Here is a 139,217-nt window from a genome sequence, read left to right as displayed (position 1 = left end):
AAACACTCGGAACAAAAGTTATTTTAGATTTCTTTAACAATTTTTTTTTTATTTTCAAAAATGCGTTTTTAAAAATAACAAAAAATAAACACATTTTCGCTATTTTACAAAATTAAAAACTAAAAATAACTTAAAAATAACAAAAAGAACGGGCCTTATAGCTTTTCAATTGGTTTGTTCTCGCTAAAAGATCTTTCACATCTTTCGACAAATTGATTATAGGTTTATGACAAAAAAGGGTGACTCAAGATTTTAAAGTGTTGACTCAAACTCATTAAATGAAAATGACAACTTATGTAACAAACTATATTAGATATGAAATACTTATAATTTTAAATAATACCTCATTTATTAATTATAAGACCATATTATTTAATGTCATCATTATTTTATTTAATTTATAAATTTATCCTATCATTATTTAATCCAAATATAAAAAGGGCACGTAAGAGTTCAGGAGATATAGGAGGATAGGATATAGATTGCAGATTTTGAGTTCCTTGATGCTATTGGGAGGCTTTGCAATACTTGAGATCCATTATACTAAGTAACTCATCCTCTCATCGGCACATTTGATTTGGAACATAGCTTCTGTCTGAAGCGATAGGGCGTTTCTTGCGCATATTATGATATGAAACTATTCTAGCTTTGCCTCTGACTTGCCATGTCAAAATCTATATGATTCACATCCAAAACCTATCAAAACAGGAAAGGGACTCTCCAAAACCTAATTAATTTTTTAACTTTTTTTTTAAACTTCTTATCTTTTTTTTTATCTTGTGTCCATACAAACATATCAAAAATTACAATTGTATCAAACTGTTTACCTGCACTACAAGAGTTTCAATTTTTTCCGGCGGTGAAAAAATCGCCGGTAAAATTTTTACCGGCGGTAATTATAACCGCCGGAAATACCTCCGTTGGAAAAGTTTTCCAGCGGTTTAAAACCGCCTGTAAAAACTATTTGCCGACGGTTTTCATAAACCGCCGGGGAAAAGAAATTATTTCCAGCGGTTTGAGAAAACCGCCGGGAAAAATATCCTTTGCCGGCGGTTTCTACAACCGCCGGTAAAAGAATAATTCCCGGTGGTTTTAAAACCGCCGAAAATTCATCCTTTCCCGGCGATTTTAAAACCGCCGGGAAAATACATCCTTTGCTGACGGTAATGGAATTACCGACGGTTTCTAAAACCGCCGGTAATATAATAATTCCCAGCGATTTTAAAACCGCCGGGAATATATATTTTACCGACGGTTTTGAAACCGCCGGCAAACAACAAAAACCGTCGGAAATAACCTGTATATCAATTCCAGTGGCAACAAATAACTTGTATATCAATAACCACGGTAACAAAAAATTACCAACAATTTTTAAAAATTCACCCGCACACAATAAGTATAACAACTGTATACCTATTTAAATACAACATTATTTAAAAAGATCAATCTTGTCTCGTCTCATTACACAATACCATACAAAGCAACTCTAAACTAAAACATGTCCTAGGCCAATACCATACAAACTAAAACATGTCCTAGGCCAATACCATACAAACTAAAACATGTCCTAGGCCAATACCATGCAACTCTAAACTAAAACATGTCCTAGTGGCCTCAGATAACCCTTGATTACGCCACCATGCCATTCTCCAACCAAAATTGCATATCATATTTTGTCGATCTGCATTGGAAAACAATAGATCTATTTAAGTATATACGTTAAACTATAAAATTGCATAAAACATGTCCAAAATTACATAACAACGATATACAATAAATCCATATAAGACAAAAACACTTACATCAGAGACCCTCCATGGTATCGTAGTTTTACTATTTTTAGCATCCCTCAAGACACACATCCCAGAAAATTGTCAGAGGCAATGGATATAAAGGTTTCAACACTTTCTGAATACTAATTTCAACAAACTCATTACATAACTCTACTCCTCCTACAGACTTGCTCAGATCAATGGACACAATAATTGCCTCAGCAACAATGTGGCAAGGTATTCGTCCATTCATCAAGTGAACAAATTCACCAATCTGTGTTTAAACAAGCATAAATAATTTTGAAATATATTTTACATTTCAGTATATTAACTATTGGATAACGAATTACCTCCAAATTATGACCACATTCTGGTGTCGATAATCCAACACATTCAGCTTCGAGTGATGGTGTGCTTGCATGTGCGGCAGAAGCACTGGCATGTGAGGATGGCTACATTTCAAAATAGTTTAATTAATATATATAGTAAACATGCAATTTTAAATCACAAAATGCACTAATGGAACAACATACCTGTCTCGGTTGTGGTGTATTGTCTGGAGCCGGTGGTGTATGTCCCATTGCCTCAAGTATTGCACGAACTTGCATTTGAACTTGACTTTGGATTTGAGCTTGAAATTTTTCTTCTAGTTCAGCAGTAATTTGCTCACGCATTTGGTTATACTGTTCTTGGGGCACCTGATACTGCTGTCTTTGTCTAACCTTAGTTGGGCATGTTCCAAGTCCTCCCATTCGTACCCTGCCATGCCCATCTTTGCCTAGTATTTGAGTAAAGACATCCTCTAGCGAATCTGGAGTTTGTTCATCGCCAGGTATTTGTGACAACCTTTCATCCATTTGTTCCTCAATAAACATTTCACAAGTTAGTTACATAAATTGACAAGTGAAAGAAACAAAATATATCTACAACTTTCAAATTTTAGAAAGACATACAATTATATATGAAGATGTAGAGTCTACTATCTCTCCGCTCTTTTTGGTGTGTGTCTTTTTAAAAAGCTTGATTCTATCTGGCTCATCTCCACTTTCAATAATCATCTAAAAACATATATAAGAGATGAAATATATTATATATGTTTAAAGTTTAGGCATTACTAATTAAATTATCAATAAATATATATAACTAATATCCATTCTATTCTTACTCGGTGCCTAACCTGAGGATGTGATCGCCTACCGCTGGTGTGACCCATCTTTTGCTTATCTCAATTGGCACGATTTGTTGCACTACGTTCCTACATGTAATATGATATTAGAACTAGGTATAGAGAATACATCTGATATATCTATTATACATAAATCATACATACCTGTGCTTGCTCACATCCCCAATACTCCACAAGAATCTTCCACTGTTCTGGGTCCACTCCAGGCGGTATTTTTGATAGACGAGCCGCATCTGTCTCATGGCAATCATAATGCCTCTTCAAGGTGGCTTTGTACTCTCTCCACTTCTTGGAAGCATGTTGCAAGCAAATTGATTTCCATGTTGTGGGTACATCAGTGTTATCCTGCAATGACACCCTTATTAGTATAAAAGCTTAGGGTTAGATAGCTAAGAATCAGAGACGTTATTTACTTACCAAGACCTCTTGCCAGATGCGCTCCTTATATGGTTCCATCCCTGGTGACCTCCAATCAGTAAATGTAAGGGGAGCAATACTCCTTACCATCACACCTAGTTGGGTTTCCAACTTAGTTGCCATCTCCCCAACTGATTGTCCTTCATCATCAAATTCAATATGAATCTTTTCATTTCCCCACTTTGAAATTTGTCTTGATATTTGTAATACCCGGGAAGTTATTAAGAGTATAAATGATTTTTTAAGGAAGGGTATAACTGGAATTAGCAAAAGAATAAGGTTATATGGCACATTAACGCAGTTTTAGACGATCAAATCAGTCGGAGGGAGTAACCCGGACCTTAGATAGCTAAAGATAATTGTACAGTATCGACAAGTGATTCGAAGTATGATTTTTAGTGATGAAAGAAGTGGGATCAGGAACAGTTTTCGGTACAACTGTCGACCGGGCTGAGAAAACCGAATTGACGTAGGAAATGTCCAAAAGGTCAACGGAGCGCGTCAAGGACTAGTATTTAACGTGTAGAACAACCCTTAAGCAATTTCGGGTTGAATCAAATGGATTTAGGGTCAATTTGACAAGCCGGGCCTAAGCGCAGTTTTCTAATTTTGCCCAAGGGAGGTCAAAACGGTTATTTTTCAGAAATTTCAAAGGTGAAATGAATAATCTAAATCTTGTGGGCCTCAATGGTGGTATTGGATAGTTCAGGGGTGCATGGGAAAGACCCAAAACGTGATTGGAAGAAACTGTGGGGGGTGAAACTGCAATTTAACAAAAATGGCATAGTGTGAACGCAGCAAAGCGGCCGCTGCAAATCTTCACACGTGGAGGCCGAATTCGGTGATGGGATGGCCAGGGAGGAGCTGGGGGAGGTCGTATACGGCGGTGGGTTGCTTGTAGGCCAAGTTGTGGCCGATGATTAGCCGGATTTCGAGTATAAAAGGAGGCCGCGGGTTTTGATTTTTGGGCTTCAAATCGATCAATTTTTTGAATGGTTTCGGGAGAGTGAATAAGGGGCTTTTGGTCGCGAGGCATCAAGGAAGATTTTGGGAGGCTTTAGAAGCATTTTCGTCAAGTGTAGAGGCCGATTGAAACTCGGCCGAGGGTTAGTGGCGGACCGCCGCGAGCCGCCTGCAACTGCCATTTTCGGACTTTTTCTGCCGAGCTTTCGGCCTAAAAATGGTGCCAATGGGATCGACTCATCGAGGGCTTGAAGGGGGTGTGCTCAGATCGGTCATCGGAGGGGTCGTCGCCGGTCGGTCTTGAGGAAGAAGACGACGTGCGTGGCTGCACGCGCCAGCCTCCACGCGCAGGGCGCGTGAAAGCGCGTGCGAAGGGCTATTTTGGTAATTTTAATTCCAATATTTTTCTTTAATTATTCTAGGAATTATTATGTTGAAATATTTTGGAAAATAGTTGAAGAAATAATTATTTTGGAATTATTGAGGTGAAAATTGGGAGAAAATAGAGGAAATTATGGAAAAATTGAAAAAAATAGATTTTAATGCTTCCTTAATTAAATATGATGTTTAGGAAGTATCATGGTTTGAGGTTGAGCACAGGTTCAAGTATTTGGGGTTTGGCACGTAAACCGAGGCCGTGCACGAGGATCGAGGCAATCTAAATTCGTTCGAGGTGAGTGGTCTGATCCTGTCTTTACCTTATCTTGAAAATATGCTGGAAGGTGTGTAGTAGGTTCAGGTGGGCGGTGTTACCCTCCCGAACTTAGGTTACACGCAATTGGAACCAGTTCTAGTGAGCGATTTAACCCTCCGGAACTTGGGTTGTTCTGCGAAAGCGTTTCACTTATGTATTTACGTCATCATTTGCATATTGTACATGTGATATATTGCATCAACTGTTTTTACTTTCAAAAGAGTCGGTGCATGGCGAGTGATTTTCATATCATCGGAGTATTGATATTTGTGTCAATGTTGTTTCTGAGTGGGACGGGTTGGGGTTTACTTGAGATTGGGACAATGTTAATCCAGGTGAACGGGTGTCACACTGGGGCACTCGAGGGAACAATGTTAAACCAGGTGAGTGGGTGTCACGACGGTGCACTTGAGGGATTAACATTAGACCAGGTGAACGGGTGTTACAGTGGGGCATTCGAGGGATTAAGTATGTTAGGGGAGTTTCTCAAGTTAGACATGTTTTGCATGTTGCCGCTTGTCTGAATATGCCATGCTCGTGTGTCTCTTATGCATTGTATAATCTGTTTCTATACCGTCACTTAGATGTTTATCATCTAACCTGGGCTATGCCCCTGGAACGTTTAATGTTCCAGCCAAGGACTGTTGCGAAGGCAAGGATGTGGCCGGTTGAGGGCCAATGGTGCTTAGTGTGTTAGTCGTTGTAACGTTTGGAGGCTTTAGTATGTATTTCAGGTTGTAAATGAACAGTTGTATAATAGCAATTTTATCATTTGATTTGTATTACGTATTTTGCTATGGAAATAAAAAGTAAGAACTATGGTGTTTTGGTATTAATGTATCCGCTGCGTTGTATTAAGTCTCGATTAGTTTAAGATTATTGATCTTAATAGTTAAACGGGCAAGGCTGGGGTTCTCGAGGTTTGTATCTACATGTGAAGATTGTTCTTGACACACCGAGCGTGATGAGCTTGGAGAAAAAGAAAAAGAAATCCCAGGGATACCCTTATAGTGACACGCCTGGCGAGACGGGGTGTTACAATATTCCTCTCCCTTTCTTGGCCGTAGATGATATGGAGCTTGTACCTGCTAATACAAAACAACACAATAAATTCACATTGAATTAGGAAAGAATAGTAATTTATTATTGTTCATATAAATTTTTGATATTTACCTTGCTGACAATGTGAGTCTTGGGGGTTAGATTGTGAGTGGATCAAGTCCTCTTCAAAATGCTGGGGATGTGACGGGACTGGGTTCGGGGTTGGTTGATGGGATGGAATTGACTGTGAACCTGTACTACGTGACATGGATCCACTTGGCCAACGAGTCTGCCTCTTAGGTGCCATTAGTGTAATTGCCTATTATTGGAAACAGCATCCTAGATTTTAGTCATGAGGTTGTTTCCAATGAGATAATTAGAAAGCCCAGTCTCTATCAACTTCTCTCTCCATCCAATCTTATGTGCTGTGTTCTCAATTAAGTTCAATCCCCTTACCTCCCTCCATTGTGACCATGATCCCTAGAAGATCATAATAACATAAAAGATACAAAAACTATTTTACCCCTATATAGTAAACTAAACTGGGTGTAGAAATATTTCAATCAAGATATGGGGTTCAGTACCAAACAAAAATGGAATCAGGAAAAATAATTTCCCGCTGACAAAGGTTTTCTGAGAAAAAGATGTTCTTGCATAGCTTATTTCCCATGAAACAAGCAATGGCTAAAGTAAATGCTTAAGCACATAAGATGAACCAAAAATTTTAGAGTTGTAAACGTATTAGTCAAAATGAAGCATTGGTCCAACTACTTTCTCTTGGTTAAATAAATCCCCTTTCTTCATTCAGTTCTATATAATTGCAGTTAAAACCAAAATACAGAATGTTCTTTTATTATGTCAACCAAGATGAACTCATTAAGTTACACCACTAATAAAATGCTAAATATCATATAGTAAATGGTAAGGTGAACCAAAGCAGCTTATCTCGTTCTATTGCCCATTTAAAGAAACACTGAATTTGGCATTTGAGCTTCAAAGTTTAACTTCAGCTCAACAAATGATTTGCTTCTACATATACATGTTGGTTTAACATTTCTTACAATTTTCTTATCACAACAGAATATATATGTTTGCATATATATATATATAAAGAAGAAGAAAAAAGGATTTGCTGGAGGAACATTGGATCAAGTAGTGTGTATTGAAGAACATTCTATCATGATTTATGTAACAACTAATGTCATGATTTATGTAACAACTAATGCCACTGGTAAACTGAGCTCCAAAGTTCCAGAACTCAAGAAATAAAGATTAAATAGTTCAACTATTAATCTACAGTCTTCCAGCAATTTCTTATCAATACTACCGAAGTCATAGTTATGACAAAAATATAGAGGAGCACATAATCTCCAGCCTCAAGATTACATAAACATATGAATTACTTAGGGTAAACTAGTAATCAAAACACAGCTTCAGAAAGAATACTGTATATACTTCTCAAATCATAAAATAAGACCTCAAAGCATACTGTATATACCAAAAACCAGTTTGCACTTCTGCTGTCACTTAATAGTCCAAATACAAATAATGTTGATGCAATGCAATTGCATAGACGCAATCCTCCAAATGATGGCATCTAACTAATATATATATATATATATATATGTTTTCTCATAATTTTTGTATTTATTTTTAATTTTATTCTTGTATTTTGTGTTTTTTTTTTCTATCTTTATCTCTACTATTATTAGTGACTGAAGCAGACATTGAAGGTCAGCAACAACTCTCTCAGCTTTTTCCTTAATTGTTGGTGACTACTAGTCCTTTTATGAAAATATCTTTTTAAAGTGTTCAAACTTTTTGAAAAACAACAAACGATAATTATAATTGTTGGTTGTTAAAATAATGGAAACAAAGGTAAGATACAAAAGTCTACTGAAACGGGGCCGAGGCAAACCAATGTCGAGAGCTGAAAATTGCACCCAAGGAGGGAGTCGTAAGCTAACCTTATTTTCCTCAAACTATTCCAAAAAAAAAAAAAAAGTTATTCTTTCCTGCTACATTGTCACTATAACTGCCATATCTGCTCAAATTGGCACAATTCCAATATCAAACGGAAATCAGATCTTAGAAAACAAAGATTAAAACGGAAAAGCGTTAATCCAGCACAAATATCAAATACATTATGAAAGAAAGCAGAAGCTTGAGGCTAACCTTTTTTGAGGGTGAAGGTGAGAGCGATTGAGGGCGAGCGAAACAGAGACGAAGAGGGCGAGAGCGAGCAGCGAGGGTGAGGGCGAGGGAGGAAACGGCGAGAGCGACACAGCGAGGCCCGAGCGAGAGCGATTGAGGGCGAGCAGCGAGGGCGAGAAAGACAGAGACGAAGAGGCCGAGAGCGAGCAGCGAGGGAGAAGGCGAGGGCGAGGGCGAGAGCGAGGTCGAGTGAGCGAGCAAGAGAGACACAGTGAGAGAGGGTTCTAGGGTTTGCAGGGGAGGATTTTGGAAGAGAAGGCTAGGGGATGAGAGGAAGATTTGGGTGGGGGCGCGAGAAGGAGGAGGTAATTTTCGCGGTGCTTATTAAATAATATCCCCAACGGTTTTTAAACCGCCGGGAATGGTCCAACAACACCGGCGATTTGTAAAAATCGCCGGGGATATGTATGGAATAACCGGCGGTTTCCACAACCGTCGGGGATTTTGGTGTATTCACAACAATTCTTTAAACCGCCGGGAAAACTTCGCCGGCAATACCCATTTTTCCTGTAGTGCTGTTTGTCCCTCGTTTTTTAACGAAAATAACAATTTAAATCTCCATCGATACCGTAATCCTTTGCTACTTGAAGCCCCGAGCACGCCCTCAAGCTTTACGGAGCTTGTTACATCTCCAAGAACACTAGCCACTGATTGTCGAAGTTCATCAACAAACACCCTTCTTTCTATGTTGATTGATATCCAACTTTGATATTTGTTTAAAGACATTCAAAGTAGTTGGGGTTTTTATGGTTATTTATAACAAAGGCACCATAGGCACTACAAACTCACAATGGTATTTTGAAAAATTTATACATAATTATGTTAACATCAATAGAGAACTATAGGGTTTCTGAATAATTGCTTAACTATACGAAAGGGGAAAGGGGATAATTGCGATATCTTATGTATTAAAGGTCAAAGTTGTTTAATATAATTTTTAAACGATAAGACAAAAACTGTTTTTCAAAATTAAACGATAATTTTGAAAAACATTCAACTTTTTGTCACAATTATATTTCCAACTCAATATTTCCATTTTTTTTTTTTTTTAAAGCATTCAACCTTCTTTCACTTTCCTCCTATATTTCCAACTCAAACTCTCGCCCACCACCAAAGAATAGTTGCAATGGTCCAAAAAATGTAAGCAAACTGATCATTCAAATATTTCTCAAATATCTCATGCAATCGTTGTATTAATTGTATCTCATTCAACTTTGGTTCGTTGACGAATTCCTTCTGACCTGTAGGTGGAAAAGGATCCCAAGAAATCACCAAATTAATCATCAGCCTTATCAAAGAAGAAAAAGAAATTTCCAAGGTTCTCAGCTAGCTACTTTCAATTTGAATGTTTCCATCCTAATCCATGCATAAAATTCAATCGAAGGCGAAATAGTCTTGGTACAATTTAATGGTGGTTAATGGATAAAATTAAATTAAATTAAAACTGGTGCCCTGAGATGTTGACAGACTCTAACAGAAACTGGTGCCCTGAGGAAGTAAAACAAATTTAAGATTAAATTAAAAATTAGTGATTAATAATACTAACGGTTTTATGGGCATTTTAGAGTTGTACGCAAGCGAAGAAATACTAACGATTTTATGGGCGAAGGGTTAATTTCATTTGTATTTTTTTGGACCGGGTTTAACAATTAAATTCAATAACTTCTAAGTTCGATAATAAGGCAGATACCGAACTTAAAGTAGAGTCTACCTTAAATTCGGTCTCTACCTTATTATGGAACTTAGGGTCTCTATCCTAAACTTTTTTTTGTTAATTATTATTGACTTCCTTCAATTTGTAATTTTGTAATTAATTTATTCTTTGAAGACGTTAGCCATATCATCAAATAAAATTCAACGTCCACTTACCCTTTTACGTGTATATATATCCTTTTAAGTGTATATAATAAAGTAAATTTATTCGAACAAATCTAATCACGCGGAACAACATTTGCCATAAAAAAGAAAATTGTTTTGGGCCAATTATTGAGTCCTATGCGATGCGTGTAGGGCGACTTTTATTTATGTGATTCGTGCAATCACGTTAGCCACCAGTATAAAGTCATACATTGTTAAATGTCCAGATATTAAATTCAGTCGAGAAAAAAAGGTGCAAATATAAAACGAACCCTGCCAGCATAGATAGGGGTGTCAAAAAAAAATATTTGAAAACTAGTGAACCGAACTAAATCGAATCGAATCGTGCCTTTTAGATTGGTTCTATGGTTCAACGGTTAGGTTATGGTTCTAAAAAATTAAAAATCGATATATTTAATTTGGTTACTATTTTTTTTTTTTTCAAACCGTGGTTCGAACCGAACCGGAACCGATATTATACTTGTATATATATTATAATTTTTTGAGTATATATATACATACGCATAAATATATTATTATTTGTAATTTTAATCTGCTAGTTTTTATTTATTTCTTTTTTGTTGTTGGTTATTGTTATTCATGAACTCTTTTATTTCTAGACTTTTATGCGCTATTGCTATACTAAATTGTCGATGTAATCTCATTTGATGAGATAATTTATGAATTATTTTGTTCTATTTTTACTTCAAGATTTGAAACATTAATTAATGGAGTTATGAGTTTATTTTAATTACCAAATTTGTTTATAATTTCATATTTTGCGAAAATGTTTAGAAGTTAAATGTTAATTGGATAGAACTGAAACCGGTCCGATACGACAGATTAATTATGGTTTAATTTTATATATATAATAGTCCGATTAGTGTTCTTATTTTTTTGAAATCATTAAAAATGGAATGGCAATTGATTTGGGCCAATCCAAATCGTTGACACCCATAGCTTGAAAGTTGAAATGGCAATTGACCTTCTGTCCTAATTCCTAGGGTATTGAAAGTTGAAAGCATTTATTTATTATCATTATGATGATATGATCATCTTTTCTTATAATAATAACTTGTAAAGAATAGAAAAAGTAGCCACTAAGAAACAATTTGATAAATTTGTTGATTCACTCCATCGTCCACGTCCAAACTTTTTGGTCACCCAAATCAGTTGGACAACTAACTAGTAAATTAATATTGTAGTTCCAATTCTTTTAGTTTTAGCTGTCCAAATCAATTTGTACACATTGTCAAATGGCCAGATATTAATTAATGTTCTTAAAGGAAATTAATTTTTAGAACATTAATTGCTTACGAATCTCATCCCAATTGCTTGTGTTACCCAAATACCTCTACCTTATCATTTTCCAGTTTCAATCCACCGCGTTGACCTTATGCAATTGCATTGCCAGAAAATATTCAATATAAGGGTAACATTGCAATATTATTATGTTAATTCTGAATACATAGATGACAATTAACGAAGATAAATTATATTTTAAATTTTAAATTTATCAAAAATCAGTACGATAAATAGAAAGACTTCTACAAAATGAACTGATATTTTCTCATTGCGAAGGCTACTAGAATTCAAGTGTCAAAGTCATAATCAAGATGTTTGCCACATCTTATTTGAATATAAAATAACAAATAAGCAGACAACTTTGGAGGGCCGGGGCCAGTGCGGTCAATTGTTTTATCCTGTTCATATCTGTGGCTCCTCATCTTCTTTTGTGTGCAGATGTATCTATAAATAGAGCCACGCGCATGCAGATTAGGGAGATTATACACAAACTGGTTTGGTTCCTCTAAACAGAGTAGTACTAATCTTACACATTCATCTTTCATTCTTTAATTTGCTTTTCGAAGTTGTTGAAGAAAGATGCAGAAGCCGGCGCTTTTCGCCATCTTTTCTGTCTTCATCTTCTTCATTGTTCCTCAACCCAGAATTTCTTTGGCTTCTGAATCCCATAACCAAGGCTAGTATTCTTATCTTTTTATTTTCCTTTTTCTTGTAAGTTAATTTACCTTTCTGTCACTTTATTTTTGATTAATTAGTTAGTGCAAGATTACGCTCTTTTGCTGTATGTTAATCCTAGCACAGTTCTAGATTTATGGGTAGATAAGGAAAAGAAATGGAATGACGTTTAAGGGACAAGTTTTTACTTTTCATCTGGATGCATTAAAGCATATTCAGAAGAAAATGATCATGATTGTAGGTTAAAACTTATTTCCTTCTTCCCGCAGTAACAAAATAGCTATATATATAGTTTTATCTCTATCTTCTGCATTCCAATTTATCAATAATTTATGTTTTTTTTGTATAGAAGAAATCAACCAAGAGGTTATATCAATTTAGTGTTTAATTCCAAAAGTTCCCAATTTGGCAAAGTTGTGTAAAATTCAATTCCTGTATCCACGTACACGATCACTGATACATTTGAAATTTTTTGAAGTTTATGTTTAATACATCATATATATTGAAGCGTACATTGCTGTCGTCACAACCAGGATTTTGCCTTTGGTAAATGAATAATTGATGATGTGACACTGGGTCACGTAAACAAAAAAGCAAGAGATGCAACTTTAATAAGATAATAAAAAATCATAATTACTGTAATTTGATTGATTGGATTCGTTTTTTTTTCTTCCAACTTGGCTTATTTTAATTCTATATATATTTTTTTAATCGATTGACATAGTCGAATCCAATCATTGTTAGCCTTTTAACTTTCATTAGGTTAAAAGGTTAAATCTATTATTTTTTTGTCTAGATGATTTTCCTTTCGTTTTTCACTTTAGTAATATTAGAATAAGTTTAATATAGATCTTAATATTTTTTATTGCTACAAAAAAAAATAATTTAATTTATTTGTATAATTAATTTTTTTGACTTTGAAATTGAGACCCATTTAATCATCCAATCTAACTTATGTTTAATTGGGGTGAGCTTTATAAATGGGCCGTTTTCAAATCTAAAATTTAAATTTAATCGTGCATGATTAGTTTGGCGTTGAGTTTATATAAAATTGACCAAATAAACTCACATGCATTGCTAATACTTAATGCTACATAAGGAGTATTTTTCTAACATCAATAAAAGTCTTATCAATTCTTATCTTGCACTCTGCAGATCAAGATTACTTGAAGTTTGTAAATGATGCAACTAAATTTCCTTCAAAACAGTACTATGATTACATAGTAGTTGGCGGAGGGGCAGTTGGTTGTCCTCTAGCTGCCACTCTATCAAAAAGCCATTCTGTTCTACTACTTGAAAGGGGTAGCTCACCATATGAAAGACCAGAAGTCTTACTCGAAGCGAATCTTATGACTAACATCTTAGAAGCAAATGACAAAGATTCACCTGCTCAAGCTTTCACATCTGAAGATGGCATTCCAAATGTAAGAGGAAGGATTCTTGGTGGGGGAACCATGTTAAATTTTGGCTTCTACTCGAGAGCCGACCCATACTTCTATGCAAAATCTGGCATCGAGTGGGACATGAAACTTGTCAACGAGTCGTATAAATGGGTTGAAGAGACTATTGTCTCCAAACCCATTCTTGGAACATGGCAATCTTCAGTGAAAGAAGCACTTCTAGAAGCAGGTAATGGCCCTGACAATGGATTTACATTTGATCACATTATAGGAACCAAGATTGGAGGATCAATCTTCGATGGGAATGGGCGACGCCATGGTGCAGTTGAGCTCTTGAACAAAGCTGTATCAAAGAACATTCGAGTGGCCATTCATGCCACAGTTGAGAGGGTGATTTTCTCCTCAAATTCGTCAGGTATTTATAAAGCATTTTTGGCAAAAAAACTATTATTTTGTATACATTAATCCCCACCGAGTTATATTTATGCATACGCACGTGTATATATATATATATATATATATTTGGTAGTTTGAGATAATTTTCTATAAAAATTTCACAAAACAATTCATTAATAAAAGTTATTTAATAAGAATGCCAAAAAACAGTTGCTTCTAAGAGAGACTATAACAACGACAAATCTAATGTTTTTCTGCTTGTGCAAGTACTAATTTTTGTTTGGTGTTATGTTTTACACAAGGCTTGTCAGCTGTTGGAGTCATCTATACTGACTCAAAGGGTAAGCTACATCGAGCCATGCTAAAACCCAAAGGAGAAGTAATTTTAAGCGCTGGAACTCTTGGTAGCCCTCAACTTTTGTTGCTAAGTGGAGTTGGTCCAAAGTCATATCTATCATCCTTGAAGATTCCCATAGTGAAGCACCATCCCTTGGTTGGCCAATTTTTAGCTGATAATCCTCGTTTTGATATTAATATATCTCCTCCATTTCAAGTAGAGGATTCTGGAATTGCAATTGCAGGAATAACAGAAGATTACTACATTGAAGCCGCGTCAGGTTCTTATCCTTTCGATTCTCCAGTAAACTTCATCCTCTTCCCAAACCCATCTCCTCCCGCGAACTTCACTGTATTATCTATTGTTCAAAAACTATCAAGGCCTCTCTCAACGGGTTCACTCCGTCTAGCGTCATCCACAAATGTGAGGGCTACCCCAAAGGTTCGCTTCAATTACTTGTCAAACCCAACAGACTTGGCAAATTGTGTGTTAGGAACAAAAAATCTTGACAGGTTAATAAACTCCAAAGCCATGGAGACGTACAAGTTTCAGGGCCAGAATGGAACTAAAGAATTTAAATTTGTTGGGCTCTCTTTGCCAGAAAACAAAACTGATGATGTAGCATTTGAAACATTTTGTCACAAAATGCTAACGTCCATGTACCACTACCATGGTGGTTGTGTGGTTGGGAAGGTCGTTGATCCTCGTTTTAGGGTTTTGGGAATTGATGCATTACGAGTTCTTGATGGATCCACCTTCACATCGACCCCAGGAACCAATCCTCAGGCTACTCTCATGATGCTCGGCCGGTAATTATCTTTCCTCCTATGTCTAACTTGTATTTTTCTCTTGTCTTAATCTGTGTGGTTTTGTGTAGGTATGTTGGCCTGAGAATGCAGGAAGAAAGAAAGCCATAATTGGGGAGAAGTTTGAATATCAACCCTCTACCACTTCAATTAGTTTCTTCATTCAATAAAGAGCTTTAAATTAGAAGTCTGAAATTAGTGTATTTGACCCACCCTCGTGACAAGCACGAGATGGTTGGCAGGTTCCGACCGTTTCATGTCCATTAATAACTGGACATTTCTTATTATTTTATATGCTAGCTCTAAAATAAGTGTATTTAATACATGTACCCTGTGATTAAATTTATTATTGGTTCTCAATTGTTTCACAGAACATTTGTAATAAAATAATCTTTTATGCTAAATGTAGGAATTTTTTTAGATGTTTTATTATTTGTTAGAGCACTTTGATGATTTTAAATATAGGTAAAAGGTTACTTTTGATATCTGAATTTACAGTTTTTTGTCAATTTCCGTTATAACCTTTTTTAATTAGTCAATTATATACAAATTCAACAGTACTAAAAAGAAAAACGAAAAGAAATTGAGGCAAATGGTTTCTGACAGAACGAGGTTAATGGTCCACCGATCCCTGCCAAGTTTGCTGCATGTAATATGATAATCCATGGACACTCTATTTTAAACAAGTGAGCTGTCAACAACAAATTAAGGGCTTATAAAAGTTTGGACAAAATAGTTGAAACATGTTTAGATTTATCAATACCACTGGAGATATCCGTGACTTGATATTTACATCTGGGAAAGAACACGATGGTGTTTTCAGTACGTGTTGCTCGCCAACAGACTGGAAGAAACTGGGCTTCAAATTTGGTAAATAGATGAACAGTTGAGGATGGCCATTTTGAGCTTGATTTAAGTTCAAACGGCTTTGAATTGGACTCAACCAGTCCACAAGGAGTACGGGGGCAAACGCATCAATGCTTTTGGTTGGGCTTATCGTTGTGCGGGAAAACGGAGGCCGAATTTCACCAAAATCCGGCCCAATGGGATGCAATTTTGCAATTTGATTCAAATCTGGTGCTTTGGCAATGATTTTTTGCAAATTGAAGCTATATGTGGTGATTTTAGAAAATTAGGAACACTGTGATGATGAAAATTGGTAAAAAAATGGAGCAAAAATACAGATTGTGTATAGTATATATTTATAAGTTTCGCAATGGCCATGCCGAGTGGTTGAGGAGCCATTTCTCTTCCATTTTTGTTTGCGTGAAGCAAAGGAGAAGGAGAGAAATCCCAATCCACCAACTTAACAAGGAGATGAGACAACAACTCTTAGAAAGAGAATCCTCATCTGAATTTGTGATCGACCGTCATTTGGGTTTGTCATTAAATCTAGATAAATTTTATTTAGGTTCCATTATGAACCCAAATTTAACACCATTTGGGCTTGCCATTGAGCCCAAATTAACACACTGGTTGCCAGTAGCCAACATACAATCACTGGTTGTCTATTTTTTTCATTTTTATTTTTTAAAACTAAAGAATAGAAAATAAAAGATAAATTAATGGTCATTTTATTTTTTGATATATCAATAAAATAGGTTATTGTTATATCTAAAATAAAATGTAGAAGTGAGTCTTACAATTACTCTAAATCTCGAGAATAGTTTTTACAATTTTTACAATAGAAATTTATTTGGTTGAATTCTATCATCACCTCAATTACTAATTTCTTCAATAATTGTCTATGTAATCCTTTATTTTCAGTAGCAGCAATTGAGTTATCCAGAGTTCCAACAATAAACAGTATATATGCCAGCAATCCCTTTCAAATTATCATTATTTTCTCCATCATATATATAAAATTCAAATAAAAAAGAAATGTATAAAATTTGATAAATTAAAACAATGAATAACATCTTAGGTCTCGAGTTTAATTTTTGTTGTTATCGTAGACTTCCTTCAATTTGTATTTGTTATAATTTTATAATTAATTTATTCTTGGAAGACAGACGTTAGCCATGTCATCATATAAAAAGTCAACGTACGTCCGCAACCCTTTTAAGTGTATATAAAGTAAATTCATTTGTACAAATATATATAGTAGTAGTAGGTAGGTTGCCAACTAATCACGTTAGCATAGCATAGTATGGTATCGCATGCAACAGGGGGCAAATGGCCATTGGCCTTCTGTCCTTGAAAGCATTTATTTATGATCATTATATATGATGATATGATCGATCTTTTCTTATAATAACTTGTAAAGAATGGAAAGAGTAGCCACTAAGAAACAATTTGATAAATTTGTTGATTCACTCCATCGTCCACGTCCAAACTTTTTGGTCACCCAAATCAGTTGGACAACTAACTAGTAAATTAATGTTTAGCTGTTTAGCTGTCCAAATCAATTGGCCGGGGAGTTGCTAGTTCAGTTCTGTTTAGCCACCAAAAGCATTTTCTATATTATAATTTATTTATTTTTTTCTTAACCGGCTAAACTCCAAACCAGTTTGATGACCCAACTACCTCAATAATTAGCAAAACAAAAAAGAAATTAATTTTAAGAACATTAATTGCGTACAAATCTCATCCTAATTGCGTGTATTACCCAACTACCTCTACCTTATTATTTTCCATCCGCCGCATTGACCTTCTGCTGCTATTGCATTGCAAGAAGATATTCAACATAAGGGTCACATTGCATTATTATGTTAATCTGGTAAGTACTATAAGTCACTATCATTTTGTCATATACAACATGATTAGCCCCATATATTGTTCTTGATCTCTTACTCATGCATGCATGGCGCATAACAAATGAAATTTTATGCAAAGGGCATTCAAACTGGAGTTTGTAGTTACTTGTTCGAATCTGATTCTTGCAACACAGTCACTTTAATAAAATATAACATGCTTAATCGACATGGGCTCGAGATTACTATATATATATTAGAAAATATATATTTTATATACAAGTAAAGAGTAAAAAGGGCACTGCCTTTTTACAAGTTGAGATTTGTACTATAAGTACTACAAATACTATTATTATGTTCATATCTCTGGCTCCTCATCTTCTCTTGTGTGCAAATGTATATATAAATAGAGCACCGCGCATGCAGATTGGGGAGATTATGCACACAAACTGGTTTGGTTCCTCTAAACAGAGTACTGATCTTACACATTAATCTTTCATTCTTTGCTTTTCGCAGTGTTGAAGAAAGAAAGATGCAGAAGCCGGCGCTTTTCGCCATCTTTTTTGTCTTCATCTTCTTCATTGTTCCTCAACCCAGAATTTCTTTGGCTTCTGAATCCCATAACCAAGGCTAGTATTCTTATCTTTTTATTTCCTTTTTCTTGTCACTTTATTATTTTTGATTAATTAGTGCAAGCTTACGCTCTTTTGCTGTATGTTAATGCTAGCACAGTTCTAGATTTATGGGTAGAGAAGGAAAAGAAATGGAATGACGTTTAAGGGACAAGTTTTTACTTTTCATCTGGATGCATTAACTCATTGAGAAGAAAATGATCATGATTGTAGGTTAAAATTTATTTCCTTCTTCCCGCGGCAACAAAATATATAGCTATATATATATATATATATATAGTTTCATCTCTATCTTCTGCATTCCAATTTATTAAGAATTTATGTTTTTTTTTTTATAGAAGAAATCAACCAAGAGGTTACATCAATTTAGTGTTTAATTCCAAAAGTTCCCAATTTGGCAAAGTCGTGTAAAATTCCATTCCCCTCTCCACGTACACGTTCACTGATACATTTGAAATTGTTTGAAGCTTATGTTTAATACATCATATTGAAGTGTACATTGCTGTCGCCAGCAACTAGGATTTTTTGAAGTTCATGTTTTTGTACAATTAATTTTTTATACTTTGAAATTGAGACCCAATTGATTGATCCAATCTAACATAAGTTTAATTGGGGTGAGCTTTATAAATGAATCCTTTCCAGATCTAAAATTTAAATTTAGTAGTGCATGATTAATTCAGCGCTGAGTTTATATAAAATTGACCAATTAAACTCAAACGTATTCCTAATATTTAATGCTCTGTAGGGAGTATTTTTCTAACATCAATAAAAGTCTTATCAATTCTTATCTTGCACTCTGCAGATCAAGATTACTTGAAGTTTGTAAATGATGCAACTAAATTTCCTTCAAAACAGTACTATGATTACATAGTAGTTGGCGGAGGGACAGTTGGTTGTCCTCTAGCTGCCACTCTATCAAAAAGCCATTCTGTTCTACTACTTGAAAGGGGCAGCTCACCATATGAAAGACCAGAAGTCTTACTCCAAGCGAATCTTTTCACTAACATCTTAGAAGCAGATGATAAAGACTCACCTGCTCAAGCTTTCACATCCGAAGATGGCATTCCAAATGTAAGAGGAAGGATTCTTGGTGGCGGAACCATGATAAATTTTGGCTTCTACTCGAGAGCCGACCCATACTTCTATGCAAAATCTGGCATCGAGTGGGACATGAAACTTGTCAATGAGTCGTATAAATGGGTTGAAGAGACTATTGTCTTCAAACCCATTCTTGGAACATGGCAATCTTCAGTGAAAGAAGCACTTCTAGAAGCAGGCAATGGCCCTGACAATGGATTTACGTTTGATCACATTATAGGAACCAAGATTGGAGGATCAATCTTCGATGGGAATGGGCGACGTCATGGTGCAGTTGAGCTTTTGAACAAGGCTGTATCAAAGAACATTCGAGTGGCCATTCATGCCACAGTTGAGAGGGTGATTTTCTCCTCAAATTCATCAGGTACTTATTTAGCACTTTTGGCAATTCACTATTATTTTGAATGCATTAATCTCCACCTAGTTATATTTAATTACACACACACACACACACACATATATATATATTTGATAATTTGAGATAATTTTCTATAAAAATTTCACAAAACAATTCATTAATACAAGCTTTTTAATAAGAATGCTAAAAAACAATTGCTTCTAAGAGAGACCATAATAACAACAAACCTAATGTCTTTTTGCTTGTACAAGCACTAATTTTTGTTTGGTGTTATGTTTTACACAAGGTTTGTCAGCTGTTGGAGTCATCTATAGTGACTCAAGGGGTATGCTACATCGAGCCATGCTAAAACCCAAAGGAGAAGTAATTTTAAGTGCTGGAACTCTTGGTAGCCCTCAACTTTTGTTGTTAAGTGGAGTTGGTCCAAAGTCATATCTATCATCCTTGAGCATTCCCATAGTGAAGCACCATCCCTTGGTTGGCCAATTTTTAGTTGATAATCCTCGTTTTGATGTTAACATTGCTCCTCCGTTTCAAGTAGGAGATTCTAAAATTTCAATTGCAGGAATAACAAAAGATTACTACATTGAAGCCGCGTCAGGTTCTTATCCTTTCGATTCTCCAGTAAGCTTCATCCTCTTCCCAAACCCATCTCCTCCCGTGAACTTCACTGTATTATCTATTGTTCAAAAACTATCAAGGCCTTTCTCAAAGGGCTCACTTCGTCTAGCATCATCCACAAATGTGAGGAGAACCCCAAAAGTTCGCTTCAATTACTTGTCAAACCCAAATGACTTGGCAAATTGTGTGTTAGGAACAAAAAATCTTGACAGGTTAATAAACTCCAAAGCCATGGAGACGTACAAGTTTCAGGGCCAAAATGGAACTAAAGAATTTAAATTTGTTGGGCTATCTTTGCCAGAAAACAAATCTGATGATGTAGCATTTGAAACATTTTGTCACAAAATGCTAACGACCATCTACCACTACCATGGTGGTTGTGTGGTTCGGAAGGTCGTTGATCCTCGGTTTAGGGTTTTGGGAATTGATGCATTACGAGTTGTTGATGGATCCACCTTCACATCCACCCCAGGAACCAATCCTCAAGCAACTCTCATGATGCTCGGCCGGTAATTATCTTTCCTCCTATATTTAACTTGTATTGTTCTTTTATCTTAAAGTGTGGTTTTGTGCAGGTATGTTGGCCTGAGAATGCAGGAAGAAAGAAAGCCATAATTGGGGAGAAGTTTGAATATCAACCCTCTACCACTTCAATTAGTTTCTTCATTCAATAAAGAGTCTCAAATTAGTGTATTTGACCCACCCTCATGACAAGGATGAGATGGTAGGTAGGTTCCGACCGTTTCATGTCCATTAATAAGTGGACATTTCTTATTATTTACTATGCTGTAAAATAAGTGTATTTAATACATGTACCGTGTGATTAAATTTATTATTGATTCTCAATTGTTTCACAAAACATTTGTAATAAAATAATCTTTTATGTTAAATGTCGGAATTTTTTAAGATGTCTTATAATTTTTTAGAGCACTTTGATGATTTTAAATATAGGTAAAAAGGTTACTTTTGATATCTGAATTTACAGTTTTTTTGTCAATTTCCAATATAAAAGCTTAGTCAATTATATACAAATTCAACTGATAATCGAACAACAGTACTAAAAAGAGAAAAAAGAAAAGAAATGGAGGCAAATGGATTCTGACAGAAAGCAAGTGAGCTGTCAACAACAAATTAAGGGCTTAGAAAAATGACAAATTCGCTAATTATTATAGCAAATATAAAAGTTTGAAGATATCTGTCTCTTGATATTTACCCCCAAGAGGAATCTTTATTTTATCGATGTTATCATTTTCTTTTTTTCTGTATCTTTGATTACTTAAACCATTGCACTTCAACTTATTCTCCCAACCTCTTCATTTTTTGAGGCAGTTCTCTTATGTCCATTTTTTAGCCTTTTCAATTATGTGAGAGAGACAAAAAGGAACAAATAATGATGCCCCTTTGAAGAGGAATTTCCACACCAGCCCATTGTTTGCTTAGGGCCAGTTACCGTCCAAGAAAGCATTCAATCCCTCTTAAGTAGGGTTGCAATCGAACCGAGCCGAACCGAACTTCCCTAAGCTCAACTCGGCTCCATAAATTTTAGAACTGGCTCGAGCTCGAGTTGAGCCTGGAAGCTGGGTTCGAGCTCGAGCTCGATAGCATTTCTTGAGCTTGATCTCAGGCGAGCCCAAGCCCGAGCTCGGCTAGGGCTCGCGTTCGGGCTCGAAATTTATCAATCAACAAAAATATACCTATATCAACCTAACCTCATAAGGCAGCGAGAGGCAGCGAGCGACGGTGATAGGCTGCGAGAGGCGGTGAAGACGGCCGCGGTGAGAGACGGTAGGGAGGGAGACGGTGAGAGGCTTCAGCTTTCTTCTCTAAAGCAGGAGACGAAAGGCAGCGAGTGGTGGTGGTAGGCTTTAGAGATGCAGCAAGAGGCGGTGAAGACGGCTGTCGCGATGAGAGACAACGGAGAGGGCGACGGCGAGAGGTTCGGCTTTCTTCTCTGAAGCCGGCGGCGAGAGGCAGCGAGCGGCGTTGTTAGGCTTCAGAGATGCAGACGGAGGCGGTGAAGAGAGCCTCTGTGAGAGACGACGGAAAAGGCGGCGACGAGAGGCTGCGGCGGTTCTCTGAAGCCGGCAGCAAGCGGTCACAACTCTTCTTCCGTTCTTCTTCTTCCCTCTTCTACTCTTCAAATTTCAATACACAAGGCATTTGGGAAATTGGGAGCAAAATTAGGGTTTTAAGTATTTATAGGTGTATTTTTATAATTTATAATATTTAAAATATAAAAATTTTAATCATTATTATAATAAAATATACAAATTATTATAATATTATTAAAATTCTAATAATAATAATTTTAATCATTATTACAAACTAATGATTTTAAACACTAAGCCAACTTGTGAATTTCTAATCAAATTAGCTGGCGAGCCTATAATCAAATTAGATCGCGAGCCACTATTTAAGTTAACGCATGATTTTATCGAATCAAATTTTGTTGAGTTCAAACTCAACTCGTTAACAAATCGAACATCAAAATTAAGTTCAATTTCTGTTAATTTAACTTAACGAATAAATTTGAACGAGTTTTTATTGAGCCAAGCACCGAATTGAGCTGGAAGAGCTCGGCTGATTTGTAACCCTACTTATAAGTCTAGGGAGGAAGCAAGGACTATCCCAAAATGAAGATGACAATGACCATGAAAAGTTTCATGGTACCCATTGCTTCAAATGATTCTAGAGCTTACCTTAAGTATGCCTGCTCTTTATTTTACAAGAAAGAATTAAGTTGGCTAACATATCATTAACTGCAATACCGTGCTTTCTTACAAAATTTCAAGGGAATCTTAATTAATTTTAAAATTTTCAATCTGGAAGAAAATTGCAAAACTTGGGCCCGAGGCAATTTAATTGATAATTTGGGACATTAGAGTAAGTTATTAAAGTAACGTGATTAGTTTGAAAATGGCTATAGTGAATTAATTTATAGAACTCTGGGTAAAAGTGTAATTTAAATATAAAATGGCATATCCTGTACAGATTTGGCAACTTGGATAGCCTATTTTGGACTCTAAATTAGATCAAATTGGTCTGATTCTATTATTGAGTTTCCTAGATGGGAGTTGGAAGATATTCATCATCGAAGTTTGAACGAATCTTCAACAAATAAACTTAATATCCAAAAATTTGAACTTGAATAAATAAATTGTAATCGGGTTAGCAATATGTTGAATCGAAGGATAGGTGTCAAAGAACATCTGGGAAAGAACACGATGGTGTTTTCAGTACGTGTTGGTCGCCAACAGATCGGAGGAAACTGGGCTTCAAATTTGGTAAAGAGATGAACAGTTGAGGATGGCCATTTTGAGGTTGATTTAAGTTCAGACGGCTTCGAATTGGACTCAACCAGTCCACAAGGAGAACAGAGGCGGCCGAATTTCACCAAAATCCGGCCCAATGGGATGCAATTTTGCAATTTGATTCTCTCTGGTTTTGATTCAAATCTGGTGCTTTGGCAATGATTTTTTGCAAATTGAAGCTATATGTGGTGATTTTAGAAAATTAGGAACACTGTGATGATGAAATTTGGTAAAAAATGGAGCAAAAATACAGATTGTGTATAGTATATATTTATAAGTTTCGCAATGGCCATGCCGAGTGGTTGAGGAGCCATTTCTCTTCCATTTTTGTTTGCGTGAAGCAAAGGAGAAGGAGAGAAATCCCAATCCACCAACTTAATAAGGAGATGAGACAACAACTCTTAGAAAGAGAATCCTCATCTGAATTTGTGATCGACCATCATTTGGGTTTGCCATTAAATCTAGATAAATTTTATTTAGGTTCCACTATGAACCCAAATTTAACACCATTTGGGCTTGCCATTGAGCCCAAATTAACACAGTGGTTGCCAGTAGCCGACATACAACAAACTGGTTGTCTATTTTTTTCATTTTTATTTTTTAAAATTTAAAGAATATAAAATAAAAGATAAATTAATGATCATTTTATTTTTTTATATATCAATAAAAGAGGTTATTGTTATATCTAAAATAAAATGTAAAAGTGAGTCTTACAATTACGCTAAATCTCGAGAATATTTATTACAATTTTTACAATAGAAATTTATTTGGTTGAATTCTATAATCACCTCAATTACTAATTTCTTCAATAATTGTCTATGTAATCCTTTATTTTCAGTAGCAGCAATTGAGTTATCCAGAGTTCCAACAATAAACAGTATATATGCCAGCAATCCTTTTCAAATTATCTTTATTTTATCCATCATATAAAATTCAAATAAAAAAGAAATGTATAAAATTTGATAAATTAAAACAACGAATTACATTTTATTGTTGTAACGTTTTATTGTTGTAAAATTCTATAGAGCGTATAAAAATATAAATTTTTATATTGTGGGTATATAATTAAATAATTTAGTGTGTATTTTTTTTTTCTATTAAAAGAAACGTAGAGCCGCTACCACCATTTTGATGTTAAATATTAGGTAATAAATTTACTGGACCACCTTAATTAGTAACCCACAGGCAAAGCACGTCAAGCAATTTCTGTCACTGGAGTTTAAACTTAATTTTGTATTGTATTTATATTTTACAATAAAACCTCTAAGTACTTACCTTTTTTTTTTTTAACAGCTAAGTAATAGGGATATGCCAAATTTAAATTACAATAAGCTCTATGTAAAACTAAATCAAAACTATATGGAATATATATATATAAGTGAACTTTATCTTCTTCTTTTTTTAAACATAACTAGTAGGTTTTTTTAAATGAAAAAACAGTAATGAATATTCATATTGGATCGTATCGGCCAAATCCAGCTAGGCCCAGTTCAGAAGGCCCAAAGATTGCTTGGCCCACGGCCTAATCTCAGCCCAACTTCAACCTGTAGCAACCATCATCATTATTGTTGTATTTTGACACTCCCATGCCTACTACCAGTCCCATTGGCATTTGTTGCAAGTCCCGTCAGCATTATACCTTCACCACGAAGTCTGGCAGGCATTGGAAACCTCAATCCCATCCCTATGCAATAATAGAGGAAAAGGTACACAGAAGTAGGTCTCCTTACTCCTTTATATATTCCAGCCTAATCACAGGTCAATGTATGTTTTTTTCAAGTCTACTGATATTTTGCCATTTTAATTTCTTACTTACTCGAGCGTCGGAGTGTTTATAGGTGTCAGCCATTCTTTGCCGTGCCGATCACCATTTTGGGCTCAAAAGAACATTTGGCACCTACCGTGGGGTCTAGTAAAACTTGCCTACCCCATAAATCTCACCAAAACATCCCATACTAATCTCAACTATTTTCCCATGGCCAGAACCAGAAGTGTCCCTAATCTAGAAAACCCAAACACTAACCACATTCCAAAAAAAATTTGTCATTACAAAAGTTCTCCTCCAGACCATCCAATAGCTTCAAAACCAAGTTGCTAAGTTATATAACCCGAGATCAGCAGTATGACCAACACAGTGAACGAGTTGACAAGGATGCAAAGGTTAGCTACCACCAACACCAGCAGGCTACCCATACCCTTGTTCCCCCACTTTCTACATCTATGTATTCTTCGGGCCATTTCTTCTCAAAGTTCATTATGGTTGTACCTTTGCTGGATGGTTTCTATCTCCCAAGTACCTTGGAACCATATAATAGCACTAGCAACCCTTAGGAGCACTTGACCATGTTCAACGCTGCAATGCTGTTGAGTGGAGGCACATATTCGATCATGTGCCAATCATTTCCCAGCATACTTAAGAAATCAGCCATGTTGTGGCTCACCTCCTTGGAGCTAAACTCTATCCATGACTTCTCCGAGCTCGCCACCTGTTTCCTCGCCCGCTTTTCCACCAGCTAAGCTCATTAGAAAACCTCGGCCAACATAATTAACTTGAAGTGGATCGAGGATGAGCCACTCCAAGCATTCATGAATCGATTCAACTAGGAGACCATCCCGATAAAGAACCTCAATCTAGCAGTCTCTCTGCACGCTATTATGGTAGGGCTTAAACCGAGATCCTTCGTTGACTCTCTAGCTCAGAAGCCTCCTGCCAACCTAGACGACCTTAAGAGGTAGGAGACAAGTTATATCGCTATAGAGGAGGTATTGGCCGCTAGGAACAACTACTCGACTAGAGAATGAAAGAATGGTAAGGCAATAGCTTGAAATTGGAGAAGGGAAGCTTGACGCTAATCGAGAAGATCCCTACCAAGTCACCCGCAATGGAGCATATCACTTGGCTGAGCCCTCAGGATAGCCCTTAACATGAGCACAAAAAGCGGCCAACCCGTGACAGTACTATAGCTAAGTGGCCTTAAATTTATTTACTTGTATTTTTTACTGATTAATTGGATTTTCGCATCTATTTCATTTAAGGATTCATGTCAACATGGGCCCAAGCCCAAATTTTGTCTTATGTTCTTCCAGCGTTTGGTTTTCTCATATCAGGCCTTCGCCTACGTGTTATGTGATTACCTGTCATCAATAAAATTTGGAAGTCATTCAGTCAATTCATCTTTCATCTTGAAGACCTATCTTTTATCTTGGAAATTATTCATCTTGCGGATTATCTTTCATCTTTGGAAGTTGTTCAACTTAGACTATCTTTTATCTTAAGAGTTATCCAACTTGGATTATCTTTTATCGTGGGAAACAACATGGCTACTCTTAGCCCATTATGGTCTTTCTCTCTCTTAAGCCGTGCTCCAAGTATTAGACCGACGTGGTCAGTCCATCCCCAAGTGCCTTGGTCTACCCTCGTCAAGTAGACCTCGGGTCCATCTCTCTATATCTCTCTCATTACCATGCTCGGGGTATCAGACCGATGTGATTAGTCCCCCCTCAAATGCCTGGGTCTACCTCGACAAACCATCCTACTATCTCCCTCGTTACCGTGCTCCGAGTATCAGACCGACGTGGTCAGTTCGCCCCCATGTGCTCGAGTCTACCCTGACTGGCAAAACGCCATCTCAGTCAAGCACATTGGAAGGCCCATGCTATTCATACTGCAACCCTACCTTGGTCATACATCTTCGTCATGCTCGAACGTCATCTCAATCATACATCTCGGCCATGCCTGAACACTATCTTGACCGCACCCCGACATCATCTCAGCCATGTATCTCAGCTAAGTAACATCACTCGACTTCCCCTCTTCTAGCTTGGATGCTTGTCTATTGAACATTCGACCTAGGGGGCTATGGACCGTACCGGCCAAATCAGGCCGAGCCCAATTTAGAAGGCCCAAAGACCGCTCAGCCCATAGCCTGATCTCGGCCCAACTTCAGCCTACAATAACCATCATCATTACTGTCATACTTTGACACTCCTGCACCTACTACCAATTCCATCAGCATTACTACAGGTCCCATCAGCACCATACCTTTTCCAGGAAATCTCGCCGGCGTCGGAAGCCTCAATCCCATCCCTCTGGCATAATAGAGGAAAAGGTACACTCAAGTGGGTCTCCCCACTCCTCTATATATTTGAGCCTAATCACATGCTAATGTACATTCTTTTCGAGTTTATTGATATTCTGTCACTTTAATCTCTTATTTACTTGAATGTCAAAGTGTCTGTAAGTGTCAGTCACTCCCCGCCATGCTGATTGTCGGAGTCCATTCTTTATCGCTACAAGCTCACATCCGACCACCCTTTTGGACCAAAAGGAACACATATCAAGGAGCATATAAGAAAATTCAAACTCATAACTAAATGTTTATCGCGAAACATTAGTCATTATGTAAGCTAAAACACAAAGTAATGGCACGCATACGATAAAAGGAATTATTTTCTTTTAAATAAGAAAACCAACCCGCATACGCTTTAATACAATAGATGAAACTTCTGCCTGCCTCCAATACTATATTTCATGTTGAGCCACTTCCAAACTGTATTTATTTGGGCCAATTCAACGGTGAGATAAGACACGCGGACCACATCCACGTTAGGAAAAGATATGAAATTGATACCTTTTGAACATTTCAACGGTTCAATTAACTTGAATATATACATATATATATATATGTAAGAAAATTATACACACAAATTGGTCCCTCTCAACACAGTACTAATCTTACACATAAATAATGATCACTTATTCATTCTTTGTGGTTATCGAAGCTGTTAAATAATAAACAAAGATGCAGAAACCACCGGGGCCTTTCGCCATCTTTTTTCTATTCGTCTTCTTCCTTGCTTGAGGATCAAGTATCCTTTTATTTTCTTTTTCCTTGCAAGTTAATATTAGTTTCTTTCACTTTTTTTGGATTGGTTATATTAGAATTGTAAATCAAAATTTAAATTTAAGATTAGAATGTCAAATTTGATTATGATTTGAGACTTTATCTATAATTAAATATTTATCTTTGTGTCTTATATTTTGATCAAAATATAATTTCTTATATACATTTATAGATAAATATTAGGTTTATAAATAAATACTCAATACTCTAAAATTATTGCAACTATATTAGTATTGTAGTACTAATATCATCATAGTGATATTTTTTTTACTCATAATTTTTTCTAATTAATTTTTTTACATTAAAATTCTATATTTATTTATGTCTTTAACAGTTTAATTATGATTTATTTTCGATTCTAAATCCCAAGCTCACGCCGTTCTGCTGTTTTGTGAATCCTAGCACAGTACTTGTCCTACCATTGCACTAGATTTGTGGGTGGAAAGGAAATAAATTATGGAATGACGCTTAAAATGGACAAATTTTTCCTTTCCATTTGGATGCATAAAGTCATTGAGAAGAAAACTAATGAATGAGTAGTGTAGTTTAGAATTTATTTCCTTCTTTCCCGGTATACAAGAACTATATATGTATAGTTTCATCTCTATCTTTTCCATTCGAGTTTAATAATAATTTGTGTTGTTTTATAGAACAAATCAATGTGGATGTTACATCACTTAGTAGTTAGACAAGTGCCCAATTTGTCGCAGCGGTGTGCTAACCTGTCCCGTCAATACGTGCATGATTGATACCCTGTAATTAATTAAAACCATCTGCAGTTACTTGATAGTGAAAAGATATTGACCATAATTGATAATTTATGTTTGGTGCATCATATTGAAGTCTCTTCATTTACAACAACTAGGATTTTTAATTTACTCAAGGAATAATTGATGATGACAATGGGAAGGAGCAGTAATTTTTTGAGTGCCGGCACTCTTGGTAGTCCAAAGTCATACAGATATATCATCTTTTAACATTCCCATAGGGAACCACCATCCTTTGATTGACTAATTTCTGGTCGACAATCCTCTTTTTTGACATCGTTCCTCCATTTCAACTATGATTTTGGAATTGCAATTGCAGGCATAACAGAAGATTAGTACATTAAAGCTGCTTTAAGTTCTTACATCATCTTCCCAGACCAATCTCTTCTTGTCCACATTACTATTGTGAGCGAAAGATCTACAAAAATAGATTGTTAGTGCAAGTATTTATCTAAATTAGAAAATCGAACATACACAAAGTATAGAAAAAAACTCCCTGATAGTCTCGATAGAGACGTTCAAGGATCAGATCTGGCAACTGAGTCACTACTTAGGCAACACTGAGAATAGAACCACCAAATCTCGACAAAGCCCAACCCCGATCACCCCTCTCTCTCTCGGCTACAACAAACCCCCATTGCCAAGAACTGAACTGCTCTACATGGAGTAAAGTTCATAAAGAAAACAACAAGTATCACAAAAATAATAGGTTGAAGAAGAAAAATCAAGAGAGCTTCTTCGCTTACGAAAGAGAGATTCGAGAATCGGTATATATAGGTGAAGCACGAAGCTTTGACGGGTTGGCCAAAACAACAAAAGAGATCCAAGATATACGAAAAAAAACTACAAAAGAGATGCTACACAACGCAGCAAGTCGGGTGTCGTCCACAGAGAAAAAAAGATGTCGGCCAAAAGAAAATGGGCATGGGAAAGAAGAAACAACGCCTGATACGAGGAAGGGAGAGAGAGAGTCCATGAGTCTCCAAAGACAATCATATATATATATATATATGGACAGCTAGGACAACACATCAAAGTGGGTTAGGCTTCTCATTTTTTGAGCAAATAGACTAAACCCCATTTCTCCTCCAAAGAAATGATTAATGGGCTTATGGCTCGATTTCTATATTGAGCTACCAATAAGTAGTGATATGAACTTGAGTTATACTTCAATTACAAGTCAAGGCCTATGAAAATTAAACCCACCTGAAAAATCATCACTGCCTTAGGTTTTATTTGGAAACACAACCTAACTATATTATCTATTGTTCACAAAGTCTCAAAGCCATTGTGTCTAGCTGTTATATATAAATATATATATCAATATTATCTAATAGTAATAATGTTGATAGTTTTATGATATATATATATATTAAAATCTATTTTTTAATTTACTTTATTTAAATAAAGTGATAGTTATGAGATGAAAAGACATGTTATTTGTTTTAAATTTAAAAAGTCATACTTTCGAATTTTAAAATTCATGTCTTTTATTTATTAAAGAGTTGTGACATTTTCAAAAGACATAATCTTTCTATATGTTGTGTTCTTTAGTTTTGGTGTCTATTAGTAGCACCCATTCAATGTCTATAAACAGTGTGGACATTTGGGATGCAAAAACAAACAATAATCGATTTATTATCGTTCTTTCAATTGCTATAATCTATCTCTCTATTTGCTCTCTATTTTCTCTCATTGTTGGGTTGAGTTCTTGGTGGTAGAAGAGATCAAAGAGTGCAACTTTGATTTCTTAAAATCAGGCATTGTATCATGGGGTTAGAATTTTCATAAACCATTTGCATGTAGTGAGAAAATTATACTATCTTAAAAATAGTTTTTTGTAAACATCTTGCCTAACATATTCCAAATTCTTATTTTGTCTTTCCTCTATTGTTTTTTTTTTTTTTTTTTTTATCATTTTCCTTAATTACTACAACAAGTTTAGGATAGTAATGTACTTCCCATGGAGTTTTCTTGCAAGCCACAAGTTCAAGAGGTGGAAAGACTATAGAAATTCAATGGGATGAACTACAAGCATTAGAACATGAAGGTCATTTATCAATTGATCGTGGTCAAAGTTCTATATAGATCAAGTCAATGAACTTAATGATATTGCCTCTCAATGTACTAATGTTGGTGAATCAATTTCTGATACTTTTCAAGTGTCTACTATCATTGGTAAACTTCTTCTTTCATGGGGAGATTATTAAAAAAAGTTAAAACACAAGACAAAGTCTCTAAATTTGAATCAACTATTTCAATATATTCAAATTTCGAATGAGGCTAGAATGGGAGATATGTTTGTTTATAAGAATAATGTGTATAATGTTGAGAATTTTGCATCCAAATTTTTAAAATCCAAGAACAACAAATTTCATAATAGAAATGAAGATATTAACAAGAAGAAAAGAGGTCCTTGCTTTGTATGTGGCAAGATGGGGCATTTGGTTCAAGTATGCAAATTTCATAAAGTTTAAAGAAAGAAATTATATCTATTGGTTTTAAATGTAGCAAGGTAGAAAGTTTCTTTAAATGCATATAAAGTTCTAATAACTTTGTATCTTGATGATTTGCTTATCTTTGGATCTAATATATAGATTGTGTTAATGAGACAAAAATAGATTCAAAGTAAGAAGGATTGTGTTAAAAAGGTAAAGCATCCATCAAGTATCTTCCAATGGATCGAATGCTTGCATATCCTCTTACAGAATCTTTGTCAAGTAAAAAAATTTTAAAAGCCATTAGGAACATGGAACTATCACCAATTTAAAGAGGTAGTTTTGTTTGAAGCCTACTCTTTCATGTGAATGTCGATTATTACTGAAAATTCATATGTATAAGAGTTCAAGGGCAATACAATAAAGAACTATCCTTAAAATGTTAAAGTTGAGGTTACATTTGAAGCGCATAATATGTTAAAGGAATAGTGGGGGTGAAATGAATATGTGTAAGCCCTATTTCTTTAATGTCTCACGTTTGGCTATGCTCACTTTTGTTATCCACAATGAGAAGGTTGAACTTAGTTCTTAACAACTCTCATAACTTAAAGTGGAGTGTTAAAGCAGTTGTGGACAATCTTGATGAGACAGCCTATGAAAGTAGGAAAGTGAGAGGCAGTTTTCTAAGAATTTTGGTAAAATTCAAGAGTATTTGCTAAATCGAGATGAAACGCAAGGTCCATTAAAAATGCACTACCATTACAAAATCAAAGAACTCATGTGTAGCACAAATGTGAATATTATATTTATATACATTCTAAAGGTTCAAGCTTTGGCTACCTTTAGTTATGTGTTACACAAATACTCAACATATTTCAATTTGTGTATTCTCATTTTTTATTCTTTTCTGGTATTATTATTAGATAATAAGTGAGAGATTGTTATATATTAATATTATTTAATAATAATAACATTGATTGTTTTATGATATATATATATTATAATTTATTCTTTGATTTATTTTATTTAAATAAAGTGATAGTTATGGGATGAAAAGACATGTCATTTGGTTTAAATTTAAAAAGTCATACTTTCAAATTCTAAAATTCACGTCTTTTATATATTAAAGAGTAGTTGTCTTTTATATATTAAAGAGTAGTTGTGATCTTTCCAAAGGACAAGTCTATTCTTAAAAGACATAATCTTTCAATAGATTGTGTTATTTAGTTTTTATGTCTATTAGTAGCACCCATTCAATTTTTATAAATAGTGTGGACATTTGATATGCAAAAACAAACAATAATCCATCTATTCTCCTTCATTCAATTGCTATAATATATCTCTCTATTTGCTCTCATTGTTAGGTTGAGTTCTTGGTGGTAGAAGAGATCAAAGAATGCAATTTTGATTTCTTAAAGTTAGAGACATTCTATATTGGGGTTAGAATTTCCATAAACCAATTGCATCTAGTGGGGAAATTACTATCCTAAAGATAATTTTCTGAAAACTCCTTGCCTAACATATTCCAAATTCTTATTTTGTCTTTCCTCTATTATTATTTTTAATCATTTTTCTTAATTACTACAAGACTAGCATCATCCACAAACATACATGGGGACCATCCCAAAGGTTTGCTTCGACTACTTGTTTAACCCAACTGACTTGGATAAGTATGTGTCGAGGAATGAAAAATCTTGACAAGGTGATAGCTCCAAAGCCATGGAGAAGTACAAGTTTTAAGGCTAGAATGTCACAAAAAAAAATTTAAATTTGTGGGGTGATCTTTGCCCAACAAAAAAGTAATGATGCAACATTGGAAACATTTTGTAACAAAATGTTGACAAATGTACCACTACCAGTGTGGCCATGTGGTGGGGAAAGTGGTTGATCCTTATTTTAGGGTTTTTGGGAATTGAAGCATTATGAGTTGAATCCACCTTCACATCCACCAATAACTAATCCTCGTGCTACGTACTCTCATGATGCTTAGATGATAATTTTCCTTGCTTTTTTTGTTATAATTTTTGCTTTTTTGTTATTTGTTATGACAAATCTTTTTTTGGTTTTTATAATTTGTGGTTTTTTGCAAGTATGTTAGCCTTAGAATGCATGAAGAAAGAAAGTCTTAATTGGCGGAAAGAAGTTGAAATATCTTCTCTATACTATAATTAGTTTATTGAATCAATAAATAGGTTCCAAGTGGGAGTTTCAAAGTGTCTTTAGTTCATGTACCATGTGATTTAATTTGTAATCGGTTTTCAATTGCTTTACAGCACATTTAAAATTTTCTTGTCCATTAAAATGCATGAATTAGATACTTTATAATTTTTAGAGCCTTTTGATGACATTAAATATAGGTAAAAGATCACTTCTGCTACATGAATTTACAGCTCATATGTCCAAGAAAGTGAGCCCAAACCTAAATTAAACAGGTCCAAGAGGAAGACTTCTAAAGAGTGAAGTTTGGGAGACTTTCCCAACAAAACAATCCTCGAGAGAGCCCTCTCTCAAGTACCCTTAGGAGACTCTCCCAAGTACCACGGGAGAGCCTCTCCTGAGTCCTAGAGATACAGTCTCTGAAGGACCATTTGAATTGTGGCCCACCAAAAATACTTCAACTCACATTCGAAGTCTTTACTTAGAAATTCAAAATGAATGATTCTAAAAGATGTGGATATTTTTTTATCTTTCAATATCCAACTTCTATAAATAAAAAGTAATTTGTTCGATCAAAGTACGCAATAACTCTTACACAAGCTACCATAATATTTCTTTATTTTTCAATTGAGATTGACTTAAGCATTAGAGAGTTCACGCAGGAGACACCCTACGCCTTAATCATGTTCTATTTTGTAGTCTCCTGAAGACTTAAAGACGACTATTCCATAATTATAAATTTATCATTGTATCTCGATAATAATAATTGACACTGTTTGTGGAAATGATTAAAAAGTCAATTAAAAAACTCAACTGCTAAAATCCTCCAAGTTATCGGGAGAGGCTAATAAAGGTCTTTGAAAGAGTTGATAGTCTCCAAGAAACCACAAAGGGAAGAAAAGAGCTAGCTACATGTCTCCGAGAAAGTGAGGAAAAGTCCTTAGAAAGTCATAGTGAAAGATTGGTACCTCCCCAAGAGATGAGAGTCTCTTAGACCAACAAGAAAAACTATACCTCTCCTAGAGATGAGAAAGTTTTCCAGATCGATGAGAAAGACTAGCTAGGCTCTTTCCCGAAGGTCTATTTAGGTTTTGGGGGCTTCGCCTCGAGCCCTTATATATAGGGGACGTTGCCCCCTTGACCCCTGCTTACTAATTGGGCAGTTAGACCCTTGTATAGACTCAGTGTAAGCATTATTAATTGAGTTAGGCATCACAAAGCAAACAAATAAGTGCTAAAATAAAACAACGATGGCCCATACAAGGTCACAAGTAGCGAAAAAACTACAAAGCTAAGAAAACCTAAAATCTAGTATCTCAAAAATAATTAAAGGTCACGAGAGACCCTTTCACCAGGTGTCCTAGGGACCTCTAAGTCAATTTCTCTCATTGTCCCCCCTTCCTGACTAGGAAGCTCTCTAGGCAATTGCGGGCTTATTGCAAAATATTATTTTGAATACCCCTCTCTTGCATACCTTGCAAAACCTTATTATTGAGAAACTAGGGGGGTCAATTTCAATTACTCTCTCAAGGATATATACAAGAACATCCAGTTCCTTGGAAATCCCCTGATGGAAGACTCTCTCAGAGCCAACCCTACTATGGAAAGTAAGTAGGCCACTTGGAAGCCTTCCACTAAAGAAGAACCTCCTACAATTCCACAATACCCATGGCGCCCACTCTACTAATAAATGCCATGACTTGATGAATCAAATAGAGCCTTTGATTAGGAAAGGGGAATTGGGAGAATTTGTGGACATTGAAGCCTTAAGTGATGAACAGATCAACTACCTTAGGGGCAAAAGGTATAACTCAAGACAAAAAGAACAAGAAGAGAATAAAAGTTCTTATTGATTTGATGAAAGATAGGTCTGAGAAGCATGTTTTATTGCTTAAATGCCCAAATGCCACAAAGAATTCAAAACACTTGTATTCAAGGAAGTATAATAGGCAAGATTAAAAGTGCTAACAGTTGTATCTACCATTCAATAATGTCAGAATAAAATGACTTTTACCCTATTGTAGTTTCCTTTTAATGTATTTTATTTTTCAAGATAATGAATATACGAAAATGGTCAAAACCCAACAAAGAAGCGAACCTAGTATTGAAGAGTGCAATGCACAATAATAGTCTAGGGGTTGTTATTGAAAATTGATGCACAAAAGTGTGAGAATGACCCAAAAATTGAAGCGCAAAATGCATGAGATAAGCATAAAATTGAAAACACTAAGAATTGCAAGATTGATATAGGAAAACTCGGCATCATAAGCACAAAATGCATGAGATTATAGTAAAAAGCAATAACGCAAAAGAGCGAGAACGATCTAGGATAATTTAGAATAAAAAACTAGAAATATGTAGGAATGATCTAGAAAGACCTAGAGTCAAAAGCTCAAAATTCATGAGACTAGATTAAAACCAAAAACACAAAAGCTCAAGAATAATCTAGGGTTCATCATCCACAAAGGATTGGAGAGCAAGCATAATTCTCTTCTTCCAAGAAAAAGCGAAGTGTAAGTGTCAATGCAAGTAATCTTAAAAGTTTCGAACGATTTATGATTCAAAACTGAAACTGTGAAATTTTATATGCTGTGTGATTTGCTAACATGTTATGCAAAGAATAAACCTAAACCTAGAATCAAAAGTACAAAAAATGTAAGAATGATATAGAAAATTGAAATGCAGAAGTGCAAAAATGATTTAGGACAAACCTAACATCAAAAGCAAGAAAATGTGCGAACACAACCTAGGGACCATCATCCAAGACAAAAAGTGGTCATGAAAACCAATGAGTTATAGCAAACAAAGACCCACTGAAATTACAAAGTACAAGAATTCTTCGACAAAATGAAGTCCTCCCAAAAGATTAGGGAGCAAACCCTAACTTAGGAAGGGAATAACACGAGATGCAATGAAAGAGAAAATCATTTTATTGCAAAAAGTACATGGATATAGTAAAGAAAAAACAAAAAGCCCTGAATTTTATTCAACCAACTTAGAGGAACCCATGGAAGAATGGACAATAACTCCAAAAACAAGATTACCATGTCAGCATTATGGCTCTATCTCTTGAAAGGTAACCAGGTTTAAGTTCTCATCGACTAATTAACCTAGATCCTCAACATCCAAATTCGTCAATCGCCCCAAGGTTCTCTTAGCCATTTGAATAAGGCTTCAAAAGACTAGGGAGGTTCTCCAAGTCATCAACCAAGACGATAATAAGCTTTTAGACTCTTAAACTCCATATCATAATGCCACCAACCTGGAACACTAAAATATGTAACTTTTGGCAAATGAGAAAAAGAAAACCCATGCGGATAAAAAAAAAAAAACTAACATTTGGAAAGATCCATTGGGAAAGTCTCTCGAAAAGGGAAAATCAATAGTTACTTTTCCCTATAGAAAATCTAGAGGAAAGAGTAAGGGACCAATTAATATGCCCAAGCCCAAGATAGGTCCAAGAGGAAGAAGCCCAAAAAGGGGGGCTTAAGAAAACTTCCAAATATAGTAGTATTTAGGAGAGGTCTCTCTTGGGTGCCTTTAGGAGACCTTCCCAAGTCCCAAAGATACAGTCTCCAAAGGACCCTCCTAAGTCCCAAAGATACAATCTTCGAGGGATCTTCTAGATTATGGCCCATCAAGAATACATCACCTCACCTTTGAAGTCTTTGCTTAAAAATCCAAGAGGGATAGTCCCAAAAGATTTGGATGTTCTTCCAACTATTAATATTCAATCTCTATAAATAGAAAGTAATCTTTTTGATCGAGGTACGTAAGAACTCTTACATAAACTACTATAATACTTCTTTATTTTCTTACTGAAACTAACTTAAGTATCGGAGGGCTCACACAAGAGACATCATGTGCCTTTAACTGTGTTTTGTCTTGTAGTTTCTCAAAGACTTGAAGACGACTTTCTCGTAACTATAAACTATTATTGTATCTTGGTAACAACAACATTATTTGATCAAATTTCACGTATAAAGTTTTTGGTGGTCAATTGAGTACATTAACTTACAATTTCAGTCTATGTAAAGGATGCTCTTAGCTAACCTTAACTTGCTTTCATTGTGGCCTTTGTTGCACTACCAATGGATGGAACTTCCACTACATTGTCGACCAAGTTCTATAGTCTATCTCACCCACAATATCAAGCAAGATATTTTATCTAACCATAACGTCTTTTGTCCCCTTAGCCAGTGGCCCAAAAACGTGCTCAAATACCAAATCTTTGCACCTTTATCTTGAATCTACCACAAACCTATCTTTTTTCATCACCAAGAGGACAACTTCATATCCATTACCTAATTGCTAAGTGTTATCTATCAATTAAAACCAAACCCCAACCTTTATGTGAACCCTTCCTCAAAACTCACCCAAAATCACAACCTGAAGTCCTTCCCCCATTACAGCCTATCACTTCAACAAAAATGATTTGTTCAGGCATCTTTTTTAGGGCATTTTTTAGAAAGTGTCTTCTAAAATACCATTTTGAGGCATAATCTAAAAAAGTGCCCCAATACAATAACTTTAATAAGGCACAACAATTAAGTGCCCTATAAAATATCATTTTAAGACACAATTTAAAGAAGTGTCCTAATAAAACAACTCTAATGAGGCATGACAATGAAATGCCCTAATAGACAAATATAAGTGTCTTAATAGATAAATCTAATACGGCAGAATTTTTGAAATGCCCCATTAAAATAATTCTAACAAGACACTCTAATGAAGTGCCCTAATACACAAATCTTAAGTGCCCCAATAGAATAATGCTAATGAAACTTAGATATATTATAAAATAAACATAGGCACATATATTAATAAGATAATGTGTAGATTAGGTGGTCACGCGTGTGCAAGAAAAATGAAAGGTTCAGGGTTCGAGCTGAGGGAGAAGTAAGTTAGAGTTAAGAGATGACCTTGTGAGGGATATGAAAAATAAATTTATAATGATTTTTGAGGCATTTTTAAGTGTCGCAACAAACTTAAATTTATAGTTGTTTTTGAGGCATTTGTAAGTGCCTCAATACGTTTTTTGGGCACAGTTACATGGGGCATTATTATTAGTGCCCTAATAGTTAAAATGCCTCAATAAACTATCTATTAAGGTATTTTTAAATGCCTCTTAATCCAAAATTTGTTGTAGTGCTACTCAATACCACGCTCAATCTCACATTGTCCCCATCTTTTCTTAACTCGAGCCCTTTGTCCTCCACTGCCCTATTTTGTGTAATGGATCACAAACCCTTTTTTCTAACGTGAACAAATCAACACCTCACTCATCTTCCTTTAATATCATAATAACCTTTTATAGTGAGCCTCTTATGTCTATGCTCCCATCGTCTCTCAAGAATAGATGCTTGGACTACGATAATTAAGCCCCTTATGTCTATGCTACCTTCATCTCTCAAGAACTAATTCCAACATCAAGACCTTGGCCTATGACATTTGGCAAAAATTAATATGGAAGTTACATATATGCATAGGCAATTATCTGGTTAAGACGAAGGATTCATGACGATGATAAAGACTTGGTATTTTGTTATTGTTGGAAACAAAGCAATAAAAAGCTTGAGGATGATGATGGCCCCATTTAAAGAGTTTCTCATTGTTGTTGAAATCTATCTTTTATGCATCTAACTTAAAGTTCGTAGTTAAGTTACAATTTTCTTAGTTATCGAAAAAATTTAATAGTCAAGATAGCTTATGATGTTAGAACTGGTCACTAATTGAATTTGTTACTCTCACGAGATCCGAGCTTTATATCAAACTAACTTGGCTCCATGCTTCCTGCACACACGAAACAAGAATGCATGTCTCGGGGCATGACAATGATGATGCCATTCTAATGCTTAAGTCAACAAAAAATATTAGAGATAACTTATGGATTGTTAAAAATAGTGGATGACATCTTGTCCCAAGTTCATGGAGGTCAAAACATGTGACACTGAGAAGGTTCAAAATGATCATCTTGCGATTCTCCTTACTAAGTTTGGATTTATCTGCTTCTGAGATTGTAGGGATTTGCCTCCTTTGGAGGACTTATCTTGTCATAATTGTTTATGAGAAATGGCTTATTACATAGGTGTTCCAAGACCCTTTTCTACTTAAATTGCCTTTTATGAAGATTATTCCTACTTCAGCCTGGAGATTACTTCCGTGGCCATCTCTTATCTAAATTGAGTCTCCTTCGGAGTTTTATTCAATTGGGATCCAAACTAAGGTTTTTCAGCATGTTTATCTATGACACTTTGGGACTATTATCTGACCGAGGAATCCGAATTCCTCAATTTACTGGATTATTTTAGATCAATCTATATATATGTTGGCTGGTGTTTTAACTTCTAAATTTGATGATATGTCACTTACCCTATGTGAATTTTCTTTTTTTTTTTTTTTTTTACACATCATCAATGGCATTTTCTAACACCCCTTGCGTAATAAATTAGAGAAGTGGTTAAACAAGTCAATTTATTAGATATTTCTACCAACTAAACGGGAAATGTTGACTGACTCGAACAGAAATTGATGCCTTCTACTACACACCTAACCAGTGGTCGAAGATTAAAAAATAAAATATAACAGAGTGGAAAAAGTTTCAAGTTTCCCCAGTGGACCATTGACCACTAATTTTTTAAATTGGCACAACTTCCTAACCTCACAACCAAACAAGGTTTCGTCAATTTTATCGAGAAGTAGACTATTACAACTCGAGAAAGTCCATATAAAAATATCAACACACAAGTTTAAAATAAAATAAAATAAAAATGTTTGTGCATGAAGTAGAAATTTAATTATACATGAATTCTATCACATCATAATTACCTCAATTGTATATTATTATTGTCCTTTTATTTTTAAAAATAAATAGTATATAAAGAATATGGGTAAGCCCTTTTCAAATATCTCGAATTATCGGCATTAATTTCCTCCATCATATAAAAAGTAAAATTTAAACAAAAAAGCAATATGTAAAAGAATGAATTATAATAATAATAAAGCAAGAGCAATATTTATTTATAGGAATAACAATATTCTCTGGAAACTGTAAAATTGATTTCACATTAGAATACAAGGAATGAGGGGTTTTTATATGGACTGTTCACAATGCTTTCTAACTGACTAACTCTCTGCCTCACAAAGCAATGGATGGGATAATAAATCATAGGAATAACATTAGGTTCTTGTAAAAATTTGTATATATAGATTGCATACACACAATGAGTAAGAAGATGCTTATTATGCTTTCAGAACACAGATCAAATAATTGAGTCACAATAAGTTAGAATTCACAAGTAAAATTTTTACTTGCGATTTACTTCCTCTGCTGAAATCGAGGGCAAGAGACTACACAAAGATAATAATCTCAAGAAAGATGCTCATTATCAATTTATTATCGTGTATGATTGATTATATACATTGCATTCTCAAGTTGCGTTACTCATAATTAATTAAGGATAATAATTGTTGGTTATTCCTTCCCAATCCAAAACTGGTCATACTGACGCATTTGTAATCTTTATGGTTTATATGGCATTTTCTTCTAATTAATAGCATGTAAAGGAACCAGCCAAGGAAAAATAAGGATAACTCGTAAAGCACAAAAACAATAAGCATGAGGAGAAAGGACAACCTAGTTGAACCGAGGGATGGGCTAGTTTCCAACTTTTTAGGTGCTCAAATCATCATTTCAATATTTTTGACTGCCCAAATCAGCCCGCCGAACAATTGCGTGTATTAACAAATACTTAGCTAGCTCAATTGTCTACCGCTTAATTTGACCCGTGTGCCAGCTCTTGTATTGCATAGACTGCAGATTTCATGCTTCAAGCTCGTAGTCGGAGAAAGTACGTAATCAATTAAATAAACAAACAACTTTCCGAAGCCGGGGCCAGTGAGTCAACTCTTTTATCTTCCTCATGTCAGTGGCTCCTCTTCTTCTCATTGTGTGTGTATAAATGCATGAGGATTGGGGGGGGTAATTGTACTACTCAATACATTGATTCCTCTGAGTAGAGTACTAATCTCACGCATAAATTTGTAATCTTTCATTCGTTGTTTATCCAAGCTGTTGAAGAAGAAATAAAGATGCAGAAACCGGAGCTTTTCGCCGTCTTTTTTGTCTTCAGCTTCCTCATTGTTCCTCGACCCAGAATTTGTTTGGCTGCTGAATCCGATCACCAAGGCTAGTATTCTTATCTTTCTTTTTTCTTTTATTTTTTTTGTCTTGAATGTTTTATCTCTTGCATCGGATTGGATTTGTGAAATGACGTTTGAGGGATAAGTTTATTCTTACATTTGGGTGCATTAAGTCATTGACAAGAAAAATGAGAGGCAGGGGCATGGCCCCATGGGGACACACACTATTATCCCTTGTAATTCTGTGTCGGACAACATAACACAGGACTTGACAAGAAAATGAAATAGAGCGTTCTAAAAAATTATTTTCTACCAACCAATACAAATATCATTAATTTATTCCCACATTTGGGTGTTATATCTGTTAATCTTAGACTATAAAATTTTGATATAATTTTATAGGCTTTGAAACTAAGATTCCACTCTATCCAAAGTTTAATTGGACTGGCTTGATTTCGTTTCCCTTTATGATTTGGTCAATTTGGAGTCCAATATTCTAGACCCAAGTTTTATATGAAATCTAAACTAAAGTACCCACGAACATTGTTAATAATTAGTGGTATTTACTTTTCTACGACTAATACAAATCTCATTAATTCTTTATCTTGCACAATATAAGCAGATGAAGATTACCTCAAGTTCGTAGCCGATGCGAATAAATTTCCTGCAAAAGAGTATTATGATTATATAATAGTAGGCGGAGGAGCAGCTGGTTGTCCTCTTGCTGCCACTCTATCAACACATTACTCTGTTTTACTTCTCGAAAGGGGTAGTTCACCTTATGAAAAACCAGAAGTTTTACGACAAGAGAATATTATCAACAACATCTTAGAAACAGATGATAAAGACTCACCTGCCCAGGCTTTCATTTCTGAAGATGGTGTGCCAAATGTACGAGGAAGGATCCTAGGCGGTGGAACCATGATAAATTTTGGTTTTTACACGAGAGCCGACCCACACTTCTATGTAGAATCTGGCATCGAGTGGGACATGAATCTTGTCAATGAGTCATATAAATGGGTTGAAGAGACAATTGCCTTTAAACCCAGCGTAGGAACATGGCAATCTGATGTGAAAGAAGCTTTACTTGAAGTTGGTAATGGGCCTTATAATGGGTTTACATTTGATCACGTTATTGGAACGAAAATTGGCGGAACAATCTTTGATGGGAATGGGAAGCGGCATGGCGCAGCTGAGCTTCTGAACAAAGCTGTATCAAAGAACATTCGAGTGGCCATTCATGCCACAGCCGAGAGAGTGCTTTTCTCCTCAAAATCATCAGGTAAGATAGCCTTTTTGGTGATCAACCATTATTTTATGGGCACTAAATAATTCCCATTTGGTTATATATATATATATTTCACTTTATTATTTTCAGAAGTGAAAACAAAGACCCCCGCTGAATGCAACTTTAATTTGTTGTTTTGCAGAATTTCACTAGATGGTTCATTAATATAATTCCTCTAATTTCAAAGCCAATTTTAGGACTATAACAAAATCTTATCTTACTTTCAAGCTAAGAAAACTGTTTCTCTTAATGACAAAAAGGTTTTTGTGAGTTTTTTTATTTTTTTTTCTTTTTGTGATGTTTGGCCAAAAGTAAATATATATATATATATATATATTAAAGAAGCAGAAATTAGGAGCTTCTCTATAAAGCAAAAATAGAGTAGATAATAAAATTGATTTTTTAAATAAAATTTACCCGATCAACATTTAAAATTACAAAGATTACACAGCCATAGATAGATTCTAGATCCGTCACTCTATATTATTAAAATCATTTTTAGAAATAATTGGACAGACACATATAACAAAATTAAAAATGTTCTTTTGAATGATCTAATCATGCTTTAAACCGTTTTCTTTTTTTTTAAGTGATTCTTGTAAAAGGATTCTACACATAAGTTATATTCGTCAAAGAAATTTTATACATCAACACCAAACATGCATGTTATATTTGTGCTTGTGCAATCATTAAAGTTGGTTTTGTTTGGTGTTATATTCTACATAAGGTTTGTCAGCTGCTGGAATCATCTATAGTGACTCAAAGGGCAGGTTACACCGAGCTATGCTAAAACCCAAAGGAGAAGTCATTTTGAGCGCTGGCACACTTGGTAGCCCCCAACTTTTGTTATTAAGTGGGGTTGGTCCAAAGCCATATTTATCATCCTTAAACATTCCCGTCGTGAAGCATCATGCTTCAGTTGGCCAACTTCTAGCCGACAATCCTCGTTTTGATGTTAACTTTGCTCCTCCATTTGAAGTAGAGGATTATGGGAATGGAATTGTAGGCATAACAGAAGATTATTACATCTTAGTCTCATGTGGTTCTATCCCTTTCGATTCCCCAGTAAGCTCTATGCTCTTCCCAGACCCATCCCCTCCAGTCAACTTCACCGTATTATCTATTCTTCATAATCTAGCAAGGCCGCTCTCAACTGGTTCACTTCATCTAGCTTCATCCACAAACATTAAGGCTACTCCGAAGGTTTGGTTTAACTACTTCTCCAACCCAGTAGACTTAGCTAACTGTGTGTTGGGAGTGAAGAATATTGACAGGGTGATGAGTTCCAAACCATTGGAAAAGTACAAGATTCAAGGCAAGGATGGTGGCAGAAAATTTAAATTTGTGGGACGATCTTTGCCAGAAAATAAAACCGATGATGCAGCGTTTGAAACGTTCTGTCGAAAAATGTTGACTACTATCTACCATTACCATGGTGGTTGTGTGGTGGGGAAGGTGGTTGATTCTCGTTTTAGGGTTCTGGGAATTGATTCCCTGAGAGTTGTCGATGCATCTACATTCACATCCTGCCCAGGAAGCAATCCTCAAGCTACTGTCATGATGCTTGGCCGGTAATTCTCTTTTGATACTATTTCAATAGAAGTCTTTTATAGTTTAAATTCAGACCTTGTGGTTTGGGATATTCTTACAATGTCATTTTTTGTTTGTTGTTTTGTTGCGTGCTTTTGTGCAGCTATGTTGGCCTCAGAATGCTGGAAGAGAGAGAGTCTTGATACGTGGGGCAAAGATTGAAATCTCAGTTCCCTTCTACTTTAATTTTGTCACTTGATTCAATATATTAATTAAGAGTTTGACATTGTCAGCAGCTACTTTAACATACAGAGTACTGTAATAAAAGGCTTCCATTGAAGGAGCCAAAATATAAAAGAAAAAGTAGAGAGGGAGAAGGAATAAAGAAGTAGGTGTATTTGCTCAAATTTCACTGCTTCTTCTCACTTGTTTCTCATCAAACACAATTTTTCTCTTCTTCAACTTCCATGTTACATTCCGCCCGGTTCTAATGTGAGTTAGAATTGCAACAGGGACTTATAAATTAAAATCATGGGCCCATTTTGGCACATGATATCTATCTAGTCTCATTCTCAACCAGATATCACCATCCCAAAATAAAAGAAAAAGAAGCACTAAATGATATCAAATTCTTGAAAATAGTTTATTGGCCCCAAAGTCTGTCTATATGATGGATGGATGTTGTATAATATTAATATCCCAGTCTAAGCATATATTGTATATATAGGAATGACAATTTTAATCTAATTTGAGCGGTTTTCCACAAATTTGTTTTATTTGAGATGAAAATCTACTTTGAATTTTGTCCACCGGAGAGGGACTGGCGCCGCCCAGCCCAAGACAAGCAGCCTACATAAGTAGTAAGCCCGCAAGCCCAGGTTTTAATCGATAGGCCCATCATTCTAACTTATGCTTTGCCAATTGCCATATAAAATATTATTATTACTATTTTGGACTAAACTGTAGGCAATTATAACATTTATGTCACAAAAAGGCAATATCATTCGTATCTATAAAATTTAGAGAATATTAAAAATAATATTTTTAATTCATAGTATAAAATTGAAAAATAAGAAACTTGACTTTTTCTTTTTCTTTTTTTAAATAGATTCAATTATTTAATAAAAAATTAAAATTGAAAAAAAAATATTTCCTACTATTGAGCAGAGCGGAAAATTCAAACAAATCAGATAATGACTATTTCAGAATCCAAAAGTTTCAACAGAACAGAAAATATTAAACACACTTACGCAATAAAAAACGCAAGCAAATCAAATCGAAAAGAAAAATAGAAATCAAAAGAGGGCACAACAAATTTACCGTAGTTTACCCTAAGATGGGCTACGTCCACGTTGAACTCAAAAAGAAAGAGCTCATTACTAGGGATGGCAATTACAACTGAAATCGTGGGGAACCGAACCGAAATCGAACCAGTCAACGCGGTTAAAAACCATTTGACTGGGTAATAGTTTGGTTCGAGAAAAAACCGAACACTGTTTCAATGGGTATGGTTTGGTTATAGTTTTCACTAAAACCAAACCAAAACTGGAACCGAAACCGAACCGAATAGTGGGTAACCGAACTGAACTGAATATATATATAATATATATTATATACAACCCCACCCACCCGAGCCTAGCCCACCCTAGCCCAATTGCCTTGCTTGCAAACCCTTCTCCCCTTCTCTTCTCCTTCCTCTCTCGACCTCGCTCTCACTCTCTCTCACCCTCGCTGCCTCTCGCTTGTCCGCCGGCCCTCGCCCTAGCTCTCTGCATCTCTCTTGCTCTCACTTGCCCTCACTGGATCTCTCTTGCTCTCGCTAGGGCTCGGTCTTTGCTCTTGCTTGCCCTCGATCTTTCTCACCATTTCTACCTCATTTCTCTTGCTCCTCCGCGCAAGCTCGCCAGTCGCCCTCGCTCTCTACATCTTTCTTGCTCTCACTCGCCCTCGCTAGATCTTTCTTGCTCTCGCTAGGGCTCGACCCCTCTTGCTCTCGCTCGCCCTCGATCTCTCTCACCCTCGTTGCCTCTCGCTCTCTACCTCATTTCTCTTCTTATTAATTTATTTTTTATATTTATAATTTTGTTAGATGGAGTTGGCTCATTCATTTCAGATGGATATGCATCAATTTACGAAGAATATATTAATGTTGTTGATGAAGGTATTAACTTTCGTAACTAATTTTTTTTAGCTTAAATTACAATTTAATTATGCACATATTAATTTATTGATCTTAACAATTGTAGGTTTGGAAATGTGATTTTATATCCAATAAGTTTTGTAACTTTATGCAAGAATAAGGTAACTTTATTAGAATTTATCTTTGTTTGTTGTGAAATTATCAAAAAAATTTATGAATGCTATTTGTCTTTATTTGTTGATATGGATTAAACTAAAAAAATCATGGTTAAACCAAGACCGAACTGAAACTGAATGGTTTGGTTATGGTTTTAAATTTTTAAAACCAAATGGGTAATGGTTTAGTTTTGGTTTTAGTAATTTAAGTTTGGTTTGGTTATGGTTTTAGCAAAAACCGAAACCAAACCAAACCATTGCCAACTCTAATAGTATTACACTATATCGAGAAGGGTTACAAAATCTGAACATACAAACCGTATATCAATGGTTTTTCTAAACAAACTAGCCTCACAATCATCAAATATTGATTAGAAGCAAACATAAGAACCAAAAATTACAACAAGAACAGAGAGCTACAAGAACAAAAACAATGCTCACCCAAATGAACCCTCAACTGATTGATCTCTTTCTTCCCACTTTTTCTTTCTGCGATTTCTTCTGTCTACTTATCATCCTGAAGCACTGTAGTATTTATATGAGAATCGAGCGGCTGAGATTTGATCCGATAAAGGCAACATTGATGGCCATTAGTTGTTCGTATTGCACGAATAACAGAAAGACAAGAAGGACAATCAAGAGACATCAGGCAAAGAGGAGCAGCCTTGATGGTTGCTAAGTGACCCTCCATCAGCCATCCAAAATGGACAACTGAGGTTGCCAACTTTGCTCTCGAATCAAGACGGCATCATTTTGATGCTTCACCTACAACACCTACAGCTGAATAGACTCTAATATTTGTATTTTGAAATTTAAATAACACCGCCTTATAGTCATCAATTAACATTTATTTAAAAAACATAAAAACTAAATTATAAAGGCTAAATGACAACTTTCAAAGTGAGTTTTTATTTAAATTTTTTTATTTATTTTTTGTTATAGGTACATAGCACGACAAGTCCTCTAATTTAAACATAAGAAACATATCTAAAAATTTAAAGTTAATTACACCAATCTTAATTAAACTTTACATTCAATTATTACTTAATAATTAAACTTTAAAATATTATCCGTTACTCACTCTCTTTTTTTTAAATCGTTATTCATCTCTTACTTATTAGTTAAGTGTTAATTAGAATTAACGATCATACACGTGTCAAATAAAAAATACATGTAACATTGATGTGGACTAATTGTGGATTAAGTGTGAATCAAAAAGTTAAACATATCACTGCCTCCGAATCCTCATACACCCCCCCCCCCCCCCCCCCCACCCCCCCCCCCCCCACCCCCCCCTTCTCTCTCTCTCCTGTGGTTGTCGCCCGCGGTAACAGACCCTCCTAGCCGCCGTTGCACCTGCCACCATTGCGGCAGCGGCCGTTCGCCTCCATCAAATACTCACTAAATACTACACTAACATCAATATTTGAGCCAACTAAGAATTGCAGGAGTGCTTTCAAGTACTGATTTTACCTATTAAAAATATGGTTCATGTTTGATTGGATATGTTTAGATTGGGGAAGAAAAATGAGGCATTTCAAAACAAATTCCAGCCAAGACGTGCGTTTCTCTTTCCGTTCTCCTCCTCCCAGTTCTCCTTCCTTTCTCATATATACATATATATATATATAATATACATAAATATAATCATTTATATATATAATTTTCTGAAACAGTATTCACAATTAATCTTACTAAAGAGCAGTTCCCATTCTTTTGGTTGGACCAAGATGGATAAGAATATTAACAATAATTTTTGATTGATAGTTAATACAATCAGCCCACAATAAGGTTACGTATTTTTTTTTGTGTGTATAACTATTAACCCCCAATCAACAATGAGCTCACCGATGAGGAATGATAAATGACTTTGAAAGATATTTAAGTAGTGGATAATATTTTAAAATTTAGTTATCAAATAATAATCAAATGCGAAATTCAGTTAGTATTAATGTAATTAATTTTAAAAATTTATATAGAAGCTTGTTTTTATATAGTATGAATCTTACTCATAGAAAAAGCTATTATAAGGTTTGTTGTGTTATGTTTCATAATAAAAGGTAAATTAGATATACATTTTCTCATCATTTGTCTCTCACACTTTTAAATTTTAAATTTTATCTAATTAATTTTCAAAAATTAACTAAGAGTTCTCTCAAAAAACTCAAAATTCAAGAAGTACTATAATTAATTTTAAGAAAATTAAAGTTAAGTTAAAGATTTAACCTGCGATTTATCTCCTTAACGTAATTGAGGACACGAGTATCAGGGGCCACATAAGGACGATCATATCAAAAAAATTAAAATTAATTAAGTGAATTTTATAATTTATAGAATTAAACCCAAATAACCAAAATGATAAAGGTGAGTACAGTGTACTCAATATACTAGCAACTCGTTATTTATTTTTTATTTTTTAAAAAAAGGAGCAAGTAGCAGCTGTAAAAGAATGACGCTTTCAGCTGCAGCAGCCTCATGTGACTAAACAACAGCTGCAAAGGTAAGACCCCCGCCAAATTAAACCAGAATTACGTACAGCTATCGATCTACTAATGCAATTCAACTACTCTGACTTGCTTCTTCACGCCACACGACCATGACTTTTCAAGCTATGATACAGATTTAATGATGCCTACCTACCTACTGTCCATGCCCTTCCACAAATTATTATAAAATAATAAACAAATAGTTAAATAATCTATTTGAACAACTTCGCCAGTCGATATAGAGTATTCAAATTAAAAATGATTGCCAATATTGGGAAGATTTTATTTGGGACCACATTACGTTTTAAAAGTCAAAAACAAAAAATAGATTGTAGTTTTGTCCCTATAGTTAGTCTTAATGGTAGTTTTGATAATAATATATTGGGTCAATAAATATTAGATTCTGCTGGTCGAAAGGAGTTTATAAATACTTCTAATAATTTTTTTTTTTTCAAAAATTGATATTCCTATTTATTTATTCATTTTTTTTTAAAACGAACTTATAAATTGCCTCAAAAAACCTTTTGTCGATCAAGTAAAATACTAAAATGTGTTATTTAAAATGTGAAATTTCCAAATAAGTTTTTGTAGTTAGTCCCTGTAGAATTAATAATGGGATGCTAAATAATTAAAATAAAATAGAATAGACATAATCTAATTATGTGAAATATTATATTTTTCCTATTGGACAATATAACGTGACGCTAGCAAACTCAGAAAGGTCCCACCCCCCTCTCTAATGCCCACGTACACAGACAAGAGATCAGCTCTGATCCAATCATAATGGTCAATTGATCGTATGAAGTTTATGTATTATGTTGGTTTAAATAATTTGGCATGAAGGACAAAGCCATACACAGTTCAATGAATATCGCCTTGACAATTAAGGCAAATGGAACTGGGGATCTCGGTCGTCTAGCCGCCCCATCTCATCCTCTTTTCTCATTCATTACGTGTATATAAATTGACATGAACATCAAGACCAAAGGCCATACAAACTCCATATTTCATTCTTATAGCGTGTCGAAGTTGCTGAAGAAGAAAGATGCAGAAATTACAGGCTTTTTTCACCATATTTTTGCTCTCTGTGTTCTTGATTATTGGTCCTCAGCTAGGAATTTCTTGGGCCAATGAATTCGATCAGCAAGGTTAGATTCTTGACTTCAACCTTTTATTTATGGATTTCTAGGGACGCCAGTTGTGAATAAGATCAGGAGGCCGGCTGAGCCTCTTGCTTCATCATAATTAAACAATACTCATAACAGGTTTCAATAGCGGTTAGTGTAAACAGAAGCTTTTTCTGTATGCTGATGGATCCAAGCAAAGCACTTCTTCTCTTGTGGGTCGAATGGATTTGTTGGTAGGGAAGGGAAAGAACTACAATGAGCTTAAGGGACGGGTTTATTATTCTCTTAGTTTGATTGCACGATGAGCAATAATTTCATATCTCATTTGGCATTCCGTTCTCTCAATAATTTAGAGACAGTAATGATAATGGCGCTTTAGCTTTTGTCAATGCTATTTCCTTTTTTCTTAAGAATATTATACTATTTGAGTTTCATATATATTTAGTCTTTATTACAGTTTGGATTTGTCTTTAGTAATAATTGATAATGGTATTTGGTTTTGTTGATGGACTGGCGTCTTATTTAGGGATGTAATTTATTTAAACATAAAACTGACCAAAAATGTAGAAACCATGATAAAAAAAATCACCCTGTAGACGTTTGTGCCTACGTAGTTTCTAACACCAGCAAAAATCTCAATTCTTAATTAACCTTTTGACTATGCAGATCTGGAATATTACATGAAATTTGTACATGATGCAACTGAGTTTCCATTGGAAGAACACTACGATTATATAATAGTTGGTGGAGGGACAGTTGGTTGTCCTCTTGCCGCTACTCTCTCAACACAGTACTCTGTCCTGCTTCTCGAAAGGGGTAGTACACCTCATGCGAAATCAGAAGTCCTAAAACAAGAGAATTTTTTAAAGAACGTTCTAGAAGCAGATATTGATGGAAACTCCCCAGCTCAGGCCTTCACCTCAGAAGATGGTGTCCCAAATGTAAGAGGAAGGATCCTAGGTGGAGGAACCATGATAAATGCAGGTTTCTACTCGAGAGGCGACGAAGAATTCTATATAAATTCTGGCATAGAATGGGACCTAGATCTTGTTAAGAAGTCGTATGAATGGGTTGAAGAGACAATTGTCTTTAAACCTCCTGTTGGAACATGGCAATCTTCTGTGAGACAAGCACTTCTAGAAGTTGGTCAAGGTCCGAACAATGGATTTACCTTTGATCACATCGTAGGAACCAAAATTGGGGGCTCAATCTTCGATGAGGTGGGACGGCGACATGGTGCAGTGGAGCTTCTAAACAAAGCCACGTCAAAGAACATTCAAGTGGCCATTCATGCCACAGTAGAGAGGGTGATTTTCTCCTCAATTTCAGGTAATATAACATTTGTTTTGTGGCAATTACCTTATTTTATGGGCATCATTTAATTTGTATGCTGCTTGTTCCAATATGTCGGATTGACAACATGGATTTACCTCATCATTCACTTAATTTCTATCTTCCATCTAATTAATCTTTTATAAGATTTTTATAACTCCTATGATACCTCAGTGTCTCCTCCTACAAAATTTTTCTTAAAGTCTCACTCTTATCTCGTTTGCTAAATGCTTGTTTCATTTTGTGATTATAATTATTAAATTTAATTAGTTTTGTTGTGTGTCATGTTCTACCCAAGACTTGTCAGCTTCTGGCGTCATCTATAGTGATTCCATGGGAAGACTTCATCGAGCTTTGTTAAAACCCGAGGGAGAAGTAATTTTGAGCGCCGGAGCTCTTGGTAGCCCCCAACTTTTGTTGCTAAGTGGGGTTGGTCCACAGCCATATCTGTCTTCCTTGAACATTTCTGTAATCAAACACCATCCTTCGGTTGGGCAATTTTTGGCCGATAATCCTCGTGTCGATGTTAACATCATTCCTCCATTTCTAGTCGAGAATTCTGGACTTGCAACTGCTGGCATAACAAAAGATTACTACATAGAAGCCATATCAGGGTCTATTCCTTTTGACTCTGCATTCAACTACATCCTCTTCCCAGACCCATCTCCTCCTGTGAGCCTCCCTGTATTAACCCTATTTTTCAAGCTTGCAAAGCCGCTTTCAACTGGTTCACTTCATCTAGCATCACCAACAGATGTGAGGATTCCTCCTAGGGTTAGCTTCAACTACTTTTCCAACCCAGAAGACATACATAAATGCGTGGCAGGAGTCAAAAATCTTGTCAAGTTGATGAATTCCGATGCGATGGGCAAGTACAAAGAAGGCCGGGAAGGTGCCAGAGAATTTAAATTTGTGGGTCGATCTTTGCCAGAAAACAAAACCGATGATGCAGCATTCGAAACATTTTGTCGCAAAATGTTGACTACCATATACCATTACCATGGTGGCTGTCTGGCAGGGAAGGTAGTGGATCAACGTTTTAGGGTTTTCGGAATTGATGCATTACGAGTTATCGACGGATCCACATTCACATCCTCCCCAGGAACTAATCCTCAAGCTACTCTAATGATGATTGGCCGGTATTAATCTGCCCTACTATAACAATTAACAAGTTAATTTCCTGCAATATGTAGAAGAAATTATGGTATATATTAGTAACAAAACTGTTTGTTGTATTGTGCAGCTATGTTGGCCTCAAAATGCAGGAGGAGAGAATGACAATGCAGTGTTCATTGACTTAAATTAGAGCTACCACTCATGGCTCATGTGTGGCAGATGGAAATTAATAAGTCGGATTTTGTTTCAACTTTGAAACTTAAAACTGTACCAGTGACGCCTGAAATTCTGTCCTAGCTATGTTTGGACGGTATTAATGGCGTTAATTCACTCTAGTTTTGTATGCCTTAAGGCGGTTTATCAAATGGATGGAGCTTTGGATCTAGAGGGACTTGTGATTTTTTCTTAAATTCAAGTGATCAAAGTTGTCTGCCCAACAGAGAGAATAACTCTGTTTTCATGTTGTTTTTTTAAATGCTAGATATTTCAGTTTCCAATGGGAACTTTCCAAAATGAAGGTTTAATAAATTTGCGTGATTGAGACTTAAGTACATATGATAAAGAGTAAAAAGAATCTTTTGATGTTATCGGTTCTTTTTGTTGTCCTTCAGCATTTCTGCCCATTCCCAGAGGGTTATTCCACAAATCTTCAAAAGAGTAAATTGCAATTGAAGTTTTATTTTAGTTTTTTAGTTCTTAGTTAGGAGAGGGGGCATAGATTGAACCCATTCTAGAACGTGACCATCGCTACTCCCTGGTCAAAATTGTGCTCGCCTAGAGCCTCTTCTTTAAAATGAGTTCAGTATTCCTTCAAAGACTCCGTAGGACCAAATTCCGTCTCTGAACCGAATATTTCTCTGCAGATCCTGTTCACCACGCGCATCATTACACTTTTAAACATTTCAAAACCCTTTTCATGCACATACTTTATTCATTATCACAATTTTACATATTATAATGACTTATTATATATAACTGACATACCTGATAACCCAAGGCAACATATACAAGAAAGCAAAACTCATGCAAGACAACATCAAACACTTGTATGTCCTTAATAAAGCATCATTTCTAAAGGAAGATAAAATTATACAAAACCCTATTTGACACTCAATAGGTATAATTGAGAACCATGAAATATAACGACCCATTAGTGGGTCTAGGTGTTATGGGTATTTTAGTTTGCACATTAGAGTTGTTGTCTTTATTAATTAATTGTTGAAAATATTATATGCATTGGTAATCGGCCAAATTAATAAAAATAATATTTTTGTGAGAAGATAAATATAGGTGGAAATGAATTGGGTTGAATCAAAATCTCAAGAAAAGTCCATTAGGCCTTAGTTGGATTGGGCTATATATTTTGACTGGGCTTGGGCCATGAGCATAGAGAATGGTATCTTAGTTAAAAAAAAAAAGATTAAGAAAATAGAAGAATGACCAAAAGGGGTAAGAGATATTTGAATTGTGTGCATTAGTATGAGGGGCAAATTAGGAAAAACCAAAAAAAGGGAGATGGATTGGAGGGAGTTGGGAGACAAGTCTCCCCCATTTCCCCCTCATTTACTTCCTTCTTCCTTTCTTGCTCCCTTTTTCCTCTCCCGATTGTCTTTTTCTTCTTCTTTTTCTTCTTTCTTTTTTTCTTTCTTTCATCCTCTTCTCTTTTTCTTCTTCTTCATTGGAACTTCAAGCGGAGAATTTCAAATTTTAAGGGGTGTCTTCATCTCTTTGGATTTGCAACCATCTAAGGCAAGTTCTCTTCCTTCTTATTTCATATGCAAAATCTTCTTCTTCTTCTTCTCCTTATGATTGTGTAAGTTCTTCTTCTCTTGTTTATCTTTTAATGCAAGTTCTTCAACCTTGTTTTCATCTTAGAAGGCTTGTTTCCTTCATTTTTAAGTTGTTGCTCTTAAATTCTTATTTTTAGATTGACTGACCATGCTATGTTATTTGGCCTATAACTCCTTGTGTTTATATCCAAATTGAGATCCGTTTGTTGGGTTATAAACTAGACATCTTAATATTCATTTTAGACATAAGAATCAAATTTTTTGACTAATATTTGAGTCCGTGATAGCCTTGTAAATCCCTGCTAAGATCTGAAAATTTTACTGCTTTCGAGTAAATTGACCTTGTTGTACTCTTTAAGGTATAACTCTTTGTGGTTATATTCGATTCAATATCTGTTTGTTTCTGTGTAAACTAGACTCGATAAGATTCATTTGTTAATTTTTTTTAGAATTTTTGGCTGCGTTTTGAGCCTACAGTAGCCTTGTTAATTCTTGCCCAGAATCTGAAAATTTTCTGCTCTGTTTTTGGATAATCTATTTCTGCTTCGGTTTTGGGGATATGACGCTCTGTGGTTATATCCAAATTGTGATCCGTTTATTTTTTTATAAACTAGACATCATAAGATTCGATTCAGTATAAGATTTGAAATTTTTTGTTATGATTTGAACCCATAACGACCTTGTTGAATTCTATCTAGAATTATGTAAATTACTGTTATGAATTTTGCCTTGTTTTGGTTCTTGTGGAATATCTCCTTACGGTTATTTTCGATTTAAATCTAGTTATTGTTCCAGAAACTAGACTCATTAGCCTTTGATTTGATATATCGTTTGTGGTATTTGACTAAATATTGAGCCCGAATCGGATTTTTGAAAATATGCTTGAAATCTGAAAATTTCTGAAAAATGTTGTTATTCAATTCTTCCTATATGTAGTCCATCCTTCCTATGTTTAAAATTTTGATTTTTGTCTATTTCCTTCCATTTTTGAATTATTCTTTATAACCCTCATTTTTGGATAAAAGGGTTTTATTCTCTTTATTTCGTTAAATCTTGCAGTATTAATTGATTTTCTTGATGAACATTGCTAAAATCTAAATAGGGTTTTGTGTCACCCTACATTTCTTAAGAAATGACATTTATTGATTAAGGTCTAGAGACTTGCAAGATTTTGTGTTTCTTACATGTATAAATTTTATTTTCTTACGGTTGTCGTTGAGGTAAAAATATACCGTAAATATTAGTTGGGCATTTCTATAAATATGAGTAAATAAATGTATTGAGATTTACCATGTGATCATAAAATAGTGGACATCTTAATTTATGTAATTGTGCATGATAAGCGTGATTTGAGATTTTTCTTAATTATTGAGGATTAATATGAAATTAGGAAATGTATATGTGATGCATGATTATATTGATTTGCGCGACGATTATGTCCGTGGGTGAGAAAAAGATATCCTATGAGCGCTTGATGCTGGTGAGATGGCTATCAACCTGATAAGTAAGGCTCAAATTGTTATTTTTTGTTGATGTATTTTCATGATACATGGATATATTGGTTGTGAGAGCCTTGGGAATTATGTGAAAAATTCTTTCTTATTGGTGCATGTGCATAATCATGGAAATGATTACTTGATATGTATAATAATCATAGTATGGGAAATTGACGTAAATGAAAAACTTATGAGTTGTATTATACTGATATCTTCTCATAGAGTTGTTGTTTACTCTATCTTGATTATCCATGCATTTGATTCTATATCTCCATGCTTTATAAATATACTTGCTGAGCCTTGTGGCTTACCCTGTTGTACTCTCATGTCATTCCAAGTAAAGGTAAAACAATGGTTGATGGTGAGTCCAGTGTGACTAGAGCCTAGGGTTAAAGGTGTATAGAGATCTCTCATATTAGATCGTCCATGTTAATGTGTGTGAAGAGGGCATATGTGAGAAAATTTTATGTTGTAAAATTTGTTAGTGCCCTTATATTTCATTTTGTGTAGGCCACAGTGCCAAGATGTTGAAAACCTTTATGTTGGCTTCCTCTGAATTTATCTAAGGATTGTAATGTGGTGTTATATATTATTGTTTTATATCATTCTTGTGATGAGCTCTTTTCGAATATGCTATGCTAGCTGGACTATTCGGGAGTTGGCATTACATGAAAAGTTATCAGAGCAACCACATAGGCCACATGCAAGCCGATCCTTCCATAATCAAGGGTTACTTATTACAAACTCAAGAAATCATGGCGTCGTAGAAGTAAAGGCAATAGAGTGTTAAAGAGCTTGCAAGATAGAGAGAACGTGAAGGAAATTGTAAGAAAATGAAAAAAACTTGCACAATAGAAAGTTAAGAAGCATGAACTTGCCTTAGATATTTTTTCTTAACTCCTGCACCGTATTAGGGTCGCTAACGTCACAGCCCAAGTCTTTTCTTCATGAAATTTAGTCTACCCACGGCATCAAAATCTTCTCAATCTCTCCAAAATTCTCCACTTTCCTCAAACATCCATCACATATATATAGTCAAAAAGGAAGGAATGTTGTAAGAACTTCGTGGCAACAAGGAATTATCAATTTCTAGCACTATAAGAAAAATACTATTTAGCGATGGGAAAAAATTAGTCACTAATTAGCGACGGGCCATCAACGGATTTGTTGTTGCAAAAATTTAGTGATAGATTAGCGATAGAAAAGGCTATCGCAAATTTAGCGATGGAATGACCCGTTACTAAATATTTTTTATATTTAGCCACAGAATTAGCAACGATAAAAATTCATCTATAAAAATAAAGAAAAATAAAATATTAATATTCAAATCTTTTAGTGACAGATTAGTTCCGTTTTAAAAATTAAATTATAATTTTTAGCGACGGATTAATTCCATCACTAAAAGATTTGAAAAAATTATAAATTAATATTAAAATATTTTAGCGATACAAAATTCCATCACTAAAAATGAAAACTTAAAAATTAAATAAATCCCCTTTTAGCGACGAAAAATTAATATGAAAATCTCTCATCAATAATATAAAACATTTAAAAATTAAATTATAAATTTTAGCACTATAATACAAATAATTTTTAATAACAAAAATTTAACTAAATTTAAAATTTTTTAGAGACAAAATAGTTTCGTCACTAATATAGAAGAATATTTGAATTAAAATTAAAATCTTTTAGTCATGGAATAAAATTAAATTTATTTCAAATAGCGACAGACATGAGTTCAATAGTGGAATAGGAAATGCCCATTAGAAGGTACATATTTTTAATTATAATATCATACTCAAAATTATATATTTAATTAGTTAACTAAAATTTTACTATGTTATACTCCAATTAATTGAATAATTGAGATGAATAATTTTTATAATATTTTTAATTTTTTTAGTGAAAAATATAAAAGCAAGACTGCAAAGTCTTTTTTACTATCTATATTGTTTTATTCATTTGAATAATAATATAAAAATTTATTATTTAATCAATGAAAGGATCTTGAAATTTATCTCAAAGAGCACTTTTAAATAAATGATTGTTCATTTTGTTTTCCCCTTAAGAGAGACTTGTCCAAAAAAATAACTTGTTAAAAATTATTTTTAGCTTAAAGAATATATATAATTTAAAACTATAAATTAATTAGTAAAATAATTTATATAATTATTATTATTATTTATAACATAAAAACTATTGATAATTTAAAAAATAAAAGATTAATCTTTACCTCCCATTTTATAATTAAAAATAAACTTGCATACTATTGAAAAATATTTTAATCAAAAAATAATTTTATTCCCTTTTCACGCTACAAGAAAAACATTTTTTAGCAACGAAATATAATAATTTGTAAAACTTTCATTTGAATTAGTAACGAAATAAAATTAATAAACGTTAAATTAAAATTAATATTCGTTTGAATTAGCGACAGAATATTTCATCTGCATTCGAATACAAGACAAACAAAGAACCTCATATTCAAATATAAGGCAAAAACCAATATATATATATATATATTCGGATATAAGACGAATATTAGTAAAACATATCCCGAATATAAGACATAAAGAAGAAAACATATGTGAATACAAGACAAAAACATATATTTGCATATTCAGATATCATGGAAGGCACTCGATTATTGTTTATCTGTACAAAAATTATTAGTACAAATAAACTTAGAGTTAGTTACAAAATTTGTTAGATTTTGAAAATATTTTCTATCAAATATTTAGAATTATTTACTTACAAAATTATTTCTCTAGCATATAAATCGTAAATCATTTTTTTCCCGCTAGTTTAACATTAAATTGGAGTTTAAAAATATTATTTATATATTTTTTGTTTATTTAATTTAAATATATAATTTATATTGTATTTTTGATTTATTATTTTTTTTGTTTAGTATATCATTTATATATGAATTAATTCTTCTATTTGAATAAAATTTCAAGTGCAACAACGATTTTATTAAATATCTTATAACTAGAATATCTTTTTTTTCAATTCAGTTCTTCCACTATTGCAAACCCCAATTTAGATGCAAGCATGTTAATTTTTTAGTTATTGAGAGAATCCAAGTACTCTATTTCGGATTTAGGAAATAACTCTTAGAGATCTTTTTTCTTTTTGGAATATACAGGGGTGAAACAATCAATTTATTGATATTGGAAGACCTAAATATCGATTTAAAAGAGTCTTCCAATATATCATTAATTGTGAAATATCAATTGTTTGTTGAACCCTGTGAATTGCATGAATGTAGAATTCTCCACATTCGGGATTTTATTTATTATTTATATATATATATATATATTATTTTATATTTATTATTGAGTATAAAATATATTTTTCTCTATATATATTATTTATATTTTATGATGTTTTTTAAAAATATTTGAAATAATTTTTTAAAAAAAATTTTGAAAACTTTTTAAGCCCCTTCCCATTAGCAACATGTATCTTCCCATTGCTAAACCCTCATCTTCCCATTTAGCAATGGGAAGAGGCCCGTCGCTAAACCCCCACCCCCGCGGGTTAATGCACGGCCGCCCCCTCTTGAATTTCCCCCCTCCCTTCCCCCTTATGCGCACTCTCTATCTCTCCCATCTTCACTCTCTGTCTCCCTTTTTTCTCGCCCCCTCTACACTCCCCCCTCTTCATTGTTAAAGTTTTATTTAATCTTTTTTTTATTGTAGAGTCTTTATTTAGAAGATACGAGTATTACCAAAATTTGTAAGATATTTTTTTTTTTTTTCTCTGTGCATTATATTTTAGTATTTTTTTATTTTAACATTTAAATGCATCTATGAATGTTTTTTAGATAAAAATATCTATGTTATTCATATTTATTGCATGTATATTATTATTAATTTTACATTTATATAGTTGCATATTATGTATATATACTATTGTATATAATGTATATAATATTGATGATTTAGATAAGATAAAAAAATTAGAAATAAAAATTGTTATGTCAATTTTTTTTAATGAAATATTAATTATACATAAAAAATAAAATGAATATACAATTTATTTGTAAAAATTGTTTTTAAGTAGTTATTTATTAAATATATTATAATAATTTTAAATAAAAAGCTTAAAATTTGTATTTTAATTAGTTCTCATTTGTATTTTAAAATAAGAAGTATAAATATAATGTTATAAATATTGTTGTCCAGTTAGTTATTTAGTAAATATAATTTTTAAATTAAAAATACAAGTATAATGTTATAAATATTGTCGGTGAGTTAGTTATTTTAATTAATTAATTAAAATAAATTGTTAATTATCAAAAATTTATTTTTATATATTTATATTAAATAAATATAAATTTTTATCTTCAAATTTTAATTTATATATTATATATTTTTATATATTTTATTTACATATAAAATTTATTTTTTTATTTTTTTTGAATCAGCAACAAGGTTATCCCATCGCTGATTCAGCGACAGGAGTTATGCCCGTCGCTTGCTAATTTAGCTATGGGTATAATCGTTGTCGCTGATTCTATTGCTAAAAATATCCGTCGCTAAATTTCAATGACGCACTTTTTAGCGACTGATAAGTGCCCGTCACTAAATCCGTCTTAAAAAATTTAATGACAGATTTTGATGTTTTAGTTATGGAAAATGTTAATTTTTTGTAGTGTGGGGCAAAAGGAGCTTGGGACACGTGGCATGGCGGTTGCAACAAGTGGCAGTGGATATAGCATCAGGTGGCAGCGACTAGCAATTGCGTAGCGCACAACAGGGCCACGCAAGGTCACGCTTGGCTGTGCGGTTGCACGCGTGCCCCCCTTCCAAAACGACGTCGTTTTGGGGTCATTCTTCGCTGAAAAATCAGCATTTTCTTCCTAACCTCATGAGGTTATCCGATCGCTGATTCAGCGATAGGAGTTATACTTATCGCTTGCTGATTCAAAAACGGGTATAACCCCTGTCGTTGATTCTGTTGCTAAAAATATCTGTCGTTAAATTTTAGTGACGCCCTTTTTAGCAACTGATAAGTGCCTGTCACTAAATCTGTCCTAAAAATTTAGCGACAAATTTTGATGTTTTAGTGACAGAAAACGTTAATTTTTTGTAGTGTGGGGCAAAAAGAGCTTGGGACACGTGGCATGGCGGTTGCAACAACTGATAGTGGATATAGCACCAGGTGGCAGTGGCTAGCAGCTGCGTAGCGCACAACAAGGCCATGTAAGGCCGCGCTTGGCTGCGCGGCTGCACGCATGGCCTCCGCCCCAAAACGACGTCTTTTTGGGGTTTTTTTTTTGCTGAAAAATTAGCATTTTCTTCCTAATCGCGTGTGTACCATTGGAATCAAACCTATAACCACCCTAAGACTCATCTCGCACTTGTGCCATCCGGTCTACCACATCCCTCAATTTATATTGTGCATATTTTATACTTAAGGTGATTCAGTCACCAATTTTTGAAATTACACTTAAACCTCAATATTTTTGAATAATTGCTAAAACTCTCTTGACCAAAAATACATTAATTTTAATTTCTACTTAATTTCTTACTCATAAATTTACATTAATTCATAAATAAACGAATAATTACATCTTAGGTCTTCTTTAAAACCTAGATCTCTTTTTCATGAGCTTAATTTGCCACTCTTACTCAACTTGCTCACTTTAAGATCAGTGATGTGTGATTTATACATAATTAATTTAGTCAAATATACCCTACTCAAATATGGATATAATGCTTAAATGAATGTTGATCTCACAAGAACTATATCACAATACCCAAAAAAAATTTAACTTAACCTAAGTTGAACTAATTAATTAATTGAATGAACAAAAAGAAAAATAAAGGGAAAACTAAATTCTTTTATGAGACAAACTAATTAATGAATGTAACTAGAATTTAGATTTTATTTAATCTAGGTTATGTAATTATCTATTTAACTCGATTCAAAACCAAAAATAAACTTACAATATTTTAAAATTATTTGAATGTGATGGTGGATTTTCCCTGATTAATTAATAAGTTTTCTTAATTCATATTAATCCTTTATTCATTTAATTCCATCTTCAAATTTCTAAGTGGATATCAAAAAAATAAATAAGTATTAAGTTCTTTGAAACCTTTAATCTTAGAAGGGGATTTGACTTACTAAACTTCTTCGATTTTCCCATACATAAGCTAATCATCTCTCAATATCATAGTCTACCATATAATTTATATTGTCTATGGATCTAATTTATAACAATATTTTAGTCAATCATTCATAAATCATTAAATAATTAAAAAGTGACAAATCTTTTAAAACATTAAACACAACAATATAAATTAATCATGCAAATAATAATTGGGTTTTAAATCAACCTAAACAAATTATAACATAATTTCAAAATTAAAATTCATCCAAACTCTAACTAAATTGTGTTAAAATAATTTAGCTAAATATAATAAAAATTAAACTTAAAATCAAATGGAGATGAATAAACTCCTTGCCCAGATCTGTTTGGTTGCACGGATTGGATCGTGTTCGCTTTAATTTGCAATAACCATGTAATACCCCAAGAGTCTAGAGAATGGTAGTATATATCGAGGATAAGTAAGGAAGGAAACAACACTAGCTGGATACCTTTTGGGCTGAATGTAGGTAAAGAACTCCCGGGTTAAGCGTGCTTGAGCTGGGGAAGCTCAAGGATGGGTGACCTCCTAGGAAATTCGGGTAGGCCTATCTGGGTAAGTTGTTCCAGTCCTTTCTATCTCTTGATGTAGGATGTTACAAGTGGTATCAAAGCCGACCCCTGAGCCTTTGAGCGCGGTGGTGGGGCAAACCTCAGCGAGAACGCTGAGTTCCTAAGGGGGTGCGTATAGACACCTTAGGCGAATCCTACATTGGCCATGCAAAGGGGGGAGATCTAGGACCAGTTGTAAGATCGCATGACGAGGACGTCATGTGCTTAAAGGGGGGGGAGAATGTAATACTCCAAGAGTCTAGAGAATGGTAGTATATATCGAGGATAAGTAAGGAAAAAAATAACACCAACTGAATACCTTTTGGGCTGGATGTAGGCAAAGAACTCACGAGTTAAGCGTGTTTGAGCTGGGGAAGCTCAAGGATGGGTGACCCTTTGGAAAGTTTGCGTAGGCCCATCAGAGAAGTTGTTTCGGTCATTCCTATCGCTTGATGCGAGATGTTACAAAGATAGTTTATCAAAGTGTTTTGTCAAATGGCAATCAATGGTGATCAGTTTTGTAAGCACCCCCGCCCGGATATCCCCAACCACCAGGACTACCCGAACGGGAGCGCCTACGGGAGTAGAAAAGTAAGAAACACAGAGACAAAGACCACCCGGGCATGCATACGCGAAAATAAAAACAGCGGAAGCAACGCTCAAGACATGCATGCACTATGGGTACCCCGCTAACACAGCGGTCACAAGATAAATAAACAAACACAAACTCCTGTGCCGACATACACAAGACTCGAGAAAACACCTGGCACAGTACGAAATAATAGAGCAAATTTTACTTAGACATCAGAGTGGATAGGGATTGACGAGACTGCCTGTACACCACACCGACTCTGCCGTTAAAGCTGACTCCCTTGCTATGGCCCACGCCGCCACTACCTGGAATGATGGAAAGCAAGGTGAGTCGAGAGACTCAGCAAGCATAAGGAAGAAAAGGCTGAAGGCTACACAAAACTAGAAATCTCACCCCAGAATAAACCCCCAAGTACACACAAGCCATGAGACGCAACAACACAAAAGCTCAATAGCATAACAAAATAAAAGCACATACCGGTCCTTGGGGCCCACATAAGACACTTGGCACCCAAGTCCCATACCAACCTGCCGCTGCCCTGAAAGGCAACAAATGTCTCCACAAACCTGCGCGCGCTGTCCCAGGCCGGTACTCCCGTCACCTGTATCCGTCGGTACTCCCGACAACCGAGCCATAGGCTCCCTCGGAACGGTACTCCCGTCCGAGAACTAAATACTACTAGTATCCATGCAATGCACATAAAAATGCAATGACGTAGTGAGCATCAACGTGATACAAGGCGCCCATACATCCAGGCATCAGGCCATGCTCCGCCCACATAGTAAACCACACGCCATGCATATGCTCGCGGTGGATGCAACCTAACCAAACTAGAATGTCCGTGCTCAAGCATACTCAATAAATGAATATCCCAGCATGCATCCCGTACCCATGTGCATATCAAATCATGAACAGTAATACAAGATGTCTAATCATGCAGTAAATCACATACCGGTAGAGCTAGTCAGCAGTGTCCGGCACCGGTCAACGGCCAGTGACTAGGGGTGTCCACCCGACGGTCCACATCAAGGCCGTACAATAGTCTACCCCAGCGTCACCAACAACCGACCCCTGCCCTACTGCTCGATAGCTCTAACCGAACCATAAATAAATCTGAGAAAAACTGTAAGTAAACCCAATAAAATCGTAAATAAACCCTCACATCTAGGAACCTAGTCCCCAAACTGGTTCAGCATCATTCCCGAAAGGAATAGGGGTGGTACAAACCCCCGTAGGCTCACAACGAATAAAATTATAGAAGCCTCGGATTTAATTTAAATTAAAACAAATGAATAATAATTCAACCAATAAGGCAAGGTGCCGAATTAAAGTAAGGGAAGTGATAAAATACAGGAAATCACGGGGTCTTCCACGGGAATTAAAGATCAGGAAGAGAGGGTTAAGAGCTTGCCTTTACACGACCGTTTCTTCTCTTTCTTGCACTCCCGCTGCGAAGTAAAACGTTTGCTGGCAATAAATAAAATCGCAGCTTTAATTAAATAAATCTACCGTGTAATATAAATAATTTAACCATCTAAAATCCTATGTAAGCACATCGTAAATAAAATCCCGACGAGTCTTATATTTAATTTAAATTAAATCACGCTAATAAAGCCAGCTTAATAAATTAAATTTAAATCAGACGACTCAAATTTTCATAATTAATTAACGAATCGAAACAGACGAAGGGAGGGTATAAAATATGAGAAATCACAGGGTTTCTCACGGGAATTAAAGAATACGAGGAAATGATTAGGAACTTGCCTGAAACTAGCTGATTCCGACCTCTCTCAAGCTCCCGATGCAAATTAAATCATTTCCTAACAAATAACACAATCGGGACTCAAATTAATTAATTTTAATCGCGAAAAATTTATAATTTAAACATAACATGCTTCTATTAATTTTTACCCACGTACCTGATCACTTTCCATGCCGAAAAATCCCAAAATCCTATTATTTTTCCTCATTTTTCTTTTCTTCCATTTCTTCTTTTCTTTTCCTCCTCCTCCTCTTCTTCTTCTTCTTCTTCTCCACGCCCACTGCTCCTGCAACTTCTTCTTCTCCTTTCCTTTCCTTCTTCTTCTTCTTTTCTTCTTCTTTTTCCTTTCTTCTTCTTCTTCTTTCTCTTCTTCCTTTCTTTTCTTCTTCGCCGCTGCTGCCTCCCCTGCTTCAGCCGCGGCCATGGCCGCTGTTCCAAGCGACCGCCACTGCCAGCCACCGCGGTCGCTTCAAGCCGTCCTCAACCGGCCACCGCTGCTCGCCTTCGCCGCCGCCGTTGCTTGCGTCGCCCATGGCTGCGGTTTCTTCAAGCCGCAGCTGCTCCTCGTCGCTGCCATGGCCGAGCAAAGCTCGGCCAGTCTCCCATGGCCGCCACCTTCTTTTCTCTTCCTCGTTAAATCTCTCTCTCTTTCTTACTCTCTCGGTCTCGATCTCTCCCCCTCAATCTCTCCCTCAGCCGAGCCCTCTCACTCTCAGCTCCCTCTGATCTCTATCTCTCACTCTCTACTCCTCTGCTTTCCATTGACCAGAAGCTTCCATGAGACAAGAAATAAAAATATCAAATTTTGGCCATTTGCTTACTCTCTAAGTACACGGGCACCGCCTCAAAATTTTAACAAATTAATTAATTTAAATTAATTAACTAAATTTAATTTTAGTAATTTAGTTTACAGTTTTTCTATTTATTTATTTATTTGGGATATTACAAGTTTTCCCTCGAAAACTTGCATTAAATTAAATATAGTAATTAATTAATTATTAAAGTAAAATAATTTATTATATTATATTTATTTATAAATATATTAGCATTGAAAAATCCATGCATTAGGCTTAAAAATGTAATATATCTTAATTAGCTTTAATGAACCTATCAGAAACCCATGCATTACATGGTACTAATTATGTTGGGAAACTTGCATAGTTAAATGAATCTGTAATTATGTATTAATTTTCTTTCATAATTTTGAAAATATGAACTCTTTTCCCTCCATTTTTAAGATTCATTCATGAGTTTTTCAATGTTAATTAAGATTTAAGATATCATATTTTCAAGACTAATGCATGATTTTTTAATACTAATTAAGATTTAAAATATCACATTTCAAGATTATGGAAGAAAATTAATGCATAGTGGAAGAAAAATAAGTCAAAAATCCATATTTACAAAGTTTTGTTATCATTGCAGAAATTAAATTTCAAAATCAAAAATTACAAATTTCAATATAATTTTTAGTTAGCATTGGAAAACCCATGTTTCCTCACGTTTAAGAGTTTTAATTTATATTTATATTTATAAGTCAAAATCCATATTTTTAAAGTTATGTTATCATTGCAGAAATTAATTTTAATATCAAAAATTAAAAATTTCAAGAGAATTTTTAATTAGTATTGCAAACCTATGTTTCCCTACATTTATCAGTTTTAATTTATATTATATTTATAATTTTTAATTAAATATAAAATATAATAAATAATTTTATTTTGATAATTAATTAATCACTGCCCCTTTAATTTAATATAAGACTAATGTATGGGTTTTTCAATACTAATTAAGATTTAAGATATCACATTTTCAAGACTAATGCATGGATTTTTCGATACTAATTAGGATTTAAGATAACACATTTTCAAGACTAATGCATGAATTTTTCTATACTAATTAGGATTTAAGATATCACATTTTCAATACTATGGAAAAAATTAATGTATAGTAAAAGAAAAATAAATCAAAATTCATATTTTCAAAGTTTTGTTATCATTGTAGAAATTAAATTTCAAAATAAAAAATAAAAAATTTCAAAAGAATTTTTAATTAGCATTGGAAAACTCATGCTTCCTCACGTTTAGACGTTTTAATTTATATTTATACTAGTGTACACCCGTGCCTAAAAGTACAGTGTAAATAATATTAATGGTGGGGGGAGACGGCCATCAACGGCGGGCGATGGGGGGTTGGTGGCAGCCATCAGTGGCTGACTGCCGGTGGGGGAGGGAGGGGTGATGGAGGTCGCCCATGACGGCCGCTGGGTTCGGGGAACGTTGATGATCGATGAGGGGTTGGTGGTGACCATCAGCGGCCGACCGACAAACAAGAGGGAGGCGTTGGCGACTGCCCATAGCGAACACTGGGTTTAGGGAACCTAGGTTCTCCGAACCCCAAAAGTCGGGGAACTTAGGTTCCCTGACTCACGGGGTTCGACGAACTCGGGATTCAGGGAACCTCGATCCCTAACTTTCAAGGTTTGGGGAACCAAGGTTCCCCGAATCCCGAGTTCCTCGAACCCCGTGAGTCGAGGAACCCAGGTCCTCGACTTTCGGGGTTTGGGGAACCTTGATTCCCTAAACCCATCGGTAGCCAACCCCCACTCCCCTCTTCCCATGGCTGCCGCCAACCCCCCTGCGACCATGGCGCCAGCCGCCCCCCCTTCCCTACCCGCTGCCGTTGATGTCCGCCCCCTTCCCCTGCACCGTTGATGATCGCTTTGCCCCTTTATGGTCACGAACACACACACGTACACATGCAGACATATGCATATTCTCACACACACTGATAATATTATTTAGACCGTGCCTTTAGGCACTGGTATATGCTAGTGCGTTGATATAATGGTAAAATTATTCATCATTTAGTTGTTATTTGAACATCGTAAGTTTAAAATCTTTTTTATATAATTAGGTTATTTTTTAAACAAAATGCAATAAAAAATGTTTAAAAAACATTTAATTGTCATAATATCACAACATCAATTCACCAAAGTAGAGTATTATTTATTTATTTATTAATATTTTTTTGAGCTATAATATTTTGTAATAATATTGAAAATAAATTTTTATTTATGCATCATTACTTGGACTTGAGACATAAAATTAATATTTTTTAATTCTTTTACTTAATACATAAAAAAAATTTAATAAAATTTTCCAAAAGTAAGTAAATAGACATATGTAAGTAGACATAAATAATTATATCTGTATTAATAGTCCAATAATTATCATTTTCATTAAATTATCGCTTTCGTTAAATTATTAATATCTGAATTAATATTTGTCTTTAACGAAAGTGATAATTAAATAAACACAAATGTTTAACAGGCATATGTAAGTAGACACAAATTATAAATGTAATGTTTTTAACTTTAAATATCGATTAAGGTAATTTTATTTAAAAATATTTTTACTTTCTATTTTATCCATTAAGGAACTTTAAATATTTTTACTTTTTATTTTATCTAACTTTAAATATTCGTGTAAACATATTTTTACACAAATTATAAGTGTAAGATACAAAAACAACAAAAAAAAGTATATATATAAAAAAAAAAGTAGGGGATAAGGCATCCCTCCCTGGCCACCCCTTTCCTATGGTTCTAAACACCCCCCCCCCCCGGCCCCCCAACCACCCCCCTCCAACAACTTGGCCGGCGGCTGTGTGTGTATATATATATAGACAAAGATGGAGAGATGTAATAGAGAGAGAGAGAGACGAGGTATTTTTGTCAAAGTGGGAGAAATAAGATGGGGCCAGGGAAATGGTGGCTGCCAAAGATGGGGGGGGGGGCGACGACGGTGGGTTTGGCTGGGTGGCTTTGATAGAGAGAGGGACAGAGAGAAATAAGGGGAGGGGGAGAATGGGATGAAGCGGCGTTGGCGAGTGGCGACAGCGGTGGCTAGGTGGGGGTGATTACTTGGCAGGGGTGGCGGTGAGGATGGCTTTGAGAGAGAGAGGGACAAAGAGAGAAACAAAGGGATGGGGAGGATGGGATGGAGCAGCGTCAGCGGGAAGCAATGGTGGTGGTCGAGTGGGGGCGACGACAGTGGGCGGTAAGGGTGATGACGGAGGGGGATGATAGTTGGGGGGGGGGGTGACGGCGGTGGCCGACAGGGGTGACGATGATGGGCGGCAGAGGCGATGATGCTGGGGCTTTGAGAAAAAGAGAGAAAGAGGCGGGCAAAGAGTAGATTTGGCATAAATGGAGTGGGTTGGGTAGACAAGGGGGATGGGATGGGATGCATTTGGGGGGAAAAAAATATTGATCTTTGCCATTGATAAAAGAAGAAAACTCATCTCAACCATTCAAAAAATATCTCACTCACAGCGTAAATAATAAACAAAAATAGATATATATAGATATATATTTTTTAAAAAAATATTTAATTTAATACAATTATAATGTCACCTCGTTATGAGGATATGATATCATTACAATTATTCTAGAAGAAATATGATTTAGTAGTATTTGTGAGAGTCGCCATCTTATCGTAGGGACTTGAGGTCAGCGAATTTCTATCCCTCTGTGTTCAATTTAATTAATTAATTAATTAGGGCAGAGAAACGCAATGCACGTTGCAGAAGCTTCGAGAATTTCAAACTCCACTATTGAAGATAATGCATTCATTTAGGGAAAATGCTAGAAAGCCCAACAAATTTACCGACGGGTTTATCGAAAGGGGGTAAAAAGACTATTTTGCCCCCATGTCCTGCTCTCTCCTTCCCCTTCCATGGATTCCCCCCTTGCTCTGTGTGTCTCCCCTGCCAAGACCGCCGCCGCACCTCGCCTTGCCTCTATCACCTCTCTGCCATCACCGCCTCGCCTCGCCCTCGCTGACAGTCGCTGCATCGACTGTCGACGAGGCGAGGTGGCGATGGTAGAGAGGCGACGGCAGTGAGGCGCAGCGACGACCATGGCAAGGGAGACGCACAGAGTAGGGGGGGTAGTGGTCTGCTTTACAAAGTGGGCGGGGGCAAAATCATCTTTTTGCCCCCTTTTTTTGAGCCACTCGGTAGGCCCGTCAGGCCCCATAGAATGACCCTTCATTTAGATATCCAAAATGCAATTTTGTCACTCATTTATTATGAGATTTGATGGTGGGTGGCAAAGGTGCAAGATTGCACCTAGAGAATTAAATAGGAGTAGAGCTTGGCTTGGGCGGGAAGAACAATTCATCCAAGCCATTCATCAATATCCAAAACTCATCTCATGAAAATGTATCTTCTACTTTATTATATAAATTAAGCTTAATCAAGATATAAATAAAAAATAAATTATAAAAACTATTTTATTATATTTATATAATTTTTTTTAAAATTACATAACTTTAAAATAAATTTATCTATTCTTTCTTTTCAAATAAAATTTATCTTAAATTTATAAACAAATTATTTTAATAAAATCTTATAATAATCATTTTAACAAACACACAAAAAGTATTGTGGTAGAAGGCTGATGGGATTCAAAAGCCTTAATTAGAATTAAAAAGGGAAGACTGATTGAAAAACGGAGGTGCAGGTTGTGTATATATATATAATATATATTGTTTATTATTATTATTAAAATAAAAATTAAGAAGACAGTAGTGCACGATAGCTTTCCCATTTTCTGCAGCGTCTTCTTCCTCAATAATTTCAGAAGTGTGTTGGGCGACAAGATAGCTTTCTCTTCCCTTCTCCCTTGCATTTCCAACACAGAACACGCTGTGCGTGCGACTCATAGTGGTGTGTTCTTCCTCCGAAAAATTCCAATAACCCTTTAATATATACATATGGGACCTTCTGGAGGAAACTTTTCCCTGGAAAAAATGGTGTAAACCCAGAAAGCCAAAAGAGGAAGAAGTAGTAGACGACGACCACGCTAAGCCGTCTGTGACAGTGGTAGCAAGGCCAACGGCCGCAATTGGAGCAAGTGTTGATGGCAGTGGTAGAAGTTAAGGCGACGATGGCACAACACTACAAAAAAACGGGTTTATTGCGGCGGTTTTTTTGCGGCGGTTTTTCAACCGCCGCAAAATAGGTTTTTTGCGGCGGTTTATCTAACATTTTGCGGCGGTTTTGAAAAATCGTCGCCAAATTAATTAATTTAAAATAAAAAATTAAATTTAGCGGCGGTTTTGACAAAACCGTTGCCAAATTCATTAATAAAAAAATTCAAAAAAAATGAATTTAGCGGCGATTTTGTCAAAATCGCAGCTAAATTCGTTAATAAAAAAATTGAAAAATAAATTTTGCGGTGGTTTTAAATAACCGCCGCAAAATTTAGAAATTAAAAAATAAAAGATTAAATTTAGCGACGGTTTTGACAAAACCGCCGCCAAATTCATTAATAAAAAAATTCAAAAAAATTGAATTTAGCGGCGGTTTTGTCAAAACCGCCGCTAAATTCGTTAATAAAAAAAATTGAAAAATAAATTTTGCGGCGGTTTTAAATATCCGCCGCAAAATTTAGAAATTAAAAAATAAAAAATTAAATTTAGCGGCAGTTTTGACAAAACCGCCGCCAAATTCATTAATATTCAAAAAAATTGAATTTAGCAGCAGTTTTGTCAAAATCGCCGCTAAATTCGTTAATAAAAAAATTGAAAAATAAATTTTACGGGGATTTTAAATATCCGCCGCAAAATTTAGAAATTAAAAAATAAAAAATTAAATTTAGCGGCGGTTTTGACAAAACCGCTGCCAAATTCATTAATAAAAAATTCAAAAAAATTGAATTTAGCGACGATTTTGTCAAAATCGCCGCTAAATTCGTTAATAAAAAAATTGAAAAATAAATTTTGCGGCGGTTTTAAATAACCGCGGCAAAATTTGGAAATTAAAAAATAAAAAATTAAATTTAGCGGCGGTTTGGTCAAAAACCGCCGCCAAATTCAGAAATTAAAAAAATCAAAAAATAAATTTAAAAAAAAAAAAAAATTTAAAATTAAAATTAAATTAAATTTTGCAATATAATCTAATTTTTTTAATTTTTTAATCAATTTATTTATTTAATTTAATTCAATTAAATTAAATAATTTATTTATTTTAAATTTATCAATTAAATAATATATAAAATGTAAATTTATCAGTTAATTTATCAATTAAAATTTTAATTTATCAATTAATTTTTTTCCCTCTCAGATTTATAAAATGTAAAATTTTAAAATATTAATTTATAAAATATAAATTTTTTATCTATAAATATAGAAATTAAATTCTAAATATATAAATTATTATATTTCATGTGCATAAAATATAAAATAAAATATATATACATGTAAACTAATTTATATAAAATTTTATAAATTAAAATATATATTAAATGTATAATAATTAACTATTTGTAATAGTTATTAAATATATACAAAATGAAAAAAAGGAGAGGAGAGAGAGAAAGGGGCGCTTTCATATTTTAAAAAAGAAGTTAGTATATGAATTATATTTTTTTAATGGGAAAAAGTATATTAAAACTGAATTGAATAATATTTAGAGAATATATATAAATACTATTTTTATATTGAAAAGATGATATAAATATTTTTAGATTGATGATAGAGTCAAGAAAAACACATCAAATCTCAAAAAACTTGTTATATCACATAATTTTATAATAACTTTTTGAATTAAAAATAACAATACATCTAATATGATCAGAATGTACATTTCTTTATATAATATACAAGAATCTCTATATATATAGTATATATCAAACATGACTTTGATTAATAATATATTTAGTATTATCTTTATCTATATTGTGTTTTGATTAATCAATAAATGCAATGCATTGTGTTGTGTTTGATTAATTAAGCATTACAGTGTTTGATTAATCATAAATATATATGAATTAATTTAAATTCATATGGTCGAGACATGAAGTTTAAAAAAACACTAACAGTGTCAATGGTTGAGATCAAATACTCAACGTATTTTCTCCTCAAAACCATCCCATCCCCCATCACCTCACAAGTATCATAACCACTATCAGAGAGACAGGCGGCGAGACAGACAGCCGGTCACTTCCCCAAATCCATGGCATGGTCACTTCCTTTTTGATTTTTTCTTTTAACTCCCTCTTTACTTCAAATGTCTCTTATCACAACCATAGCCATAGCCACTGAGTTCTTTGTGGTCAACGCTCAGATGGCTTGCAATAATGTAAGTTTTAAAAAACTTAATTGGGTTTAATCCAAAAGAACTTGACCAGGCTTAATCCGTGAATTAAGCCTGATCTAGTTACTTCGCTTATTCATTTGTTGTGTCTTGGAGGTTATAAAATCAAATTAGGAATTAGCTTATTCATTTGTTATCTTTTCTTAAGAAAATAAATAAATTGATAAATAGATGATATTTTAAAAAATTAAAAATCTAATATTACGTCATAATGCCAAATTTGATGTCTACTTTAGGAGTATTCATTCGATTTAAACTGGTCTAGTTTGATCTTAACTAGTCCAAACTATTTTATTTTTTTATAAACAATATATGTACACCAGAATAGAGAAAGAAGAAAGGGATGAAATAGGAATTTTAATATTTATTATAAATGCATATTAATAATAAATAATTAATATTGTTTATTATGATAATTTAAAATAATATATATATAAGATAATTATTAACAATAAATAATCCTAATTAGTTTTCAATCTTAATTAGATAAGTGGCCAAATTAAATAAAAACTAATTACAGCCAACAAGGGAAGGGGATGGATAGAAGTTCGATAGATTTATAATATATTTTTAAATAAATATTAATTTGATACAATAATTTAAATTATTTTTTTATTATATTATTAATTATCATAATTATAAATTATTATATTTTTATCAATTAAATAATTAATTATATTATTTTTATAAATTATTTTATTATTTAACAAATAAATATTTAAAAAAACAAAAAAAAAACTGAAAATGTGGGCGGGAATTACTCCCGCCGTCTCTCTCTCCCTCTCTCCTCCCCTCCTTCCCCAAATCCCCAAATATAACCCTAACTCACCCCTCTCCCCCCTTCTCTCTCTCTCTCTCTCTCTCTCTCTCTCTCTTCTGTGAACTACTCCCGCCGTCGACCCATCCGCCGCCGCCTCCGCCTCCGCCGCTGCCTCCAGCTCGATCGGACTCCGCCTTCGCCGCTGTCAGATCCGCCTCTGGTCGTCGCTGCTACGTCCGTCGTCGCCGCTGCCTCCGCCTCTGGTCGCCGCAGCAGCCGCCGCCTCCAGCTCGATCGGGCTTCGCCTCCGTCGCTTCCAGATCCGCCTCCGCCTTCATCGCTGCCAGATCCGCCTCAAAGGTATATATATTGTGTGTATATGTATTCTGTGTGTATGTATATTCTGTGTGTGTATATATTTTGTGTGTGTATATGTTAACAGTTGGACTTTGAGTTGTATGTGGTTCAGTTTTTTAATACACAAATTTTACTACAAATATTATAAATAAAAGTAATAACATCTCAAATATATATAATCGCTATCAAAATTGTCCCAGACATCTATACTTAGTTTAGTTTCAGCAATGGTGTGCATATCGTATGGCCATAAATCCACAAAATGGTAGTTTTCTTGAGTTTTCAGCAATGGTGTGCATATCATATATATGCTTTTGTCAATTAAAAAATTTACTTGAAAGAAAGATGTTTTAAAGAGTATATCCATAGATTATTTAAGGGTAACACCGTCACAAAATTGTGACATGGCTTTAGAAGTGGGAGAATCAAATTGGTGTGTTCTCCCTTTCTCCAAACCTGCCAGTTAAATCTTTTGAGTTTCTATCAGTTAAAATCTTTTTAATTAATATCAACCGCAAGACTTCACCAATTTTCCAAACCTAGAATTGAATAATTGACAATCCTTGGACTTATTACTGTTTTCATGCCCAACTGCTTTCATTTTGTTGTATTTCCTGTATGCTAAACAGTACTTATAATCCTTGGGTGGGTTATTTGTTATAAATACATTCAATATTTTATTTCCTATCTAATACATAGAGCATTTTCTCAAGTATATTGATGTTAGCAAGGAAGTAGGTACATTAGTAATCCTTCCAGATAAAACTATTGAGCACAGCTACAAAAGGTATCAACATTTGCTTGCTTTGGGCGGTTTAGTTGCTTGCAACATGGGTTGCCTGTTTTTGTTTTTGTTTTTGCTTTTTTTCCCAACTGAAATCACCTGCAGCAGAATTGGGCGTGGAAGTTGATGTTTTCTCTAGATGAATGTTGCATTTTTGCTATAGTTTTGGTGTACTCTGTTGGAGATTCTGCAGAAGGTTCTTGGAAAATATTTCCCCTGGGTTGCTGAGTTGTTAGTTGGTAAGAGAATTGCCTTCACTTGCTTTCGTTACTTGAAAGTTTAATTATGTTGTCTTAGCATAGTATTCTTTAAGAAATTGGAAGTTTTATGGCTGTGACAATATGTTCCAATTATTATTCAAATATTATTTGAAAGTTGATGTTATTTGTGTTAATGTGGCAAGTTAACATGCGAGATGTTACCTCTTTTGTTATGGTATAGCACCTCTTATCATAAATTAACTCTCTATTGAATACTATATCATGCTGACATAGTACACACCCTACTTTAATTTTACATGATACAATCCTGCCTCTTAGATGTTGCACACTAGTACAAATCCTGCCTCTTAGATGAGTCCTGTGATTTTATTTTAATTCTTCAAATAGTGGAACAGTCATCATTGGAAACTTAATTTGCAGCTTCATGAATGTACAAAACTATTGGTACTTTGATTTACTTCATTGTTTTGTTGAAGTAAATAATGTTTCCTTTGTATGCAGTAATAGGACTCTCTTCTGTTGTAATGGTGTATACTGAGATTTACAGTACCCATGGGAATTTGCATATTCTTATTTTTACTATTGTAGGGAACCAAGGCATTTTGCATGTTCATTTGTCTTATAAATGTAATTATTTATTTTAAATAATTAAACCCATAAGGGAACAAGGCCATCACCATGAATGAGTAACTGGCAGCGTCACGATGGTTGGATTGCTATTTTGTTCACATATATATATATATATATTCTATTGGGAACATATAGATAAATATGTATCCTCATTGGAATGTCCATTGGCTATACAATCACTGCATCAATAAGCATGGTGTAAGCCGCTAAGTAATTTGCATACATGGAACATATAGATATAGATTTATAGATATAGATATATAGCAGACTTATGTTTACTTGGACAAAGTTATTAACATTGAGATTGGGTCTTTTACCTCTATCCATATTCTTATCCGTTACTAAATTTGTTGTTGGTGAGATTCAACAATAACTTTTTTTTTTATAGAGCATATCAGCAACTTGTTCTGTATATGTTCTACTTTGGATTATCTATAAGTGTACACGAGAGAAGCTCTCTAACTCTTGAAATACCGTGTTAATCCAGTTGTATATTCTTGATTGTATTATGAATTTTTATGAATTGCATTTAAGTGATTGGTGGGTCCATTGTGGGCTTTGTGAATTTATTTGGGATAAATGATTTGCTTTAGTGATGTCTAAATTTAAAAGGAGTATTGAAATTTTGCAGAATTCAAAAACAAGTATGAGAAAGCAAAAAAAAATTAGGTCTCAAATGTCGGGGGCAGTATGCTTACCTATGGTTCTATTCCCATGTCGGAGTATAAGAAAAAATTGGTAATATTTGATATTTGATATTTTTTATTATTTTTATTTTACTTAATTATTTTTTAAGAAATAACAATTTTTGTATGAACATTTTTTTTTTCTTACAGTCGAAGCAATTTGTAAGTATACATTACTTATATCTTTTTATATTATTCTATTATGGTTAATTAATTTTTTGATATTACAACTTATTTCATGTATTTATGATGTTTACAGGCTAACTTTCAAACGCTACAATAGGAGGCATCATCACACCATTGAAGGTAAGTTGCCATTATCGTCGAGCTCATTAGTAGAATAGATACAAGAAGCTATTAAGACAGCTATGAAATCCTTTCACAATCACCTGTCAGCCATTCAAGGTAGATTGCCTCTCCCGCCGTCGTCTTCATCATCACCACCCTTAGATCTTTTGGATTATTAAGAGGATTCGTTATTTGTATGGATGATAGAATTTATTATGTATTTTACTATTTATGAATGTGTAATTAGTATAGATAGATTTTACAATGTATTTTTAATATTTATGGATGATGTGTATTACTTTATGGATTTATTGTATTGTATGAATGATTTTTTTTAGTTCGTATATTGTGTTTATTAGGTTGAATTTTGAAATTTTTAAAAATTTATTATTTTTTAATTATATTTATATTTGAGACAGATGTAGAGATGGAAAAATTTGTTATAAAATCTTTATTAAATTACGAAAAAATTATTTTGTAGAAAAATTCGTCTTAAATTTGAGACGGATTTAGAGACAGAATTTTCTGTCTCCAATTTTTTTAAAAATTGAGACGGATTTTGAGACAAAAAATTTGTCTCAAATTTAAGACGAAAAAATTATCTTAAAAATTTCTTGACGGATTTAGACATAGAAATAGCAGCGGTTTTAAGATTGTTGCAAAAATTAAAAAAATCGCTATCAAATTATTTTTTATAATTAAATTTAATATTAAATTTAATTAATTTAAACTTTTGCTAAATTTTAAAAATTAAATAATTTAATATTAAACTCAATTAATTTTAGCGACAGTTTTAAATCGCCGCTAAATTTTAAAAACCGTCGCTAATTGCGGCAGTTTTCAAACCGTTGCTAATTTAATATTAAATTCAATTAATTTTAGCGGCGGTTTTAAACCGCCGCTAAATTTTAAAAACCGTCGCTAATTGCGGCGGTTTTAAACCGCCGCTAAATTTTAAAAATCGCCGCTAATTGAGGCGGTTTTCAAACCGTCGCTAATTTAATATTAAATTCAATTAATTTTAGCGGCGATTTTAAACCGCTGCTAAATTTTAAAAACCGCCGCTAATTGCGGCGGTTTTCAAACCGTCGCTAATTTAATATTAAATTCAATTAAATTTAGCGGCGGTTTTAAACCGTCGCTAAATTTTAAAAACCGCCGCTAATTGCGGCCGTTTTCAAACCGCCGCTAAATTTTAAAAACCGCCGCTAATTGCGGCCGTTTTCAAACCGTCGCTAATTTAATATTAAATTCAATTAAATTTAGTGGCGGTTTTAAACCGCCGCTAAATTTTAAAAACCGCCGCTAATTTAATATTAAATTCAATTAATTTTAGTAGCGGTTTAAAACCGCCGCTAAATTTTAAAAATCGCCGCTAAAAATATCACTTAGCGGCGGTTATACCAGCGGTTGCTAAAAACCGCCGTTAAATGCTGCGCGACGGCTATATTTGCGGCGGTTTTGGAAACCGCCGCTAAATGTAAAAAAAACCGCCGCTAAATGTCAATTTTTTTGTAGTGCAAGCACCACAGGTGGCGAGTGGCGGCGACAGCGCAAAGGCCGCGAGCAGAAGGTGGCGACAGAGCCAGTGTCTAAAGGTGGTGAAGAGGATGCGATGGGGCCACATAGATATACACACACAAAATACATATACCTTTGAGGCAGCAGATGCGATTCAACAGAGGTGGTGAGGATGCAATGGAGCTGGAGGCGACGGTGGAGGTGTTGAGGTAGCGAGGAGGCGACGATGGAGCTTGAGGTGATGGCGGCATAGAGATAGCTTGAGGCGCCAACGAATTTGAGCAGCGATGAGGCTACGATGGAGCTTCAGGTAGCGGTGACCAAGGGGTGGCGAACAGCTTCAACTGGAGTATAAGAGGGGCTAGAGAGAGGGATGGGTGGGAGGGAGAGAGAGAGAGAGAAAGAGAAATGGAGGCTGGGGATGGATGGGTGGGTGGGAGGGAAAGAGACATTGAGATGGCTGGGCTGTGGGCAGGAAAATTTTTAATCTCAGCCATCAGTATCAGGCAAATTGATCTCAGCTTTCCATTTGACATCTATCAACATATTTTCAAAAACAGTTGTGCCTTATTGTATAGATTTATAATTTATAAATAAATATATAATATAATTAATAGTTTTAATTTAATAATTAATGAATCACTACCTTTAAGTTAACGCAAGACTAATGCATGAGTTTTTCAATACTAATTAAGATTTAAGATATCACATTTTCAAAACTAATGCATGGGTTTTTCAATGCTAATTAAGATTTAATATATCATATTTTTAAGACCATAGAAAAAATTAATGCATTATGAAAGAAAAATAAGTCAAAATCCATATTTTCAATGTTTTGTTATCATTGCAAAAATTAACTTTCAAGAGCAAAAATTAAAAATTTTAAGAGAATTTTTAATTAGTATTGGAAAACTCATACATTGGAAAAACTCATGCTTCCATATGTTTAAAAGTTTTAATTTATATTTATAATTTATAAAAAAATATATAATATAATAAATGATTTTTACTTTAATAATTAATTAATCACTACCTTTAATTTAATGTAAATATTTAATGATTTGTTATTCCAATGTAATAGCTTTTTGTATAAATAGGAAGTTTATGTCAAGATTTTTCATTTTATATAACGTTGTGCAATTTAATAAAAGTCTTTTAAAGTAACTTTTCAAAATATGGATGAAATAGTTGATTTTGTCAATTAAATCAACGTTAGCAAAACGCAATGGACGTTGAAGGTTTGAATCGTGAGACTTTGGGAGATTTCATGTTTTTAAGATAAGTCAGAAACTTATAGCATTGTTATTGCAATGATTTTCATGGGTGAACATATTTTTTTCTCTTATAAATTTATTATTAATTATTTATATAGATTTTTTCGTCAAATTTATAACGTGGAAGGATTCATGTAACAATTAAGTGTTCGTTGGTTCGGTCTTTCAAAATATTGATTTGTGAAGGACAATTGTATTTTATGCTTAATTTTATACTTAGATACAACAATATGAAATACAATACTACAAGTCACAAGCACAAGCTAAACTTCATATTAACAACTACTATTGTAGATGCTATGGATGAAAGTTTTTCAATACCAAATTTTATCTTTAGAACATAAGCTAATATTTTGAGTGTAGTTGAACTTGACAAAAATGAATTATTTGATAAGTATAAAGTTGATTATGTAATTATTTATACTCTTATAATGGACTTTTTTTTTTTCAATTTTATTAAAGATATAATTAGAGAGGTCGTTGGCAAAGACAATTCTAAGTGTCTAAGAATCTTATGGAATGACTAGCGAGAAAATATGACAACTTATTTAATATGTTAATTCTTCTTTAACATATTGAATGACGGTACATTGAATTAAGGGTGTTCTTCATTAGCATATTAAATGATGGATAATTAATTAAACTTAAATTTTGATAAAAGGCTGAGTATTAAAAGAAAAAAATTGTGATCATCGGTCATACTAGAATCATTTAAAATAATGAGTTTAATTTGTAAGAGTCAACTCTCGAATATTCTCGCTAACATAGGATATTCGAAAGAAGGTCATCACATAGATGATATAGAACAAACCATAATAAAATCAACAACTCATTTCATTACTAGCAGCAGAAACTAAATTAAGGTTCGATTACATTTCCAATATCTCATTAGACTAGGCTCGAAGGCCATACAAAATAAATAAGAGGCTCTAGTGACTTAACAAAATAAAATCATTTCATTTCCAGCCTCACTGAAATACTACTAAGGATCTTTAAGATAAAATGCGTCTCCGTACACCACTATCCCTGCGCTGTAGTCCTACTGGACTCGCCCCCAATAATAGTATTTTCTTTACGTGGGATGGCAAATAAGATCAAGTAAGCCACAAGGCTCAGCAAGTTCGAGAAATAATAAATTATGAATAGGATCCAAGAACATGGTGACAGCAAGAAGAGTAATCAAGGACTCCATAGTTAAGTACAAAATTCATAATTTATAAATTTATCAATTCAAATTTAAATATATCATGGTACCATGTACCACTATGCAAATGTGCATAAAATTTCAATGTTAGTATCAAATCCCACAGGCTTGCAAGCCATCAATCAACACGTGCAAAAGTGTATTATTTCAATATCAGTATCAAATCTCGCAAGCTCTCAAGCCATCAATCAACATATGCAAAAGTACATTATTTCAATATCAATATCAAATCTTGCAGGCTTTCAAGCCATTAATCAACATATGCAAAAGTGTATCATGTAAATAGAATCTCACAAATAAATATGGAGTCAACCTGCCGAGCTATGACCACCTCAACTAGCACCAGTTGCTTTAGGATATATTTTTCCTCCACGCAAAATAATAGGTACGCAAGATATATATATGTAATATGTACAAGTATGCATCATGTATGTATTTGCCAACCACATGCATCTCAATATTCATACTTTCAACACCATTTACCCATACTGGGTATTTTACCATCATCAGATAATTCAACATATCTTACTTTATAATATTTACCACGTTCAAGATGTAACTTATAACACAGAGATAATTTTGAGAGATGCTACTTAAGGTTAACACTTGATTCAACATTTGAGGAGTATTATAGATTTAATATGATATTTTTCCCATCTTATAATTTCCTTGAATTCATTTAATTGGTGCCAGTATACAATTACTGGAATTGATGCTCATAGCTCAATCATAAGAAAGAACGGCAATCCAAAAAGAATTTCATATCAACAATTCCTTAAATTTTAGATTTGTTGTTGGGGTGATTTCAAAGGACTGATTTGGGTTCGATATTTGATCAATTGCCTCAAACAAAATTTTAAAATTTAAATTCAAGAACTCTAGTTTCTGAAATATCAAACGGATTCACAATTGGAATTATCCACCAAAAGTTATCCCACAAAAACTACCATAATGCGGAATTCAAAATAGTAAAATTCCAAATTTTTTGCTCGGATTAAAGGGGCCATTATGGACTCAATATGAAGCCAAATAACACGGGTAGTATATCATAATGAAGCTTAGGATGTCTAGATTATATCCCAACAAACGGATCTCAATTCGGAGATGAGAATAAAAAGTTATAGGCCAAAGAACACCAAGTCGTAATACTACACGAAAATAGAAGCTACGAATTTCTTGGCAAAAATTAATTGGGTTGTTACAAACTCAAAACGTAACCAAATCATTCGAATAATACATTGAATCGAAGCCTATGAAGTTTAGTTTCCAATGCATCAAACGGATCTTAAATCGGATATCATCATAAGAAGATATACTTAAAAGAATGAAGCATGGTTAGATTCGCATGAGACATATGTTTTTATATGGGTGCTATTCGGATGGATCAAAAGGCATTAGAATTGATTGGAGTAATTTGGTCGAATTTGTAAGTTTTTCAAATTCCATTTTAATTCTATAGTAGCTTATTTGAATCGTTTCTTTGAGTTTGGTGAGAGTGACTCGAATTGGGGTGTATCTATTCGGATAGGCTATAGGCTATTCTAGGCAGTTTTGAAATTGTTTGGTAATTCGGGCATAACTCTCTCGTCCAAACTTCGATTGAAGTGATTCAAGATTCTATGGAAAGAAAAGAAAAATATATACAACTTTTGTGTTTTTAGTTTTAAGATATTCGGGATTCATCAAGGTCGAAATCGGGTTTTAATTTGCTACTATTGCGATACATTCGAATGTGACTATACAATTTCGACGACATTTGGTATTCTGGACATAACTCTCTCGTCTAAGCTCTGATTTAGGTGATTCAAGATGCTATGAAAATATAAAAAAAATATCTACAACTTTTATCTTTTGATTTTTTAGAAATTCAGGATGAATAGAGGTCGAAATTGGGCTTGAATTTTGTTGAAATGGATTTCTTTCTTTTCGGATTATCTGGAATACATATATATATAAGCTATTCGAATCAAACAGGTATAATAACAAGGGCTATTCAAATCAGGGTATATATGTATTAGGGTATATTCCAATGGTGCTTTGAGTTTCTATATATATACATGTGTGTGTGTGTGTGATTCGAATCAGGTATATGGGATTCGAATGGCTTGAGTTTGTATATATATATGTGTATGTGATTCGAATCAGACATATGGGATTATGTGAGTGATTCGAATCAATCAGGTTTATATCCAAGGCTATTCAAATCAAGGGATATATATATATATATATAAAGACGAGGCTATCCGAATCATGTAAATATAAGGAAGGCTATTCGAATAGGCTTCTTTTTTTTACATATATACATACAACCGATTGCTCGATACAAAGATGAACAGAACCTTTGTATCTATACTGAAATAAAAAATATGCCATTGGCAGAAAATAAATTTGGGGTAAAATAAACCCCATTCGAAACATCACAGGAGACCCTCGAGAAAGAAAACAAGGTATCAACTATACTACTAGGAAGGCTCACAGATCATTAGGATATATACATATAGATATATATATATATACATAGGTTAGGCAGTGACTAAAAAATGCAGGCAACAGATAGGAAAAAATCCAGCATAATGAATGGTTCCAGAAGAATTTTGCAGGAATAGAGAACTTGCATGAAAATAAAGAGTGGTGCAAGAATGAGAACTTGCATTGGAACAAACATGGGTAAGAGAACTTGCTTGATGAGACTCCTCCGCTGAAACTCCAGTCGCGAACAGACAGTGGGAGAAGAAGAAGAAGAAGATGACGAAGAAGAATGGATGGAGAAGAAAATGAAGGGCAATGGAATAGTTATGTTATATACTTATAATAATAAAATATAAGTATAATAATATACTTATAATAATATCAAATATAAGTATAATAATATACTTATAATAATATCAAATATATTTCTAAATTACAAAAAATATTCTAACAATAAAAATATTTTTTATGAAAATATTATATATTATTGATATAGGGAAAATTACATGCAATACTTTTAGTTTTAAGATACTTGCAATGATTACTCTTAACATTTGAGAAAATACAAGAAGTACCATTAAGGTTTAAAGCCATGCAATTTTCTCTACCATTACTGAACCCTAGTTAAATATAACCTAAATCCTAAATCTTACACTAAACAATATACTCATTAGATTTCTAATAAACTATTAATGTTGGCTGGCTCGATAACAAAAATCGTGTCCAAATGACTTGGAATTCCCCGTCTATACAGCACTAGAATCATAGATATGGGTGTCATTAATTAATTACCTGGTGTCAAACATCCCAAATGATCTTATCTTCCAGTGTTTTGAAGACATGGTGAAGTGCCACAATCAGCTCGTCTACTCCCAAGCTTGAGCTTAGATGACCTCCTGTTTTCGACACCAAATAAACGATATCTTCACGTAGTTCACCAGCTAATGCTCTTAAGTTCCTGAAAGGGAAGGGAAAATTACATAGCAAAGAACAAATGAGTTATCTATCAATTATCTAGAATAGCTAAACATGCATTAGTTTGAAGTTATTTAAAATGTTATCTATTACTCACTCATCTTTCAAAATTGATACTTATCTCTCACTCATTAGTTCATTATTGATATGGACTAACACTTATGCACACATGTCAAACAAAAAATACACGTGACATTGATGTGATAAAATTGTGCATTAATTACTAATCAAAAGTTGCGAGGTGTCACTATCCCAAATCCCTATAAAATCCTTTCTTCTTCTCTCTCTCCCATCCCTCCCCTCCCCCCTCCTCTGTTTGTCGCTTGCAGTAGCAGACCCTCCTAGCCACCGTTCGCCTCCATCAAATACTACACTAACATCATATTTGAGCCAACTAAGAATTGCAGCAGTGCTTTCAAGTACTGATTTTACCTATTAAAAATATGGTTCATGTTTGATTGGATATGTTTAAATTGAAGAAGAAAAATGAGGCATTTCAAAAAAAAAATTCCAGCCAAGATGTCCATTTCTCTTTCCGTTCTCCTCCTCCTAGTTCTCCTTCCTTTCTCATATATACATATATATATATATAATATACATAAATATAATGATTTATATACATAATTTTCTGAATCAATATTCACAATCTTACTAAAGAGCACTTCCCATTCTTTTGGTCGGACCAAGATGGATAAGAATATTAAAATTTATAATTTACTTTGGGGGTGGTTTGGTCACAGGGATTTGTGATAGTAACACATGATAATTTTTTATTGGTAGTTAATACATAATTAGTTCACAATAGTGTTACGTATTCTTTTTGTTTGATATGTGTGTATAACTGTTAACACTAATCAGCGATGAGTTAACGAGTGAGGGATGATAAACGATTTTGAAAGATAAGTGAGTAGTGGATAATATTTTAAAATTCAATTATCAAATAATAATCAAATGCAAAATTCAGTTAGTATTAATGTAATTAACTTTAAAAATTTATATACAAGCTTACTTTTATAAGGTATGAATCTTAGTCATAGAAAAAGCTATTGTAACGTCTGTTGTGTTATGTTTCATAATAAAGGGTAAATTAGTTATACATTTTTTCATCATTTGTCTCACACACTCTTGAATTTTAAAATTTATCCAATTAATTTTAAAAAATTAACTAGGACGCCTCTCAAAAAGCCAAAGATTCAAGAAGCGCTATAGTTAATTTTAAGAAAATTAATTAAGTGAATTTTATAATTAAAAGAATTAAACCCAAATAACCAAAATGATAAAGGTGTGTACTCAATATATATACTAGCAACTGGTTATTTATTTATTTATTTTGGAAGGGAGCAAGTAGCAGCTGTAAAAGAATGGCGGTTTCAGCTGCAGCAGCCTCATGTGACTAAACTACAGCTGCAAAAATTTTATTTGGGACCACATTACGTTTTAAAGTCAAAAACAAAAAATATATGGTAGTTTTGTCCCTATAGTTAGTCTTAATGGTAGTTTCGTCCTCTGATATCTTGGGTCAATAAATAGTAGTTTCTGCTGGTCGAAAGGAGTTTATACATACTTCTAATAATTTTTTTTTTCAAAAATTGATACTCCTATTTATTTATTCATTTTAAAAAAAAAAAACTTATAAGTTGCCTCAAAAAACCTTTTGTCAATCAATTAAAATACTAAAATATGTTCCTTAAAATGTGAAATTTCCAAATAAAATTTTGTAGTTTTTCCCTGGTAGAATTAATAATGGGATGCTAATTAATTAAAATAAAATATTAGGATAGACATAATTTAATTATGTGAAATGTTATATTTTTCTGTGTGAGACAATATAACTTGTTTGACACGAGCAAACTCTAAGGGGTCCCAGCCCCTCAATGAATATCGCCTTGACGATTGGATTATGCTAGACGGACGAACGCGGCGACGCATGGGTTGACAAACCCAAATTATCGCGAGATTTTAGTGTCAAAATCTCGCTATAACTTGAAACAATTTTGAGTTGTTTTATAGTTGCCCGCCCATTTTCAAGCCTATTTCAAACCCACACTCTCTCTTTTTTCTCTCTCAAAACCATCTTTTCAGTGTCTCTCCCCCACTCTTTCTCTCTCAAAACCACCCCCCTCAAACTCAATCTCTCTCAAACCCACCCCTGTGGGTGCAGCGTCTGCCCCCCACACCGCTCTCACGCCTCCGTCGCCGTCAACCCCACCAACGTTGTTCGCACCGCCGTCGCGCAAAGATGGCTCCACCATCGTCTCCCTCGCCAACATCGCCTGCCGTCGCCCCCCTGCTCGCATAGCCATCTCCCCTGCCAACACTGCAAACACAGCCTGCCATGGCCATCGCCGTCGTCAACACCCCCCACCGACCACTGACCACCGTCGCCCGCCCCCCACACAGCCTCTCGCATCGCCTCGCCCGAAGATGGCTTCACCGCCGTCTCCCTCGCCAACACCGCCTGCCGTCGCCCCATGCTCGCATAGCCGTCTCCCCTGCAAACACCGCCCGCCCGCCATCGCCATCGTCGACGCTGTCACCCCCCACCAACCACTGACCACCGTCGCCCTCCCCCCACATCGCCTCGCCCCCACCCGCCGTCGCCTCCCCCCTCCCCCCTCGGCTGCTCGAACTGCCCAAACTTCACCCATTCTCTGTTATGTATTTTTTTAATTTAAGAAGTGTAATTTTAATACAAAATAAGAGATGATTTTAATATATAATTGATGCTGTTGTAATAAGTTGGTATTTAAAATGATCTTAAATGAAAAAATAAATTATTTAATTACTTGTGTGATTTTATTATATATATTAATATTAACATTTTTAATAACAACTATTAAGATTGTTGCTGTTAAATCTGATTGTAAAATAATAAGAAAAAAGTTATTATTATATTTAATTGTAAAATAATAAAAATATATATCTAATTATATTAGATTTGATCTTAAAAATAGTAATTTTACTCCAATCTTATTTTACACTGATTTAAGTAATTTTATCAAGTTATAATTTTACTCCAATTTTATTTTACACTACTCCAATTTTATCAAGTAATTTTACTCCAATCTGATTTAAGTAAAATATTAATCTTATTTTACACAAATGTTATAATTTTATAAGTAAATAATTTAAATTAAGTAATTTAATTAATATCCTTAAATTGAAGAAAAATTAATAACAGAACATGAAATGAGCAAAAATAACACAAGCAATATTTTTTACTCAATTGTCAAATATACAATCAAAATAAATTATGTTCTTTCATAATTTAAAATAAATTATATTTTTTAATTTTTGTTTCAACGGCTAAATCATCATAAAGAAACAACAGAAGCAAAAAAACTAACAGGAAAAAAAAAAAGAAAATATATAAATATATATAAATGTATATATGTATATGTAAAAAATAAAAATATTTATAAATGTATATATAAATGTTGTTTTTACAGCCGCGAGGGGGCCTAGCGGTGGCGGTCCGAGCAACGCGGGAGGTCGACGGCGGGCGACGACGGAGGGGCCATCCTTGGGCCACGGCAGTGCAAGAGTTGTGTGTTGGCAGTGCAAGAGTGGTTTTGAGACAGGGTGAAGGGGGGGAGGAAGACACTTCGACTGGATTTGAGAGAAACTGAGGGAGAGATGGAGTGGGTTTGAGATAAGGGGGGGAGACACTGCTGCAACTGGGTTTGAGAGAGAGAATAGGGGAGAGATGGTGGATTTGAGAGATGGCGGTTTTGAGAGAGAGAGAGAGTGAAAGTGAAAGTGGTTTTGGAGGGAGGGAAAGTGAAAGTGGTTTTGAGAGAGAGAGGGAGTGAAAGTGAGAGAACGGGAGCTGCCAGTAAAGAGATAGTGAGACTGAGGGTTAAATTTGTAATTTCAGATGGAGGATTAAATTGTAATTTAAACAAGTTTGTCAATCCGTGCGTCGCCGCGTTCGTCCGTATAGCATTATCCTTGACGATTAAGGTGGAACTGGGGGTCTCTGTGGTCTAGCCGCCCCATCTCATCCTCATTTGCTCCTTTTTTCTCATTCATCACGAATATATAAATTGACATGAACATCAAGACCAAAGGACATACAAACTCCGTATTTCAATCTTAGCGTGTCGAAGTTGCTGAAGAAGAAAGATGCAGAAATTACAGGCTTTTTTCACCATCTTTTTGCTCTCTGTGTTCATGATTATTGGTCCTCAACTAGGAATTTCTTGGGCCTATGAATTCGATAAGCAAGGTTAGATTCTTGACTTCAACCTTTTACTTATGAATTTCTAGAGACGCCAGTTGTGAGTAAGAGGAGGCCGGCTGAGCCTCTTGCTTCATCATAATTAAACAATACTCATAACAGGTTTCAATAGCGGTTAGTGTAAACAGATGGATCCAAGCAAAGTACTTCTTCTCTTGTCGGTCGAATGGATTTGTTGGTAGGGAAGGGAAAGAACTACAATGAGCTTAAGGGACGGGTTTATTATTCTCTTAGTTTTATTGCACGATGAGCAATAATTCCGTTCTCTCAATAATTTAGAAATTCCGTTCTCTCAATAATTTAGAGACAGAACTGATAATGACGCTTTAGCTTTTGTCAATGCCACATCCTTTTTTCTTAAAAATATTACTATTTTGAGTTTCATATTTAGTCTTTATTGCAGCTAGGATTTGTCTTTTAGTAATAACTGATAATGGTATTGGGTTTTGTTGATGGACTGGCGTCTTATTTAGGGATGTAATTTATTTAAACATAAAAATGACCACAAATGTAGAAACCATGATCAAAAAACAACCCTGTAGACGTTTGTGCCTATGTAGTTGTCTAACACCAGCAAAACTCTCAATTCTTAACCTTTTGACTATGCAGATCTGGAATATTACATGAAATTTGTATATGATGCAACTGAGTTTCCATTGGAAGAACACTACGATTATATAATAGTTGGTGGAGGGGCAGTTGGTTGTCCTCTTGCCGCTACTCTCTCAGCACAGTACTCTGTCTTGCTTCTCGAAAGGGGTAGTACACCTCATGCGAAATCAGAAGTCCTACAACAAGAGAATGTTTTAAAGAACGTTCTAGAAGCAGATATTGATGGAAACTCCCCTGCTCAGGCCTTCACCTCAGAAGAAGGTGTCCCAAATGTAAGAGGAAGGATCCTAGGTGGAGGAACCATGATAAATGCAGGTTTCTACTCGAGAGGCGACGAAGAATTCTATATAAATTCTGGCATAGAATGGGACCTAGATCTTGTTAAGAAGTCGTATGAATGGGTTGAAGAGACAATTGTCTTTAAACCTCCTGTTGGAACATGGCAATCTTCTGTGAGACAAGCACTTCTAGAAGTTGGTCAAGGTCCGAACAATGGATTTACCTTTGATCACATCATAGGAGCTAAAATTGGGGGCTCAATCTTCGATGAGGTGGGACGGCGACATGGTGCAGTGGAGCTTCTAAACAAAGCCACGTCAAAGAACATTCAAGTGGCCATTCATGCCACAGTAGAGAGGGTGATTTTCTCCTCAATTTCAGGTAATATAACATTTGTTTTGTGGTAATTACCTTATTTTATGGGCATCATTTAATTTGTATGCTGCTTGTTCCAATATGTCTGATTGACAACATGCATTTACCTCATCATTAATTCACTTAATTTCTATGTTTCATCTAATTAATCTTTTATAAGATTTTTCTAACTCGTATGATACCTCAGTGTGTCATCCTACAAAAATTTTCTTATTTCTCACTCTTATCTCTTTTGTTAAATACTTCTTTCATTTTGTGATTATAATTATTAAATTTAATTAGTTTTGTTGGGTGTCATGATCTACCCAAGACTTGTCAGCTTCTGGCGTCATCTATAGTGATTCAATGGGAAGACTTCATCGAGCTTTGTTAAAACCCGAGGGAGAAGTAATTTTGAGCGCCGGAGCTCTTGGTAGCCCCCAACTTTTGTTGCTAAGTGGGGTTGGTCCACAGCCATATCTGTCTTCCTTGAACATTTCTGTAATCAAACACCACCCTTCGGTTGGGCAATTTTTGGCCGATAATCCTCGAGTCGATGTTAACATCATTCCTCCACTTCTAGTCGAGAATTCTGGAGTTGCAACTGCTGGCATAACAAAAGATTACTACATAGAAGCCATATCAGGGTCTATTCCTTTTGACTCTGCATTCAACTACATCCTCTTCCCAGACCCATCTCCTCCTGTGAGCCTCCCTGTATTAACCCTATTTTTCAAGCTTGCAAAGCCGCTTTCAACTGGTTCACTTCATCTAGCATCACCAACAGATGTGAGGATTCCCCCTAGGGTTAGCTTCAACTACTTTTCCAACCCAGAAGACATGCATAAATGCGTGGCAGGAGTCAAAAATCTTGTCAAGTTGATGAATTCCGATGCGATGGGCAAGTACAAAGAAGGCCGGGAAGGTGCCAGAGAATTTAAATTTGTGGGTCGATCTTTGCCAGAAAACAAAACCGATGATGCAGCATTCGAAACATTTTGTCACAAAATGTTGACTACCATGTACCATTACCATGGTGGCTGTCTGGCAGGGAAGGTGGTGGATCAACGTTTTAGGGTTTTCGGAATTGATGCATTACGAGTTATCGACGGATCCACATTCATATCGTCCCCAGGAACTAATCCTCAAGCTACTCTAATGATGATTGGCCGGTATTAATCTGCCCTACTATAACAATTAACAAGTTTCCTGCAATATGTTAGAAGAAATTATGGTATATATTAGTAACAAAACTGCTTGTTGTATTGTGCAGCTATGTTGGCCTCAAAATGCAGGAGGAGAGAATGACAATGCAGTGTTCATTGACTTAAATTAAAGTTACCACTCATGGCTCATGTGTAGCAGATGGAAATTAATAAGTCGGATTTTGTTTCAACTTTGAAACTTAAAACTGTACCAGTGACGCGTGAAATTCTATCCTAGCTATGTTTGGACAGAATTAATGGCGTTAACTCACTCTAGTTTTGTATGCCTTAAGGCGGTTTATCAAATGGATGGAGCTTTGGATCTAGAGGGACTTGTGATTTTTCGAAATTCAAGTGATCGAAGTTGTCTGCCCAACGGAGAGAATAACCCTTTTCACGTTTTTCTGAATGGTAGATATTTCAGTTTCCAATGGAAACTTTCCAAAATGAAGGTTTAATAAATTTGTGTGATTAAGACTTAACTTCTTTATAAAAAGAATCTTTTGATGTTATCGGTGCTTTTTGTTGTCCTTTAGCATTTATGCCCATTCCCAGAGGGTTATTCCACAAATCTTCAAAAGAGTAAATTGCAATTGAAGTTTTATTTTAGTTTTTTAGTTCTTAGTTAGGAAAAGGGGCACATAGATTGAGCCCATTCTAGAGCGTGACCATCGCTACTCCCTGGTCAAAATTTTGCTCGCCTAGGCTTCTTCTTTAAAATGAGTTCGGTATTCCTTCAAAGACTCCATAGGACCAAAGTCCGTCTCTGAACCGAATCTTTCCTCGTGGATCCCGTCCATCACGCGCATTATGAAACTTTTAGGCATTTCAAAACCCTTTTCATACATATGTTTTATACATTATCACAATTATGCATATTATAAATACTTATCATAAATAACTGACAAACGATTACCCAAAGCAACATACACAGGAAAACAAAACTCATGCAAGACAATATTAAACCCTTGTATGTCCTCAATAAAGTATCATTCCTAAAGGAAGATAAAGTGATACAAAATCCTATATTTAAGACTTAGTAGATATAAATGAGAACCATAAAAAGTTACCACTGTAACCACATAGGCCACATGCAAGCCAATCCTTCCATAATTAAGGGTTACTTACTACAAACTCAGGAAATCATGGCATCATAGAAGTAAAGGCAATAGAGTGTTAAAGAGCTTGCAAGACAGAGAGAACATGAAGGAAATTGTAAGAAAAGGAGAAAAACTTGCACAATAGAAAGTTAAGAAGCATAAACTTGCCTTAGATATTTTTCTTTAACCCTTGCAACGTACTAGGGTTGCTAATGTCACAGCCCAAATCTTTTCTTCACGAAATTCAGTCTACCCATGATATCAAAATCTTCTCAATCTCTTCAAAATTCTCCATTTTCCTCAAACATCCATCACATATATATAATCCAAGAGAAAGGAATGTTGTAAGAACTTCATGGCGGTAAGCAATTATCAATATCTGGCACTATAAGAAAAACACTATTTAGCGACAGGCCAGCGAAGGATTTGTTGCTGCAAAAATTTAGTGACGGATTAGCAACGGAAAAGGCCGTCGCAAATTTAGCGACGGAATGACCCGTTACTAAATATTTTTTATATTTAGCGATAGAACTAACGATAACAAAAATTCGTTGCTAAAAATAAAGAAAAATAAAAAATTAATATTTAAATCTTTTAGTGACGGATTAGTTCCATTTTAAAAATTAAATTATAATTTTTAGCGATGGAAGAGATCCATCACTAAAAGACATTAAAATTAAAATTTAATTTTAAATCTTTTAGCGACGGATTAATTCCGTCACTAAAAGATTTGAAAAAATTATAAATTAATATTAAAATATGTTAGCGACAGAAAATTCCATTACTAAAAATGAAAAGTTAAAAATTAAATAAATCCCCTTTAGAGATGAAAAATTAATATGAAAATCTCTCTGTGATAATATAAAAAATTTAAAAATTAATTTTTAAACTTAAAATATAAGACAAAAATTTAACTAAATTTAAAATTTTTTAGCAACAGAACAGTTTCATCGCTAATATAGAAGAATATTTGAATTAAAATTAAAATATTTTAGCCATGGAATAAAATTAAATTTATTTCAAATAGCAACGAACATGAGTTCAATAGTAGAGGAGAAAGTGCCCATTAGAAAGTATATATTTTTAATTGTAATATCATACTCAAAATTATATATTTAATTAGCTAACTAAAATTTTACTATGCTACGCTCCAATTAATTGTATAATTGAGATGAATAATTTTTGATAATATTTTTAATTATTTTAGTGAAAAATATAAAAGTAAGACTAGAAAGTCTTTTTTATTACTATATTCCTTCTATATTTTTTTACTCATTTAAACGATAATATAAAATTTTATTATTTAATCAACCTTTAATCAATGAAAGGATCTTGAAATTTATCTCAAAGAGCACTTTTAAAGAAATGATTGTTCATTTTGTTTTCCTCTTAAGAGACTTGTCCAAAAATATAACTTGTTAAAAATCATTTTTAGCTTAAATAATATATATAATTTAAAACTATAAATTAATTAGTAAAATAATTTATATAATAATAATAATAATGATTATTATTATTATTATTATTATTATTAACATAAAAACTATTGATCATTTAAAAAATTAAAGATTAATCTTTACCTCCCATTTTATAATTAAGAATAAACTTGCATACTATTGAAAAATATTTTAATCAAAAAATAATTTTATTCCTTCTTCACACTACAAGAAAAATATTTTTTAGCAACGAAATATAATAATTTGTAAAACTTTCATTTGAATTAGGAACAAAATAAAATTAATAAACGTTAAAATTAAAATTAATATCTGTTTGAATTAGCGACAGAATATTCCATATGCATTTGAATACAAGACAAACAAAGAACCTCATATTCAAATATAAGACAAAAACCAATATATATATATATATATATATTCAAATATAAGACAAATATTAGTAAAACATATCCCAATTATAAGACACAAAGAAGAAAACATATATGAATACAAGACACAAATATATATTTACATATTCGGATATCATGGAAGATACTCAATTATTGTTTATTTGTACAAAAATTATTAGTATAAATAAACTTAGAGTTAGTTACAAAATTTGTTAGATTTTGAAAATATTTTCAATCAAATATTTAGAATTATTTACTTACAAAATTATTTCTCTAGCATATAAATCGTAAATCATTTTTTTTCGCTAGTTTAACATTAAATTGGAGTTTAAAAATATTATTTATATATATATATTTTTGTCATTTAGTATAAATATATAATTTATATTGTATTTTTGATTTATTATTTATATATGAATTAATTCTTCTATTTGAATAAGATCTCAAGTGCAGCGATGATTTTATATATTAGATATCTTACAACTAGAATCTCTATTTTTTCGATCTAGTTCTTCCCCCACCGCGAACCCCATTTAGATGCAAGCATGTTAATTTTTTAGTTATTGGGATAATTCAAGTACTTCTCTTTCGGATTTAGGAAATAACTCTTAGACATCTTTTTTACTTTTTAGAATATACAGGAATGAAAAAATCAATCTATTAATATTGAAAGACCTAAAAGAGTCTTCCAATATATAATTAATCGTGAAATATCAATTGATTGTTGAACCCTGTATAACACCCAGTTATCCTAGTGTTAAGAGAATAAGAAAGAAAGTGTGAAATTTTCAAAATACTCTTGAGAAGGTGATGGATCCTTGAGAATGAGGGTGCCCTATGAGAGGGGTATTTTGGTAATTTGGATAGTGAAGTCCAATAAAGGGTATTTTGGTAAATTGAAAATAATTCCTATGTGGAATTAGGTGTGTAAGTGAATTTAATCCCAATTTTGTATTTATGTGGAGATATATGGGGTTAATAAATTCACAAAGTATATTTTGAGAATTTTGGAATTAATTCCATAAATGAATTTAATTATGAAATATGGGAAAAATGGTGGAGATTCAATTATGTGGTGAAGTAATTAATTTTTTCCTATATTGGAGAATAAATGTGGTAATATCACATGGAGGGATGAGATTAGAACTTGGAAGCCAAGGTTAGTGTCTTGGAATGACACATGACTTAATGTGATCCAAGTTAAATGAGAGATTAAATTAAATGCAAAAAGGAAATTATTTTAGTTTTTCAAGCATTTAATGAGAGGCATGATGGTGTTGGATTAAAAGAAAAATCCAAAAGAAAATAAATTAGTCATGCATTAATAGTGGAAATTGGTCCCATTAAATTAAATGGGAAAGAAATTAATTATGTCTCTCAAGTGTATGGTTGGAAATTAGTCAAAATAAATTAATTGGAACTAAAAAGGAAATTTCCAAGTAATCCTATGGTTGTGCTTGAGTCTTGGAAGAAGAATGGATCCAATGGTTAGAAATGGATCTTGGAGGATAGCATGGATTGTCAACTCATTAAGAGTGTGTTTTCTCTTAAAGGTGGAGATTAATTCTTCCAAAAACCAATGGTGGAGATTTAAACCTAGCCAAGCACTTGGATTGTGCTTCTTTGGAAGGAGGAGATTTGCTCTCATAAAGTGGGGAAAGATCCAATGGTGATGATTTATTCTTGAAATACTAGAAAGAAGTATATAAGGGGAAAGAGAGCCTTTGTCTCAAATTTTGGCCATTTTGAAGAGTCTTGAAGAAGAAAGGAAGTGGAATAAAAAGTGAAGAAAGAAGAAGAAATCAAGTTGGGAGAAGATGATGATGGAAGCTCTCTTGAGATAAGGATTTAAGGCTTCAAAGAAAAGAATGGGGTAAGGGATAGCCTCATGGGAAGGTGGCCTTGCAATGGGTTATAAGTATGTTTCATAAATGTATATGTTACATTTGACATGTTCTTTTATGTTCACGAGACTTATGATCATAGGTTAGTTTGGGAACATGTGTAATAACCTAAGTCATTATAAATAAATAGTATATTTAGTTTAATTAAATTATGCTTATATGATATGTAATTAATTTATTTAGCTTAATTAAAGTATGCTTATGCCAGAAATTATATAAGTATGTAAATATGTATAAGTATGTAAATGAAAATAAGTATGTAATAGGTATAAATGTATATGTATAGGTATATATGTATATGTATATATATATAAAAAAAAATCTAGAAAGTCTGGATTGAATCAGAGCAGACGCGCGGCCAGAGCATGGTTCCCACCTAGGACGTTTCGTCTTAAAACATGGTCCGCCCTTCACTAAAGGTCGGACAGGTGGACGGTTCGGGTAATTGTTCACAAATGGCACCCGTAAGTGGGAACGGGGCATTACACCCTGTGAATTGCGTGAAAGTATAATACTCCAAATTCGGGATTTTATTTATTATTTATATATATTATTTTATGTTTATTAATGAGTATAAAATATATTTTTCTCTATATATATTATTTATATTTTATGATATTTTTTAAAAATATTTGAAATAATTTTTTTAAAAAATTTTCTCAAATTTTTTTAAGCCCCTTTCCCATTTAGCAATGGGCATCTTCCCGTCGCTAAAGTTTAGTGATGGGAAGATGTCCGTCGCTAAACCCCCACCCCCATGGGAGCACGCACAGTCGCCCCCTCTGCACTCTCTATCTCTCCCTATTTCACTCTTTGTCTCCCCTTTCTTCCCATTTTCCTTGCCCTCTCTTCACTTTTAATGTTTTATTTATTTATTTTTTTTTTGTTGTTGTAGACTATTTATTTAGAAGATAAGAGCATCACCAAAAGTTATAAGATATTTTCTTTTTTTTCTTTGTGCATTATATTTTTAGTATTTTGTTATTTAAACTTTTAAATGCATGAATGTTTTTTAGATGAAAAATATCCATATTATTCATATTTATTGTATGTATATTATTATTGATTTTACATTTATATAGTTGCATATTATGTATATATATTATTGTGTATAACGTATATATTATTGATGATTTAAGCAAGATAAAAAAAATTAGAAGTAAAAAATTGTTATGTCAATTTTTTTTTCAATGAAGTATTAATTATACATAAAAATAAAATGAATATACAATTTATTTGTAAAAATTGTTTTTAAGTAGTTATTTATTAAATATGTTATAATAATTTTAAATAAAAAGCTTAATATTTGTATTTTAATGAGTTCACATTTGTATTTTAAAATAAAAAGTACAAATATAATGTTATAAATATTGTTGTCGAGCTAATTATTTAGTAAATATAATTTTTAAATTAAAAATACAAATATAATGTTATAAATATTGTTGGTGAGTTAGTTATTTTAATTAATTAATTAAAATAAATTATTAATTATCAAAATTTTATTTATATTAAATAAATATAAAATTTTACCTTCAAATTTTAATTTATATATTTTATATTTTTATATATTTTATTTATAGATAAAATTTTATTTTTTTATTTTTTTTGAATCAGCGACGAGGTTATCCCATCGTTGATTCAGCGACAGGAGTTATACTCATTTTTTCTGATTCAGCGACGGATATAACTCCCATCGCTGATTCTGTTGCTAAAAATATCTGTCGCTAAATTTCAATGACGCCCTTTTTAGCGACGGATAAGTGGTCGTCACTAAATCTGTCCTAAAAAATTTAGCAACAGATTTTGATGTTTTAGCTACGAAAAATGTTAATTTTTTGTAATGCGGAGCAAAAAGAACTTGGAACACGTGGCATGGCGGTTGCAACAAGTGATAGTGGATACAGGACCAGGTGGTAGCGGCTAGTAACTGCGTAGCGCATAGCAAGCCCACGCAAGGCAGCGCTTGGCTGTGCAACCGCGCGCATGGTCCCTGCCCCAAAACGACATCAATTTGGGGTCATTCTTTGCTGAAAAATCAGCATTTTCTTCCTAACCGCGCATCTACCATTGGAATCAAACCTATAACAACCCTTAGCCTTCTCTTGCACTTGTGCCATTCGGTCTACCACATCCCTTAATTTATATTGTGCATATTTTATACTTAAGGTGATTCGGCCACCAATTTTGAAAATTACACTTAAACCCCATTGTTTTTGAATGATTGCTAAAACTCCCTCGACTAAAAATACATTAATTTTAATCTCTTCTACTTAATTTCTTACTCATAAATTTACATTAATTCATAAAAAAACGGATCATTACATCTTAGTCCTTTAAAGCCTAGATCTCTTTTTTCATGAGCTTAATTTGCCACTCCTACTCAACTTGCTCATTTTAAGATTAGTGATGTGTGATTTATACACAATTAACTTAGTCAAATGTACCCTACTCAAATATGGATATAGTGATGTAAAGAATGTCGATCTCACAAGAACTATATCATACTACCTAAAAAAAAATTAACTTAACCTAAGTTGAACTAATTAATTCATTGAATGAATAAAAAGAAAAATAAAGGGAAAACTAAATTCTTTTATGAGAAAAACTAATTAATGAATGTAATTAGAATTTAGATTTTATTTAATCTAGATTATGTAATTATCTATTCAACTCGATTCGAAATTAAATATAAACTTATAGTATTTTAAAATTATTTGAATGTGATGGTGGATTTTTCCCAGTTAATTAATAAATTTTCTTAATTCATATTAATCTTTTATTCATTTAATTTTACCGTTAAATTTCTAAGTGGATATCAAAAGAATAAATAAGTATTAAGTTCTTTAAAAATCTCTAATCTCATAAGGGGATTTGACTTAACTTCTTTGATTTTCCCACACATAAGCTAATCATCTCTCAATATCATAGTCTACTAATTTATAACTTCTTTGATTTATATTGTCTATGAATCTAATTTATAACAATATTTTAGTCAATTATTCATAAATCATTAAATAATTAAAAAGTGACCAATCTTTTTAAACATTAAACACAACAATATAAATTGCTCATGCAAATAATAATTAGGTTTTAAATCAAACTAAACAAATTATAACATAATTTCAAAATTAAAATTCATCCAAACTCTAACTAAATTGTGTTAAAATAATTTAGCTAAATATAATAAAAATTAAAATTAAAATCAAATGGAGAAGAAGAAACTCCTTGCCCAGATCTATTTGGTCACACAGATTGGATCGTGTCCATTTCAATTTGTCCCTTGCGTGGGCTACAGCCCTGGATTGCAACAGCCAAGCCTCATGTCAGCCTTGCACTGCTCCCATTCTTGCGCCTCTACTGCATTTTTCTTCTTGCGGCGCTGCTCCAATTCCTCTCCAAATCCAATCTCTTTATAATGTTGCCCAAAGCGGATGTGTCACTCCCAAATGAATTCAAGACAACACCCCTATACCCCCTGAACACCCCTCTTGAACACACCCCTTCAGCCCCCCACCCCAAACCCAACGATGAAACATGCCGCATGTAATATTTTTTTAAATATTATTATAATATATTTTAATATCATATTTTTATTTATTATACAATATTATAAATAAATTACAACTTAAGAATATTTTATAAAGGACAAATTTGATATATTACTCATATCGAGTATTGTTTATGTTGCTCGACGCAAATATGGACATCGACTTAAAACAAACAGATCATCATGAAAAATAATTATTGAAATTCATATGAGAAACATCATTGATACTACCAGCAATACTCGTGAACTCATCATTCTGCATTCCATCAAAAGAATACTGGGGATGATATGGGTCATCTAACCCATCCAACCGAAAAAGATTGAAAAAAATGGTAATATAAGATGCGTAATACAACTTGTAAAATGAGTTAAATTAGTTCGAAGAAACAATTTGAAAAATACATTACCTATCATGCAATTTTGGGCAAGTATTTTTGTCATGGCCACTAATGTTACAAATGTGACATTTTCTGCTAGATTGGGACATCATTGCCTTCTCTTTCGATGACTTTAATCATTTCCCATACCCTTTCGTTCTAACGGCATTTGGATCACATATTACTTGAGTCTTCTTGCGACTTTCGCTTTTATTTTTGCTCATCTCGATATTTTTACCGTTGTCATTATCTTTAAGCCTAATGTGCAAATGTTCGAATTCATCCAATAGAAAGGTGTTGCGAGCATTTGTTAAAGACGCGTTATCAACCAATAACAAAGCCTTGTGTGATAGTAACCCATGCTTAACCATTAATGACTAACTAGAACCCTCATCGACTGATAAACCAACCAAAGGTTCGTGTACAGGTCAAACCTTTGCATTCTTTGTCCCCCTCCTTAAAATATATTTCTTCTTAAAATACTCGTGAACTCATCATTCTGCATTCCATCAAAAGAATATTGGAGATGATATGGGTCATCTAACCCATCTGACTTGAAAAGATTGAAAAAAATGATAATATGAGATGCGTAATACAACTTGTAAAATGAGTTAAATCAGTTCGAAGAAATAATTTGAAAAATACATTACCTATCATGCAACGTCAGGCAAGTCTTTTTGTCGTGGCCACTAATGTTACAAATGCAACATTTTCTGCTAGATTGGGACATCATTGCCTTCTCTTTCGATGATTTTAATTGTTTCCCATACCCTTTCGTTCTAACGGCATTCAGATCACATACTACTTGAGTCTTCTTACGACTTTTGCTTTTATTTCTACTCATCTCGATATTTTCACCTTTGTCAATATCTTTAAGCCTAATGTGCAAACGTTCGAATTCATCCAATAGAAAAGTGTTACGAGCATTTGTTAAAGACGCGCCATCAACCAATAATAAAGCCTTGTGTGATAGTAACCCATGCCTAGCCATTAATGACTGACTAGAACCCTCATCGACTGATAAATCAACCAAAGGTTTGTGTACGGGTCCAACCTTTGCATTCTTTGTCCACCTCCTTAAAATATATATCTTTGATAACAACAACATTTATTTTTTCTTCAAATAACATAGCATGTGTCAGCATGGATAACTGTCGAAATGAAACATTTGACAACTACATGATATGAAATCATGCTCTGGGTAATAAGTTAGCTCTCAATGCCTATCAAAATTCTTCCCTTGCTCAAAACGCTCAATGTTGTACACCTTAGCATTTACGGAGCTTGATTTCTTTGAACAAATGTATAAGTTTCTTTGCTCGACTTCCTTCTGGAACAACACAAATATATGCTTCATGTATATCTGTACCATTTGTTGCTCCATCATAACAACTGAGGTTAGCCTTGGTTGTTTACTGAGATCAATATGGTTGGCAACTAATTCCTCATGGCGTTGGTGAACTAATGCCCTATTGAAACGTGTGATGAAGTCCATCAATTAGTTATTTATGTTGACATATGTCCTAAAAAATGAGTGACTGCTCTCAATCCTTTGGCTGCTAGACATTCCTACACTGAATACATGTTTGGCATACACTAGTACCCATCGATTGTGTATATCGTGCATGTTGATCAATCATTCATTATTGCCCAAATTGATGGTCTCCATTATCTCAGTCCATCGTTATTCAAACTCCTCAGGCGATTCAAACTGTTTAATGATATTCACCAACTTGTGATATTGCTTTTTATACAACATGGCATTGATTTGTTTTGAAAACTTGTTCAAAATATGCCATAGGAAAAATCAATGCAGAGTGAATGGAAACACCATCAAGATAGCCTTTGAAATTGTAGCATCTTGGTCAGTGATTATAATAGTAGGGGCCGCTTAATTTGGTATGGCTTCTAGAAATTTTGAGAACAACCAAACAAATGATTCAGTTGTCTCATCACTCAGTAATCCATAGCCAAAGATAATGGTCTGGCCATGGTGGTTTACATCAACAAATGGGGTAAAAATCATTGAGTACTTGTTGGTGTTGTAGGTTGTATCGAACACCACGACATCGCCAAAGAAGGCATATGATCTTCTTGACTCAGAATTAACCCAAAAACAACGAATCATCCTATTGTCCGAGTCCGTATCGTAATCAAAGAAAAAGTTTGGATTTTTTTCTCTCTCAAATGTTAAATGCTCGATTAGTGTTTCAGTATCATGACCTATTTGTTGTTAACATAAATCCCTTTCATGGTTCCTGATATCACTCTTAGTACAACCCATTAATGATGGACTGCCTGACTCTATCTCCATGAGTCGCAATTGTTGACATGTTGGTATATTGGCTCTCGAAAATTGTTGAGCAAGGGCCTTTTTTATGGCTGAGACATTTCGGTGTGATCTTAACAAATGTACTCTACTAGGATTAATTAGACCATGGTTATGTTCCTCCACAAATTGTCTAACCACCCAACTATTACCAGTTTGTTGCTTTACTATCGATAATCTAGCATTGCACCCAACTCGTGTGTGTCCACGGTTTCTTTCAGCAACCCGTGGCACAACATTTTTGCAACCCATCTGATAGGTCTCATATGTTTTTCTCTCCTTAGAGTAAACAAATAACTTCCATATGGTTTCATCCGTTTCCTTATTTTTTTTTTCTATTTGCAATTAGAGTGCTAAAACCCACTTCTTGTAAAAAAGTGTACACATCCTCGTGTGATTCAAATACCTAGCCAATTTTTGAAATTTGACCAATGGAAACTTGAGGAAGATAGACATTATCAGAACTTTGCAATTCCATCCCTATAAAAAAAAGTTATGCTCTAGTTAGAAATAACATATTAGGACAACATAAGACATATTAATAAATTAACCACAAAGTAGGATTTTAATACTAACAGTAAATAACAACGTTTATAGGAAAAATGAGGGAGGTAAAATTTATAAAAACTTTTTATTATATGCTAGTTTATTAATGATTTTCTAAGCTGGAGAAAATTAATACTCTAAAGCTGATGAAAATTAAATATAAACAAGTGTCATTTAAGTAAAAAGATGAGCGAAAACAAAATACAAAATATGAATAATATACCAAAAGTGGTGACAGAATGAAATATATTAAGGTAAGAAGAGATGAAAAATAAACTATCAAAACCAATAAAAATAATAAGGTGAGAAATCTTCAAAAGAGAAAGTGAGAAATCTTCAAGGATGTGGTGTTTAAATGGAGTGAAATTCCCTAAGAAAACTAAGATTTAAATACTGATGGGGGGATGAGATTTCTAATTTGGGGGTAGAGGGCTAGCTGACATGATTTTATTGAGAGAGAAAGATTCTGATTTGGGGGTGAGGGGCAAACTAACATAATTTTACTAAAAAATTGAAGGATTCTGATTTAAGAGTGGGGGCCGACTAATACAAGAGAGTTTTGATTTGAGAGGGTAGGGCCGGTTGATTTGAGGGTGGCGGTCAACTAACACATTAAGGATTTTGATTTAAGAGTGGGAGTCGGCTAATATAAGAGAGTTTTGATTGAAAGGGTAGGGGTCGGTTGATTTGAGGGTGGGAGTCAACTTACACATTAATTTTATTTTTAGAAATTGTTTTGATTCTAGGGTGGGGGCTTGGGGGTTGTTTGTGCTCATGCGTGTGGGGGGGGGGGGGGGGGAGATGAGGTAACAGGGGGGTTGAAAGATGGAATTTTAAATAAAAAAATTGTTTGGCCGTCACTTAAAATTTCATTGAAAAAATAAAAAATAAATAAAAAATTGAAGCAAGTTTTTAATTAAAAAAATCTAATTTTATTGAAAGAGAAAAAAAATTACAATAAAACACATTAAAAATCCTTTTAATTATTTTAAAATCTAAACAAAATAAAATAAATACTAGATAAGTGACTATTTTATTAATTGAAATTATAATTTTTATTTAAAATTTTTCTTTAAATTGAAGCATTTGAAATTAAAATTTTTAATTTTAATAATTATTTTTTGTGATGGTTCGTTTGTTTTAAGTCGATACCCACATTCACGTCGAGCAACATAAATAATGCTCGATATGAATAATATATCAAATTTGTTTTTTATAAAATATTTTTAAGTTGTAATTTATTTACAATGTTATATAATAAATAAAAATATGATATTAAAATATATTATAATACTATTTAAAAAAATATTAAATGCAGCATGTTTCATCATTTGGTTCGAGGGGGGTGTTAAGGGGGTGGGGGGTGCTGTCTTGAATTCATTTGAGAGTGACACGTTTGCGTAGGGCAACATAAGGAATGCCTGATGCGAGTTGGAGATCGAACATGATATTATATATATATATATATATAGGCATGGCTACCGTGGTCCTTCTCCAATTGAACTTTCAATTGTTGTTCCCGCCTCTTTTAATTCTTTAATATTTATTTATTAATTAATTTATAATATTAAAGTTAATATTATAAATTAATTAAAAAAAATCTTCTTTAAAGCCCAATTTCTTGAATTTAAATCATTTGCTTAATTCCTACAAAAAGATATTCAAATTATGTAAAACCTATATAAACTCACAATTTATGTAGAAAAAATAACACAAAGTTAAACTCGAAATTAGATAAAAATATATATAAAATTAAGATCTATCAATGAGCTATGGACTAAAAGAACCAAGGCTTTCAACTTGTTTTGTTTCTCGTGTTTTGAGGATTGATCTCTTGGGACTGATTCACCAACCTCTCCTACTTATTTCGTCGGTCGTGATATTACTCCTATTCTTGATTGTGCTCTTACTACTAAGAGTGATGGATGAAAGGGTTGTGGCATTATTGCCTCTATTGATTTTAAATAAAAACACCGACGACCTAGGTCAATGCCTGAACGTGCAACTAGAGGTTTCCAATATGCTCAGCATTTCGACAAAAATGAGGATTTTGTCCCCTAGGGTAAACTCCAAAGATCAAGTTAATACTTAAGATTGAAAGAGTGAACACTAAAATAATGAGTGAGTAATATATGTATTTATCTTTAACCTTCAACAATTGTACTATTTATATAGTTTGACCACTTCTAAGAGAGTGAGATCCTCAACAAAGTAAGTTATTTTCCATGAATGTCAAGGCCCGCTCCCGAATTACCTGCTAGCATAGGAAATCCGTGAGAAGGTCCATTCAAGATGGATACAGATACAAGACCTCAATCAAAAATTGGCCACAAATTATTTTTATTCCATACTTGCTCACTATCAATAGGAGTCAAAAATAACATTATACATCATTCTTTATATCATAAACTTGGGTTTACAATCCATACATTTTTAAAATGAAAGGGCATCAATGCTTTAAATACAAATTGAAACCCTCTAATCATGCCCTTAACTACACCCATAGATCTTTGAGGCTAGGACATCTCTGTACACATCTAAGAACAACTCGCCTATTTACCTAGAATGACAAAAGAAGTAAGGGTAAGCCACAAGGCTCAGCAAGTAGAGGTGTGCAATCAGTTATAACCGAACCGAACTGCCCAGAAATTCCTAACTGAACCAATCGCCCAGCCAATAATAACCGAACCGAACCGACCAATCCCACTAACCGAACTAACCGAAACTGAACTAACCGAAAACTAAAACATAGTAACCGAACCGAACCAAGAACCGAACTAACCTAGCATACCGAAGAGAAGAGACTGAACAATGAACATTTGTTGTCACCGGCCACCAGTTGGTCGGTCGATGATTTCAATGATCGGAACTGATCATTGGATTCCCCCATCACAGTGATTCATATATCTAAAAATAAGTTTGATCAGACGGTTAATTTTTTGTAGATCTAAAAATCTATAGTTAAAAAACTCTCACGTTTCTAGAAAAATAGAAGTTGTAGAGCAGAAAACTTATCGAAGGGCGAGCACGGTGGTGAAAATCGGAGGAGAGAGAGATGCACCCATAGGCGTTGAAGTCGGCGTTGTTGTGTTGGAGGTCTAAGTCGGTATCGACGTTAGAGCGAAAACGTCGGAGGTGGTTGCTTCGACGGAAACAACAGTGTATTTGAAGTTTTAACAGTGTATCCGATCTCCATATGCACACCTTTGTCTTCGTCTTCGCCATCGCCAGATCTGTGAAGACTCGATTTGGAAGGGGAACGAGCCTTCGTCTTCGCCATCGCCAGATCTATGAAGACTCGATCGGAGTGGAGTCTTCGTTCTTCCCCTCACTTATATTCCCTCGCAATATTGTGAACTGAATACTCCGATTGGAGTATTCACAGACTCGATTAGAGTGGAGTCTTCACAAACTCGATCGGAGTGGACTCAATCTATGAAGACGTGAGAGACAGAGATAGATAGATAGATAGAGAGAGAGAGAGAGAGAGAGAGAGAGAGAGAGAGAAGAACGAAGACAAGTACAGAGACCCAAGGGGTGTCGCGCCCGCGTGAGGGGGTTCAGTTCGCGCGGGGAGGGGGTTGTGGCCGGTTCGATTGGGAATTTGCTACACAACCGGTTTGGTTCGGTTCGGTTTTTTAAGTATTTTTAACAAAATAATCGAACCAATCCGAATAACCGATTTTTGAAAAAAAAAAATAACCGAACCGAACCCTTCTTTTGAAAAACTGAACCGAACCGATCGAATTTTTTGGTTCGGTTCAGTTAGTTCGGTTTAACCGAACTTCCGCTCACCCCTATCAGCAAGCATATATCAAAAGGGAAGTATCAACAAATCATATATATAAAGGCATGAACAACTCGGAGCCAAAGGAAATCCTTACCCGACATGTAACATTGACTAGGATCATGCCTTCTACACTTAACCACAAGCTCACAGAATTACCAATTCTTATTTTTGTTTATCAAACATATTTTTTTCAATGTGAGCCATAAGGCTCAGCAAGTGAATCAAAACAACAAAAACTGGATATGACTAGACTTCCCTGAACATCATCCATATCATGCCACATATGGACACACCAGCTCCAAAAGCATATATGACACACCAGCTCCAAAAGCATATATGACACACCATCCTTGCCATGAAATTATTACTCACGTTAACCAGCCATACATTAATGCATGGATGCACATATAATGCACACATATAGTCCTTGGAGCCCACATAAGAAAATGCACATAATGGCGCCCAAGACCCTGTATACGAACCTGTTGTAGCCAATGACAGGCTACCAAAATAAGAATGTGAGCCCGAGGCTCTCATCTCACACCCATCACCATTATCTTCATGTATCACATCACTCATAATCTCATCAAGGTCACAAGTTGCTATGGGTCTCCACCCACAGTCTTACGTATCACAAGATCCAGCTGTTGTGGGCTTCCACCCACAGTTTTAGGCACTTACCCTGCAATTAAAACACAATAAAAACACATTAAAACTTTTATATTTTTTTTCTTTATTTTGGCGAGAGATTTATACTCGTCAGTGTAAGAGTACAGTTATAGTCCAAATTTAAATTTATATTTTCTAAATAAGTCTAGGTCGTCCACTGAGAGATTTATTTATGGCAAAAGAAAAAGAATGTCATACACACGCACACGCATTTGGATGAATTTGCAATAAGATTTTTTTATGATTTTTTTTATATAACAGATATTAGGAAATAAAGCAAGGAAGAAGTTGAAATTAATACTAAATGTGAGAATATGAAATTGGATAGCACTTGAATTAAGACAATTTTAGCACCAACCCGTTGATTCCCAAATTTTAGTAGAAAAGATTAACAACATTAATTTAATTTCAGATATGAGAGTTTGTTATTAAATGCAATTAGAGATGAAGATAGTTCTAATTTAAGCAATCCCCATACATGATATGCGGGATTCTAGTTTAAGCAACTACCATAAATTCGATTGCAATTAATACACAAAACAACTAAAATAATCATCCGGGTTTAGGTATGATAGCATTTCCAGTTCTAGTAACTCCCATACATGGTATGAAAGCTCTAAGTTAGATTTACGCTCCAATCCAAACCTAGTGATTTCTCAATAATTACTACACACCCATATTGAAATTTAAATTAATGTCACTCATTTAAAGCGTAGCTTTCTTTGGGAATCATTGGCGTTGGACACTGTCCTTGCCTTAACCCAAGATTAGATTTAGCTACTCATCTCTATTTAAAAGTTAATTGACAAGAATTTAAATGGCGTAATTTAAATAACAGAATTTAAATGACAGGAATTAAAATAGTAGAAATTAACCGGCCATTTAGGCGGTGGAAAATAAAATAACAGGAATTAAAATTCTAGAAATTTAAAAGTAGAAATTAACCAGCCATTTAGGCGGTGGATAATAAAGTAATAATAAATGACATAAGAATTCAAGAGAATAAAGAAATAAACTAAGATCACAATGGAAAATAAGAGAGAAAATAAGAGAGAACAAAAGCAATTCTCAAAGAGAGAATTCTAAAAAAACAACTAAGTTTTGATTCAAGAATAATTATCACCCATATAAATGCAATCAAGTGAGTTATTTATAACCCATAAGATGCAATACAAACCACATAATTTCAATTATTCAAGTAGATATAATTATATCTAATGGGCACTCACACACTTAAAGTCAAATGGATTTTAACTATAATACACACCTAAAGTTAAATGGATTTTAGCTAAAATACACATCTAATAAAGCACTCATAAAGTTAAATGAATTTTAGCTAAAAAACACACCTAATAAAGCACTCATAAAATAAATATTTAAAAATAAAAATAAATAAATTTGTACAATTGGATTTTTGATCTTCATTAGGATTAAAAAAAATGCTTGGGCTTTCTCCAAATGATGTCTTCCACGAGCTTGCTTAAGTTAGGCCTTAAACATGTGTTGGCCTTCAATTTAATGGGCAAGTGTTGGGTTTTAATTCTTCATGGGTTGGGTTTAAATTCTTCATTCTTCAATCTAATTTGAGTTTTCAAGCCCACCTTCTTCATGTCTACAAGCAAGCAATTGAGTGTTATTAAATTATATATTATGTATATATTTATATGATATATTATATGGTATATTATATACTTATATATTATATAGATGCTCCACGCATGCACTCAATTGAGTATATGTATTATGTTATAATATATATATTATATTTACATGTTTATTATAATATATTATATATTATATATATATGTTACACATAACTATTCAATTAAACCAATTTAAAATCAAAACAGGGGTTATAATTATAATAAAATTTTATAAAATTAACCACTAATCACTAGCTGCTGTGGGCCTCCACCCACAGTCTTATGTACCACCAACGCAAGCCAATTTCAACCACCAACACCCCCGCGCACAAAGAAACCATGTAATGCAACATATAAGGAATGCAATGGCTCTTATGCATATGCTCACCTAACATACATAAGTCAGCACTCATAGGTCAATCGTGTCATGCTAATGCTCATGCTCCCATTACATACAAAGCATGACCCCCTAATGATTGTAACCCATGTTCCAGCATCACAAAGTGAGGCAATATAGAAACACAATGCCATGCAACACAATCACATACAATGCTATAATAAATGGCATTCACACATCCTCATTTATTTCTCATTAGATATCTTGGCTCTTCCACACATTTCACATTGATTAAGGACAATTATTCATATAACGATAGTCATGCATCAAGCATGAGTTACTTGGACATGCCAACCAAGATCATTTCTTATTAACTTCCCAAAGGATTATCATCACGCTTCCTCATGCAACTCAATTACATTCTTATCTTATGAATCCCACGAATATACATATAGGTGCTTTCAACCATAATTTATCATTATAGGGGATTGAGGGATATCAAAGGAAGCATTTTAAAACACTTTATATTAGCCATCTTACTTGAGTTGGATTAAGAAGAGCCTTAACCCATTCAAATTATAACCAAAATATATGATATTTCATATCAAATCGAATCCCTCGAAGTCTAGTTTATAACGCTTCAAACGGTTTGCAAATTCGAGTTCTCCATCAAAAGTTATGGCCGAAAAAGCGAAGCATGCGCAAAGTAGTCAAAACCGCGGCCGTGTCAACTCAGCGGAAATTCGAGTCGACTCTGCCCGAGTCGATTTGACCACCTGGGCGAGTTGACTTTGCTGAGAATGCATAAAAAAGGTCAAAAACCCACCAAAAACACTCAAAATAGCCACCAAACCTCCAAAAACTCTCAAACTAGCTTCCTAACCCACAATGTCATTCCATGAAAGAAAAATATGGGGTGATCAAGCCCTAATGAAACCATCAATGGGACATCTTAATGATTTAAGAAGAGACCCACAACTTAGAAAAAAAATACAAAAATATGGAGAACTTAGCAACCATTGACAAAGGTGGTTCTCACCACCACAAGAAGAGACAAACTATAATTATAATTGCATCACTTTGCCATCAAAGGAGGTTCCTATGGAAGAGAACAAGGAAAACATGAAACTTGCACAATATAAAAATAAAAGTGCAAGGAGAACTTGCCTCATTGAAGAAAATCGAAGAGAAGAAAGCCTTCCGATGAAGTCAGTAACCCTATTTCTTGAAGCTCCAAACATGAAAAATAAAATTGAAGAAGAAGAAGAAGAAGAAAAAGATAGGAGAATAAGGGAGGGCCACGAGAGGGAGAGATTGGGAGGAACATGAGGGCATGGGGAGAAAAATGGGGAGAAGTGGGCTGCCAACCACTCTCCCCTTGGAATTTACCAAAAGGCCCTTACACACATACACAAATATCTCATGCCCATATTTGCCATTTTGCATAAATTTCCATTTCTTTTCCCACTTTTCTTTATTCAACCCAATTGCATAATCCTCTTTTTACCCTCCACTTTTCCCATTCACACACATAACTCACAAGCCCTTTTTGGGCATTTCATATTTCCATTTACTTTAAAACACAATTTGGCAATTGGGCTCAAGCCCAACCCATCAACCCACTTATTTTAATTAGCCCATCTCATTAATACATATCATTTAATACACATGGGCCCAAAGCCCATTTCACTAACCCAACTCAAAGGGGCCCATTCAAAATCATTCCCATTTAATTAACACATAATTTACTTGCATAAATTTGGCCACATAAAAAAAAAAATATTTCTTAACATTTAATTTATTAGGGAAAAATTTCCAATGCACCTAACTAAATATTTAAAAGTCCTAGACCCATTAACGGGTTGTTACAAAAGTTGTAGGATATAGACAGGACTCTTCCCATAACACTCCATGCAATTCATGCCAATGCAACGTCAAGTCATGCCATGCCCAATACTTGCCTTATTTTTAGATGCATAAACATATAATAAACTTTACATAAACGGTCCTTGGGGCCCATATCAAACACATATTGGCGCCCAAGTCCAAATATCATTTCCTTTACATGTCGCTTCCTGTCACTTTCAACATAATCTGTTGTCGTGGGTCTCACCCCAGGGTCTTACTATTGTCGTGGGTCTCACTCCCAAGGTCTTTCCGTGGGCCACGCCGCTGTGGGTCTCACTTCTAAGGTCTTACCGTGGGCCGCGCCCACCACCCATACTCATCACTTAAAATCGCACATTCTCACAATGTAGTGCAACATATAAGAGATGCAATGGCTTCTGCAGCATAAATGTGATGACAAGGCCCCCATAAACCAAGCATCAGGCATGCTACGCTCACATAGGAATACACATATACGAAATGCTCTAAATGTACCGGCTCACCTAGAGAACTCAAATTAGCTCTTCGACCGATCAGGTCATGCAAATTGTCACACATCCCATCACACACAAGGCATGTCTCCCAAATGAATGCAACCCAGTCTCTATGCAGCACACACATCATGATATGCACACAATCAAGGCAGGAATCTAGAAGTACCAGCTCTCCTAACCCGTCTAGCACTTATCGTAACAGTCGATAACTGGCGCCCATACATCCAGCCATCCACTGCCACGATCCACGATCGACAGTCAGTGGCTATGCACCCCATACCCTTAAGACACACATAGACATCATTAAACTTTGTCACTTAAGCTTATCATTTCGCACACTTTATCCATAACAACTTACACACCATTATGATATATATTCACGCTCTCATCTCTTCTAATACACAGGAAACCATTTCCACATTTATAATAAATTATTAACATAACTCCATAATCTTGACCATAATCAACTTTCTAAGAACCTAACCCCAATGGGTTCGGCATCATTCCCAAGGGAAGCAGAGCGATATGAAGCCCCGTGATGAACAGAATGAACGACACCAAAACATCATTTACTTAATTTATTTAATCACCAATAGACCCATTATTAACATACCAATCATGGAATAGTTGCCACGCGAATTATCATTATTAATGCATGGAACTGAGTCACGGTGAGGGAGGGAATAAAATACAAGAAACCATGAAGAATCTTACAGGAAATAAAGAACATGAGAGAAGGGTTAGGAGCTTGCCTGTAAACGGCTGATTCTTGACTTTTCTACCATTTTGATGCGAAGTAAAACGTTCTATATAAAATAACAAGTTAACGGCTCAATTAATTAATTTTAACCGCATAATCAACATAACCTAGCCGTATAAATTCTATAACTTCAACATATAACATTTATGCTAATTTTACTCACTTATTGAAATATTTGTAGACACTAAATAATGCTAAGATTTCCTATTTTTTTTATAATTTCTCCATTTTCTTCCTCTATTTATGACCTCATTCTCTCTCCCGCTTCAACTGCTTGGATTGGCTTTAAAATGGCTAAAATTGGGCTTAAAACAAAGCTGGACGGAGAAGGCGTGGGGTGCAAGTGAGATAGGCGGCCCAGAGGCCGCCACACATGGCTGCCACTACCCCAGCCTGAAACAACATCGTTTCGGGCTCGCTTTGCTAATAAAATCAGCAATTTCTTCTCCCCCGCGTGCGCATGCTCCTCCTTGTTCTCGATCTCGCACCCCTTGCCTGCACACGCGCACGCGCGATCGTCCGCGCTAGCAGCTTCCCTCAACATATATACTTCTCCCATTAATTTAAACCATTCTTCAACCCATTTCCCAAAATTGCACTAGCATCCTAGAGTTTTCGAAAATCCCACATACACCCCCAAACTCCAATTTCTACTTAATTCACTTGCACCCAAATTTTTCGAAAATCTATTAAATAAATTTATTTTACTATTTACATAAATACTCTCAAATAATTTAATTAATTACCTTAATTTCCTATTTCCTCAAAATATCATAAATAAATATTTTCTCCAAAATTTCCAAATACTCCAAAATATCCTCAAATACTAAAATTAATAATTACTACTTATCTCCAAATTTTTGGAATGTTACACAGCAAGTTCGAGCAATAATAAATTATGAATAGAATCCAAGAACATGGTGACACCAAGGAGAGTAATCAAGGACTTCGTAGTTAAGTACAAAATTCATAATTTATAAATTTATTAATTCAAATTTAAATATATCATGCCATCATGTACCATTATGCAAATGTGCATAAAATTTCAATGTCAGTATCAAATCTCGCAAGCTCATAAGCCATTAATCAACACATGCAAAAGTGCATCATTTCAATATTAGTATCAAATCTCGCAAGCTCTCAAGCCATCAGTCAATATATGCAAAAGTGCATAATTTCAATATCAGTATCAAATCTCGCAGGCTCTTAAGCCATCAATCAACATATGCAAAAGTGCATCATGTAAATAGAATCTCACAAATAAATATGGAGCCAACCTGCCGGGCTATGGCCAGCTCATCCCATGCTAGGTGCTCTAGGGTACCTTTTTCTCCAGGCAAAATAATAGGTGCGCAATATATATATATATGTAACATTTACAAGTATGCATCATATATGCATTTGCCAACCACATGCATCTCAATATTCATACTTTCAACATCATTTACCCATATCGGGTATTTTACCATCATCAAATAATTCAACATATCTTACTTCATAATATTTACCATGTTCAAGATGTAAATTATAACACAGAGATGATTTTAGGAGATGCTACTTAAGGTTAATGCTTGATTTAATATTTGAGGAATATTATAGATTTAATATGTTATTTTTCCCATCTTATAATTTCCTTGAATTCATTGAACTGGTGCCAATATACAATTACTTGCGTTGATGCTCATAGCTCAATTATAAGAAAGAATGGCAACCCAAAAAGAATTTCATATTAACGATTCCTTAAATTTTAGATTTGTTTTGGGGTGATTTCAAAGGACTGATTTGGGTTTGATATTTGATCAATTTCCCTAAACAAAAATTTGAATTTAAGTCCAAGAACTCTAGTTTCGGGAACATGAAATGGATTCATAATCGAAATTATCCACCAAAAGTTATCCCACAAAACTACCACATTAATGTGGAATTCAAAATAGTAAAATTCTAGATTTTTGGCTTGGATTGACAGGGCCATTATGGACTCAATATGAAGCCAAATAAAGCGGGTAATATATCAAAATGAAGCTTAGGATGTCTGGATTACATCTAAATAAACAGATCTCAATTAAAAGATGGGAATAGAAAGTTATAGTCCAAAGAACACTAGTAGGTAATACTACATGAAAATAGAAGCTACGAATTTCTTGGCAAAAATTAATCAGGTTGTTATAGGCTCAAAACGTAACCAAATCATTCGAATAATATATCAAATCGAAGCCTATGAAGTCTAGTTTCCAATGCATCAAATGAATCCTAAATCGGATATCATAACAAGGACATATACCTAAAATAATGAAGCATGGCCAGATTGGCATAAGGCATATGTATTTATATGGGTGTTATTCGGATGGATCAAAAGGCATTCGAATTGATTGGAGTAATTTTGTTGAATTTGAAACTTTTTTAAAGGCCATTTGGATTCTACAGTAGCTCATTTGAATCGTTTCTTTGAATTCTGGCGAGAGTGATTCGAATTGGGGTGTATCTATCTGAATAGGCTATTCTAGGTAGTTTTGACATTATTTGGTAATTCGGGCATAACTCTCTCATCCGAGCTCCGATTGAGGTAATTCAAGATTTTATGGAAATCCAAGAAAACTATATACAACTTTCATGTTTTGAGTTTTAAGAGATTCAAGATTCATCAAGGTTCAAATTAGGTTTGAATTTGCTACTATTGCGATACATTCGAATGTGACTATGCAGTTTCGATAGCATTTGGTATTCTGATCATAACTCTCTTGTCCAAACTTTGATTTAGGTGATTCAAGATGTTATGGAAAGCCAAGAAAAGGATATACAACTTTAGTGTTTTGAGTTTTCAAAGATTTGGGATGACTAGGGGTCAAAATTGGGCTTGAAGTTTGCTAAAATGGATTTCTTTCTTTTTGAATATATCTGTCATATATATATATATATAAGCTATTCGAATCAAATAGGTATAATAACAAGGGCTATTCGAATCAAGGTATATATGTATTATGGGTTATTCCAATGGTGCTTTGAGTTTGTATATATATACATATGATTCGAATCAGGCATATGGGATTCAAATGGTTTGAGTTTGTATATATATGTGTGTATGTGATTCGAATCAGGCATATGGGATTATGTGAGTGATTCGAATCAGGCATATGGGATTATGGCGAAGAAGAATGGATGGAGAAGAAGATGAAGAGCAATGGAACAGTTGGGGGACAGGGGGAGAGATATGCAAATTGACACTGAAATGGAAACAAACCACAATGCGCAGAAGAAAAAGGGGCTGCAGCACCAGGTCTTTACATCAGCCTTCAAAAGACTCAATTGCCCCTACCTTTTTTTTTATAACAAACAAACTTTTTAGGGCATTTCTGACATTTGACACTTATTTTTATTTTCATTCTTCTTTTTCTTATTTTTCATAATTAAAAGCTAAATTTCCTTTACCAGGCCCAAACTGAACCCAACAATTTATTGGCTCACCTATAAACCCATGAACTCATTAAATAATTAATGTGGCCCATTTCATTATTTCCTAATTTCTTAAAAATCAGACTCATATACTTATTTTTTTACGATCACATGAACCATAAAAAAAAATTATACAATCTAAAATTATTTCTATGTTATCAAAACAAATTTATCATTAAATATTATAATACTTAGATCCACATTTAAAATGCCATTAAACTGACGTTAAGTATTAAAACACCTAAATCTACTTTAGGGTCATTACATAATTTTTTATTTTTAAATTTATAAATCTATTTTAATTACACCTCACAACTTTTAACACTAGTTAAGGAGTAAATTCTAATAGCCAACCCTCAAGTTTTCTTTAACCACATATACTATGCCCATTCATGCATTTAAAAAATTGAGTAACTATTTCACTTTCTCTCTCCTCTCTCTTATTTTAATTCTAAAAACTATATTTTAATTATATAAAATATCTTAATTACAAGAAAATAATTTAGTTCCCAAAGGTATATTTTTTTAATCTTCATATATAAATTATATTTTCTAATCTTTAAATATATATTTTTTATTGACAAAAATACATTTAGCAACCCCAACTCGAAACTAAAAAAATATACTTATAATAATATCAAATATATTTTTAAATTACAAAAAATATTCTAACAATAAAAATATTTTTTATGAAAATATTATATATTATTGATATAGGGAAAATTACATGCAATACTATTAAGTTTTAAGATAATTGCAATGATTACTCTTAACATTTGAGAAAATACAGCAAGTACCATTAAGGTATAAAGCCATGCAATTTTCTCTACCATTACTGAACCCTAGTTAAATATATCCTAAATCCTAAATCTTACACTAAACAATATACTCATTAGATTTCTAATAAACTATTAATGTTGGCTGGCCCGATAACAAAAACCATGTCCAAATGACTTGAATTCCCCGTCTATACAGCACTAGAATCATAGACATGGGTGTCATTAATTAATTACTTGGTGTCCAACATCCTAAATGATCTTATTTTCCGCCGTGTTAAAGACATGGTGAAGTGCCATTGCAACATGAAATTTGAAAATAAATATTAATTATTAATTTTAGTGTTTGAAGTCATTATGAAATAGTTGAGGAATTAAGAGAAAATAATAATTTATGTGGTTTGTGAAAATAGGAAATTTAGGTAATGAATGAAATTATTTGAAAATATTTATGAAAATAATGATGGAATTAATTAGGTGATAATTATTAATTATAGCGTATAAGGTGATTATTTATGGGTTTAAAGAAAATATTAAATTGTGTATTAAAAAGAAATTAAGGCAATTAATAATCTTTTTGGGAGTATTTATGGAAATAATAAAATAAATTAATTTAGTGAAATTTCTAAAAACTTGATTTGTTAGTGCAATAAGTGGAAATGGGAGTTTGGGGTATATGTGTTGATTTTCAGAAGTTATGGGGGTTAAAAGGTAAAATTCGAAAGTGGCTGAGAGTCACTTTAAAGTTAATTTAGTGCGCATATATGATTGAGGATGGTGGCTAGCTATGTTGCACGGAAACATCTCATAGATGACGTTTCCCCGTTTCGAAAACGTTTCTTATTCCCGTTTCGGACCCTATTTATGTCTATTTTTTTAAAAAAACGTTCGTTTTCACGTTTCCGTTTCCTATCGGAAACGTTTCCCGTTTTCGTTTCCATGCAACATAGGTGGCTAGTAGGGTGGTCGTGCGCGAGGGAGGCTTGGGCGAGGTCGCGGGGACGCATGCGTGCACTGGGGAGGGAAATAATTATTTTGGGCAGCAAGGAAGCCAAAACAATGCCGTTTTGGGGCGCCAGTGCTAGCCCATTTGTGTGGCCACGTGGCGCGTGCTGGTGCGTCCACGCGGCTGTTCCCATGCCTTCTATTTTTGCATGATTTTTAAGGCCAAGTTGGCTAAATTTTCTGCCCGATTTTTCATGGGAATTGGCTGTTATTTATTGCTTCAATTGAAGCTAAAATTGAGGTTAAATTGGGACCAGTGCAAAGAGTAAATAAGGAGAAGAATAGGCGTGAAACAACGACGAAAAAGGGAGAAAAGCGAAAAAAAATTCAAAAGATTAATTTTTCTCTGTACAATTGAAAACCTGAAGGGCAAGGTAGATTAATCAACTTGTATTAAATATTTTCTATGGATTAAATCTTATTTTAGGCTGTATTTTAGCCTATTTTAGTGTTATTATTATTTTACAGTATGTGGGCATTTAAGGCTAAAAATCTGCGAATTAAGGCAAGGCTTCTTCATTCTCTAATTTTTAGTGGTCTCTTGTACCAGTAATAGCCTCGATTTTATAACGATTTAGTTAGATTATTGGAGATACGTGTATGGGTTTTATACCGAAGCTTAGTTTAATTAGTAAAATTTATTAATTTGTGCAGCGGCTGAGCAAGGAGGTGGGAATCTGCTATTAAAAGGCAAGTTCCTAACCCTCCTCTCATGCTCCAAATTTCTTGAGAGAATATCTGTGGTTTCTCGTATTTTAATCTCCTCCTTACTCCAATTCGGCTCCTAGCATTAATTATTGAGTTATTATTCATTTTGTATAATTTAAATTAAATATGGAACTTCTAGAATTTTATTTGTTGTGTGCCTACGGGGGTTTGTATCACCCCCATTCCTTTCGGAATGATGCTGAACCTAACTTGGGGACTAGGTTCTTATATGTACGGGTTTACTTATGGATTTCTCAAGTATGGTTAGGCTAGAGCTATCGAGTAGTGAGGCAGGGGTCGGCTGTCTGGTGACGTTGGGGTAGACTACTGTACGACCCTAATGTGGACTGTCAGGCGGACACTCTTAGTCACTGACCGTTAATTGGTGTCGAACACTACTGACTAACTTTACCATTCTATGATTTTATTGCATGATTTGCTATGTTATATTACCGTTTATGGTTTGATATGCACATGGATATGGGATGCATGTAGGGATATTCATTTATTAAGTATACTTGGACACGGACATTCTAGAGTGATTAGATTGCATCTAGCACGGACATAGGCATCGCGTGTAGTTTACTATGTGGGTGGAGCATGGCCTGATGCCTAGATGTATGGGCACCAATGTATCACGTTGATACTCACTATGCCATTGCATTTTTATGTGTATTACATGGTTATCGGCAGTTCTCAGGTCTCAGACGGAGGACCGTTCCGAGGGAACCTATAGCTCGGTTATTCCAGAACTCGGGTGTCGGGAACACCGACCCGGGATGGTGCGCACAGGTTTGTTGGAGATATTTGTTGCCTATCAGGGTAGCGGCAGGTAGGTATGGGACTTAGGTGCCATGTGTCTTATGTGGGCCCCAAGGATCGTTATGTGCTTTCATTATGCTTTTATACTGTATTGAGCGTCTCATAGCTTGTGTGTACATAGGGGTTGGTGTTCTGAGGAGAGAGCTTACTAGATATGTACAGTCTTCAGCCATTCTTTCTTTATACTTGCTGAGTCTCTTGACTCACTCTGTTTTCCATCATTCTAGGTAGTAGTAGCGTGGGTCAATGGCAAGGGAGTCAACTTCTAGCGGTTGAGTCGGTATGATGTATAAGTAGTTTCGTTAGTCCCCGACTACGATAATGTTTGAGTAGGATTTACTCTATTAGTTTTGACTGTGCCAGGTCATTCTTCGTGTCTCATGTATGTTGGCATAGGAGTTTGTATGCGTTTATTTATCTTGTGACCGCTGTGCTAGCGGAGTCCCCGTAGTGCATGCATATGTTTAGTTTTGCTTCCGTTATTCTTATTTTTGTATATGCATTCCAGGATAGTTTTTGTCTTCTGTCTCATTCTTTCTCTTTCCGTAGGCGTTCCTGTTCGGGTAGTCCGGGTGGTTGGGATATCTAGGCGGGGGTGCTTATAGCCACAATCAGCTCAACTACTCCAAAGCTTGAGCTTAAATGACCTCCTATTTTCGACACCAAATAAACGATCTCTTCACGTAGTTCATCAACTAATGCTCTAAGTTCCTGAAAGGGTAGGGAAAATTACATAGTAAAGAACAAATGGTTATCTATCAATTATCTAGAATAACTAAACATAAACATGCATTAGTTTGAAGTTATTTAAAAGGCTAAAGGCATACCCAGCCCCTTCACCTTTCACTATTTAACCATTTTGCCCCCTTAACTTAAACAAGGACCTATTAGCCCCCTCAACTTCTAATTTTAAACTTATTAGGTACCTTAACTACTAATTTTGTAATAGTTACATACCTCAGTGAAGCAAGCATTGCTGCGTGAGTTGCACATGCCATTTGATGTGGGACCCACATTGATCAAGCCAATGGAAGTGTGCCACTTGTCTTGATATGCAAGAGAGGAAGAAGGCCGGCGGCCGGCGGCGGTTGATAGCCGCCTGAAACAATAGAGAGATAGGGAGAGCGAGAGATACAGAGAGCGAGAGTGAGCGATACAGAGTGATAGCTCGAGAGATATAGAGAGAGAGAGTGAGAGATACAGACAGAGAGAGAGCGAGAGATACAGAGAGATAGCGAGAGCGAGAGAGACCGACAGAGAGAGAGAGCGAAAGGCAGAGAGAGGAAGAAGACGACTGCCGAAGAGGAAGATGCTATCGCCGCCCCCCAATCAACGCCCAATGCCCAGATCTACCCGTGACCCACCTCCCACGTTGCCCCCGACCCCAATCGACGCCATCGCCCTTTGCCCGACCACGCCTGGCCGCTGCTATCGACGGCCCCCCAACCTCGGTCGACACCTCGGACGCTGCTGGTGACCACCGACAGAGAGAGCGAGAGCGAGCGGGAGGAGAGAGGCAGCGAGCGGGAGAAGGTCGCTGGAGACAACATGGAAGAAGAAGGTGTGATATGCTGCACGCACTTCAATCGCGTGTGTAATACACACATTGACCCAAGTGTGTGTAAGATTCAAAATTAGAAATTAAGAGACTTAATAGGTCCCTCTTAAAGTTAAGGGAGCAAAATAATTAAATGGTGAAAGATGAGAGAGCTGGATATGTCTTTAACCTTATTTAAAATGTTATCCGTTACTCACATATATTTCAAAATTGTTACTTATCTCTCACTCATTAGCTCACTATTGGTTAGCACTAATAGTTGCGCACACATGTCAAACAAAAAATACACTTGACATTGATATGATATAATTGTGCATTAACTACTAATCAAAAAGTGGGATGTGTCACTAACTCAAATCCCTATAAAACCCTTTCTTTTTGTGTACCCCCCGCGTTGTTTGTGGCTTGCAGTAACAGACCCTCCTAGCCGCCGTTCGCCTCCATCAAATACTACACTAACATCATATTTAAGCCAACTAAGAATTGCAGGAGTGCTTTGAAGTACTGATTTTACCTATTAAAAATATAGTTCATGTTTGATTGGGGAAGAAAAATGAGGCATTTCAAAAAAAAATTCCGTTTCTCTTTCCGTTCTCCTCCTCCTCCTCCCAGTTCTCCTTCCTTTCTCATATATACATATACATATATATATAATATACATAAATATAATCATTTATATATATAATTTTCTGAAACAGTATTCACGATCTTACTAAAGAGCAGTTCCCATTCTTTTGGTCGGACCAACGATGGATAAGAATATTAAATTTGGTCACAGGGATTTGTGATAGGAACACGTGATGATTTTTGATTGGTAGTTAATACATAATCAGTTCATAATAGTGTTACGTTTTTTTTTTTTGTTTGACATGTGTATATAATTGTTAACTTCAATCAATCAACGATGAGTTAACGAATGAGGGATGATAAATAATTTTGAAAAATGATAAATAATTTTAGAAGATAAGTGAATAGTGGATAACATTTTAAAATTCAATTATCAAATAATAATCGAATGCAAAATTTAGTTAGTATTAATGTAATTAATTTTAAAAATGTATATACAAGCTTACTTTTATAAGGTATGAATGAATCTTAGTCATAGAAAAAGCTGTTATAACGTTTGTTGTGTTATGTTTCATAATAAAGGGTAAATTAGTTATACATTTTTTCATCATTTGTCTCACACACTCTTGAATTTTAAAATTTATCCAATTAATTTTCAAAAATTAACTAGGACGCCTCTCAAAAAGCCAAAGATTCAAGAAGCGCTATAGTTAATTTTAAGAAAATTAATTAAGTGAATTTTATAATTTAAAGAATTAAACCCAAATAACCAAAATGATAAAGGTGTGTACTCAATAATAAAGGAGCAAGTAGCAGCTGTAAAAGAATGGCGGTTTCAGCTGCAGAAGCTTCATGTGACTAAACTACAGCTGCAAAAGTAAGACCCCCTAAATTAAACCAGAATTACGTACAGCTCTCGATCTAGGAATGCAACTCAACTACACTCCCTTGCTTCTTATCCATGACTTTTCAAGTTAGCTAGCTATGATACAGATTTAATGATGCCTACCTACTGTCCATGCCCTTCCACAAATTATTATAAAATAATAAACAAATAGTTAAATAAATCTATTCCAACAACTTCGCGAGTCGATATAGAGTATTTAAATTAAACATGATTGTCAATATTGGGAAGATTTTATTTGGGACCACGTTACGTTTTAAAAGTCAAAAACAAAAAATATATAGTAGTTTTGTCCCTATAGTTAGTCTTAATGGTAGTTTCGTCCTCTGATATCTTGGGTCAATAAATAGTAGTTTCTGCTGGTCGAAAGGAGTTTATAAATACTTCTAATAATTTTTTTTTTCAAAAATTGATATTTCTGTTTATTTATTCTTTTTTTTTTTAAAAAAAAACTTATAAGTTGCCTCAAAAAACCTTTTGTCAATCAATTAAAATACTAAAATGTGTTCTTTAAAATGTGAAATTTTCAAATAAGATTTTGTAGTTAGTCCCTGGTAGAATTAATAATGGGATGCTAATTAATTAAAACAAAATATTAGGATAGACATAATCTAATTATGTGAAATGTTATATTTTTTTGTGTCGGACAATATAACTTGTTTGACACGAGCAAACTCAAAGGGACCCCACCCCCTCAATGAATATCGCCTTGACGATTAAGGTGGAACTGGGGGTCTCTGTGGTCTAGCCGCCCCATCTCATCCTCACTTGCTCCTCTTTTCTCATTCATCACGAATATATAAATTGACATGAACATCAAGACCAAAGGACATACAAACTCCATATTTCATTCTTAGCGTGTCGAAGTTGCTGAAGAAGAAAGATGCAGAAATTACAGGCTTTTTTCAACATCTTTTTGCTCTCTGTGTTCATGATTATTGGTCCTCAGCTAGGAATTTCTTGGGCCTATGAATTCGATAAGCAAGGTTAGATTCTTGACTTCAACCTTTTACTTATGAATTTCTAGAGACGCCAGTTGTGAGTAAGAGGAGGCCGGCTGAGCCTCTTGCTTCATCATAATTAAACAATACTCATAACAGGTTTCAATAGCGGTTAGTGTAAACAGATGGATCCAAGCAAAGTACTTCTTCTCTTGTCGGTCGAATGGATTTGTTGGTAGGGAAGGGAAAGAACTACAATGAGCAATAATTCCGTTCTCTCAATAATTTAGAGACAGAAATGATAATGACGCTTTAGCTTTTGTCAATGCCACGTCCTTTTTTCTTAAAAATATTACTATTTTGAGTTTCATATTTAGTCTTTATTGCAGCTAGGATTTGTCTTTTAGTAATAACTGATAATGGTATTGGGTTTTGTTGATGGACTGGCGTCTTATTTAGGGATGTAATTTATTTAAACATAAAAATGACCACAAATGTAGAAACCATGATCAAAAAACAACCCTGTAGACGTTTGTGCTATGTAGTTGTCTAACACCAGCAAAACTCTCAATTCTTAACCTTTTGACTATGCAGATCTGGAATATTACATGAAATTTGTATATGATGCAACTGAGTTTCCATTGGAAGAACACTACGATTATATAATAGTTGGTGGAGGGGCAGTTGGTTGTCCTCTTGCCGCTACTCTCTCAGCACAGTACTCTGTCCTGCTTCTCGAAAGGGGTAGTACACCTCATGCGAAATCAGAAGTCCTACAACAGGAGAATGTTTTAAAGAACGTTCTAGAAGCAGATATTGATGGAAACTCCCCTGCTCAGGCCTTCACCTCAGAAGAAGGTGTCCCAAATGTAAGAGGAAGGATCCTAGGTGGAGGAACCATGATAAATGCAGGTTTCTACTCGAGAGGCGACGAAGAATTCTATATAAATTCTGGCATAGAATGGGACCTAGATCTTGTTAAGAAGTCGTATGAATGGGTTGAAGAGACAATTGTCTTTAAACCTCCTGTTGGAACATGGCAATCTTCTGTGAGACAAGCACTTCTAGAAGTTGGTCAAGGTCCGAACAATGGATTTACCTTTGATCACATCATAGGAGCTAAAATTGGGGGCTCAATCTTCGATGAGGTGGGACGGCGACATGGTGCAGTGGAGCTTCTAAACAAAGCCACGTCAAAGAACATTCAAGTGGCCATTCATGCCACAGTAGAGAGGGTGATTTTCTCCTCAATTTCAGGTAATATAACATTTGGTTTGTGGCAATTACCTTATTTTATGGGCATCATTTAATTTGTATGCTGCTTGTTCCAATATGTCTGATTGACAACATGCATTTACCTCATCATTAATTCACTTAATTTCTATGTTTCATCTAATTATTCTTTTATAAGATTTTTCTAACTCGTATGATAACTCAGTGTGTCATCCTACAAAAATTTTCTTATTTCTCACTCTTATCTCTTTTGTTAAATACTTCTTTCATTTTGTGATTATAATTATTAAATTTAATTAGTTTTGTTGGGTGTCATGTTCTACCCAAGACTTGTCAGCTTCTGGCGTCATCTATAGTGATTCAATGGGAAGACTTCATCGAGCTTTGTTAAAACCCGAGGGAGAAGTAATTTTGAGCGCCGGAGCTCTTGGTAGCCCCCAACTTTTGTTGCTAAGTGGGGTTGGTCCACAGCCATATCTGTCTTCCTTGAACATTTCTGTAATCAAACACCACCCTTCGGTTGGGCAATTTTTGGCCGATAATCCTCGAGTCGATGTTACCATCATTCCTCCATTTCTAGTCGAGAATTCGGGACTTGCAACTGCTGGCATAACAAAAGATTACTACATAGAAGCCATATCAGGGTCTATTCCTTTTGACTCTGCATTCAACTACATCCTCTTCCCAGACCCATCTCCTCCTGTGAGCCTCCCTGTATTAACCCTATTTTTCAAGCTTGCAAAGCCGCTTTCAACTGGTTCACTTCATCTAGCATCACCAACAGATGTGAGGATTCCCCCTAGGGTTAGCTTCAACTACTTTTCCAACCCAGAAGACATGCATAAATGCGTGGCAGGAGTCAAAAATCTTGTCAAGTTGATGAATTCCGATGCGATGGGCAAGTACAAAGAAGGCCGGGGAGGTGCCAGAGAATTTAAATTTGTGGGTCGATCTTTGCCAGAAAACAAAACCGATGATGCAGCATTCGAAACATTTTGTCGCAAAATGTTGACTACCATGTGCCATTACCATGGTGGCTGTCTGGCAGGGAAGGTGGTGGATCAACGTTTTAGGGTTTTCGGAATTGATGCATTACGAGTTATCGACGGATCCACATTCACATCGTCCCCAGGAACTAATCCTCAAGCTACTCTAATGATGATTGGCCGGTATTAATCTGTCCTACTATAACAATTAACAAGTTTCCTGCAATATGTTAGAAGAAATTAGGGTATATATTGGTAACAAAACTGTTTGTTGTATTGTGCAGCTATGTTGGCCTCAAAATGCAGGAGGAGAGAATGACAATGCAGTGTTCATTGACTTAAATTAGATGGAAATCAATAAGTCGGATTTTGTTTCAACTTTGAAACTAAAAACTCTAACGCCTGAAATTCTGTCCTAGCTATGTTTGGACGGAATTGATTGCGTTAACTCACTCTAGTTTTGTATGCCTTAAGGCGGTTTATCAAATGGATGGAGCTTTGGATCTAGAGGGACTTGTGATTTTTCGAAATTCAAGTGATCGAAGTTGTCTGCCCAACGGAGAGAATAACTCTTTTCACGTTTTTCTGAATGGTAGATATTTCAGTTTCCAATGGAAACTTTCCAAAATGAAGGTTTAATAAATTTGTGTGATTAAGACTTAACTTCTTTATAAAAAGAATCTTTTGATGTTATCGGTGCTTTTTGTTGTCCTTTAGCATTTATGCCCATTCCCAGAGGGTTATTCCACAAATCTTCAAAAGAGTAAATTGCAATTGAAGTTTTTTTTTAGTTTTTTAGTTCTTAGTTAGGAAAAGGGGCACATAGATTGAGCCCATTCTAGAGCGTGACCATCGCTACTCCCTGGTCAAAATTTTTCTCGCCTAGGCTTCTTCTTTAAAATGAGTTCGGTATTCCTTCAAAGACTCCATAGGACCAAAGTCCATCTCTGAACCGAATCTTTCCTCGTGGATCCCGTCCATCACGTGCATTATGAAACTTTTAGGCATTTCAAAACCCTTTTCATACATATGTTTTATACATTATCACAATTATGCATATTATAATGACTAATCATAAATAACTGACAAACGATTACCCAAAGCAACATACACAAGAAAGCAAAACTCATGCAAGACAACATTAAACCCTTGTATGTCCTCAATAAAGTATCATTCCTAAAGGAAGATAAAGTGATACAAAACCCTATATTTGAGACTTAGTAGATATAAATGAGAACCATAAAAAGTTACCACTATAACCACATAGGCCACATGCAAGCCAATCCTTCCATAATTAAGGGTTACTTACTACAAACTCAAGAAATCATGGCATCATAGAAGTAAAGGCAATAGAGTGTTAAAGAGCTTGCAAGATAGAGAGAACGTGAAGGAAATTGTAAGAAAAGGAGAAAAACTTGCACAATAGAAAGTTAAGAAGCATGAACTTGCCTTAGATATTTTTCTTTAACCCTTGCAACGTACTAGGGTTGCTAATGTTACAGTCCAAATCTTTTCTTCATGAAATTCAGTCTACCCACGACATCAAAATCTTCTCAATCTCTTCAAAATTCTCCATTTTCCTCAAACATCCATCACATATATATAATCCAAGAGGAAGGAATGTTGTAAGAACTTCATGGCAGTAAGGAATTATCAATATCTGGCACTATAAGAAAAACACTATTTAGCGACAGGCCAGCGAAGGATTTGTTGCTGCAAAAATTTAGTGACGGATTAGCAACGGAAAAGGCCGTCGCAAATTTAGCGACGGAATGACCCATTACTAAATATTTTTTATATTTAGCAATAGAACTAACGATAACAAAAATTCGTTGCTAAAAATAAAGAAAAATAAAAAATTAATATTTAAATCTTTTAGTAACGGATTAGTTCCATTTTAAAAATTAAATTATAATTTTTAGCGATGGAAGAGATCCATCACTAAAAGACATTAAAATTAAAATTTAATTTTAAATCTTTTAGCGATGGATTAATTCCGTCACTAAAAGATTTGAAAAAATTATAAATTAATATTAAAATATGTTAGCGACAGAAAATTCCATCACTAAAAATGAAAAGTTAAAAATTAAATAAATCCCCTTTAGAGATGAAAAATTAATATGAAAATCTCTTCTGTGATAATATAAAAAATTTTAAAATTAATTTTTAAACTTAAAATATAAGACAAAAATTTAACTAAATTTAAAATTTTTTAGCAACAGAACAGTTTCATCGCTAATATAGAAGAATATTTGAATTAAAATTAAAATTTTTTAGCCATGGAATAAAATTAAATTTATTTCAAATAGCGATGAACATGAGTTTAATAGTAGAGGAGGAAGTGCCCATTAGAGAGTATATATTTTTAATTGTAATATCATACTCAAAATTATATATTTAATTAGCTAACTAAAATTTTACTATGCTACACTCCAATTAATTGTATAATTGAGATGAATAATTTTTGATAATATTTTTAATTATTTTAGTGAAAAATATAAAAGCAAGACTACAAAGTCTTTTTTATTACTATATTCTATCTATATTTTTTTACTCATTTGAACGATAATATAAAATTTTATTATTTAATCTACCTTTAATCAATGAAAGGATCTTGAAATTTATCTCAAAGAGCACTTTTAAAGAAATGATTGTTCATTTTGTTTTCCTCTTAAGAGACTTGTCCAAAAATATAACTTGTTAAAAATCATTTTTAGCTTAAATAATATATATAATTTAAAACTATAAATTAATTAGTAAAATAATTTATATAATAATAATAATAATAATTATTATTATTATTATTATTATTATTATAAAAACTACTGATCATTTAAAAAATAAAAGATTAATCTTTACCTCCCATTTTATAATTAAGAATAAACTTGCATACTATTGAAAAATATTTTAATCAAAAAATAATTTTATTCCTTCTTTACACTACAGGAAAAATATTTTTTAGCAACGAAATATAATAATTTGTAAAACTTTCATTTGAATTAGCAACAAAATAAAATTAATAAACGTTAAAATTAAAATTAATATCTGTTTGAATTAGCGACCGAATATTCCGTATGCATTTAAATACAAGACAAACAAAGAACCTCATATTCAAATATAAGACAAAAACCAATATATATATATATTCGGATATAAGACAAATATCAGTAAAACATATCCCAAATATCAGACACAAAAAAGAAAACATATATGAATACAAGACACAAATATATATTTACATATTCGGATATCATGGAAGGTACTCAATTATTGTTTATTTGTACAAAAATTATTAGTACAAATAAACTTAGAGTTAGTTACAAAATTTGTTAGATTTTGAAAATATTTTCAATCAAATATTTAGAATTATTTACTTACAAAATTATTTCTCTAGCATATAAATCGTAAATCATTTTTTTTCGCTAGTTTAACATTAAATTGGAGTTTAAAAATATTATTTATATTTATATTTATATATATATTTTTTTGTTATTTAGTATAAATATATAATTTATATTGTATTTTTGATTTATTATTTATATATGAATTAATTCTTCTATTTGAATAAGATCTCAAGTGCAGTGATGATTTTATTAGATATCTTACAACTAGAATCTCTCTTTTTTCGATCTAGTTCTTCCCCCACCGCGAACCCCATTTAGATGCAAGCATGTTAATTTTTTAGTTATTGGGATAATTCAAGTACTCTGTTTCGGATTTAGGAAATAACTCTTAGACATCTTTTTTACTTTTTAGAATATACAGGAATGAAAAAATCAATCTATTGATATTGAAAGACCTAAAAGAGTCTTCCAATATATAATTAATCGTGAAATATCAATTGATTGTTGAACCCTTTATAGCACCCAATTATCCTAATGTTAAGAGAATAAGAAAGGAAGTGTGAAATTTTCAAAAATACTCTTGAGAAGGTGATAGATCCTTGAGAATGAGGATGCCCTATGAGAGGGGTATTTTGGTAATTTGGATAGTGAAGTCCAATAAAGGGTATTTTGGTAAATTGAAAATAATTCCTATGTGGAATTAGGTGTGTAAGTAAATTTAATCCCAATTTTGTATTTATGTGGAGATATATGGGGTTAATAAATTCACAAAGGATATTTTGAGAATTTTGAAATTAATTCCATAAAGGAATTTAATTATGAAATATGGGAAAAATGGTGGAGATTCAATTATGTGGTAAAGTAATTAATTTTTCCCTATATTGGAGAATAAATGTGGTAATATCACATGGAGTGATGAGATTAGAACTTGGAAACCAAGGTTAGTGTCTTGGAATGACATATGACTTAATGTGATCCAAGTTAAATGAGAGATTAAATTAAATGCAAAAAAGAAATTATTTTAGTTTTTCAAGCATTTAATGAGAGGTATGATGGTGTTGGATTAAAAGAAAAATTCAAAAGAAAATAAATTAGTCATGCATTAATAGTGGAAATTGGTCCCATTAAATTAAATGGGAAGGAAATTAATTATGTCTCTCAAGTGTATGGTTGAAAATTAGTCAAAATAAATTAATTGGAACTAAAAAGGAAATTTCCAAGTGATCCTATAGTTGTGCTTGAGTCTTGGAAGAAGAATGGATCCAATGGTTAGAAGTGGATCTTGGAGGATGGCATGGATTGTCAACTCATTAAGAGTGTGTTTTCTCTTAAAGGTGGAGATTAATTCTTCCAAAAATCAATGGTGGAGATTTAAACCTAGCCAAGCACTTGGATTGTGCTTCTTTGGAAGGAGGAGATTTGTTCTCATAAAGTGGGGAAAGATCCAATGGTGATGATTTATTCTTGAAATGCTAGAAAGAAGTATATAAGGGGAAAGAGAGCCTTTGTCTCAAATTTTGGCCATTTTGAAAAGTCTTGAAGAAGAAAGGAAGTGGAATAAAAAGTGAAGAAAGAAGAAGAAATCAAGTTGGGAGAAGATGATGATGGAAGCTCTCTTGAAATAAGGATTTAAAGCTTCAAAGAAAAAAATGAGGTAAGGGATAGCCCCATGGGAGGGTGGCCTTGCAATGGGTTGTAAGTATGTTTCATAAATGTATATGTTACATTTGACATGTTCTTTTATATTCACGAGACTTATGGTCATAGGTTAGTTTGGGAACATGTGTAATACCCTAAATCATTATAAATAAATAGTATATTTAGTTTAATTAAATTATGCTTATATGATATGTAATTAATTTATTTAGCTTAATTAAAGTATGCTTATGCCAGAAATTATATAAGTATGTAAATGAAAATAAGTATGTAATAGGTATAAATGTATATGTATAGGTATATATGTATATGTATATATATATAAAAAAAAATCCAGAAAGTCTGGATTGAATCAGAGCAGACGCGCGGCCAGAGCATGGTTCCCACCTAGGACGTTTCGTCTTGAAACATGGTCCACCATTCACTAAAGGTCGGATAGGTGGACGGTTCAGGTAATTGTTCACAAATGGCACCTGTAAGTGGGAACGGAGCATTACACCCTGTGAATTGCGTGAAAGTATAATACTCCAAATTCGGGATTTTATTTATTATTTATATATATTATTTTATGTTTATTAATGAGTATAAAATATATTTTTCTCTATATATATTATTTATATTTTATGATGTTTTTTAAAAATATTTGAAATAATTTTTTTTAAAAATTTTCTCAAATTTTTTTAAGCCTCTTTCCTATTTAGCAATGGGCATCTTCCCGTCGCTAAAGTTTAGCGATGGGAAGATGTCCGTCGCTAAACCCCCACCCCCGTGGGAGCACGCACAGCCGCCCCCTTTTGAATTTCCTCCTCCCTTCCCCCCCTCTGCACTTTCTGTCTCTCCCTAGTTCACTCTCTGTCTTCCCTTTCTTCCCATTTTCCTCGCCCCCTCTTCACTTTTAATGTTTTATTTAATTTTTTTTTTGTTGTTGTAGACTCTTTATTTAGAAGATAAGAGCATCACCAAAAGTTATAAGATATTTTCTTTTTTTCTTTGTGCATTATATTTTTAGTATTTTGTTATTTGAACTTTTAAATGCATGAATGTTTTTTAGATGAAAAATATCCATGTTATTCATATTTATTGTATGTATATTATTATTGATTTTACATTTATATAGTTGCATATTATGTATATATATTATTGTGTATAACGTATATATTATTGATGATTTAAACAAGATAAAAAAAATTAGAAGTAAAAAATTGTTATGTCAATTTTTTTTTCAATGAAATATTAATTATACATAAAAAATAAAATGAATATACAATTTATTTGTAAAAATTGATTTTAAGTAGTTATTTATTAAATATGTTATAATAATTTTAAATAAAAAGCTTAATATTTTATTTTAATGAGTTCACATTTGTATTTTAAAATAAAAAGTACAAATATAATGTTATAAATATTGTTGGTGAGTTAGTTATTTTAATTAATTAATTAAAATAAATTATTAATTATCAAAATTTTATTTATATTAAATAAATACAAAAATTTACCTTCAAATTTTAATTTACATATTTTATATATTTTTTTATTTTATTTACAGATAACATTTTATTTTTTTATTTTTTTTGAATCAGCGACGAGGTTATCCCATCGCTGATTCAGCGACAGGAGTTATACTCATTTTTTCTGATTCAGCGACGGATATAACTCCCATCGCTGATTCTGTTGCTAAAAATATCTGTCGCTAAATTTCAATGACGCCCTTTTTAGCGACAGATAAGTGGCCGTCACTAAATCTGTCTTAAAAAATTTAGCAACAGATTTTGATGTTTTAGCTACGAAAAACGTTAATTTTTTGTAGTGCGGAGCAAAAAGAACTTGGAACACGTGGCATGGCAGTTGCAACAAGTGATAGTGGATACAGCACCAGGTGGTAGCGGCTAGTAGCTGCGTAGCGCACAGCAAGCCCACGCAAGGCAGCGCTTGGCTGCGCGACCGCACGCATGGTCCCTACCCCAAAACGACATCATTTTGGGGTCATTCTTTGCTGAAAAATCAGCATTTTCTTCCTAACCACGCATCTACCATTGGAATCAAACCTATAACAACCCTTAGCCTCCTCTTGCACTTGTGTCATTCGGTCTACCACATCCCTTAATTTATATTGTGCATATTTTATACTTAAGGTGATTCGGCCACCAATTTTGAAAATTACACTTAAACCCCAATGTTTTTGAATGATTGCTAAAACTCCCTCGACCAAAAATACATTAATTTTAATCTCTTCTACTTAATTTCTTACTCATAAATTTACATTAATTCATAAAAAAACGGATCATTACATCTTAGTCCTTGAACGCACCCCTTTAGCCCCCCACCCCAAACCCAACGATGAAACATGCCGCATGTAATATTTTTTTAAATATTATTATAATATATTTTAATATCATATTTTTATTTATTATACAATATTATAAATAAATTACAACTTAAGAATATTTTATAAAAGACAAATTTGATATATTACTCATATCGAGTATTGTTTATGTTGCTCGACACAAATATGGATATCGACTTAAAACAAACAAATCATCATGAAAAATAATTATTGAAATTCATATGAGAAACATCATTGATACTACTAGCAATACTCATGAACTCATCATTCTTCATTCTATCAAAAGAATACTGGGGATGATATGGGTCATCTAACCCATCCGACCGAAAAAGATTAAAAAAAATGGTAATATAAGATGCGTAATACAACTTGTAAAATGAGTTAAATTAGTTCGAAGAAATAATTTGAAAAATACATTACCTATCATGCAATGTTGGGCAAGTATTTTTGTCGTGGCCACTAATGTTACAAATGCAACATTTTTTGCTAGATTGGGACATCATTGCCTTCTCTTTCGATGACTTTAATCATTTCCCATATCTTTCGTTCTAACGGCATTTGGATCACATACTACTTGAGTCTTCTCGATATTTTTACCGTTGTCATTATCTTTAAGCCTAATGTGCAAATGTTCGAATTCATCCAATAGAAAAGTGTTGCAAGCATTTGTTAAAGACGCGTCATCAACCAATAACAAAGCCTTGTGTGATAGTAACCCATGCCTAACCATTAATGACTGACTAGAACCCTCATCGACTGATAAACCAACCAAAGGTTCGTGTACAGGTCAAACCTTTGCATTCTTTGTCCACCTCTTTAAAATATATTTCTTCTTAAAATACTCGTGAACTCATCATTTTGCATTCCATCAAAAGAATATTGGAGATGATATGGGTCATCTAACCCATCTGACCTGAAAAGATTGAAAAAAATGGTAAAATGAGATGCGTAATACAACTTGTAAAATGAGTTAAATTAGTTCGAAGAAATAATTTGAAAAATACATTACCTATCATGCAACGTCGAGTAAGTCTTTTTGTCGTGGCCACTAATGTTACAAATGCGACATTTTCTGCTAGATTGGGACATCATTGCCTTCTCTTTCGATGACTTTAATCGTTTCCCATACCCTTTCGTTCTAATGGCATTCAGATCACATACTACTTGAGTCTTCTCGTGACTTTTGCTTTTATTTCTACTCATCTCGATATTTTCACCTTTGTCAATATCTTTAAGCCTAATGTGCAAACGTTCGAATTCATCCAATAGAAAAGTGTTACGAGCATTTGTTAAAGATGCGCCATCAACCAATAATAAAGCCTTGTGTGATAGTAACCCATGCCTAACCATTAATGACTGACTAGAACCCTCATCGACTGATAAATCAACCAAAGGTTTGTGTACGGGTCCAACCTTTGCATTCTTTGTCCACCTCCTTAAAATATATATATCTGATAACAACAACATTTATTTTTTCTTCAAATAACATAGCATGTGTCAGCATGAATAACCGTCGAAATGAAACATTTGACAACTACATGATATGAAATCATGCTCTGGGTAATAAGTTAGCTCTCAATGCCTATCAAAATTCTTCCCTTGCTCAAAACGCTCAATGTTGTACACCTTAGCATTTACGGAGCTTGATTTATTTGAACAAATGTATAAGTTTCTTTGCTCGACTTCCTTCTAGAACAACACAAATATATACTTCATGTATATCTGTACCATTTGTTGCTCCATCATAACAACTGAGGTCAGCCTTGGTTGTTTACTGAGATCAATATGGTTGGCAACTAATTCCTCATGGCGTTGGTGAACTAATGCCCTATTGAAACGTGTGGTGAAGTCCATCAATGAGTTATTTATGTTGACATATGTCCTAAAAAATGAGTGACTACTCTCAATCCTTTGGCTGCTAGACATTCCTGCACTGAATACATGTTTGGCATACACTAGTACCCATCGATTGTGTATATCGTGCATGTTGATCAATCATTCATTACTGCCCAAATTGGTGGTCTCCATTATCTTAGTCCATCGCTATTCAAACACCTCAGGCGATTCAAACTGTTTAATGATATTCACCAACTTGTGATATTGCTTTTTATACAACATGGCATTGATTTGTTTTGAAAACTTGTTCAAAATATGCCATAGGCAAAATCAATGCAGAGTGAATGGAAACACCATCAAGATAGCCTTTGAAATTGCAGCATCTTGGTCAGTGATTATAATAGTAGGGGCCGCTTAATTTGGCATGGCTTCTAGAAATTTTGAGAACAACCAAACAAATGATTCAGTTATCTCATCACTCAGTAATCCATAGCCAAAGATAATGGTCTGGCCATGGTGGTTTACATCAACAAATGGGGTAAAAATCATTGAGTACTTGTTGGTGTTGTAGGTTGTATCGAACACCACGACATCGCCAAAGAAGGCATATGATCTTCTTGACTCAGAATTAACCCAAAAACAACGAATCATCCTATTGTCCGAGTCCGTATCGTAATCAAAGAAAAAGTTTGGATTTTTTTCTCTCTCAAATGTTAAATGCTCGATTAGTGTTTCAGTATCATTACCTATTTGTTGTTAACATAAATCCCTTTCATGGTTCCTGATATCACTCTCAGTACAACCCATTAATGATGGACTGCCCGACTCTATCTCCATGAGTAGCAATTATTGACATGTTGGTATATTGGCTCTTGAAAATTGTTGAGCAAGTGCCTTTTTTATGGCTGAGACATTTCAGTGTGATCTTAACAAATATACTGTACTAGGATTAATTAGACCATGGTTATGTTCCTCCACAAATTGTCTAACCACCCAACTATTACCAGTTTGTTGCTTTACTATCGATAATCTAGCATTACACCCAACTCGTGTGTGTCCACAGTTTCTTTCATCAACCTGTGGCACAACATTTTTGCAACCCATCTGATAGGTCTCATATGTTTTTTCTCTCTTTAGAGTAAACAAATAACTTCCATATGGTTTCATTCGTTTCCTTATTTTTTTTTTCTATTTGCGATTAGAGTGCTAAAACCCACTTCTAGTAAAAAGTGTACACATCCTCGTGTGATTCAAATACCTAGCCAATTTTTGAAATTTGACCAATGGAAACTTAAGGAAGATAGACATTATCAGAACTTTGCAATTCCATCCCTATAAAAAAAAGTTATGCTCTAGTTAGAAATAACATATTAGGACAACATAAGACATATTAATAAATTAACCACAGAGTAGGATTTTAATACTACCAATAAATAACAACGTTTATTAGGAAAAATGAGGGAGGTAAAATTTATAAAAAAAAATTATTATGTGCTAGTTAATTAATGATTTTCTAAGCTGGAGAAAATTAATACTCTAAAGCTGATGAAAATTAAATATAAACAAGTGTCATTTAAGTAAAAAGATGAGCGAAAACAAAATACAAAATATGAATAATATACCAAAAGTGGTGACATAATGAAATATATTAAGGTAAGAAGAGATGAAAAATAAACTATCAAAACCAATAAAAATAATAAGGTGAGAAATCTTCAAAAGAGAAAGTGAGAAATCTTCAAGGATGTGGTGTTTAAATGGAGTGAAATTCCCAGAGAAAACTAAGATTTAAATACTGATGGGGGGATGAGATTTCTAATTTGGGGGTAGAGGGCTAGCTGACATGATTTTATTGAGAGAGAAAGATTCTGATTTGGGGGTGAGAGGCAAACTAACATAATTTTACTAAAAAATTGAAGGATTCTGATTTAAGAGTGGGGGCCGACTAATACAAGAGAGTTTTGATTTGAGAGGGTAGGGCCGGTTGATTTGAGGGTGGGGGTCAACTGACATATTAAGGATTTTGATTTAAGAGTGGGAGCCGGTTAATATAAGAGAGTTTTGATTGAAAGGGTAGGGGTCGGTTGATTTGAGGGTGGGGGTCAACTTACACATTAATTTTATTTTTAGAAATTGTTTTGGTTCTAGGGTGGGGGCTTGGGGGTTGTTTGCGCGCATGCGTGTGTGTGGGGGGGGGGTGTTAGAGGTAATAGGAGGGTTGAAAGATGGAATTTTAAATAAAAAAATTGTTTGGCCGTCACTTAAAATTTCATTGAAAAAAAATAAAATAAATAAAAAATTGAAGCGAGTTTTTAATTAAAAAATCTAATTTTATTGAAAGAGAAAAAAAATTACAATAAAACACATTAAAAATCCTTTTAATTATTTTAAAATCTAAACAAAATAAAATAAATACTAGATAGGTGACTATTTTATTACTTGAAATTATAATTTTTATTTAAATTTTTTCTTTAAATTGAAGCATTTGAAATTAAAAATTTTAATTTTAATAATTATTTTTTGTGATGGTTCGTTTGTTTTAAGTCGATGCCCACATTCACGTCGAGCAACATAAATAATGCTCGATATGAGTAATATATCAAATTTGTTTTTTATAAAATATTTTTAAGTTGTGATTTATTTACAATGTTATATAATAAATAAAAATATGATATTAAAATATATTATAATAATATTTAAAAAAATATTAAATGCGGCATGTTTCATCATTTGGTTCGAGGGGGGTGTTAAGGGGGTGGGGGGTGCTGTCTTGAATTCATTTGAGAGTGACACGTTTGCGTAGGGCAACATAAGGAATGCCTGATGCGAGTTGGAGATCGAACATGATATTATATATATATATATATATATAGGCATGGCTACCGTAGTCCTTCTCCAATTGAACTTTCAATTGTTGTTCCCACCTCTTTTAATTCTTTAATATTTATTTGTTAATTAATTTATAATATTAAAGTTAATATTATAAATTAATTAAAAAAAATCTTCTTTAAAGCCCAATTTCTTGAATTTAAATCATTTGCTTAATTCTTACAAAAAGATATTCAAATTATGTAAAACCTATATAAACTCACAATTTATGTAGAAAAAATAACACAAAGTTAAACTCGAAATTAGATGAAAATATATATAAAATTAAGATCTATCAATGAGCTATGGACTAAAAGAACCAAGGCTTTCAACTTGTTTTGTTTCTCGTGTTTTGAGGATTGATCTCTTGGGACTGATTCACCAACCTCTCCTACTTATTTCGTCGGTCGTGATATTACTCCTATTCTTGATTGTGCTCTTACTACTAAGAGTGATGGATGAAAGGGTTGTGGCATTATTACCTCTATTGATTTTAAATAAAAACACCGATGACCTAGGTCAATGCCTGAACGTGCAACTAGAGGTTTCCAATATGCTCAGCATTTCGACAAAAATGAGGATTTTGTCCCCTAGGGTAAACTCCAAAGATCAAGTTAATACTTAAGATTGAAAGAGTGAACACTAAAATAATGAGTGAGTAATATATGTATTTATCTTTAACCTTCAACAATTGTACTATTTATATAGTTTGACCACTTTTAAGAGAGTGAGATCTTCAACAAATTAAGTTATTTTCCATGAATGTCAAGGCCCGCTCCCGGATTACCTGCTAGCATAGGAAATCCGTGAGAAGGTCTATTCAAGATGGATACAGATACAAGACCTCAATCAAAAATTGGCCACAAATTATTTTCATTCCATACTTGCTCACTATCAATAGGAGTCAAAAATAACATTATACATCATTCTTTACATCATAAACTTGGGTTTATAACCCATACATTTTTAAAATGAAAGGGCATCAATGCTTTAAATACAAATTGAAACCCTCTAATCATGCCCTTAACTACACCCATGGATCTTTGAGGCCGGGACATCTCTGTACACATCTAAGAACAACTCGCCCATTTACCTGGAATGACAAAAAAAGTAAGGGTAAGCCACAAGGCTCAGCAAGTAGGGGTGTGCAATCAGTTATAACCGAACCGAACTGCTCAAAAATTCCTAACTGAACCGAACCGCCCAGCCTATAATAACCGAACCGAACCGACCAATCCCACTAACCGAACTAACCGAAACT

General features: G+C 34.1%; 3 protein-coding genes and 1 long non-coding RNA gene across 15 annotated transcripts; all 4 read left to right on the top strand.

Annotated features, from left to right (window-relative positions):
* Window positions 1–11,743: 11,743 nt before the first annotated feature.
* Window positions 11,744–21,247, top strand: LOC127806139 (sinalpyl alcohol oxidase Nec3-like). 3 transcript variants are annotated; one of them, XM_052343214.1, is made up of 5 exons: window positions 17,757–17,782; window positions 18,273–18,385; window positions 19,191–19,850; window positions 20,131–20,974; window positions 21,041–21,247. In XM_052343214.1, exons 1-5 carry the CDS (start codon window positions 17,772–17,774, stop codon window positions 21,078–21,080), a joined length of 1,668 nt encoding a protein of 555 aa, XP_052199174.1. In that variant the 5' UTR covers window positions 17,757–17,771; the 3' UTR covers window positions 21,081–21,247. The 3 variants fall into 3 exon arrangements, with proteins under 3 accessions (XP_052199177.1, XP_052199176.1, XP_052199174.1); XM_052343217.1 differs by lacking the exons at window positions 17,757–17,782; window positions 18,273–18,385 and adding an exon at window positions 11,744–12,125; XM_052343216.1 differs by lacking the exons at window positions 17,757–17,782; window positions 18,273–18,385; window positions 19,191–19,850; window positions 20,131–20,974; window positions 21,041–21,247 and adding exons at window positions 11,823–12,125; window positions 13,280–13,939; window positions 14,223–15,066; window positions 15,135–15,467.
* Window positions 21,248–42,091: 20,844 nt separating this feature from the next.
* On the top strand, window positions 42,092–45,475 carry LOC127806145 (sinalpyl alcohol oxidase Nec3-like). Its single transcript, XM_052343232.1, has 4 exons — window positions 42,092–42,230; window positions 42,807–43,466; window positions 44,200–45,043; window positions 45,166–45,475. The coding sequence occupies exons 1-4, from the start codon at window positions 42,134–42,136 to the stop codon at window positions 45,203–45,205; spliced, it is 1,641 nt and encodes a 546-aa protein (XP_052199192.1). The 5' UTR covers window positions 42,092–42,133; the 3' UTR covers window positions 45,206–45,475.
* LOC127806140 (sinalpyl alcohol oxidase Nec3-like) lies at window positions 42,137–126,440 on the top strand. 10 transcript variants are annotated; one of them, XM_052343226.1, is made up of 5 exons: window positions 42,137–42,143; window positions 50,842–50,931; window positions 51,577–52,239; window positions 52,541–53,381; window positions 53,486–53,871. In XM_052343226.1, the coding sequence occupies exons 3-5, from the start codon at window positions 51,591–51,593 to the stop codon at window positions 53,541–53,543; spliced, it is 1,548 nt and encodes a 515-aa protein (XP_052199186.1). In that variant the 5' UTR covers window positions 42,137–42,143; window positions 50,842–50,931; window positions 51,577–51,590; the 3' UTR covers window positions 53,544–53,871. The 10 variants fall into 10 exon arrangements, with proteins under 10 accessions (XP_052199186.1, XP_052199185.1, XP_052199183.1 ...); XM_052343225.1 differs by lacking the exons at window positions 42,137–42,143; window positions 52,541–53,381; window positions 53,486–53,871 and adding exons at window positions 90,051–90,554; window positions 125,254–126,094; window positions 126,196–126,440 and having other exon boundaries at window positions 50,640–50,931; window positions 51,577–51,735; XM_052343224.1 differs by lacking the exons at window positions 42,137–42,143; window positions 52,541–53,381; window positions 53,486–53,871 and adding exons at window positions 90,051–90,554; window positions 90,859–91,699; window positions 126,196–126,436 and having other exon boundaries at window positions 50,645–50,931; window positions 51,577–51,735.
* Window positions 74,634–77,943, top strand: LOC127806147 (uncharacterized). The gene is made up of 2 exons (XR_008024355.1): window positions 74,634–77,473; window positions 77,571–77,943. It is a non-coding gene; the product is annotated as an uncharacterized LOC127806147 (long non-coding RNA).
* Window positions 126,441–139,217: the final 12,777 nt, after the last annotated feature.

The sequence above is a fragment of the Diospyros lotus genome, chromosome 7 (genome assembly GCF_014633365.1).
Source record: "Diospyros lotus cultivar Yz01 chromosome 7, ASM1463336v1, whole genome shotgun sequence".
Classification (NCBI taxonomy): Eukaryota; Viridiplantae; Streptophyta; class Magnoliopsida; order Ericales; family Ebenaceae; genus Diospyros; species Diospyros lotus.
The sequence above is the reverse complement of the archived record's forward strand: the minus strand, read 5'-3'. Positions and strand labels throughout refer to the sequence as shown.

Coding starts and splice junctions, on each gene's coding strand:
- LOC127806139 (XM_052343214.1), top strand. Junction 19,851..20,130: donor TTTCTCCTCAAATTCATCAG/GTACTTATTTAG, acceptor GTTTTACACAAG/GTTTGTCAGCTGTTGGAGTC. Junction 20,975..21,040: donor ACTCTCATGATGCTCGGCCG/GTAATTATCTTT, acceptor GGTTTTGTGCAG/GTATGTTGGCCTGAGAATGC.
- LOC127806145 (XM_052343232.1), top strand. CDS start 42,134: ATGCAGAAACCGGAGCTTTTCGCCGTCTTTTTTGTCTTCAGCTTCCTC. Junction 42,231..42,806: donor TGCTGAATCCGATCACCAAG/GCTAGTATTCTT, acceptor CAATATAAGCAG/ATGAAGATTACCTCAAGTTC. Junction 45,044..45,165: donor ACTGTCATGATGCTTGGCCG/GTAATTCTCTTT, acceptor GCTTTTGTGCAG/CTATGTTGGCCTCAGAATGC.
- LOC127806140 (XM_052343225.1), top strand. CDS start 50,829: ATGCAGAAATTACAGGCTTTTTTCACCATATTTTTGCTCTCTGTGTTC. Junction 51,736..90,050: donor TCTCGAAAGGGGTAGTACAC/CTCATGCGAAAT, acceptor GGGGTAGTACAC/CTCATGCGAAATCAGAAGTC. Junction 90,555..125,253: donor GATTTTCTCCTCAATTTCAG/GTAATATAACAT, acceptor GTTCTACCCAAG/ACTTGTCAGCTTCTGGCGTC.